At 38.0% G+C, this 144,179-nt stretch overlaps 2 pseudogenes; both read left to right on the top strand.

The window, feature by feature from the left end:
• The first annotated feature begins 50,250 nt into the window (after window positions 1–50,250).
• On the top strand, window positions 50,251–109,956 carry LOC132481177 (NADH-ubiquinone oxidoreductase chain 5-like; annotated as a pseudogene).
• A 580-nt stretch (window positions 109,957–110,536) lies between these two features.
• LOC132481303 (cytochrome b-like) lies at window positions 110,537–112,024 on the top strand (annotated as a pseudogene).
• Window positions 112,025–144,179: the final 32,155 nt, after the last annotated feature.

Genomic DNA, 144,179 nt, shown 5'->3' with positions numbered 1-144,179 from the left:
AAATTATTGTCTACTCTAAAGTTGTAAAAATTTACTTCTGTTTTCTTCTAGAATTTTTTATAATTTTAGTTTTTACAATAATCCTATCTATGCCTTATTTTGAGTTAATTTTTAGATATGCTATGAAACTTACGGTCAAGGCTCATAATTTTTCCATATGGATATCTAATTGTTTCAGCATCATTTATTGAAAGGTTTATCATTTCCTTATTGAATTTGATAATTCTTAAAAATCAATTAATAGTATACGTGTGGGTTATTTCTACATTCTGTTCTACTGATCCATATTTTATTCTTGCACAAATAGTACACCTCTTGCTTTTTTTTGATTTCTATTCAGCCTTAAAATAATTTTTTCTTTTTTCTAAGTTATTTGTATTTTTAAGTAAATTTTATAATCCATTTATTAATTTATACATTACAGCTTACTGGGATTTTAACTGAGATTGCATTGAATCAATAGATATATTTGAGGAAATTAACATCTTAACAGTTTTGAGCCTTCCAGTCCATGAAACTGGTATATCTCCACTTATTTATCTTTAATTATCTCAGTGTTATTTTACAGTTATCTGGGTAGAGGGCTCGTCTGTATTTTGTTAAATTTATCTTCAAATATTTCATGTTTCATATTACTGTAGATATTCTGCCAATATAGCCTATAATTGGAACTGTTAACGCCTGATAACACAGGGTAAGCAGAGTCTCCTAAGGGCATTAGAAACAACCCAAAGTCTTTCCTCCTGATCTTTTCATGCACAAAGGAAATGGAGGCTAGAAACCTGCTTTGAGCTGAACAAAGACTGGATGGAAATGCTTATCTTGTCAGAGTGAGGCCTTAACACTAAGACATACATTAAACAAAATAAAACAGTTTTTAGGGTTGAAAAATATGCTAAAAGTGTCAGGATTTACACACCCAAGGAGTTAAAGACTTAAGTAGAAGTCATTTTGATTTCTGCTTGTGGGAAGATTTTCTGCCAAATAACATGGCTATTTTTGGCAAAAATCAATATAAGAAGATAAATAGATGAGTTAGTCCTCAAAAGTGCTACACTTATTTGGAAAATAAGGGCTAACCTTTACTACACCTACTGATAGAACATCAGTAGCAGTTCAAGGAAGGCACATATTGCCAGGAAATATCGTTCACAAAAGGAGCTGGATTCAGGAGAAAGAAGAGGGAGACAGAGAATACAAATGCCCAGGGCCAAGAGAATAAAAAGGAATTGTACACCTCCACTCTCTAATTTTATACTCCTGAGTATTATTACCACATACACCTCATATTCAGTTTCTATACAACCAGACCCTTCCGTTTAGCACCTTGTTCATGTGTCACAACTTCTCAGGACAATGTTCACTGTCTTCTCCACAAGTAGAATTAAATTTGTGGTGTAATCCACAGTCTCTCTTAAAAAAAAAAAATCCTGTCATCTTCAGACTATCTCTGTATGACTCCGTCCCCTTTGTAATCTCATTCAAGCCATGCACTCAATAGTGTTAGAAGAAATGGTAAATATCTTCAGCTATAGACATTTCCCCAGAGGGAGACCATACATGTTTTCATTCAAACTCCACATCAACACAGAAAGGGAAATATTACGGTGAAACTGAGCACATGAAGGCCTAGAGAGGTTAAATATTTTGCCAGAATTACATAGCTCGTTGGTGGTAGAATTAGGATTTGAATCCACCTCTGACTACAAAACTGTGTTCTTGCTTTGTCTTCTGTTTTCCTATATAAATTTTCTTTTTTGGTGGAGGGACAGAGATTTCATGGAAAATGGAGGCTGCAACACATATATTTCTGACCTCATTTTCTTTCTATTTCTGTGTAGCAACCAAAATAGGCATATTGATGGAGCCTTAAGGATATTTCTGGGACTGTTCCCTCCAGGAAAGAACAGTTGTTAGTCATTTTCTGGTGAGAAGCAAAGACAAAGAACAGAACAGAGTTTACCCTTTCTAAAGCCTTTGGCCAAGACCAGATCTCATGATATGTAAGAGGGTTAACAGAGCTGTTCATGTATATCTAATCTAAAAAAGTTAAAAGAAACTTTTGCCCTTAAGGAAGGTATGGCATGGATTTACTTCAAGTTCCTTTGCTTATAACTTAGAAGACACATAAAGAGAGAAGCAAATGTTTCCCAGTTTTGTCAACATGTATGTGTGTGTGTATATATATACATATATATATATATATATATTTTTGCAGTACGCAGGCCTCTCACTGCTGTGGCCTCTCCCGTTGCGGAGCACAGGCTCCGGACGCGCAAGCTCAGCAGCCATGACTCACGGGCCCAGCCGCTCCGCGGCATGTGGGATCTTCCCGGACCGGGGCACGAACCCGTGTCCCCTGCATCAGCAGGCAGACTCTCAACTACTGTGCCACCTGGGAAGCCCAACATGTATATTTTAAAAGGGAACTATATCATGATTTTTTTTTTCAGTTTTAGAGAAGTTATTTGGTCCCATAAGCAGCAAATGTAAAGTCTCATATAAAATGCATACAAGCCTAAGGCTGAGATGCATTCATCAAAACCGTTCCAACAAAAATTTCTCCCGCATTCAGCTTCTGTACAGAGTGGTTCCTGCAATTTTTATATTTTGAAAATTTCCTCATATTTCACACATACATCTGCAATCCCAACTTTCAAGGAAACATTGTTGGAACTTTTCTGAAAATACTCTCAAAGGAAGCTTTGGAAGATGAAAATAAAAACGTTGTTTTGATGTTACAGCTGGGAGTCAGCAGGGTAGCAATTTACGACCTTAGGTCATTCAAGAGCCCCTTAAGAGATACAGGGACAAACTAGTGACACCATAACACACTCTGGGAGGGACTGTGTGACCAGGCTGTCCTACCGGGATCGAGTTCCTTTATCGTCTGGCTTTTACACGCACCAAAAAGGCAGGACCCCATCCAGCAGGCCAGGGACTCCCGTCTGGGGATGCTTCCCTCGGTGAACTGGAGAGACTCGCCAAAGAAGCCCGCGCTGTCTGCTCGTAATTTCACGATGTTCGGCCACTCGAGAACCGTCAAGATTCCTCCACCGGGGCGCAGATTTACCCTCCTGCGTTCACCACCTGAGCGGGCAGTCACGGTTAGGAAGCCGGTACCATCCAGTCACCTCCCACTTCCTTGCCCAAAGGAGAGTGAGGTGAAGGTCCAAGAAGAGCCCCGAAGAGGCCTGGCAAAGATGGAGGATCACACAGAGACTGAAGGAGAGGACGCTCGGAAGAGGGGCCACCGTAGCAGTGGGGATACACCCTTGACATCTAGGCCCCAGGAGGCCAGTGGAGTCCTCACTTCCCTCAGGTGCAGCCCTGAGCCTCGGGACCTCCTTCCCGAGCACCCAGAAGACAACTGGAGTGAGAACATCCCAATGTCTCCCGTGAGCTCCTCCTCAGAAAGCCAGGTCATCCGCTCAGATGCGGATGCTGGAGAGGTCCTGCGTCCTTGGGAGCCTGAGTCCCGTGCCACGGTGTTCTCTGCCCCAACCGCACGCTGCTCCCTGCTGCCAGAGAGGCCAACAGAAGAAGTGCTGGGTGAAGACCACCAGCCCAGCTCACCAGGCTCACTGATGGCTGGGAAGGAGCTGCAGCGTGAAAAGTCTTCACACATCCCACCAAGAAGCTCCGCTTCCCGGTATCTACCAGCAGGAGGCCCTGCAAGCGGAAGATTCCCCTGCCGCTTTCTCTGCCACTGCCGGGGCTGAGGTCACCCCCGTCGGGGAAGGAGGCACCGACATGGGACGGAGGTGAGCTGCCCCCTCCTCCTAAGCTTCCGTGCTTAGCTGCTGCCAAAAGCCCAGGCACCCTGGAGAAGAACACTGAGTGTCAGTGGAACAAGATCCTGAATAATACAAGGAAGGTCAGGGGAGACGGCAGTGCCCCTCGGCCGGCCCCTTCTCTCGCCCCACCTGCCTCACAGACTGCAGACTCCTTGCCCCCGGCCACTCACACTTTGCAGGTCCCTGCCACTACCACCGACTCGGCCGACCTGTATTCCAGGTCCTCCAACCTGTCTGTCCCTCCACCTTCCCCGACACCTAATACTGATCAGGAAACAAGATACACAATGCTTACTTTGTCTTACTTCTGATCACCTCCTAGCGATCCAGCTTTCTCCTTCCAGCCACCGTCCCACGAAAATGAACCCCCAACACCATTTGTGTAGGTTCTACCCCTCCTTTCTACTTACCTACCCCTCTTGCAGTCCCTACCATCAATCCCCCTATTTTAACTGGGCAGCCCATGACTTCGACGGCAATCCCTTCCACCAGCATGGTCATGGCATCTGGACGTTTGACCTTCCAGCCTACTGTAGATCCTGATGTCACTGACATGGACACGACTCCCCCTTCCCAAGCTGTCATTTTCCATTCCTTTTTTTCTTTTTTTAAAACACCTTTATTAGAGTATAATTGCTTTGCAATGGTGCATTAGTTTCTGCTTTATAACAATGTCATTTTCCATTCTGCTCCTGTTTTCCCCAGCCTCCCATTTACAGCTTCGGCCATCATCAGTGCTTCAGCAGGCAGCACCTCTGACACTGAAGCTATGGACACCACACCTCCTTCCCAGGCCGTCATTTTCCAGTCTGCCCCTGTCTCCAGGCAGAACCACTACCCATTTCACATGGCTGTTGCTAGTTCTGGGAACACACCACCCAGGGACAGCAATGCCTCAGCCCATGCCTCGACTCATTTACCTGCAACATCGGCCAACAGATAGACCAACACTTCAAGCTTCTCTTGCACCCAGGTCTCCTGTCTCAGGCCACATTTGGGGCCAACGATGGGCAGAGGCCTAACGATTATTTTCTATTGGGAAACCCAGTAGCCCCAGCACAAGATAAAGTCCTAAGCTCTCCTGCAGCCCAGCCACCAAGAATCAGCACAGCACAGTCAGGATTGGGAAACCCAGTAGCCCCAGCACAAGATAAAGTCCTAAGCTCTCCTGCGGCCCAGCCACCAAGAGTCAGCACAGTGCAGTCAGAATTGCCGGGTTCCCTATTTGTCACCACCATCAACACGCAGCTGGCCTTTGGCGACAGCCCAGGCATTCTCCCCAGGGCTGTATCCATTGCTACTGGCTTTGGAGTTGCCACCAGGTTGCCCAGTACTGGGGACAGTAGCTCGCTCTTTGCCGACACCACACCGGGCCCACTGATCATGGGACCTGCAGCCCTGATGGCTGGTGGGAGCCTTGGAGTCGGTGTGTCAGCCCCAGGCCTCACTCACTCAGAGGCATCCAGGCCACTTAAGTTTGGGGCAGGACTAAGTGGGGCACCCAGAACCATTTCTGTTCCTGCTTTGGGCCAGACAACCTGCGATCTACCTGACCACAGCAAGGCTGCTGCAGTAGGAGGGGCAGGCACCATCCCAGCATTTGGGAACACACCTGATTCCCCCTTAAATCCAAATACCTGGGGCCTACCTGGGCTGAATACAGGTGGTCCGGTGATGGCAGGGGACACCACCATCCCCACGATGGGAGGTCCTCGTGTTTCTACTTTCTGTCACTGCACCCAGGGCCCATCTGGACGTAGAAAATCTACGTTTAAAAGTTCCATCACCGGTGACTGGGAGAAGATGGCGGAAGAGTAAGATGCGGATATCACCTTCCTCCCCAAAGATACACCAGAAATTCATCTACACGTGGAACAACTCCTACAGAACACCTACTGAACGCTGGCAGAAGACCTCAGACCCCCCCGAAAGGTAAGAAACTCCCCACGTACCTGGGTAGGGCAAAAGAAAAAAGAATAAACAGAGACAAAAGGATAGGGACGGGACCTGCACCAGTGGGAGGGAGCTGTGAAGGAGGAAAGGTTTCCACACACTAGAAGCCCCTTCGTGGGCGGAGACTGCGGGTGGCGGAGGGGGGAAGCTTCGGAGCCACGGAGGAGAGCACAGCAACAGGGGTGCGGAAGGCAAAGTGGAGAGACTTCAGCACAGAGGATCGGTGCCCTCAGGCACACGCCAGCCCGAGAGGCTTGTCTGTTCGGCTGCCGGGGCGGGCGGGGCTGGGAGCTGAGGCTTGGGTTTTGGTCGGAGCACAGGGAGAGGACTGGTGCTGGCGGCGTGAACACAGCCTGAAGGGGTTAGTGCGCCACGGCTGGCCGGGAGGGAGTCCGGGAAAATGTCTGGACCTGCCGAAGAGGCAAGAGACTTTTTCTTCCCTCTTTGTTTCCTGGTGCATGAGGAGAGGGGATTAAGAGCGCTGCTTAAAGGAGCTCCAGAGATGGGTGCAAGCCACGGCTATCAGCGCAGACCCCAGAGACAGGCCTGGGACGTTGGGGCTGCTGCTGCCACCACCAAGAGGCCTGTGTACGAGCTAAGATCACTGTCCACGTCCCCTTTCCGGGGAGCCTGTGCAGCCCGCCACTGCCGGGGTCCGGGGATCCAGGGATGGCTTCCCCGGGAGAGCGCACGGCGTGCCTCAGGCTGGTGCAACGTCACGCCGGCCTCTGCCGCCGCAGGCTCGCCCCGCATCCGTACCCCTCCCTCCCCGCGGCCTGAGTGAGCCAGAGTCCCCGAAGCAGCTGCTCCTTTAACCCCGTCCTGTCTGAGCAAAGAACAGACGCCCTCCAGCAACCTACAGGCAGAGGCGAGGCCAAATCCAAAGCTGAGACCCGGGAGCGGTGAGAATAAAGAGAAAGGGAAATCCCTCCCAGCAGTCTCAGAAGCAGTGGATTAAAGCTCCACAATCAACTTGCTGTACCCTGCATCTGTGGAATACATGAATAGACAACGAATCATCCCAAATTGAGGAGCCGTGTGGATGAAAGGCTCTTGGTGCTGCAGCCAGGAGTCAGTGCTGTGTCTCTGAGGTGGGAGAGCCAACTTCAAGACACTGGTCCACAAGAGACCTCCCAGCTCCACATAATATCAAACAGCGAAAATCTCCCAAAGATCTCCATCTCAACACCAGCACCCAGCTTCACTCAACGACCAGCAAGCTACAGTGCTGGACACCCTATGCGAAACAACTAGCAACACAGGAACACAACCCCACCCGTTAGCAGAGAGGCTGCCTAAAATCATAATAAGGCCACAGACACCCCAAAACACACCACCAGATGTGGACCTGTCCACAAGAAAGACAAGATCCAGCCTCATCCACCAGAACACAGGCACCAGTCCCCTCCACTAGGAAGCCTACACAGCCCACTGAAACAATCTTAGCCACTGGGGACAGACACCAAAAACAACGGGAACTATGAACCTGCAGCCGGCAAAAAGGAGACCCGAAACACAGTAAGATAAGCAAAATGAGAAGACAGAAAGACACACAGCAGGTGAAGGAGCAAGATAAAAACCCACCAGACCTAACAAATGAAATAGGCAGTCTACCTGAAAAAGAATTCAGAATAATGATAGTAAAGATGATCCAAAATCTTGGAAATAGAATAGAGAAAATACAAGAAACGTTTAACAAGGACCTAGAAGAACTAAAGATGAATCAAGCAATGATGAGCAACACAATAAATGAAATTAAAAATACTCTAGATGAGATCAATAGCAGAATAACTGAGGCAGAAGAACGGATAAGTGACCTGGAAGATAAAATAGTGGAAATAACTGCTGCAGAGCAGAATAAAGAAAAAAGAATGAAAAGAACTGAGGACAGTCTCAGAGACCTCAGGGACAACATTAAACACGCCAACATTCGAATTATAGGGGTTCCAGAAGAAGAAGAGAAAAAGAAAGGGACTGAGAAAATATTTGAAGAGATTATAGTTGAAAACTTCCCTAATATGGGAAAGGAAATAGTTAATCAAGTCCAGGAGGCACAGAGAGTCCCATACAGAATAAATCCAAGGAGAAATACGTCAAGACACATATTAATCAAACTGTCAAAAATTAAACACAAAGAAAACATATTAAAAGCAGCAAGGGAAAAACAACAAATAACACACAAGGGAATCCCCATCAGGATAACAGCTGATCTCTCAGCAGAAATGCTACAAGCCAGAAAGGAGTGGCAGGACATATTTAAAGTGATGAAGGAGAAAAACCTGCAACCAAGATTACTCTACCCAGCAAGGATCTCATTCAGATTTGATGGAGAAATAAAAACCTTTACAGACAAGCAAAAGCTGAGAGAGTTCAGCACCACCAAACCAGCTTACAACAAATGCTAAAGGAACTTCTCTAGGCAAGAAACACAACAGAAGGAAAAGACCTACAATAACGAACCCAAAACAATTAAGAAAATGGGAATAGGAACATACATATCGACAATTACCTTAAATGTAAATGGACTAAATGCCCCCACCAAAAGACACAGATTGGCTGAATGGATACAAAAACAAGACCCATATATATGCTGTCTATAAGAGACCCAGTTCAGACCTAGAGACACATACAGACTGAAAGTAAGGGGATGGAAAGAGATATTCCATGCAAATGGAAATCAAAAGAAAGCTGGAGTAGTAATTCTCATATCAGACAAAATAGACTTTAAAATAAAGACCATTAGAGGAGACAAAGAAGGACACTACATAATGATCAAGGGATCGATCCAAGAAGAAGATATAACAATTGTAAATATTTATGCACCCAACATAGGAGCACCTCAATACATAAGGCAAATACTAAGAGCCATAAAAGGGGAAATTGACAGTAACACACTCATAGTAGGGGACTTCAACACCCCACTTTCACCAATGAACAGATCATCCAAAATGAAAATATATAAAGAAACACAAGCTTTAAATGATACATTAAACAAGATGGACTTAATTGATATTTATAGGACATTCCATCAAAAACAACAGAATACACATTTTTCTCAAGTGCTCATGGAACATTCTCCAGGATAGATCATATATTGGGTCACAAATCAAGCCTTCGTAAATTTAAGAAAATTGAAATTGTATCAAGTATCTTTTCCAACCACAATGCTATGAGACTAGACATCAATTACAGGAAAAGATCTGTAAAAAATACAAACACATGGAGGCTAAACAATACACTACTCAATAACGAAGTGATCACTGAAGAAATCAAAGGGGAAATAAAAAAATACCTAGAAACAAATGACAATGGAGACACGACGACCCAAAACATATGGGATGCAGCAAAAGCAGTTCTAAGGGGGACATTTATAGCAATACAATGCCACCTTAAGAAACAGGAAACATCTCGAGTAAACAACCTGACCCTGCACCTAAAGCAATTAGAGAAAGAAGAACAAAAACCCCCAAAGTTAGCAGAAGGAAAGAAATCATAAAGATCAGATCAGAAATAAATGAAAAAGAAATGAAGGAAACGATAGCAAAGATCAATAAAACTAAAAGCTGGTTCTTTGAGAAGATAAACAAAATTGATAAACCATTAGCCAGACTCATCAAGAAAAAAAGGGAGAAGACTCAAATCAATAGAATTAGAAATGAAAAAAGAGAAATAACAACTGACATTGCAGAAATACAAAAATCATGAGAGATTACTACAAGCAACTCTATGCCAATAAAATGGACAACCTGGAAGAAATGGACAAATTCTTAGAAATGCACAACCTGCCAAGACTGAATCAGGAAGAAACAGAAAATATGAATAGACCAATCACAAGCACTGAAATTGAAACTGTGGTTAAAAATCTTCCAATAAACAAAAGCCCAGGACCAGATGGCTTCACAGGCGAATTCTATCAAACATTTAGAGAAGAGCTAACACCCATCCTTCTCAAACTCTTCCAAAATATAGCAGAGGGAGGAGCACTCCCAAACTCATTCTACGAGGCCACCATCACCTTGATACCAAAACCAGACAAGGATGTCACAAAGAAAACTACAGGCCAATATCACTGATGAACATAGATGCAAAAATCCTCAACAAAATACTGGCAAACAGAATCCAACAGCACATTAAAAGGATCATACACCATGATCAAGTGGGGTTTATTCCAGGAATGCAAGGATTCTTCAATATATGCAAGTCAATCAACGTGATACACCATATTAACAAACTGAAGGAGAAAAACCATATGATCATCTCAATAGATGCAGAGAAAGCTTTTGACAAAATTCAACACCCATTTATGATAAAAACCCTGCAGAAAGTAGGCATAGAGGGAACTTTCCTCAACATAATAAAGGCCATATATGACAAACCCACAGCAAACATCATCTTCAATGGTAAAAAACTGAAACCATTTCCACTAAGATCAGGAACAAGACAAGGCTGCCCACTCTCACCACTCTTATTCAACATAGTTCTGGAAGTTTTAGCCACAGCAGTCAGAGAAGAAAAGCAAATAAAAGGAATCCAAATCGGAAAAGAAGAAGGAAAGCTGTCACTGTTTGCAGATGACATGATACTATACATAGAGAATCCTAAAGATGCTACCAGAAAACTACTAGAGCTAATCAATGAATTTGGTAAAGTAGCAGGATACAAAATTAATGCACAGAAATCTCTGGCATTCCTATAAGCTAAGGATGAAAAATCTGAAAGTGAAATCAAGAAAACACTCCCATTTACCATTGCAACAAAAATAATAAAATATCTAGGAATAAACCTACCTAAGGAGACAAAACACCTGTATGCAGAAAATTATAAGACACTGATGAAAGAAATTAAAGATGATACAAATAGATGGAAAGATATACCATGTTCCTGGATTGGAAGAATCAATGTTGTGAAAATGACTCTACTACCCAAAGCAATCTACAGATTCAATGCTATCCCTATCAAACTACCACTGGCATTTTTCACAGAACTAGAACAAAAAATTTCAAAATTTGTTTGGAAAAACAAAAGACCCCGAATAGCCAAAGCAATCTTGAGAACAAAAAACGGAGCTTGAGGAATCAGGCTCCCTGACTTCAGACTATACTACAAAGCTACAGTAATCAAGACAGTATGGTACTGGCACAAAAACAGAAAGATAGATCAATGGAACAGGATAGAAAGTCCAGAGATAAACCCACGCACATATCTTCACCTTATCTTTCATAAAGGAGGCAGGAATGTACAGTGGAGAAAGGACAGCCTCTTCAATAAGTGGTGCTTGGAAAACTGGACAGAGACATGTAAAAGTATGAGATTAGATCACTCCCTAACACCATACACAAAAATAAGCTCAAAATGGATTAAAGACCTAAATGTAAGGCCAGACACTATCAAACTCTTAGAGGAAAACATAGGCAGAACACTCTATGACACAAATCACAGCAAGATCCTTTTGGACCCACCTCCTAGAGAAATGGAAATAAAGACAAAAATAAACACATGAGACCTAATGAAACTTAAAAGCTTTTGCACAGCAAAGGAAACCATAAACAAGACCAGAAGACAACCCTCAGAATGGGAGAAAATATTTGCAAATGAAGCAACTGACAAAGGATTAATCTGCAAAATTTATAAGCAGCTCATGCAGCTCAATAGCAAAAAACAAACAACCCAATCCAAAAATGGGCAGAAGACCTAAATAGACATTTCTCCAAAGAAGATATACATACTGCCAACAAACACATGAAAGAATGCTCATCATTAATCATTCGAGAAATGCAAATCAAAACTACAATGAGATATCATCTCACACCAGTCAGAATGGCCATCATCAAAAAATCTTGAAACAATAAATGCTGGAGAGGGTGTGGAGAAAAGGGAACACTCTTGCACTGCTGGTGGGAATGTGAATTGGTACAGCTACTATGGAGAACAGTATGGAGGTTGCTTTAAAAACTAAAAATAGAACTACCATATGACCCAGCAATCCCACTACTGGGCATATACCCTGAGAAAACCATAATTCAGAAAGAGTCATGTACCAAAATGTTCATTGCAGCTCTATTTACAATAGCCCGGAGATGGAAACAACCTAAATGTTCATCATCTGATGAATGGATAAAGCAGATGTGGCACATATATACAATGGAATATTATTCAGCCATAAAAAGAAACAAAATTGAGCTATTTGTAATGAGGTGGATAGACCTAGAGTCTGTCATACAGAGTGAAGTAAGTCAGAAAGAGAAAGACAAATACCGTATGCTAACACATATATATGGAATTTAAGAAAAAAAAATGTCATGAAGAACCTAGGGGTAAAACAGGAATAAAGACACAGACCTACTTGAGAATGGACTTGAGGATATGGGGAGGGGGAAGGGTAAGCTGTGACAAAGTGAGAGAGAGGCATGGACATATATACACTACCAAACGTAAGGTAGATAGCTAGTGGGAAGCAGCGCACAGCACTGGGAGCTCAGCTCGGTGCTTTGTGACCACCTGGAGGGGTGGGATAGCTAGGGAGACGCAAGAGGGAAGGGATATGGGAACAGATGTATATGTATAACTGATTCACTTTGTTATAAAGCAGAAACTAATACACCATTGTGAAGCAATTATACTCCAATAAAGTTGAAAAAAAATTTTTTTAAAAAGTTCCATCACCAAGGAGAAGAAATCTGTGTCAAGGGACATGTCAGTTTCCACCTTCCATCAAAGCACACCACATCTGTTGGAGTTGCAAGTGTGTGTATCACCCGTGGGTTTCAACACACTTCCAGTTCTACCTTATTTCCAAACACAAGGGGCCCACCTGCCCACAATCCAGGTGGTGGTCGTCTAGGAGGGAAGAACATCATTCCCATGATTGGAGGACCTGGTATTCCAGCTTACAACTGGGACCCACCTGGCCAATACACAGGTGGTGCGGATGGAGGGAACAGCAGTGCCAGAGGCCCTGGGTCAATAATTGCCATCAGACTTGGAACCATCTGTGCAGAGAACAGGGGGGGCGATAGAGGACAGCACCACACCTGCTGTGACTGGATACACTTTTGGTGCCGCATTCATACCAAGCACCTGGGGCACCCCCTGGCCAAAACCCAGGGGGTGCCATGGGGGATGGCACCATCCATATTTAGAGAGGAACCTCTACTCTCAGTAAGAACACTGGACCCCCAAGTCAGGACACCCCTCTGACTTAGACGAGCCAGCATTGTGTTTGGAGGTTCCTGGTCAGGGCAGCTGTGCCTGTGCTCCTAGGAGTCTGGCAGCCTCATAACCTGCCCAGGGCTTCATAGGAGCCATCAGCTAATTCCCTTCTTCTATGAAGAAACTCAAAAAATGAAGAGCAGATCTTATTCTGCAAACTGTGTAACCATGAATGGACTTTGCCTCACTGGAAAGCGGCTCAGCCCCTTTAAGTGAAAATTAACCTCCTCTCTTCCTACAGCAAGCCGGAGGACCACACCTCAGGGGTGTGCAAGAGTGTGTGTGTGTGTGTGTGTGTGTGTGTGTGTGCATGTGTATGTGGCGTATAAGCCCACTTCAGAACTACACCAGACTTGAGAAGTTCCAGTTAGGATAATGGAAGAGAGCTGCATGTATCATCCACTGTGCCATCCCTGGCTTGACTGTTAACTTGGCAGACCCAAGCTCCGGGGCAGTTTTCCCTAGACTTGGAACTGGCAGGATGCCCACTGCTGCTTTCAGATGCTTCCTCTCCCCCTATGCATTTGCCTCAATGGGCCCTTCTCTTTCCCAGCTTTATGTACATATATATATATGTCAATAAAACCTTGTTCATATTTTTTTAAAAAAAGAAAATATTTTAATGACAATGCTATTATAAAATGATAGAAAATGTAAAATAAATGTCATGGGGATGTAATGTACAACTTGGCAAATATAGTCAAAAATACTGTATTAACTTTATAAGGTGAAAGATGGTCACTAGACTTATTGTGCTATGTTGCAATGTATACAAATGTTGAATTACTATGTTGTACACCTGAACTAATACAATATGTCAATTATACCTCAATAAAAAAAATCAGTGGGGGTGGAGTTGAGGAGAAAAATATTCTCTCTTTGCTAATTTTAATTTTAGGAACAAAAAATTAAGAAGTTTGCATACAAATAATAGAGAATAGAGGGCCTCCCTGGTGGCGCAGTGGTTAAGAGTCCGCCTGCCGATGCAGGGGATACGGGTTCGTGCCCCGGTCTGGGAGGATCCCATATGCCGCGGAGCGGCTGGGCCCGTGAGCCATGGCCGCTGGGCCTGCGCGTCCGGAGCCTGTGCTCCGCAACGGGAGAGGCCACAACAGTGAGAGGCCCACATACCGCAAAAAGAAAAAAAAAAAAAAAAAAAAAAAAAAGAAGTCCACATGCCGCAACTCTGAGCCCGCACACGGCAACTAAGACCCGGCACAGCCAAAATAAATAAATAAATATTAAAAATAAAATAAAATCTCTAATTGGATAGGTCCTATTTGCTGCCATTCTTTCTAAAAACCCTCTTCTAATTATATACAGTCATTAAGAATGCCATGCTGAGTTATTATTTTCCTCTTTAACATTTTTTCTGATAAACTTCACACCCTGAAAGCTAGAATGCTGTAACTATGGTTTGTTATTTTCAAGTGCTAAATTTCTTAGGTTTAACGCCATTAGCCTTCCATTATTTAGGTATTTATTTTCAATATGTTCTTCTAGCTACTCAGGAGACTATTGTAGTTCTAAGTACAAGTGGTAAAATCAAAAAAATTTTTATCAGGAAAATAGATAGGTAGATGATAGATCGATAGATCAAACTATGTTGTGTTTAAATACATTAATCTGCAGGAAAGGAAACAGGCATATGAATCTCTGTACATTTACAAACTATTTTTCACTACAATAATTTCACTACAATATTGTTACCATACAAGTAAATAGAGTCTGAAATGAGAATGTAGAGAGAAGATGGAACAAACTTTGAGACCAAATAGATATAATTACTTTGTCTCTTCCTGTGGATTCCTACCCATTATAAATGTTAACATATCAATTTTAATTATTACTTTGCATTTAGTAAGCACGTGCTGTGTTAAGAATCTCCTTTGACTTACAGTAGTTAAGACCTCTACCAGGAGTACATAGTTCCCCCCAAAACAATCTTTCAGCTGCAGGAGTCTCCTCAGTGGACCCCATTTATATCCCTGAAGACACCTCACAAGGTAACTTCAGCAAAAGCTAAGAGAACCACTTGGAAGGTGAATGGTTGGGGTTTGCTGTGTTTTTTGTTAGGCACTTTCTCAAACATTAGCACACAGTGGAACTGTTAAAATGTAGGTTGTTGGACTTCCACCCCCAGAGTTTCTAATTCCAGAGGTCTGGAGCCCAAGAATTTCCATTTCTTGCCAGGTCCCAGAGAATGCCGATGCTGCTGGCCCAGGGACCACACTGTGACAACCGCAGTGCAGGAGAAGGGCAGGACCCAGGCTTGCTCGCTTTCTGATACGTTTTACCCCATCTTCAAAGTTTTCCTCATCTCTACCCAAGCCCCACTCCCCATCCATCTCCACATCTACTCCCATATAATCTACCTCTCAAGGTAACTAAGCATCTTTCTTCAGGACCTTATAGGTTTTACCAACATAGAAAAAAAATTTTTTAATGTTTTATTATTTTTTTTTCAACATAAGAGAATTTGATACTCAGTTTCCAATTTTGTATATTCATATTACTTATGCACTTTCTCTCCCTAAGGAGAAAAATGATTTCCTGAAGAAATGGATTTTATTGCTTAACAGTAAGCAAGCTGGTTAAAACTAAAGTAATTGATTTCCAGAATGTCGAAAGACAAAGCAGCAGTTGAGCCTGAAACAGCAGTTGCAGAAGGCAGCACCCACTCAGTGGAAATCCACAGCAGCTGAAGCAGCTTTTTTCAAACACTTAAGTGCTTTCCTCTTTCATATAACTCATTCATTCAGCTGTATTATGATACTCTCAAAAATGTCAACATGGTCATTCTGTATGTATCTATAAACTAGCTCTTCTGGAGAGACGAAATTAAATTTCAACCTCTAATAGCATAAAACCAGCACCACCTGATAGTTCGCTGTATATGAAATACACACTCCCATTCTCTTCCGGAATCCTGGAGGGTGTGGCAACAGATACTGCGGAGGGTGGAGCGAAGGCCTTTCTCTACACCCTGCACTCAGTCTGACTCTTGAATTGACGTGGGTTTATAATTCGGGTTCCTACTATGCAGGCTTTGTATTCACTGCTCTGGCACAGCTTCCTGACCAGAGTGACCATGTAATTAACATCTGTATTAGTTTTCTACTGCTGCCTATTGGGGGCTGAATGTTTGTGCCCCCAAAATTCCCATGCTGAAGCTCTAACCCCCAATGTGATGGTATTTGGAGGTGGGTGCTTTGGGACATAACTAGGTTTAGGGGAGGTCATGAGGGTGGGGTCTTCATGATGGGATACTGTCCTTATAAGAAGAGAAAGAGACCCCAGACCCACTCTCTCCTTCATGAGAGGACACAGTGAGAAGGTGGCTGTCTGCAAACCAGAAGAGAATTCTCACCAAGAAATAAGTCTGCCAGACTTGATCTTGGACATGTGAGAAATAAATGTCTGTTAAGACACCTAGTCTATGATATTTTTTATACCATCCCAAGGTAATATACTGCCCTAAAAATTTACTACACACTTAGTAGCTTAGACAAACTTATTTTACCTTACAGTTCTGTAGATCAGAAATACGGCAAAGGTCTCATCAGGCTAAAATCAAATGTGTCATCAGGCTGCATTCTTATTTGGAGTTTCTAGGGGGAGATAGATTTCCCTGTTCATTTGGGTTATTGGCAGAATTCAGTTCCTCAAGGTTGTCAGGCTGAGGGCCCTCTTTCCTTGCTGGCTGTGAGCAGAGGACTGTTCCCAGCATCTCGAGGCCACCCACATTCCTTGCCTCTTGTTCCTGTCCCCCACCTTCAAAGCCAGCAAAGATGGTCTGAGTCCCTCTCATGCTTGGAATCTTCCTTTGTTTTCTGCCACATCTCTCTGACTCACTCAAGAAAGATTCTCTGCTTTCAAGGATGCACTAGTTGGGTCCACCCACCTAAACCAGGTTAATCTCTGCCTCTCAAGGTCTGTACTCTTAGTCGCATCTGCAAAATCCCTTTGTCATGTAAGATAACATACAAGTTACAGGAATGAGAACATGGACATCTTTGGGGGGACGTTATTCGGCCTAGCACAATGTTCAAACAAGATCACCTTTGAGAATGAAAGGGAGCACTATTAATAATTATGTCACAATAATGGGGGTAAACCAGGACACACAGCCAACAAGTTTATGGCACTAAGAGTTAAGAGAAGGGGTCTAAAGTAAAGCGTGTTCGTATGTTTAGGGGGTAGTGGAAGTGAATGAGGTTGAGCTGTGTTACCAGGATATTATCTAATCAATTGAGATAAATATTTTCATCATGCCTTCTGTGGGACAGAGGATGGGGGCCAGGGTGCTAAAGAGATGAGTAAGAACACAATTGTGCCATCAAGAAGCTTCCAGCTAATTTCCCATAGATGTATTTAAGAATGTCCACCCTGACTCCCAGACATGCTCTAGGTCCATTTCATTTTGTGGGGATGGATGAGCATTTGATTGCAGAGAAAGGGCATTGTTTGTGGATGAAGAGCAAGTTCTCCTTGACCATGAAGGCACATGGAGTGAAGGATGATGAGAATCTATTCTCCAGCCCTTAGGCTGGCAAACCACGACCAATGGGTATAACTAAAAAAAGATAAAATGAATGTCTTATTTAGAACATTCCTCTAATTAAGAAGTAGACTACCGGGGACTCTGCTTTAATTAACCACAGCGTACCACAGTAACCTTTTCACATGTTTCTATAAAGTTGAAGCTCTACTTCCCTAGGTAGAATTTCTTCAAATGCATTCTGCTATCCTTAGGCATATGCAGATTGAAAAAGAAATTAAATATCAAGACACTATTTCGATTAAAAGGTAATTATAAAACTCAAATTATGCATGTATTCATACATGATTGTATAATGATTTACAATGAAGCAATTACTTTGAGACATTCATTGCCCTAGTTAGAAATGCTTGCATATTTTATAAGAATTAATGTTTTATATTTACTTACATTTGAATCATTATACTGTAAGATGAGATTTTTTGGCTTGGTAATCTTAACGTTTTAAATTTATCATAAGTTTATATGAAAATGGCTATGATTCTCGAGTTGCATATGTACTATCTTAATATTCTTGTAATCATCTGGTATTTTATGCATTATTTGAAATAATACTCCTCCATAAACTGATAAAGTTTATATTAAATTTTGGTGTTGTTTCTAGACAAATATATTTAGATATGTTCATACTTAAGAGGTATATACAAAATAATAAATGACAACGTACTTTCACACTCATCACTAAACAGAAAATTGAACATTGTGAAGTGCTTTAAGATGTTTATAATTTAAGAGATTAAAGTAATACTGATTTCTATTTTGAATTACTATTTTGAATGTACATTATTTTTGGTAGAGGTATGAAATTTAATTTCCTTAATTGTGACATAATCACGTGAAAGTGGTTAATGCTAAACTTTAGAGAACTATGAAAAAAATGATCTTTCTTACAGGAAAAGTATGATGAAGCAAAGACAGAAAAATTTGTTTATAAAAACAAAGACATTAAGCTAAGTGTGTAGATCAACCCTGAAAATGATGTGACTGACATTCACCAACAAACATTTTCAGAAGCCAAAAATCAAGAGAGGAACACTCTGTCGAAACAACTTTCACTTTATAAAGATTAGAAATACAAATGCTGAGTTCTATTATCATTTTCTATTGCATGCACATCATTCAATATTCCTATGATTATTTTTCAGGTTGTTAAAATTTCAAGAAATATATTTACCACAAAATACATATCTGTGAGAGAATACGTTTATGTAATGAATGTAATCGTGAAGAAATTAATTTTTTAATCTGGTGTTAAGTACCACAAACAGCAAACTGTATTTGGAATGAACTTGCAGGTGGTGTGTCATAGGGGATGGGAGCTGAATAGGTTGTGGGAAAGCAGTTGAGGGGCATGGATGTCCCAGGTGACAGCCTGGGAAGAGAAGATAAATGCCATCGGCTGATGATACAACACTGGAAAAGTCTGGGTCCCCAGAATTTTTCAGAGCAAAGGTCTGATAAAAAAAAGTATTCAACTTTATAAAAATTGGGGGAAAAATAGTCTTTTAGTGTAGTTGAGCAGATGCAAATATGGGTAAGACATGATCTTTGTCTTTCTAATAAGTGAGTAAGGAATTCATAAACATATTATAACATGACAAGTACTCTATGATATAGAAGTACAAAATGGTGTGGCATTATGGGATGGAACGTGTGGATAACAACTAAGCCTGTATAGAACCGTGGCTTCACAGAGCTAGTAACTTAAGGTTTAAACTATAATTTAAGGAGTTCATCAAGTGTAGAATAAGAACAAAAATACTACAGGCAGAGAGAAAACCCGGAGTAGAAGCACAGAGGCTCATAGGTGCATGCAGGGGCCTGACACAGGATGGCAAAAGACAATCAGATACACACCTGGACACAGTTATAAAGGTGCTGTCAGTCACAGCTTCTGCTTTGGACTTTATTCTGTAGTGACGTAAAAACATCAAGGGTGCTTTTGCAGCGTATGTGTATATATTTGAAGGTTCAGGATGGACTGGAAAGGGAAGAGATTTGCAGAGAATGTAGCCTGTTAGAAGGGTTCTGCGATGCTCTACATGAGAGGTAGGGAGGGATCGACAGAAAACAGACATAGCTGGTGTGGTAAGAAGAGAAAGGCGGAGAAAAATGGTGGACATATAATTCAGAGGTTTAATGCTGCTAACTGAAATAGACCATATGTGAATAATAGCAAGTTTGGAGATAAATTGGAAAAGAGATCAGAAGTCCTGAGTTTTCTTTTAGACGCGATGAATTTGAATTACTGATGGGACTTTCCATTAGATGTATTCAGCCGGCAGTTGAATGTCTGAATCTTGCCCTCAGAAGAGAGGTCAGTGAAAGATACAGATTTGGGCATGTAGAAACTGAACCTACAAGAATGGGATGAGGTTACCCAGGGTATACATAAACATCGAGAGCTGTTTATGGATGAAGAGCTGTGAAAGGAGTTAGAAATAAGTTATCAGAAAAGTAAGAGGAGAGCCAGGAGAGGTCAATGCTTCTTGTCTGTGATCATTCTTGCAATCGATGCAAGAATCCCATGCTATGGTACGGTCACAAATAATACCATATATTAATGCATCCCCTCCTTAAGGACACAAGATTTCCTTGGTTATTGGTTGGGGATTAGCAGGATTGGCAGTCATTTTCCTTTAAGAATGGAGTTGTTGTTTAAAAATAAAAGCATTAAGATGTGTGGGTCTCTCCTCTGTTGTGACATCTCTACTCCAATGTTTCAGGCTGCACTTCAGCAATTTTATGAAGTGGACCCATATACTATTGCTCAAAATTGCAGTCACAATCCCACATACCTACTGGGTTATTTTGATGTAACACAGGTAATGAGATGGGTCAGATACTTCACAATTGCTTTGTTTCTAAGCACACACTTTCTTTGGTTCTCTCTCAGCACTAGCAGAAATGGTTTAAAAGAGATATTTATAAAAGCAATGGTGTTAGTACTGTGCTGTTTATCTTCTCTGAACTTACATTATTTCCATAAGTAAACAGTACGTGTGCTGTACTTAAATGCCCTCTTTCATTTTCCTGTTTTATTCATAACTGAGGCACCCCACATTTATGCTAATTTTGTTTCCTGGGAATACTGTCACCTAAAAACACTCTTTCAAAAGGTGAAATTTTTATCCAGTGATTTATTTTTGCTAACCTTTTTATCATGCCTTTCTTTCTCATTTTTCTTACATCATTGCCAAATATTTATTTTTGCACTCAATATTGCTCTTTTAAGAAATCTTCAAGTTTTTATTATTTAGTAGGTACTTTATGTTTACTAGTACATAAAAACAAAAGGAACAGAAACAAAGGGAACAAAAAGTCAGCCATGCCATCAAATACTCTGCCAGCATTGTCTTGAAAAAACTGGGTAGAGTTGGCAACTATTTGCAGAACTCAGCATAAGAAGACTTAGACAAATCTATAAATTTGATCAATATTCTTTCTTGAATATTGAAAAACCCAATGCTTTCTTGCTTTAAGTAGAAATCTCTACTGAAGAATATTAGAGATACATGGAAAAGACATGATGAGCTCATACATTTACTTGGGGGTTTCTGTTCTCAAGGTTTGTCAAAGACCATCCTTGAAGAAGTCAGGGAACTATTTGACTCCCTGAGGCAATGTTTGAAAGAATTGAAGGTGTTTCTGTAACTCTCTTTGGTCTCCTAATACTAAGGGTAATCAAAGCTTAGCTAATGTCACAAAGATAGAAACAAGCTAGATTATTGAGCATACAAGCCCCAGGAGACTGCCAGGGTTTGGGGAGAAGGGTGGGAGTAATGGTGAAGTGAATAAATGGGAATGTGACCTATGTTTAGAATTTTTGTCAACCTGTACTTCTGGGTTTCTGTCCAAAGGTTCATGATTAGCCTTTCTGGAGAAGACTCACGGGCAAACTATGGTTCTGGGAGAGTCATATATTAGTGATAAAAGGCAGAGTCACACATTCTGATCTCTGAGAAGCAGACTCTGAAAGAGAGGTGAGCGTGCAGGAATTTTATTAGAAGCTGCCCTTGGAAGTTTTGATCAATACTCACCTACTAATCCAATGTTCCTCCCCTTGAAGTAGAAAATCTCCACTGAAGAATAGCAGAAATATATGAAAAAGGTGTAGTACTTCTGCATAACTGACCTTTGAACAACATGGGTTTAAACTGCACAAGTCCACTCAGGCACAGATTTATTTCAATAAATCTAAAGTTGGCCATCTGTAACCCTGAATTTTGCATCCACGGATTCAGAGGGCTGAGTATGAAACTTGAGCATCCGCAAATTTTGGTATCTGTGGTGGGTCCTGAAACCAATCCCCTGTCGATAGGATGGATGACAGATTACTATACTCTCTTCCTCCACCCCCATCATTAATCTCAAATGCCTGCTGCATCTTACCTTCTAGTGCATCTTCTTTCACTGTGATCCCATCCCAGTTCACCTTCTGTGAAAGTTTTAATCATTTCTGGGTACTCATGTGTATGGTCAGGCTACCCAAGATGGCTGTCCTCTTGCTCTCTGTACATCCCCCTGCTGGGTCAGGGCCTGCTTCACCTACACCTTACTCACATAACTAACCTTCCTACATACTTGCCCCTGGGCCCAGCTAATGATTGTTCTAACTTTAGATCAGAACATCTCTTCCATGATAGCTTATCAAGGGGTTGTGAGGGGCGTGCACCTCTGCTGGTTTACCTGGTAACCAATGAGCCAATCCGATGTCAAATCCCCCTAAACTGGTAACCTCCTCCTCTCCCTGGAAGCAAAGACTGCCACTGTGTCCTGCCTGGTCTGCTGCACACGGTGGGGTGTTGCTCCAGGACCCTGCTTCAGATGCGTTTGATCTCCCTATTCATTAAACCATTGATGTCTCTGTTGCTGACTCTGGGCTCTTTCCTTGGTCTTGAGGATGGGCAAGTACAGGGCTTGCAGGCCTGGGCGGTGCAGCCCAACACCATGGCAGGGACTATCTCTATTCACCACCAGAGATGGGGTTCTCTCCAGCATCACCAGCTGGGTGGGGTGATCCAGCTCTCAAATTCTATGTGAGGGTCGTCTTTCTCAGACCAGTTCTGCCACCAGCTCTCCTAGGTTGGGGTCATTAGGGAGAAAATTAAGGCTTAGGGATCAGTTTCTCAGAAGTTTATTAGGGAGAGTGCTCTCATTTAATACTAGTGGAAGGGAAGGAGGGGAAGCTGAGTCGAGAGGAGGGAGATGTTGGCCTACAATGCAGTCTTGATAGAGACCTCAGCAAACCCCGTAGGGAGCTCTGAACCTGGGATGGTCTCCACATCGACCAGTTATTAGATGGAGGCTCCAATGCGAAGAGATTGCACTTTTGGGCAGTGTATTAATTTGCTAGGGCTGCCATACAAAATACAATAGATGGAGTGGATTAAACAACAAAAATTTGTTTTATCACAGTTCTGGAGGCTAGAAGTCCAAGATCAAAACACTGGCCAGTTTGGTTTCTTCTGAGGCCTCCCCCTCTCCTTGGCTTGCAGAGGTCTATCTTCATGTGCCCCTTCCTTCATGCATGTGCATCCCTGGGGTCTCTATGTGTGTCCAAATTTCCTCTTCTTATAAGGACACCAGTCATATTGGATTAGGGCTCACCCATAAAACCTCATTTAAGCTTAATTATCTTTTTAAAGGCCTTATCTCCAAATAAAGTCACATTCTGAGGTACAGGGGGTTAGGGCTTCAACAAAGGAATTGGGAGGGGACAATTTTTCTTATTGCTGTTGCAGGTTTTTTTTTTTAAATAAGCATTATCTTTTTGTATAATTGAATACCCTTACTGTTTCCTACAAAAAATTTGCTTTAGTTTTTTCCATAAGGTATTCTTTTTTGTCTCTTCCTTTTTATGTTTTCTTACAGAGTTAAAACCATACATAAGAGCATTTAGACCACTAACGTGACACATGCCAATTTCATATGCACCATAACAGGCAGTCTTTAGCTGAAGACTATCTGTTAGTAGTACTCCCAGCACCTAGGCACTAAGTTCATTTTTCCTGAAGGGTGATCTGGACAGCACATTACAGCATCCACTAAAGTCAAGTACTGACTGTTACAAACTGAATGTTTCTGTCCTCTGCAAATTCTTAAGTTGAATTATAACCCCCAGTTGGATGGTATTAAAAGGTGAGGCCTTTGGGAGGTAATTAGGTCATGAGGGTGAAGCCCTTATAAATGGGATTAGTGCCTTTATAAGAAGAAACAAAAGAGAGCTTGATTGCTTCCTTCTCTCTACCATGTGAGGATACAGCGAACAAGAAGATGGTAATCTGAAAACTACGAAGAAAGGCTTTACCAGAACCTGACCTTTCTGGAACCCTGATCTTGGACTTCCAGTCTTCAGAACTGCGAGAGATAAATGTATGCTGGTAATGTAATGTTTGTTAAAGCAGCCCAAGAAGACTAAGACACTGCCTTCTTCAAACTGTTCATATGGACTTTTTCTTGTAACATATCTACATAATCCAAATAATGAAAATATTACTCTGCCTAGAGTTCTCTTCCTACACTTCAAATACCACTTCTCATCAAGTGGCATAAATGTCACTCTCTCTCCTTTATACTCCCTTACATGATATGCTGCACTTGCATATTTTTGCTCCTTGACTTCGCTCTAGACTGTGAATTCCATGAGAACAGAAGCCCTTTTTAGGGTGTTGGCTTTTTTACATCCTTACTTTAAAAATTCTAGCACTGTTTCTGGTACACAATGGTACTCAATAAAATACTTGTGAGTTAATTTAATGTAGTACAAGGCCATCTTTCTGCATGTGTGTATAATATTTCAGCATTCCCAAAGCCAAGCAATGTGATAACCAACTGTAGGTCCAACTGATAAGAAAATAATTAGAGATAATAATTTAGGACTTGCTCAGGCATATTTAGGTGGGCTTGAGAGTAGTATAACTTAAGACAGCAAATTAAAAAAAAAAGTTTTTTGGCCCAGATTTAGCAGCTCTTAGTTCTGGATAAGATTACATCATCAGTGATTAATTTATTTGGATTCAGACTTACTTTTTCCAAGAGAAATTTGTAAAAGGCAAATACCATTGGAAGACTAAGGTATTATTAGTCATTCATATTTTTAGATGATTTTGGATGATGATTTCTTCAGATTGCTCTCCAAAAGACAGACAGCTGAGAAGTAATTAATGGCATATTGAAAAGGGTCGTTTGATGTTAGTGAAGAAATGAAAATAGGGTACTTTTGAGGTATGTATATTAGACTGAGTCTCACTCAGCTACAGGAAGAAAGTATGGGGTGATTGAATCTGGGGCAGAAGACACCAAGAAGTAGGAAGAGGTATTAAAAAGAGGAGGGGTAGCTTCTAAAAATGAAATACAGCTGCTTCAGAATTTTGCCCTGGGCACTCATCATTATTTCTGAATTTTTCAACGCTCATGCAATGCATTCATAAAATATTATCTTTTCCCCACAGAAGGCTATGAAGGCTATGAAGGTCAATTCAAGTCAGAAATTAAATACTAATGCAAGAAAACTGGCATGAAATCAGAGAACACAAGATGCTAAAGGTGTTGTTAATAGCTCATTTCACTGGCCTCTGAAAAATGTACTGGAGAATATCGTCCAAGGCATAGGACCCCAATTCATGGCAATGAAGTCGGTGGCAGTCTCAGAAACAAACAAGTAAACAAAACCAAGCCGAATATCCCCCAGTTTACAGCAAGGAATTTATGTTCTGATTCTTTCTAGATAGCCTCCGAAATGATCAATGTTTTGGTCCACGATTGAGTATATTTTACTGCTTACATGACCTTTGAGAAAAGGGCATTAATTTCTGAAGTTAGTAATCCAGCAATTTCATGACCATTTAGTATAATAATAGGAATACATTGCGTGCTACTAATTTTCAGAGTTAAATTTTATATCTGATAATAATACCTCTGTGTTGTGATAGGGTCATAAAGTAACATCCCTTTTTTACCCTATTACTGATTTTTCATGGTTTTTTAAAACATGCCCCCCCAAATTATATCTTCACTCCTAGCTAATACCTTTTTCATTGCTTTCTGTCAACAGTAAAATCAGTAATAATAGATTGGAATTTGGATGTAAAATAAATAAACAATAAATGCAAAATGTGAATGCTAAATTGAACTGTGAATCACAGTTGATTGACCTCATTCTTAAAAAATAAAATAAATTCTTTTCATAACAAGATAATTCACAGCTACTTTTTCTCCAAAAACTAAAGGTAGGGAGAGCCTTTGAAACACAGGGGTGATCCAACTGCATAAATTCAGCAGGAAAAAAACATCTATTTTATTCTGCCAGCCTTCCCTAGAGAAAGTAATAGAAAAAGCTGGTAAGAACAAGCCTAAGGCATCGTTACATACATTCATTTCCCTTCTGTCCTCAAATTAAAATGCAGCCTGAATTACCTAGGAGTCAACACTTGTAGGTTAAAAAAAAAAAATTCCTGCAATAATTTCAAGTAAATAAAAGGTAAAATTAGTGCTCTCATTAGATGCTTTGTTTCATATAAGTGAAAGAAGACTATTTTGAAATTTTTCAACCAAAGTGATAATTATTACTTACAACATCTCTGGTTGGGGCACGGTTAGAACATTGAGGGACAGAGAATAAACATGAAAAATGCAACATAATTTCATTATGTGTAAAGTAACACTTCCCACGGTTGGGAATTTAAAAAATCATTTAGGTTTATAAAGACAGTGAGGATATAATGAATCAGATCATCAGAATGTTTGAGGAATAAGAAGATTTACAAGTGTTTAAATGCAACCGTTCAAATTTTTTTCATCCAAGTATAAATTTTTTTTTTGGTTTTTTTTTTTGGTGGGGGGTATGCGGGCCTCTCACTGTTGTGGCCTCTCCCATTGCGGAGCACAGGCTCCGGACGCACAGGCTCAGCGGCCATGGCTCACGGGCCCAGCCGCTCCGCGGCATGTGGGATCTTCCCAGACCGGGGCACGAACCCACGTCCCCTGCATCGGTAGGCGGACTCTCAACCACTGCGCCACCGGGGAAGCCCAGTATAAATTTTTTAGATAAGGAACTTAAAATCCAAATATTAACCTGCCAAATCATTTGAATCTTGGCTTTGTACTTTATTAAAGGATGCAAGCCAGCAAAGAAGACTCATGTCTCCCACATTTTCTTTACTGAATTAAAAATCTGTTGAAATACCAGGTACTATTTTCTATTGTCATTAGTACTAATTGTATCTTCTCAAAAAATGAAATCAAAGCTCATCTATTTTTTAAATTTGCTTATCACCGACTCTGCTTTCCCAAACCTCACACAAGTTCCCAGAGAAAATAAAGTCACACACACTTGTTGATTCAGCTTCATATGGAACTAGTCAACGTTATGACATAAGTCAGATGTTATTGCCTCTGTCAGGTTATTCCGAAAAATATATCTTTTGGTAGTAAATTTAAAGACTCATGAAAAAAATATGAGGATACCTATGGGTATAACTTTTCATGCAGTTTGTATAATAAAATACCTGTTCCTTAGTTCTGGAACAATTTATACAAGGAGGGCATTTCATTTTAGGACCTTGACAGGAATAACTTAAATAGCACTTGATTCCATGGGAGTGATGTCCACACAATATTAGATGGTGACTAGAAAGTGGCGTGTGTGTGTGTTTGTGTCGTTTTTTTGCAAAAGTAAGGTGGTAATATTGGCAACAATGTGCCAGGGCCCAAGTTTGCTGAATTAGACTTAGTCATGTCTTCACAAAAGCTTTAGCTTTTGCCAAATAGCCATGCAGACCCTGGATTGTTAAGAAGAGGTTGATGGTTGAAAAATAACAAACTTATTATTTGTGGCTACAAGTTCACAAATGAACTGACCTCAGCTTCTTTGTAGAGTAGTCTTTGAGAATAAAAATACATTAAATAAATGAAAGAAGACACTTCCATGAACACCAGTGAACATTAGCAATACCATGTACTGTCAATGTGACCTTCCAGGCTGATCTTTGGAAAAGCTGTCAATTTCTTATTTTTGGACAGAGATTCCCATGTTATTCAACACCACTTTCTTCTGTTTCTCTCCATGTCTTTTCTCATGTTAGCTCTTTTCAAACCATTAAGATATTTTAATGTACTGTTGAATAGCATCAATTTCCAAAGCCCACAAAGTCAAAGAAAACAAAAAGATGCCTGACTGTGCCTCCCTTGGAAAGAGCATCAGTATAAATATTTGGGTTCATAAACTCAGTGAGCTGATCTCATTTCACCTTTTTGGTAGTTTGAGCAGTTTTTATGTGGATGAATTTTCTGACAAAGTGTCTCATGAACTTCCTTTTTGACAGTTTCAGTAGACTGCACAGGCACTGTTCACCTGAAATTTACTCCTTTCTACATTCTCTTTGCCCATTACAACTTTAAATAGCCCTTTTCCATTCTCCTCAGAATTGTTTTTACATTTGCTCTGCAGTATCCTTATTGAAGCACCTTGGGATCTTTTGAATTTAATAAGAATTCCCGGGCTTCCCTGGTGGCGCAGTGGTTGAGAGTCCGCCTGCTGATGCAGGGGACACGGGTTCCTGCCCCCGTTTGGGAAGATCCCACATGCCGCGGAGCGGCTGGGCCACTGAGCCTGCGCGTGGAGCCTGTGCTCCACAACGGGAGAGGCCACAGCAGTGAGAGGCCCGTGTACAGCAAAAAAAAAAAAAAGAATTCCCAATATGGAGATTTACCTTTGGAAATAAAATGTTGTGTTTTATTTCCCAGGATTATTTTTTGTAACTTTCTACTTTGATACAATTTCAAATTTACAAAAAGGTACGAGAATAGTATAAGAAAATCTCATACATCCTCTACTCAGATTCAACAATTATTTCCATTTTGCACAATTTACTTTGTCATTCTCTCACTCTATTGACCTATATCTATCTGTGATTTTTTTCTGAGTCAATGGAGAGTAAACTAGAAATGTTTTACCTACTTACCCTGAAATAATTATGTGTTTCTTAAGAATAAAGACTTTCACATAACCACACTACAATTCTCAAAATCAGAAATTTGAGCATCGGTACAACAATGTTATTGAATTCACAGTCCATATCCAAATAATCATCAATGGTACCATAAATGACTTTTGTAGCTATTTTTTTCCATTGAAGAATCCAAACCCGCATCATATATTGTATATATTTGTCAGATTATTTTAATTTTCTTTAACCTGTAACAGCTTCCTCAACCTTTATTTTTCTTGACTTTGACATTTGTGAGGAGTGTATGTTAGTTATACTGTAGAATGTCCCTCAATTTGGGTTTGTCTGGTGTTTCCTCATAATGAGATTCAAGGGATACATTTTGAGCAGGAACACCACAGAATGGAATATCCCTTTCAGCACATCACATCATAAAAAATGATACTGTTTTTTTCCAAGAATAATTTTTTTTTAAATGGCACTTTTCTGCCTTTGCCCCTTGAACAGTAAGTGAATAGCCCAGATAGCCAAAAATTAAACACAATCAACCGCAATCTAGTCCCAAGCCTCCAAGAAAGAGAAAAAAATTATAGATAGATAGATAAATAGATTAGTCACACAAAACTAAAGGGGATATACTTTTTTCCAACTTCAGAATACTCCTTCCTTTTAAAATTTTCTATTGGGTTTTAATGCCTATATACTATTTTATTTTCTTCAACAAATACCCACCGCTTATCTGCTGTATGCAGACATTTTTTTTTTTCCTGGCTGGCACCAAATTTCTTGAAATTAAACATTTGCTATCCCATGGCTCCATTTTTTATCCCAAACAATCTTAATTCCACTCACCATGACACTATCAAAATGTCCTCAATGAGGTCAAAATTTCTTTTAAATTTTCAGTTCAAATGAACATATTTCAATCCTAATTCTGTTTGCCAGATGACAACATTTTCTCCCATTTGCCAGTCCTATCATATCACCTTCCTAGACGTCGACAGTCTCATTCCCTCCTGAGTCTCCTTGTCCATTTCTGATGAGTCCTAGTCATTCTCTTCATTTGGCTACTATTAGCCCTCCAACCGTCCCTTGACTCTATTTTTCTTCAAACTCTCCCTGAAAAATCCCTTCACATTTTCTCAAATTAGTATCTTCAATTCTGACTTTACCCTGAAACTCCCAACCTATATTTACAGGTGTTTTCTGTAAATTTCCACTTTGACATCTTACTACTACCCCAGTGTCAGCCCTACCCCTCAGCTCTAACCCTGCTTCACTGCCTGTATTCCCCATTCTGGTCAGTGGTTATCTCCTTGCTTCAGTTCACAACGCTGCAGATAGCCCCATAAGGGATTGGCTGTGGCCTCCAGTGCAACTGCACCATGATCCACTTTTCTTTCTGCTGAATCCTGCTGCCCTCAACACTCACAGGTGTTTCTAAGAGCACTCAACAATAAAGCCCTATGTGGAAAATTTTCAGAATCTATTTCTAAGGGAATCTGATGTATGAGGCAACTTCTAATCTGCTTTACTAGGAAGAAATAGAATTTAATGATTTAGCAGAAAACTCTAGAACAGTGCTTTAGGGAAAGGGTATTAGTGGGTATTAGCCTCTTAGGGATTGACTAGTGATATTCTGCTGAGCTGCATCCCCATCCAAAGGCACTGAACGAAGTAAAGCTCTACATATACTGTCCTGCCCCGTCCCATCACAGCAAGCAGAATTCTATTCAGGGCCCAGAAGTTTTGCCAGGTGACAATAACACTAGGACCTGAGTTCTGGGGTTCTGAGGCTGTCTTGTTATTTCTACATTTGCTTACTTATCTGTGAGGGTTCTGCTCCACCAGGCACTTAGATAATAGGACATTTTATTTTGAAACTTCTAGAAGTAAAAGCATCTCCCCATGTATTTTTGAAATACAGCAATGGTTGATAATACTTACATTTAAGTGCTGTAAGACTTAGAGAATGAACTTATGGTTACCGGGGGGAAGGGTAGTGGGGAGGGATAGACTGGGAGTTTGAGATCAACATGTACACACTGCTATATTTAAAATAGGTAACCAACAAGGACCTACTACTGTATAGCACAGGGAACTCTGCTCAGTATTCTGTAATAATCTAAATGGGAAAAGAATTTGAAAAAGAATAGGTACATGTATATGTATAAACGAATCACTTTGCTGTACACCTGAAACTAACACAATATTGTTAATCAACTATGTTCCAATAAAAAATTTTTTTCATTGCTGTAATATGTTTCATTATAAGCAGATTTATAAAGCTAAGAATAAACACAGCAAGTGACTTCAAAAAAAGAAGAAAGTGGATTAATAACTTTTTTTGAAGCAGTTATAAAGTGGAACAAAATTATTATTATATATATCTGCAGTGCTAAATGATGTTGTACAAGAATACATATATTACACTTAGGCACGATGAATTGTTAGAAAGTTAGCCACTTAATTTGAGTGTTTAAAAAATATCAGAGGACTTCCCTGGTGGCACAGTGGTTAAGAATCTGTCTGCCAATTCAGGGGACACGGGTTTGAGCCCTGATCTGGGAAGATCTCATGTGCCACGGAGCAGCTAAGCCCCTGGGTCACAACTACTGAGAGTGTGCACCACAACTACTGAAGCCTTCGCACCTAGAGCCCGTGCTCAACAAGAGAAGCCACCGCAATGAGAAGCCCGCGCACAGCAACGAAGAGTAGCCCCCGCTCGCCGCAACTAGAGAAAGCCTGTGCGCAGGAACGAACCAATACAGCCAAAAATAAATAAAAAGTTAAAAATGAAATAAATAAACGGGAGCAAGTTTAAAAAAAAAAAGAACCTTCCTTTGTGAAGGTTTAAAAAAAAAACACCTTTCTGAAAATATATAATATTGTGCCCTGAATATTTTATTCCCCCAAATTCATATTTTGAAGCTTTAACTCCCACTGTGATGGTATTTGGAGAACAGAGCCTTTGGGAGGTAATTACAGTTAGATGAGGTCACCAGGGTGGAGCCCTCATGAAGGGATTAGTGCTCTAAAAGAAGAGATGCCAGAGAGCTTGCTTCCTCTCTCTCTACTCCCTAGGGTTCCCACTGAGGAAAAGCCACGTGAGGACACAGGGAGAAGGCGACAGTCTGCAAGCCAGTAAGAGAGCTCTTATCAGGATGCAAATTGGCCTGCACCTTGATCTTAAACTTCCCAGCCTTCGGTGCTGTGAGAAATACATTTCTGTTGGTTAAGCCACTCAGTCTATGGGATTTTGTATGGCAGCCTGAGCTAAGACATATGGATTTTATTAGACTCCAAGTGTGGCCATATTCAACAAAGATTGAGTAGGTTACTGGCTATTAGGACATTTTTGTGGAGGTATTCTAATCAACAAATAAGCAATGAGCTTTCACTTTTGAACAAGCTGTGAATTCTTGACATGGCTTGGAATCAGATTTCTGTTTTATTTTTCCTTTGCCTGAGAAATACATCACTTATGGTTTTATAATTTTTGAATGGGAAAATAGATTATGCTAATTTTTCTTAGATACTACATGCCATATTTTCTTCATCTCACTTAGTACAAGTTTCTGACTTCTATTAAACGTATGTTTACTTAAAAGTTTTTCTCTTTAGACCAAATATGGAACTGTAAGGAACTGTACGGCTATCATAAAGTTAGAATTTTCAAGACATCTTTGCATTTGCTATTAAAAGTTGTATTCAATGTCAATTTTCCAAGCATAGAACAGTATCTCAGCACCACAGATAGAAAATGAAACATATGAAACATCCAGAAACATCTGCCAGTCTCCGGTGAATACTCTGCAATCAATCTGTGCTATCATAAAATAAGAATAGAGGTCTTTGCTTCAAATTACTAGCTCACAGTACCTCATTAACTAACCCAGCCAATCAATTAGAGTCCCTGAAAGGGGTATAATAGGACTTCGGGGGAATATAACCATTTTCCTCATTAAGTACTAACAAGCTAGTCCTCATACTTTTCTGATATCATTATGTTCCCTGCATTTCCTCCCTGCCCATTAAATATAATCCTAATAATCACATATCTGCTTATAGCAACCTGTCTCTTTAATTTACCTGCTGTATCATTTTTGAACATATTTCCCTGATAGCTACAGATTTTCTTCCTTTGGCAAAACTGTCAGTCCAAAATCATCTTACCTTTCATTTATGAACCTGCTTGAGTCATTTAAGCAGTCCGCTACTAAAATGCATAGTTAAAAATTTGAGGGACTGTAAAATGAACTGCATGAAAATTGGCACTGCACTGAGATGCATTCATAATGTCAGGTTGTGTCCCACATATAACACGTATGCTCTCCTTGGTGTGAGGTGGCTAACTAACTAATTGGACAGGAAATCCCCTGTGAATACCCTCTGTTTACATGAGTAACTATAATGATGTCTGTGCCAATGCTGGAGAAATTTCTCTCAGTTTTAACAATAGGATGTAAAAATGCCCTTACAGCGATTACTTACACAGCTGAGATAGGAATACACATCAATTCAATGACAGCACTGAGAATGGTTTTTCTTAAATTTGTGGTATTTTTGCAATCATTTCTTCGATAGAGGTAAGTTATTTGTCTGAGTCTGTGACAAGCATATAGTATTGTATGTGAGTGCTTATCTTTTTTTTTTAAGATAGATTCACTTTGCCCCTAAATTTCTGCTCCTCTAACAAACCTGCTTCTCTCAATTTCAGGATTTTGTGGTCAGATTTTGTAGGTAGTTAGGAACATTGAGGGTTGTCTTCAGAATGCCTGAACTCTTATATAGGGGACAAGGCTCCTATGTGTGAATTTATTAGAATCATAAAAATTTGTCAGCGTGCTTACAAAGAGAAAGTTGGACCTAGAACTGAGTCATTTTTGCTTGTTTACCTTTTATCATTTTTCTAATGTAAACAAAATTTGCTCTCTGTATACTATTACTATCACATGGAAAATTACCAAAAAATCGTTAGTAAAATTAAATATTAGTTGATCTTTGATGGCATGTTACTTTTAGTACACTTTGTTGTCTGGTCATTCGGAAGAGATGGAAAAGATGAGTGACTTTTTTTTTCTTATTGTTTTTGGGAGACACATTCAAGTATCCATACAGCTCAGAGAAGGGTTGTCTGGTGTCTAGCAAGCAGGAAAGGGATCATTTGCTCTTAATTATTTAAACAGTTCCCATCACTTCCTGGATTTACTTTGGCTACAAACATCTTCTCCATACAAACCAAATACATTATGGCCATTAATACTGAATAATACATGGTAAGTGCCTAATAAATAGAACAATTCCCATGAATGATTTGCATGAACTTAAGTAGCTGGTATGCTATCAATCGGCAAAATTTATTATTCATATGTTTACAAAGTATACTTATCGCACTTAAGACAAAGAAAATATAGATCTCACTAAAAACATAAAACCTTTGATCACAGAAATTCAAAATATTTATCAGGAACAATCAGTTTCTAAATAATAGAATTCTTTAAATAGTGGTTGAATAGTGTAGTGAATATAATATGTATAAGTCAAAGTTCTATAATTATAAATATGTCATGTCAAGTGACAAAGTTAATATTTAATATGACAAAGCTTCACATACAAATGGAGAGTTACATAAATATGACTAGAGAGGATCATGAAATACAAATAAAAGTAGTATATTATAGATTGAAAAAATATAAAACATAGGAAAACCCTTAATCATTATTTGAATTGTATTTTATTTTGATATTAAATTACACTGTAAGTAAAAAATTGGAAGAGAAAGGAAAAAAATTACACTTAATTCTACCACTCCAAAATAGACGTTAGTATTATTTTGATGTATATCTTCCCAATTCTTTTTCCATGCATATATAGTCCTATTGAATTGCTACAACAACAGTATAGAGTCATTTTATATACTTCTTCATTTCATACATTCCTTAGGTCTACATAAACTTCATAAGTGTATATATCACCACTGCATGTTATTTCATTACATGGATTTGTCAATAATTATGTAACTACTTGTCTACTGTTGGTCATTTAACTTTCCTACTTTTCATATTTTAACACTGGGATAGACTTCTTTGTGCATTTGGCATTTTATATACTTTACTTTTGTTCAGAAATTCCCAGGAGTGAAATTGCTGGGTAAAAATTTCCAAATACACTGTCAACTTAGCCAATACACTTTAGCTGATTATGAAGAAGCCATGAACTATAAAGTTCGCCGCTTTATGATAAGTTTTTCAGCCAGTGTGGAAGAGACCAGTATCTGTTTTCCCCTTCATTCTCGTAGAAGCCCTGATTTCTAGCTGGCACAGGGCCACCCAGAAGCAAAGCTACCTTTCTTAGGCTCTCTTTCAGCTGCTGTAGCCATGTGACTCAGCTCTATCTAAGATGAAATAAGATGCATGCAAATGTGCTGTGTGGCAGCTTCTGGAAGATAATTTACAGATGCCCTTTGCCTCTTTCTCGTATTCCTTTTCCTTTGAGCTCGCTGGAACTTGTGCTAGCTGGTGATCACTGCCATCTGAGGTCATAAGGACATGGGCCCTAGACTGATGCTCTGGCAGGACCTGGGTCCCTGTACAGTGCCACCTTTCCAGGCCTTGGTTTGCTACCTCTAGATTTCACATGAGAGAGAAATCAACTTCTCTTTTATTCATGCCTCTGTAATTTTGACTTTCTGCTACATGTAGCTCAACCTAACTCCATCTGATACAGACAACTGTTGTTTTATTGTAATTTTTAGAAAGTTGTTTTCAGCTAGATGCCTGGCAGAAAAAGAATAGATACATGTATATGTCTAACTGAATCACTTTGCTGTACACCTGAAACTAACAACATTGTTAATCAACTATACTCCAATATAAGATAAAATTTAAAAAAAAAGAACCCCTTCAACTCATACAATAAAGAGAGTTTTAAAACCCAGAACCAATTTCAGTAAAAGGAAGATTGTACTAGGTGATTCTGAAATTAAAAGTCATTAAACAGAGATGTGATTGTGGGAGTTAATTCCATCCTCATGAAAACTTGCTCTAGTTATATCAGTGTTTGCAGATGATCAAATGCATAAATACATGACTAGGTGATTAATTTTTCTTTTTTGTTGAATTTTTGAATTTTATTTTTTTATACAGCAGCTTATTAGTTATCCATTTTATACATATTAGTGTATATATGTCAATCCCAATCTCCCAATTCATCACACCACCACCTAATTTTTCTATTTTTTAGTCAATAATTTTAATTTCATAAAACCAAAAAACTTGAAGCAATGTTAACAAGCCAATTGCCAGGGACCTCTCCTTGAGAGTAAGTTTTATTATCCCCAGATGGAAAGACCTGTTTTGTTCATTCTAAATCATTAACTCAGTAGTCAGCAGACATACCATGGAGTCCTGATTGATACTGTTTGAAGTTCGGGATTTAATTATGTTGGGATTGGACCTTCCCAAGAAAGGCCGAGTCTTTTATACCACACTACCTTTATTTTCTTAAAACTCAGACTGAGGGTCTAATTTAGCTGTATATCTTTGGCCATTACTTTTTTTTTTTTTTTTTTTTTTCTTTTTGCAGTATGTGGGCCTCTCACTGTTGTGGCCTCCCCCGTTGCGGAGCACAGGCTCCGGATGCGCAGGCCCAGCGGCCATGGCTCATGGGCCCAGCCGCTCCGCGGCATATGGGATCCTCCCAGATCGGGGCACGAACCCGTATCCCCTGCATCGGCAGGCGGACTCTTAACCACTGCGCCACCAGGGAGGCCCGGCCATTACTTTTTGAGTACTGGACAAGACCTCTCCTTCCCTTGAATTTTCATGGCGTTGTGTATGTGTTATCTCATCATGTAGTTATTTGATTTCTCATAGTAGCTCTCTGCCTTCTTTCCCTTTCTCTACCCTGTAGCCTATTTCCTTCCCCACTTAATAGATTGTAGCCTTGTGAATGCAGGGAGGTCTGCTCTCATTCTCCACAGTAGGGACTTAATAAATATTGGGTTGATTGAGTTAAATTTCTGAAAGTTATTTCTCTAGGGATGAAGCATGAGCTGCATGTATTTTTAATTCCTTTCTTCCCTTCAGCATTCATGCCAACTGTTGACTTAAATCATATGGAGCGGAGATCATTGTGGTGGTTTTGTTTACTTTTACGTGTTTCTTTTTGACTCTGATTGATGAGGTGGAAAGTAATTTACATTTGATGCGTAGCCCCCTTATCTTACCCAGAATGACAGCTGCCTGAGAGATAACTTGTTAAATGTAAACTGTGTAGTTACCCCTGGCTTGCACAATATGCTTTGTCTTAACACAAGCAGATGTAAATACAGGCCTGTAATTACTTTGCGTTATGCTTCTCTGCATTTATGGTTCTGAATGTATACAGATGTTTCAACAAACAAATTACTGCATAGTTATTTTACCTCCAGTTTGGGAACAGAGAAAAATCTCTTAGAGACTCAGGGTTTAAGAGGATGCTTCTACCAGTAAAAAAGATATCTTCAGAATTGTTTTTAGCTAAATGTATGCCCAGCAGTAGTTCATTTAAGGTCAAATGTCAAATGAACTTTTCATCATTAAATGTCTAACCAACCTTGAGAACTCAGCTCAATAATGATTCTGTGTCTAATGGAGATACTAATTTACTTTTAAAAATTGTTTGAGACGTGGGCCAGAAACTCATTTTACAAGTTCAGAAACCTGCAATGCTATTTTGAAAGCAAAGTGAAATGTGATGCATATTTAAACCATGAAACGTTTTTTTTTTGTTTTTTTTTTTGTTTTTTTTTTTTGCGGTATGCGGGCCTCTCACTGTTGTGGCCTCCCCCGTTGCGGAGCACAGGCTCCGGACGCGCAGGCTCAGCGGCCATGGCTCACGGGCCCAGCCGCTCCGCGGCATATGGGATCCTCCCAGACCGGGGCACGAACCCGTATCCTCTGCATCGGCAGGCGGACTCTCAACCACTTGCGCCACCAGGGAGGCCCCATGAAACGTTTTATTTGTGCTCCTCGATATGTTATTCTCCCTGAGGCCTTGAAAATGAACATGGTGTGTCTCTGGTATAGGATTAAATATATTGTACTTAAGCAAAACCAGATCGAGTGACTTTTGTTTAGCAATTTAGTAGGTAAGGAGGTATTTCCTATTATGCAGAGAAGTTAGGATCCCTGTTATACCCTAATGAAGTATTTATGAAGCACATAGCAAAGGGTATCTCAAGTGGAGTATTACTGCTTAAAATATGCAACCATTTATACATCCTCTCCATCTGGTTTATCTCTGACTATATGCTAGTGTCAGCACCCTCATGTCTTCTGACCACACAAATTATTCTAGAAGTTACTTATAGTGACAAAGTATATGTAATTAATAGAAAATCACACTTCAGGGACCTTATTTAAGTCTTTCAGGTACTTCTAATGCATTATCTTACTTGGAATGGAAGACATTTCATAGCCTCACAACATGGTATGTCCTTTCATTCATTGGTTTACAAACAGGTTAATCTCTTGTAGGAAATTTTAGAGAAATTCATTTGAAAAATTTTTAATTAGTATGTGTTTGTATTTCCTACATTTTAGTAATTAAAAGATTTGGGAGGAGGAAAGGTTTTCAGCTGTTTAATATAAAGACATTGCACATAACATAAGACTGGATAACAGACATAACACTGGTTTTAAGAAGGGAAATTGAGGGAAGAGGTTTCCCTTTCTCTTACATAAAGCAGACACAGCAGTTCATCTTTTTCAAGTAATGACCTTAGGCTTAAAATAGGTAACAAATCTGAGTTTGAGGGGCAACCAACTATACTAAAGATATGAGTACAGAAAGAAAAGCTTTTTCCTGTGTTCAACTACATTTTAGCCTGAGTTGGGTAACCTTTGAGAATCTAACTTGCACTGAAAAAATGTAGTTGCCTTCTAGTTCTGATTTATCAGTTCAGTGTAACTTTGCCTCTAATAGTCATAAATGTCTTTTTTCTATATAAATGCAATTTAGCTAATGACAAATAAGACATTCTTTTGCATGTCCACTTCACTACTATTACATAAAAATTGTATGCAATAACTTTGTGCCAGAAAGTTTCATGATTTATCTCTTTAGCACAGAGCTTGGGGTAATGTTTCATGTTGCACAGAGAAGCCTAACCTTTTAAAGTTTGTATATTAGTAAAGCAGTTTATTTTTAGTTTTCTGCTTATATATTCACAATTTCTGCTTTATAGGTAATAAAAATCCATTATGTTGCTATGTTTACTTAAATATATTGTCACTTATAAGTACGTAAGCTTTTAGATTTTATAGAAAGTTATTTACTTGTATTTATATTGAGTAATATTTGCAGGTCTGTCACTGTACAACTTTTAAGGGTACCCTTTGTAACGTCCTCATGAGAGTAAGATCTCTGTTATTTTACTATAATGTCCACTCACAGTGTTTAGCACTGTGCTAGCTTCTAAACCCATACCTGTAGAAGGAATAATGATTTTACACTCTTTAATTTAAATATTACAAGTACAAACTACCACAAAAAGAATCAGCTTCTTAAGATTTTGGTGATGTGAATAAGTTGCTAATTTTTGGACCGTGTTGACAATGAATACTGTGGCATATAAATAATAATAATATTGCTAGGATACACATCTTACATAGACTATTCTTTAAACCACTGCAATACTCTTCACATGTATTAACACACTTAATTAAGGGTTTTTTCAACCCTTACAAAATGTAAAAACCATTCTTAGCTTACAAGTCTTGTTACAAAGAGGCTGCATGGGCCAAAGTTTGCCCACCTCTGTCATAGGGCGTACATTTAGAGATTAAGGCAAGGAACATTCAATCCACAAAAGCATTTCTAACGATGAGCATGTTGATTACACAGAGTGGTAACGAATTTCCATTTAAAAACATTTGTGTTCTACTTTTGCTTCTTTTGGAAAAATTCTGAGGTTACTTTTCCAAATAAGTTGAAAAAAATTACCATGATCAAAATCACAGCAAGATTTGTGTACACACAGAAAAGCTTCTTCTAAAATTTATACGGAAAGATATAAGCCACAGAGTAACTAAAACTATCTTGAAAAGAAAAAAAGTGGGAGGAATCACTCTATCCAGTATTAAGGCCTACGGCATAACCACAGATATCAAGACAGCGTAGTGTTTGCAGAGGGTTAGACAGACATGGATAAATGAAACAGAACTGAGAATCTTGAACTAGATCCACACAGATATGCTCAACTGACTTTTGACAAAAGGGCAACAGCAATTTGGTGGAGAAAGAATAGCCTGTGTAACAAATGCTGCTAGAGCAATTGGACATCCATAGGCAAAAATAAATAAATAAAAGAACCCAACCTAAACCTCACACCATATACAAAAATTAACTCAGGATAGATTATGGACTTAAATGAAAAGTGTAAAGCTATAAAACATTTAGGAAAAAAACAGGGAAAAGTCATTGGGTTCGGTCAAAAAATTCTTAGATTTGACACAAAAAGCATGAGGGAAAATTGACGAATTGGACTTTATCAAGATTAAGAATTTTGCTCTGTGAAAGACTCTGTTAAAAGAATGAAGACAAATTACAGACTGGGAGAAAATATTTGCAAATGACACATGTAGCAAAGGACGAATTCCTAGAATATATAAAGGACTCTCAAAACCCAACACTTAAAACTAAATTCAGTTAGAGACTCAGTAAAAGACATGAGATTCATTTCACCCAAGAAGATATACAGATGGCAAATAAGCACATGGAAATATGGTTAACATCATTAGTCATTAGAGAAATACAAATTGGAATGACAATGCAATACTCTTCATTGACTGTGTATCTATCAGAATGACTAAAATTAAAGCAAAAAGATAACAAATGCTGATAGAGATGCAGAAAAACTGGATCACTCATACACTGCTAGTGGGAAAATAAAATGCTACTGTCACTTTGGAAAATAGTTTGGCAGTTTCTTATAAAAGTAAATAGGCAGGTACCATATGATCCAGCTTTTGTACACTTGGGCATTTATCCCAGGGAAATGAAAAACATGTGTTCACATAAAAAACTGCACAAATGTTGATAGAAGCTTTATCTGTAATATATACAAACTGGAAACCACCCAAATGTCCTTCATTGGTTAAATTGCTAAACAAAGTGTGGAATATCCATACCATGGAACACTACTCAACAGTAAAAGGGAACAAATACTAATATATGCAGAAACTTGGAGGAGTCTCAAGAAAATTATGCTGAGTGAAAAAAGTCAATCCCCGAAGTTACAGAGCATGTGATTCCACTTATACAACATTCTTGAAATAACAAAGATACAGAAATGATGAAGAGTCTAGTAATTGCCAGGTGTTGCTGGGGGAGAGGAAGTGGCTTTGAAAGGGCTGGTGGTGATGAATGTGCTGTGTTTCGACTGTGTCAACAATTGCGATATTGTAGTATAGAGTGCTGCAAGAGTTTCACTGGGTATCTGGATAAAGTGCCCATGTGACCTTTCTGTATCATTTCTGGCAAACGCATATGACTCTATAATAATCTCAAAATAAACACTTTAATCATAAGGTATGTAACAAGAATACGGTGGAAAGTCCAGTAACGCCTCGCTTGAGTCTCAATTTTTAGTGAAATGTGCACTCAATTTGGGCTGTAACATACTTTTGTGATCTGGCTTTTACAGGTGAAGAGGCTATTATGAAAGCTACACGAGCTCTGAAAAACCATAATATTTGAATGGGATGGGCAAGAACTCTCAACAGAAGCACTTGTTATATTTCCTTTGGTGTTTACAGTACTTAGTTTGGTTTTATTTACAAATAAAATATTCCAGAGCCTTATTTTGGGCCAATTTGGTTCAGATACTGCAGATGATGAATTCAGAGAGGGATATGTGACAATATTTGGGCCAGTATGAATCCTTCCCGTGAATTTGAATATTAAAACTAAGGGGGGGAGATTAAACCTGGCAGTGGGACATGTGGGGGAGGCTTGGGGACGACTGGATTTCGTGCTGTCCACAATTTGAGGAAGCCATTCTGCAGTCAGAAAGAAACCCAGGCAGAAAGAAGCAGAGACAAGAGTCTTGGCAATGACTGGGATTCTTTCCAGTTACCTCTGGAAAAGGAAAAGGCCTGCTCTTTTCTTCCCATTGTGTCCTTGTGGATAGATAGCTATTAGTGGAGCTACACATAGTTACATGAATTGTTGGATTCTGCTAGCTTGTCACTTCTCAGGACATGAGATTGGCGGGGGGCAACACACATATAATATATACATATATTATACATGTATGTATAAACATTTTATATATTTATATTTTAATACATTTTATATATGTTTATGTATATAGAGCTATATAAATTTATGTTTTATATATGCTTATACATATTTTATATACATATTTTATATACATTATATATATATTATAATATAGATATATATCAGGTCTCATATTAAAAATTATCTACACTAATTGATTTGTTGTTTCTGAGAATAGTTTATGTAGTCAAATTGGTTTCCCACTTACGACATATGATCTTATAAATATTATCTACATTAACTTTGGAAGCTATTTTCCCCACATTTAATCCACTTAGAAAAAGATATTGTTTCTCAGTCACTGCAGTATCTTTACTGTCCTGCATGAGAGACAGTGTGGATCAAGATGCAAAACCGACTACCTTTTTTTTTTTTTTTTTTTTTTTTTGCGGTACGCGGGCCTCTCACTGCTGTGGCCTCTCCTGCCGCAGAGCACAGGCTCCGGACGCACAGGCTCAGCGGCCATGGCCCACGGGCCCAGCCGCTCCGCGGCATATGGGATCCTCCCGGACCAGGGCACGAACCCGTATCCCCTGCATCGGCAGGCGGACTCCCAACCACTGCGCCACCAGGGAGGCCCCGACTACCTTTTTTTTAAGGAATAACTTCTGTCAACTGGGTATATTCAGACTAAAATGGGTTAGGTAGCAATGCAATTCCTTTCTATTCATAACTGTTTCTCCTCTACTTGGAATACTTTCTACTCAGTTGAGAGTCATACCTTAAGTTCCCTTTTCAGAGCCATGCTTCCATGGTGGACATTCTTTATATTATTAAGCATCCCCTATACGCTATACACATTCATGGCAATGTCTCATCCCTCCCTCTTAAGATAATTTATAATTTAAAATTACACCGTGTTTTTTTTCTTCATGATATTCTTAGAGGTTCTTCTGGAAAATTCCTTCTCTAGCTATCAGTTTTCTGAAGGATATATTCAAGCAGCATATTATTAGAGAAGCTACACAATGTTTTGTAAGTGATCTCTCAAGGATGACTTTCCTGGATGACACATCACAGTGATGATATATTACTCAAATATCAGACGCCCATAGCAAGCATTCTAAAGGTCGTACATACTTTGGTACATTTTTAAAAATCACCAACATGTTTTCTTCAAATTTCAGGTTGATTTAGGAAGTGCAAAGATGCTCTTGATATAGAAGTTTCAAAGACTTACAGAGTCTTATTATCAGATCAACTGGTATATAGGAGGAATAACTCAGCCAAAAAAAAAATCTTTTTGATTCATTGCTAAGACTTTAGTTTCAGTATTAGAAAGTTTACTTTTTTCTGAGATCTAATCTTTAAATGACAAAAGTTTTAAAAATTCCCCTAAAGTGTCAATTCGTCTGAGATTAAATTATGCCTATATTATTTTTTATAAGTTGTTTTCTGATTATGAAGGGAATATATGTTATAGTAAGAAGCACATGAGAATTCAAAGAACAGGTAGAAAAACTTCTCTTTACATAAGAAATTAACATTTTGATGTATTTTGATGTGTTTCTTTCAACCTTCTGTCTCTGAATATTTTTCACAGTTGAAAAATGGTATATATAAACATTTCTATTGTGACTTTTCACTTAACACTGTAATATCAGCATATTCTGTGCTATAAAATTTTGTAAAAGTTTATTGGCGGTATAATTTCCCATATTACAAATAAGCCTGATTTTATATTACTATTTATCTATTGCTGGCCATTTATGTTGTTTCCAACATAAATGCTCTGGGATAAATATACTGGCATAAAGATTCTTTGTTTCTATATTTTAGATTATTTCCTTTGTAAAGCTGTTTAGAAGTATAATTATTGTGTTAATGATAATGAGTACCTTTAAGCCTCATGATCATGCTGCTGAATTGCTTTCAATAATTCAAAGAGCTAAAAGAAAGGATTGTTAGTTTCAGTATAATGAGGGTTCAATGTTATTAAGTGGGCATAACTAATCAGGATAATTTTATAAATGGGATGGGCCTCAAATTTCATATTATTTTAGAGTTACTGCAAAGGACTTCTCTCTTTTTCCATGTCATTCAATTTCTAAAATTCAAGTAAAACCATAAAAATTAAATGTTAGTATTGGTGATAAAGCCACCAATACAAATACTATATAATTTTCACTAATGCAGCATTTCTCAAAAAACATGTTTGTATAGCACAATTTCTATACCATGCCTATTGGTCTCAGTCTAAGCCAGTGAGACATCTCTTAACAATCACCAAAGAAGTTTATACAATGACTTGTTCAACAAGTTCTACCGGGGGGAGAAAAAGAGCACAGTTGGCCCTTTGAGCAGAGCAAAATTATTGCTCAGGTTCTGAGGTGAAGCTAGCAAGGGATTATATAGCATTTGATTACAGGATCATCAGAGTAAAGCTGAAGGTATTGAAACCAACATTTCTTACCTCATATATATCTATCACGCCCTATAGTTAGCTTACTGACTCATATCATACATTATCTGATGGTAACCCAAAACTTCCTAAAGAAAATCCACCAAGATGTCATAACCACTGCATAACCACCTTTGAATAGAGGTAATACGTGGTGCTTTGAAGAGCTAAAGGGACACAATTGTCCTCTAAATTTTCGGGCCCATCTTACGACTCCCCTTCTCCTAGTTTTCATGTAGTCAAATTTAAAATCATTACTTGATTAGATACAAAGATTTAACTCATTATTATTAGTATATGCTGCCTACACAAGACTTTGATTAGATTGCACATTATATTTTTAATATTTAGAAACCCCTCTATTGGATGACTACACTTTCTACAGCTATTTGATTTTTTAACAACTGTATATTATTTTATTTTCATTTTCCATCTAGGAAAAGAGATGCTCATGGAGGTGGGATACTTTGTCCAAGATCATTTGTTTAGGATGAGTAGATCAGGTCTAACAAACACATGTCTTAGTACTGATTTCAGTTTGTGAGGTCTTTTCAATACACCACACTGACAACAGTTTCCTAACTCTCCACTATTGGGCTCAAAAATTTTAATAAGTTGACATCTTTAGATGTACCAGATAGATATGGGTAGGAAAGGAGAGTTGAAAAAAGGTTATGAGAGAGATGGGAGCCTATGAACAAAATAATCATAGGTTGGTGTGAGGACTTTCTGGAATACCATATTGGTTGTATACAGTCAGCATCATTTCAGATTGATTATGGTGTCCATAGATTCTGATCGCCTCATGCTTATTACTTTTTTTTACCTAACATTTTGTGTATTTAAAAAAGATATGTCTATGGTAGTTAGAAATCTGGAGAAAAGATATGCAGAAGTAGGGTTTCCCTGGTGGCTCAGGGGTTAAGAATCTGCCTGCCAATGCAGGGTACACTGGTTCAAGCCCTGGTCCAGGAAGATTCCACACGCTGCGGAGCAACTAAGCCCGCGAGCCACAACTACTGAGCCTGCACTCCTGGAGCCCGTGCACTGCAACGAGAGAAGCCACCGCAATGAGAAGCCTGTGCACCGCAACGAAGAGTAACCCCTGCTCGCCGCAACTAGAGAAAGCCCGCGCGCAGCAACAAAGACCCAACACAGCCTAAAATAAGTAAATTTCTTAGAAAAAAGATACGCAGGGGTGATATGAGTAAGATGTCAATTCCAGTACCTGGCCCATAATAAACACTTAATAAATTCAAATTACTGTTATTTAAAAAAAAAAAAGATACACAGAAGTCCAATTGTTGATTGAACCTGAAGAATAAAATATTTATTCTATTTTTCCCTTGAACATGCTTTTTATCTACCAGTACTAAAATGACTTTTAAAGATCAAAAAAGACAATGTGACACATAGTGTCTGCCATTTACAATATGACCTGAACAAAAGAATTATCTCCCTTTTGTTTCTCAATTTTGATTTATATTCCTAAGGTTATATTTGTATGCATTAAACACAATGTTACTTTCTTAGATTTTGTCGTATTGACCTCTCTCTGACGCTAACTGCCATCCTTCTCAACAACTTCACTGGCAAAACCACAGCTATTTGAGCACAGATTGAACCCATCCATCCCCTGGGCAGAGTGCCTACTGCCCAATACTAATCAGCACCTGTGGATATTTGAGGAGCTACTATCTCCAGAGCTGTCAGTCCACAAACTTTCATGAACACTCAAATATATTTAATTAAAAAGAAAGGAGGAGTAGGAGCAGAAGAAAAACATCTGAAAAGGTCAGTTATCCAACTTTCCAGTTTATCCACAGATACTGAGGACATATACTCAATTTGCCATTTCTTTTTTTGTAATCATGCGTCAAGTAAATTCAGAAAAAAATTCTACAGGTGAAGAATGTATGCTAGGTTCCTTAAGTCATGGCTCTGAATGAAAGTGGTATTGCTTTTACAAACAAAAATGTCCCTCTTATGGATGCCAATGCTTCTTAGCATTCTGTTACCTTTTAATACATCACTTTGTGAATTTATTAAAGCCAATGGGCGGCAACACATCATTTTGTTTCAGACTAGTAACACCATCATGCTATTTATTTAAGAATAAGGTGTGGTTGAAACGAAAAGACAAGCCACAGAATGGGAGAAAATATTTGCAAATGATGCAACTAACAAGGGATTAATCTCCAAAATATACAAATAGCTCATGCAGCTCTATGTCAAAAAAAACCAAACAACCCAATCAAAAAACGGGCAGAAGATCTAAGTAGACAGTTCTCCAAAGAAGCTTACAAATGGCCAAAAAGCACATGAAAAGATGCTCAACATTTCTAATTATCAGAAAAATGCAAATCATAACTACAATGAGGTATCACCTCACACCAGTCAGAATGGCCATCACCAAAAAGTCTACAAACAATAAATGCTGGAGAGGGTGTGGAGAAAAGGGAACCATCCTACACTGTCGGTGGGAATGTAAATTGGTACAACCACTATGGAGAACAGTATGGAGGTTCCTTAAGAAACTTAATATAGAATTACCCTATGATCCAGTAATCCCACTACTGGGCATATATCCGGAGAAAATATAATACGAAAGGATACATACACCCCAGTGTTCATTGCAGCACTATGTACAATAGCCAAGATATAAGCAACCTAAATGTCCATCAACAGAGGAGTGGATAAAGAAGATGTGGTACATATATACAAGGGAATATTACTCAGCCATAAAAAAGAATGAAATAATGCCATTTGCAGCAACATTGATGGACCTAGAGTTTGTTATACTAAGAGAAGTCAGACAGATAAAGACAAATATCATATGATGTCACTCATATGTGGAATCTAATTTAAAAAAAGATACAAATGAACTTATTTACAAAACAGAAGCAGACTTGTAGATATCAAAAACAAACTTATGGTTACCAAAGGGGAAATGTGGGGTGGGGGGGTAGGAATTAATCAGGAGCTTGTGATGAACACACACACACTACTATATATAAGATAGAAGGCTTCCCTGGTGGCACAGTGGTTGAGAGTCCGCCTGCTGATGCAGGGGACACGGGTTCGGGCCCTGGTCTGGGAAGATCCCACATGCCGTGGAGTGGCTGGGCCCGTGAGCCATGGCTGCTGAACCTGTGTGTCCGGAGCCTGTGCTCCACAACGGGAGAGGCCACAACAGTGAGAGGACTGTGTACCGCAAAAGAAAACAAAAAAAAAAAAAGATAGATAACCAACAAGGACCTACTGTATAGCACAGGGAACTCTATCCAATATTCTGTGATAAGTTATATGAGAAAAGAATCTAAAAAAGAATGAATATATGTATATCTATAACTGAATCACTTTGCTGTACACCTGAAACTAACATTGTAAATCAACTATACTCCAACAAAATTAAAATATTAAAAAAAGAATAAGGTGGTGATGGCTTTATGAGCTAATAATCATGTAATAAAGGCTCTGTAATATCATTTCATGGCTCTGCGGAGGGGGAATTTTTCCTCTTCATCCAGTAATGTGATATGCTGGGTTGTAAAGTTGTACTAACACCACAGTGCATTAATAGATCTTTAAAAAGAAAACACTTTATGAGATTTTCTTGATTTCTTTTCATAACAACCTCCTGTTTATTGCCTAAAACTTCCAAAGAGGATTGAACTTTGGACTAATTTAAAACTTTGCATCATGTCCTCCCGCTTGCTGTTTCCTAGCAATCTGTAGATTAGTGCAGAAATTGTTTTACTGTTCTTTAAGCATTAATCAAAAAAGAGAGATGTCTTCAAAGGAAAAGAAAACATAGCTATTTAAATTGAGGTAGTTTATTAAATCAATCCATAAAATTTATTGTTGTAGTGGAAATATCTAAAGAATATATCTACCTACAAATAAAGAATATTATATTTTTTCCTTACAAAAGTCCTAGTTGTAAATTTGTCATACAGGAATAATTTTTCTACCTTTCCCGTTTTCTAAATAGCATTTAAAAATTTTTATTCTAAATACCATATCACTTCATCTTTCAAGTATGCTTTGGTAGTAAATGCTGGGATATAAATGATGCAAATTAATTTTTTCATTTGAGAAACTTTTCATGGATTTCTGAATCCTTAGCCAAAATCATAAGATTTTCTTAGATCTTTTAACTTTTGCTGGTAGAACTCAAAGCTGGCTGCCATTTTAGCATTTCCAACAGTACATCAAGTTGGCAATGGTCCACCCTTTCTATATTCAAACACTTTATGTTTGGCACTTTATTTGGGGAATCCTTATAGAGTTGGGGTCCCTTCATTTGCAAATTAATGTATTCATCAGAAAATCACTTTTAGAGCATGCTCACCTTTTTAATATTTAGAACCCATATTTAGAGCTAAAATATACGTCTTGATGAGAGGACTATGCACACATAGGCACAAAGAATCAGCTTTTTCATAACAGAAACTGTGTCTGCTCTTATTCTAGGGGATGGAGATATAATGTTTTCAGGCAATAAACAAAAGAACTAATAAATGAGGTCATTTTGAAAGTTCTAATATGAAGACCATGCAAAGTCATGTGTCAGAACATGCTGCTGCTGCTGCTGGTGACCGTGGTGACAGTGGGTAACCATTCTAGGTAGGAGGGCCTGGGAAGACTTGAGACATCATGGCTGAGATTTAAATAACCTCATTGAACTAAAAAGTCAGTTGCTACCTTGAACTATTTTTAAATTCGAATGGAGCATGTATATATACATATGTTTACATATATGTATATATATTTCTGTTTGGGGCAAATCGAAAGGGTGGTGGTCAGAACCAAGAATTTTCCATTGGCTTTTTTTTCTTCTCATTTTTAAAAACAAATTTATTTATTTATTTATGGCTGTGTTGGGTCTTTGTTGCTGTGCGTGGGCTTTCTCTAGTTGTGGCGAGAGGGGGCTACTCTTTGTTGCGGTGCGTGGGCTTCTCAGTGCGGTGGCTTCTCTTCTTGTGGTGCACGGGCTCTAGGCACACAGGCTTCAGTAGTTGCGGCAGGTGGGCTCAGTAGTTGTGGCTCGCAGGCTCTAGAGCAGAGGTTCAGTAGTTGTGGCGCACAGGCTTAGTTGCTCCGCGGCATGTGGGATCTTCCCAGACCAGGGCTCGAACCCGTGTCCCCTGCATTGGCAGGCGGATTCTTAACCACTGTGCCACCAGGGAAGTCCCTCCCATTGACCTCTGAGACTAAAGTGAGTCTTGCTTTCATACATATGTGAACAAATGCCTTTTTATCAGGCTGATAGACAAAGATCTGGTGGAAGGAAGTTCCAGACAGAGAGAATACCAACTGTAGAGGACCCAATGTAAAAAATAGCTTGACTCATTAGAGGAAAAATAAAAAGAAATTCAGTGTATCTGAATCAGTGCTGTGATAAACTGGTGTGTAGACTAGAGAGAAAAGGGATGAGGTTGGAAAGTTAGGCAGGGCCAAATGGTATCTGGATTTATACAGTGTGAATAGGGCTTGGTTTTTATTCTTAGAGAAGTAAGAAGCCATCTAAGCCATCTAAACTTAGAAGCCATCTAAGTTTAAGCAAGGGTTTCCTGTAATCTGATTTCAATGAAATTTTTCTGGCTTCTGTGTGGTGAATGAACAGAAGTTGGACAAGAATTAAGCAGGGGGACAATGAAGAGACCATTTTGCAGAAGTCCAGATGAGTTGCGATGGCTTCAAACAGGGGACCCGTTGTGCACATGGAGGTAAGTGGATGGATATGGGATATATTTTGGAAGCAGAGGCAAATGATGATTAAGAGAACAAGCACAGTAAAGGATGAATCCCAGACTGACACTTTGATTTTCTTAGAGGCCTAAGCTCTGTCTTCTACAAACATTATAGACCGTCCCTCACCTGTGGTTCACAAGCATTGTAACACTGGAACCAATCCTTTTCTTTTTCAAGTGGAATGTCAAAAACCTCAGGCCTGCCTTGCTGCTGGTGCTAATGCTTTCTGCCCCTGCAGCATCATCACCGGGCATCTCTCTCGCCAATCTGACTTTCTTGGTCAGATTCCCAAACATGGTCCAATTTCCCAACCTAAAACCTAGATCCGAATTCCTGCTGTCAGACCTCCCTGAATGCACAGACCTCTTACCTGGATTGACAGCCTTGCATCATACAGACGGCTCTGTTCCATGTCTCCTGCAGGAATACTCACCTGTCACCAGGGTTTTCTGAGTTCAGCCACCTGCCTACCTTCCTTTGCAACATACCTTTCTTTTCATACGTGCTGCCTGTCTGCCAAAATTTGCATCTCTTTCTACTACACCTACTTCCAAAATTCATAATGCTCCCTAGGGTATGCCTAGCCGTGGTGTGGTAGCGTTCTCCATCTGACACATGCCAGGCATTATGTGTTATACATTCAGTCCAATTTGCATTTTCATTCTGGTAGGGAGTTAACGTACTGCCAGATCAACTTGATCTTGTCAAGGCACAGTTCTAGGCTTTATCAGGTTGAGTCTGGAGCTAGAATATTGACATCATCACTTCTAAGGTGTGGACTCTTAACTGAACTCCCAGGGTGTTCAGCAAGGTCACGTGACTTGCATTGGTTGGGCTGCCAGTTTCTTCCAGCACAGGGTGAACTTTATTCAGCTTCCAGCCCCCGCTTAACTGTTCTCTGCCTGACTTCACTCTGTGTAAGCAGAAGTAGTAACCATTCAAAGACTCAAGGCCACCCCTATGCAGATTTATGTAATTCTTTCCTCTCCAGTAGGCTGCCTGCAAATTCTAGCTATGTCCGCAGCCCCAAACTCCTGCCGCTGTTTCCTGTACCCAGTGAGGACACTGCTCTCTGTTTAGGCCCCCCGACTGTGTCAGGGATTTGAAAATACCTCCAGGAAGAAAGCCAGAGTGAATGTGGAGCTCCCCCTCCATGCTTCCTTCTCTCATGGATTCAAGGGCTACAGTCTCTGTTGTCCGATGCCTGAACATGTATTTTGTCCAGTTTCAGTTTCAGAGTTTTTGATGGGAGGGTAAGTCTGCTACTTATTCATTACTCCATCACAGCCTGAATCAGAAGTCCCTCAGATTTACATTTTTAAAGAACAACTTATTCATTTAAATTATGATAAAACGTGCATGGAAAATTTCTTCACATTTCACAATTGCATTAATTGCTTATTGCCAAATACTCCTGAACAGGAGCCTCATTTCTTTGAAGGTTTTGACTTTGGTAAAGATTTTTCACTTGAAAATATTTGAAATTCCTCCACATCCTTCAAGTCCTTTCTGGTGTGTAAGTTCCTAAGAGACTCTTGTGACAGCTGCCTTCTTTATAACAGGAGCCATGAACATGAATTGTGTGGGGATTTGGGAGGCGTAGAAGTGAAATGTCCTAGATTGAAAATGGAATCTTCCATTTGTAGAGAAATGTTTTCTTTTCAACATGCTCTAACATCTCTGGTGACCATAACCCAAGACTTCATAGTCAATAATGAGTGGTCAAGATTTTGACTTAGTCTTTTCTGGAGTGCCCAGCTATATCCTGTGACCTAGAATAAGTCCATAAGAACTTGAGCTGGAAAGAAACCCTAAAGAATATCTAGTTTAATTCCCTCATATGACAGAGGAGGGACTCAAGGTTCTGAATACTAAAGTGACTTGTTAAAAATTAGAGAGCCAAAACCAGGACTAGAATTTGGGTACTTTTACCAAGCCAGAACACTTTGCATTTTGGGCCAACGTTAGCAGTTAAGCCTGCGCTTAGGAACCTGGATAGAGTAACATACCTTTAAAATAATATTAGGTTTGCAACACACAGGATGCCGGTGGAAATCTATATGGTCAAGGGAAATATCCCTTTCTTCCTTTCCCATAAAGGAACAGGAGAGAGGATCTTTTATGTAGATCAAATACTAGATAATTTAATCCTGAATATTATCCTCCATTGTGGTCTACTTACTCTAAATGTTCGCCTGGATTGGGGAGTGATTAGACACTGAAAATCTCAAAGAATTTCTGACCTTGGGAAAACAAATGATCCTTTGATTCTACTTTTCCAGATTTTCTTTAATAAAACACATTATTTTATAATAAAATGTTGCTTTCAAAGATGATGAGTGGAGTTGAGTGTAACAGATCTTATTGAAAACTCATAGCTGGTGAGGCTTTATTTGGTTGAATTTTATATTAGAGACTTCCTCATGGGAGTTTTGTGGACTAGTAATATTTATGGGTATACAATCCTCTCTCTTTTGAGTGTTTTGTGTGCAAATGGTACTGGGCCTGAGTAGAGTATTGTTAAAGTCCGTTCAGTAGGTATTTCCTATGATGATGGTAGTTTATCTTTCAGAGAGAGAAAAGCCTTCCATATTAAATAAGAGACACAGCCAAAATGTTCGAATCTACCCATGAAATGATACAGCATTTTAAAAATAGGCATTCTGGCATTTGTTTTTATAATTCCTACAAAGCAGATTTTCTTTGAACATAAATTATTTATATTGATTCTGAAAAACTGTCTTGAAACCTTGTTCCTACATTCGTAAAATATTTTGATGGGTTTCAAAATATTTCAAAGGAAATAGCTCCTTTCTTGGCAATTAAATATTATCTACTCCATTTTTTGATGAAGTGAGTCCAAAAATGCTTAGCAATATTATGACTATTTCAAGAAACAAAGTTTTTAAAAAGTGATGTTTATGGTAAAATAGTTTAAATAGCATGAACTTTAAATTCCAGGACATTAAACATTTAGAGCATTTCTAAGATACTTCATTTATTTTTAGAACCATCAAAGTGCATATAAAATCAGAATTATAAATTATTCTTATTATTGAACAAAATCTAAGTATGTACTCTATTAGAAAGCATTCAAATATATTGTTTTCTAATTAAAAATTAAGAATTAAATTAAAAATAGTCATCTTCATTATTTGACTATGCTCATGTATTATGTCACTCAATCCTCACAACAACCATGGGAATAGGGACTATCATTTTATTCATGAGGAAATGTGGATTTTATCATAAAAACTAACAATATGTATAATACAAAGCCAAGGTCAAAGAAAAATAACAAGACTGTTAAAATTCTGTTTAAAGGCATTACAGTGAGCACAGCTCAACTAGAGAGACTTGAGTCTTCTAAAACCTTATGAAGTATTCAACACATGATTCATCATATAAAAAAAACAGATGGATGAGAAGATGGATGTTAGCTAAACCTACTGTGGTAATCATTTCACAATATGTGTAAATCAAACTGTCATGCTGTATGCCTTAAACTTACACAGTGATGTATGTCAATTATTTCTCAATAAAACTGGAAAACATAATAAAATAAAATAAATTTTAAAAGTAAAAAAATGAATGCTGAGATGCTTTCTTATAAAAATATTGTTTTTGTTTGTTTGTTTGTTTGTTTGTTTTTGCGGTACACGGGCCTCTCACTGTTGTGGCCTCTCCCCTTGCGGAGCACAGACTCCGGACGTGCAGGCTCAGCGGCCATGGCTCACGGGCCCAGCCGCTCTGCGGCATGTGGGATCTTCCGGGACCAGGGCACGAACCCGCGTCCCCTGCATCGGCAGGGGGACTCTCAACCACTGTGCCACCAGGGAAGCCCCAAAATATTGGTATTTTAATTCACTTTATTATCAAAACATGTTGACTTTAAAAACTAAAAAATTCATTTGTGTTATTTCCACTTGGAGGCAACCACTGTTATATGTAGAATATATTTAATAGAAATGTTTGTACACATGCACAAATATTTCTACAACTATCCTCTTTTGAAGAAGGATTACATTCAATTTGCTTTTAACCTATTCTCTTCCACTAAATATAGCATAAATAAACTTCTGGGTCACAAATATTATGCTATTATATTATATTTAGGAACTGTATGATCTTATACTGTGTAGATTTATCATGAACTATTAAACAAGTTACTTTATCAATACAATAGTGTATGTAATATTTCTGTGATACACCACTGGTGTGAGTCTCCTTTTTAGAAAATATTAATGTCATCTATGCCTCTTTTCTTTGGGTACATTTCTAGAAGTGGTATTTTATGATAGAAAAAAAACTAATCATTTTTAAGAATTTTGATACTTATTGACAAATATCTTCCAGATAATGCTCAACAGTAACATATGACAATGCCTTTCTTGTCAAAATGGATCTGTGTATATTTGAGTATTGTTATTGGCTTAGCAGAAAGGAAAAAAGAAAGCTCTAAATGAAAGCAAAACACAGTTGTGAACCATGAAATAAGCAAGCTTACTTTTATTCCACCAAGAATTTTCTAACTACTTTCTAAAGGGAAAGAATGGACTGCAGATTTGCTGCATTACATGTTTGATTTCTAAAAGCCAGCTTATAATTCTCAATCATTTCATGTCAAGACAGTGGAAGCAAGTGAAGAGCTGGGCCAGCCTTCTTTTCTTCCCACCCTGTTTCATCCTACTGTGAGAAGGTTTTATGCACATCTATGAAATACTCTGTGTACACTCTGGTCTACATATTCCACACTCCATTCAAATCCCTCCCTCAGCAGTTTCCCCTTGGCCACTTCGCCCCCAGGGATGCACACACTAGTGTCATAGGATATCCTGGGGACGTGTGCAGGGAATAGGATCTCAAAGGATAATTGGTGAGAAATTTCTGGATTCCTGCTATTTGGATCTTAGTCTAGAAGGGGAAGGTTTGTGCTTTCATGTGGGCATATCTTTTCGGCTCGTGGAATCCTCCTCAGCCCATGAGGAGGGGTCAGCTGGAGAAGGGTCAGAGTGGTGTCTTCTAAACCTAAAGCTAGGGCAGGGCAATGTACAATGGAACAGAGTGAGTGACAGAGAGAAGAATAAAAGATGAGCTCAGAGAAAATAATGGGGATGAGGATGTCATATGTACATCATGCATATATACAAGGAACTCATATGCCATTGGAGGACTCTCCTTTTACTAAATGAAATAGGTAACATTTTGTAGGTCATAAGAGTAAGATGGTCCACCCTGAATTTTCAGAGTTCACTCTGATGCTTGTCTTGATGATAGACTCTTCAGAAGCAATGGAGGAATCTGGGAGACTAATTAGTGGGCTATTACAGTGCAGGAAACATATCATGGTAGGATGTGGACTAGATGAGAAAAGTTGGTAGGATAGAGTCAGCTAGGTTTATTCTGTAAAATTAGAGATGAAGGGTGAGAAAAAAGGTAATAAAGGAGAATAAAAAGTGGGTAGAGCAGATTTTGGGGGGCAATACCAAAGTCCAGTTTTAGATTTGTTGTTTTGAGAAGTCTACTATTTAATATTGAAGTAGCTGGCATAGATTTAAACAGTGGAGTATATGATTGTGAAGTACAGAACAGAGGTCTAGGCTACAGATGTCCATTTGACTGTTATGAGCTTGTACATGGTATTTCAGTAAGACTGCATCACATCACCAAGAATGTTGATGTAAGTGGATTGGGAAAAAGACTAAGAACTGAGCTGTGGGGCACTCAGGGAGAAGAGGTGAGATCAGCAAAGGTGAGTGAGAATGGGAAGATAGTTTGGAAGAAAACTAAGAGGATGTAGCATCCTGTAAGCCTAGTGAAGAAAGTATATCAAGGACAAGGGAATGATCAACTGGGTTGAAAGCTGCAGTAGTTCAAGTTAAGATAAAAACTAAATGTTAACTATTAGATTTAGTAAAGTAGACATCACAGTTGAACTTATTAAAAATGGATTCATGGAGTTTCATACGGGCAAAAACTTGATTGGAGTGTAGTAGAAGGGACGGAGTGGCATTGGAGAGTCTAAATTTAGTCAATTACTTGAAGACTTAGAATATATACAAAATCAACAAAAAGCATTAAAAAATTTAACCTCTACTTAATAAGAATGGTTATTTTAGTATATTTTGCTTATGTGTGTGTATATTGTTAAAGAAATTTGTACCATAAACATTCCCTGAGTTATTATTTTACATAAGTAAGATTTTAGTTACTATAAAATGATAGTCCATTCCAACTGCTATATTTATATTTACTTAACTTATCCTTTAGTATTGGATTGTTTCCCTATTTGTTATAAATAAGACCACAACAAATTTCATTGTACATAAATCCTGGAAACATCCCTTACTGTATTTCATTAGAATAAATCCACAAATAGAATTACAAGGTCAAGAGGTGTGAGCATTACTGTTTTTGATATATTTTCCTAATTTGCTTTCTTGAAAGGCAGAATCAACTTATACCCTTCTCATTAAAATATAGGCAGGTACTTTCTATCACCTGTTTGACAAGTGGAGAGTTTATAATTTTTTTTCTTTTCTTTTCTTTTTTTTGCAGTACACGGGCCTCTCACTGTTGTGGCCTCTCCCGTTGTGGAGCACAGGCTCTGGACACGCAGGCTCAGCAGCCATGGCTCACAGGCCCAGCTGCTCCGTGGCATGTGGGATCTTCCCGGATCGGGGCACGAACCCATGTCCCCTGCATCAGCAGGCAGACTCTCAACCACTGCGCCACCAGGGAAGCCCGAGAGTTTATAATTTTAAAAATACTATTTAGGTATTAGGAAACTTTTAGCTCACTACTCTATTAATTTGATTTTGATATCTAATGAATGTGAATATGGTAATAAATCTGATTCTCTTAATATCAAGTTTATTGGATTTTTGTTTTTTTCTTATTATTATTTTGTTTACATAAGCCTTTCTCCAAGTTAACTGGGACAATCGTTTTATTCTTATTTTTTTTCTATTACCTGTATTTTTAGCTAACATATTGCTAATATTAGACATTTTAAGTAACATATTGCTAATATTATACATTTATCTTACAAATATGCTACATCCTGAAAGCAGATACATATGTTTACTTTCTTATAAATCAGTTATGGTTTCATTTTATAGAAATTAAATCCAATTTATCTGCATTTTATATTGTAAGCTCACATAAAGTCATACTCTATTTTTCCCCTGATAAACAAATGACATATCATTTGTTGAATAATTTACCTTTTCATTACTGCTTTGAAATTTTACCTTTACTTTAAACTATAGTATTTTATATAATGAAATATGTTCCCGAACTTTCTGTTTTCTTTTCTGGAACACTTTATTCTTATATTAGTTTCACACCCTTTAATTATCCCTTTACAACATGAATTGATATCTAGTGCAAGTCCAAAAATTCCTTGGCTTTTCTCACACTTATTTTTCCAAATAACTTTGGAACTGCTTTGTCTTATATCTGTCTAAAATATGCTTGGGGTTTACAATGGAATTGCAGTATATCTCTAAGTCTGTTTAAGCACTCCTCTTAAAATTTTATCATGACATATGCAAATTAATAAATGTGATAAATCATATTAAAAGAATGAAAGATAAAAATCACATGATCATCTCAACAGATGTGGAAAAAGCATTTGACAAAATTCAACATCCAGTCATATAAAAACTCTCAACAAATTGGATATAGAAGGAACATATCTCAACATAATAAAGGCCTTATATGACAAGCCCACAGCTAACATTATACTCAAGAGTGGAAGGTTGAAAGCTTTTGCTCTAACATTAGAAATAAGACAAGGGTGCCATTCTCACCACTCCTATTTAACATATACTGGAAGTCCTAGCCAAAGCAATCAGGCAAGTAAAAGAAATATAAAGCATCTGATTCAGAAAGGAAGAAGAAAATTGTCTTTGTTTGCAGATGACATGATCTTATATACAGAAAATCCTAAAGATTCCACCAAAAATTTTTAGAAATAATCATGAATTCAGTAAAGTTGCAGGATACAAAGTCAATATACAAAAATCAGTTGCCTTCCTATACACTAATAACAAATTATCCAAAGAGAAATAAAGTAAACAATGTCATTTACAATAGCATTGAAGAGAAAATATTTATGAATTAATTTAACCAAAAAGGTAAAATACCTCTACAGTGAAAACTTTGGGACTTTCATGAAAAAAGTTAAAGGAAACACAAATACATGGAAAGATATCCCATGTTCATGGATCAGAATAATAATTATTATTAAAATGTCCATACAGCCCAAAGCCATCTGTAGATTCAATGCAATTCCTATCAAGACTCCAATGGCATTTTTTACAAAAATAGAAAAAAACAATTCTAAAATCTGTATAGAACCACAAAAGACCCCTTGCTAGCCAAAGCAATCCTAAGGGAAAAGAACAATACTAGAGATATTGTACTTCCTGATTTTAAACTACGTTACTAAGTTACAGTAATCAAACAGTATGGTAATGGCATAAAAACAGACACATAGACCAAGTGAACAGAACCAAGAGCCAAGGAATAAACCCATGCACATACAGTCAAATAATATTTGACAGAGGAGCTAATAATACTCAATGGAGAAAAGATAATCTCTTCAATAACTGGTGCTGGGAAAACTGGATATTCACATGCAAGACAAGGAAACTGTACCTCTATCTTTCATCACTCACAAAAAATTAACTTGAAATGGATTAAAGACTTAAATGTAAGACCTAAAACTATATAACTCCTTGAGGGAAACATAGGACAAAAACTCCTTGACTTTAGTCTTGGCAATCATTTTATGGATATGGCACCCAAAACACAGGCAACAAAAGAAAAAAGTAAACAAATGAGATGAGACTTCGTCAGACTAAAAAGCTCTGCACAGCAAAAGTTACAATCAACAAAATGAAAAAGCAACTTACTAAATGGGAGAAAATATTTGCAAACCACATATCCAATAAGGGGTTAACATTCAAAATATGTTTTGGTACTCATACAAAAAAAATTTTGCCAGAGATGGTATTCAAATGGTCAACAAGTACATGAAAAGGTGCAAACCTCAACAATCATCAGGGAAATGAAAATCACAGAGATATCACCTCAAACATGTTAGAATGGCTGTTATCAAAAAGAAGAGATAGCAAGTGCCAGTGAGGCTGTGGAGAAAAGGGAACCCTTGTGCACTGTTGGTGGGAATGTAAATTGGTGCAGCCACTATGGAAAACAGAACAGTAGTTCCTCAAAAAATTAAAAATAGAACTACCATATGATTCAGCAATTCTACTTTTGGCTATATATCTGAAGGAAATGAAATCATTACCTTGAAGAGATAGCTGCACCCCTATGTTCTTGCAGCATTATTTCCATGACATGGAAACAACCTACGTGTCCACTGACAGATGAATGAGCAAAAAAGATATGTATATAGATATGCACACACACGCATGCACATGCACACACACACACTGAACTCTTATTCAGCTATAAAAAATGAATGAAATTCTGCCATTTGTGACAACATGGATGAATCTTAAAGATATGCTAAGTAAAAGAAGTCAGACAGAGAAAGATGACTACAGTATGATCTCACTTATATGTGGAACATGAAATACCAAACTCATAGAAACAGAGAACAGAGTGGTTGTTGCCAGGGGTGAGTATGAACTTCCCTTGTGTCTGGGGCCTCCAGTTATTCCAGACTAACACACTAATATACACTTATCCTTTAATGATTTGTTAAAATTCTGCTGATTTCTCCTTTACTATGTTTATGGGGGTTAGATCTTTTCCTTGGGATCTACCATAGGTGATAGATACAGTTCATATGTTGGGAAAGGTTTGTCTCTTTTTGAAATTTAGGTTGTGAGTTTGCCATGTGACCTTATCTCTGTGATGGGCTTGTAAAAACTTATTTTATGAGTATTTTATGTGGCTATGTATTTTATGTGGCTTTTTTTTTCATAGTTGACGGGGAGTAACTTTCCTTTTGGGTTTTTACATATTAAATGGAAGCAAAATTTTCAGTTCTTTGTGTACGAAGTTAAGAATTTATCTCCATCTGTTAGACTATGTTTCTGTTACTTCAATAAAATTTAGTCTGCTTAAAAACAATGATCCATAGTGCAGATAGCTTCCATGAATTCTGCTGTTTATGCCCTTAGCACTTTAAGGATGAGATTTTTATCTCCAAAGATGTTATGCATCTCTGCTTATCCATTCTAATTCTGGCTCTATTGAATAATGGAAATGAAGGATCTGAATGGACAGAGAGAAAATGGAGGGAGAAACAAAGTATAGACAGTAGGGGAGAGATGGTGACTTTGTCCCCATGGAAACCAGTCATTGTGCTGCATCAAATGTCTGCCGGGGTCCTTCATACCCTGGGGGTCTTACATGCATCTCTAGCCCCATTTTCTGTCTGTTCCTGTCTATGACTGCCATATTGTAGCCAAACTAAACTGCTTATCATTTCTCAAACATTCTCCAACTAATTTGCAAATGCTGATTTCCCTTTCTGTAATGCCTTTCCCATCTGTGCACTCCAATCCCCACCCAGAAAATCTCTACTCAGAATTCAAATGCCACCTCTTCAGTGCAGTGTTTCTTGAATCTCGTTTTCCTAAGAGGCTGTTTACGCTCTGTTGTGCCAGTTGCCTTATACTACATTCAGTGGATTATCTGCTCAAAGTTTTGCAAAGATGAAAGCATATAAAACCTTCAAGGGCAAGGCTAAGGATCAGCACAGATCCAGACATACTGCACTAACTACTTATTTGTTAGTGACCAAATAATATTTCTTTTTTGAACAGATGAAAATATGATAAAAAAGTTTGTAAGATGGTTATTCTCCACTTATAAGGATCAAGACCTTGAAGCCTAAGTCCTCCCCTGGGAAGAAAATTCTGGAAGACATCAGTTATTGTGTATAAAGATACAAAATCTCCCTTGGGGTTTCCCCAAGAGTTCTCAGCTAATCTAAACTTCAAAGAATGGAGTCTGGAGCTAAAAGGCAGCAGGAAAGGACAAACTAGTGGATACTTAGCGAATCCTTTTCCTTAACCCACAAATTTTAGTTTTAGGACCTGTGTGTGTGACTCCACACTTTGAGTGATACAGAATCCCTGCCTATGCCTGTGTTCTATAATAAGCTAGCCTTTGGTTTACCAGGATTTATTTGGGGTTCAGTGTCACTATGTCTGCAGTAATGAACTATGTGCCCACTTCATAATACTTTGAAAGAAGCTCATTTGATTGATGGAACGTGTAGTAGCCTCTACTCATTCACCAAGTCCAAGCTCAAGATCCACCAATAAGATTTCTATTTTCCAAATCGGACACCCAACTTTCCTCTGTTATGAGGAAATGGAAATAGGATTTGTGTTGCCTTTTGCTTTGAACAGTGGATCTGCAAGTGGTTAAGACTGAAGAATTACCAGACCAAGAGGGAGCTCACGACATTATAAAGCATGGCTGTGTTATCCATTTCCCCAGATCATGTTTGAGGCTTTATGATTTCCTGGGAGTAAATTTTCCTCCTGCTAATAGTAAGAGCAATTATTCTGTCCTGAAGAAAACCGCTTAAATGTTTAGTTTTCTTATTCTGGAAATAAAGAAGTATTTATTCCTACAGGGTAAAAATATCCAGCTTTAAGGTTCAGTTGTTCCTGGTTGCGTTATGTATTAGCCTTCCACACACAGTATTTGCTGGGTCCAATACCCTGGAGGAAAAAGGCACTCAGAAAATGTGCCTACTGATTACATTCTTTTCTATTTCCTTTCATTTTGAGTCATTCACTTTTGTGAAATTGTTGAGCCCAGACTGAGACATGATTTGAATACACACAGTCATAGAAACAATTACTCTTAAATATTTCCCATAACAATTTCACTTATTTCTTTATGGGTTTCCTGTAAAAAAAAAAAAAGAAAGCTAGAGAGACAGGGGAAATATATGAACTCCTCAAAGATATGATGAGGAATGAGATCATTTCAAATTGCTCGGAAGAGGAAATATCAAAGTAACCAATTTGGTGTATTCAGGATACAGTGGTTTCCTGGAGAACTAGAATTTAAAAGACATAATGGGCCTTCCCTGGTGGCACAGTGGTTGAGAGTCTGCCTACCGATGCAGGGGACACGGGTTCGTGCCCCAGTCCGGGAAGATCCCACATGCTGCGGAGCGGCTGGGCCCGTGAGCCATGGTCGCTGGGCCTGCGCATCCGGAGCCTGTGCTCCGCAACGAGAGAGGCCACAACAGCGAGAGGCCCACATACGGCAAAAAAAAAATTAAAAATTAAAAAAAATTTTTTTAAAAAGGCATAATGATACCAGGATATTCCAAAGAAAGTGACCTGACCATGTGGGGCCCGTATTCTCTGTATTCCTACCTCCTTACACACAGCCCAATTAGGCAGCAAGGGCGAAATGGAGACGAGTGATGCTTTTTCTCCAACAGAGATTGGGTCACTTTTTCATTCATTCTTTTTTCCCCCTATAGGAGGTTGGGAGTTAGAAAGCAAAATCCTTTTAGATGGGAGAGAGTGGTGTGTGTGTGTGCGTGTATCCACTAATGACTAACGAAGCCGTATTTCTTACATTTGGTTCCCTTACTTCAGGTTGGCTAGAATTCAAAACCATTTAAATACTTAAACTGGGTGGGGAGATGCAGGCAGTGATTCACAAACTGCTTTCTCTTCCACAGCCCACGTACCTCCAGGTTCGTATATCCTGACAGGGTGCTCAGACTCCTTCTAAAGTATATACATTTAGGGGCTTCCCTGGTGGTGCAGTGGTTGAGAATCTCCCTGCTAATGCAGGGGACACAGGTTCAAGCCCTGGTCTAGGAAGATCCCACATGCCACGGAGCAACTAGGCCCGTGAGCCACAACTACTGAGTCTGCGCGTCTGGAGCCTGTGCTCTGCAACAAGAGAGGCCGCAATAGTGAGAGACCCACACACCGCGATGAAGAGTGGCCCCCGCTTGCCACAACTAGAGAAAGCCCTCACACAGAAAGGAAGACCCAACACAGCCAAAAATAAAAAATAAATAAATAAATTTAAAGTATATACGTTTAACCCAAAGACCCAAGATTTCAGTGAGGCCCAGAGAAGCTCTGCTTGACGCTTGGGCCTAGTCCACAGTGGCTTCCTGGCAAGTTCACCTTGTGACAAAAGTGCTTATTCATTGCTTTTCTCCACAGGTGCTCAGTTATTTTGACTGCTCATGCTGCTAGTGGTACACTTTCAGCTTTCTGCCGCTGTCCAAGTTCCTGAAGTCCTTGCCTCACCACCAACAACCCAAAAGCATATCTACCAAGAGTTTTTCTCTTGTTCTGTTCTAGTCAACTACTCACTTATTCCTCAGCATGGAAACAATGTTATTTAAAATATACACTCCAAGAAGCCCCCAGAACCCACAGAGCCCTGCCCAGAAGCTGCAGTGGTGTCATTTTTCACCATGCCAGCTCCAAATCTACCAAGTTCTGGGTTTTTATTTCACTTTCCAAAAGGAAGTAAATTTGGTTCCTATACCCTTGCTGAGGACAGCATTTCCTCTTTCTTCCTGCAGTCTGTACCTTGTTTTTAAGAGCTCTTGCTCAAAATAAATGGATGTATAACTCCTGAGAAAGTAACAGTTTAAACCAATGCCAGGTGTAATAGGGCACAAAGGGAAAAGTCTTTGGAACCAGGCTGATTTGGGCAACACAGATGCTTCCCTAACAATTAAGCCCTTTGAGAAAGTTCCTATTCTGTCTATATTTTATTTTTCTCATCTACAAAATGGGATTAATAAACATGCTCATAAATTAATTATAGCAGATAAATAGGAAGATACATGTGAACACTTAATATGGTACCTGACACATAGTGGTAAGCTTGGTAAATGTTTCATTCCCTTATTTTCTTGTCCCTTTTCCCTACCACCCTCAGACCATTTAAGTTGAGCTCAAAATAAAAATATATACAAGTAATTTATTTATTTATTTATTTTTATTTTTTTATTTAACAAATTTAATCAGTTATACATATACATATGTTCCCATATCCCCTCCCTTTTGCGTCTCTCTCCCGCCCTCCTATACAAGTAATTTAAACACAACTGACAGAGGGAAGCCCAGTGGCTGATCATAGACTATGGAACCACACTTGTGTTGACGTTAATCAATCAGCTTCTTCCAAATATACTCTGGTTATAATTACTATGATTCCTTCCCTGAATTAGATCAATTGCTCTGATTCTATCAAAGAAAAAATGTACTAATATTTTATAAATATATGTGTATATATATGTGTGTGTGTGTGTGTGTGTATATATATATATATATATATATATATATATATATGAGCACTTAATCCAAAGAGACACATTTAAAGCACTTCTGAACAACACATGTATTCTCTCCAAGAAAACTAGAGACTGGTTAAATTTTGCTTCCTTTCTTAGATGCTTATGAGAACTGACAGAAAACTTGCAGTAACCAAAGTTTAATTCTCCCCTGACATTTTCATTTTCTCTACTATTTATTGAGAGAAATATGGCTTAAGTTAGAAAAGTGGTTGGCAATCAGCAAGCAAGTGGGTTCAGGATGTATTCGACTGCAGTGTGTGTGGCATCACATCACCTGATCACCCAGCCTCTCCACATTTTCAGAAAGCACAGCTGGCAGCACGTCTATGACCAGGGCTCTGCACTATGGGACTCACATTCAACCAGCAGTGAGTAAGAACAACTCCCATAATCCACAGACCTTCTGAATTTTAGAGCCGTGAAAAAGGCAATTAAGAATAACAGAAAAGATAATGGCATTTGCAGTGACATGGATGGACCTAGAGATTGTCATACTGAATGCAGTAAGCCACACAGAGAAAGACAAATACCATACGATATCACTTATATGTGAAATCTAAAAAAAGGGTAAAAATGAACTTATTTACAAAACAGAAATAGAGTCACAAATGTAGAAAACAAACTTATGGTTTCCAAGGGGGAAAGTGGGGGGGGGGATTGGGAGATTGGGATCGACACATACACACTACTATATATAAAATAGATACCTAATAAGAACCTACTGTATAGCACAGGGAACTCTATTCAATACTCTGTAATGACCTATATGGGAAAAGAATCTAAAAAAGAGTAGATATATGTATATGTATAATGGATGCACTTTGCTGTACAGCAGAAACTAACAACATTTTAAATCAACTATACTCCAATAAAAAATTAATTAAAAAAAAAGAATAACAGAAAAGGGTACAATAGTTTTCAACTTCTGACTCATGCCCACCCGGCAATTACATTTCATAATGCTAGGGCAGCAGGGTGATTCATCAGAGGAAGTTGCATCTCCACTGCTCTGCCCTTTCCCAAGACACTTTGTCCTGGAAGTCTCGAATTTCCAGGGGAAGGGAGAAATTTCAGGGTATATATTTTGCCCAGAAGAAAATCTCTAAAGAGAAGAGCCTTTTGTTTTTGAAGGCCTTAGACTTATTTTAATGACTAAGTGGATATGTCCAGAGGCAGAGGAGTTTTGGGGATGGGGAGACTCTGAGAAGGTGGCATTGGAGCCCCCATATTGGGAAGGAGGGTAAAGGATTTTCTGGGTTTCACAGAGAGTTGTATCTGCCCAAACATAGTTCCTTTGAGGGGCATGAATTCTGGAAGGGGTGTCTGCTTGCTAGCCAGTGAATTTTGAACACAGAACTCTATAACCATGGCTAGGAGCCTCCTGTGTTCTATCTTGGCTCAGAGGCAAGAAACTTTGGGTGTTGCTGCTGGCATTGGCTAGACCACATGGACCCAAACACAGATCACAACACTGGCTATCAGGGCTCATCCTGTTTCTTAGGACGTTTGAAAAGATGGTATAGGTCCCAGGGCTCAAATACAATAAAAGGGGTGGAGATGGAGCCTTGAAAACTGGCTAGTACTGAAAATTCCACCAACGTTGGTATTTGGAGATTTCAGCCAATATTTAGAAAACTGACATTATCTGTAATCCAAGCACCATGAAGCAGTTCATTTCTGTTATATAATACAGGCAGACCTCATTTTATTGTATTTCACAGGCGCTGTTGCCTCTTTTTTTTTTTTTTTTTTTTTTTTTTTTTACAAATTGAAGGTTTGTAGAAACCTTGCATCAAGCAAGTCTGTTGGCACCATTTTTCCAACAACATTTGCTCACTTCATGTCTCTGTGTCACATTTTGGAGTTTCTCATAGTATTTCAAAATTTTAAATTATTATTATATTTGTTATGGTCAGCTGTGGACAGTGATCTTTGATGTTACTACTATGACCCACTGAATGCTTAGACGGTTAGCATTTTTTAGCAATAAAGTATTTTTAAATTAATGTATATACTTTTTTTAGTCATAATGCTATTACACACAATAGATTACAGTATACTGTAAATAAAACTTTTGTATGCACTGGGAAACCAAAAACATCTATGTGACTCGCTTTATTGGGGTGCTCTGGAACCGAACCCACAAAGTCTCCCAGGTACATCTGTAGTTTTAAAGGGGATTAATTCAACCAGAAAGTTCTTAGTGCTCTAGAGGTATCTGGCTCAATGTACTTGTTTTCATTCTATTTTAATAAAAGAAAGTAGGTCAAGTAAATTGCTCTCTTATCAATGTTAAGTGCCTTTCTCTTCGATATGTTGGAAAACCAATATTGCCTTGCAGAAGGCAATGCAGTGACTTATGATATATTAGTGTGCTCTCCTGTTAAGAAATATTTGTAATGTGAATTCTAGCATTTGAAGTGAATAGACTAATGCTTTACTTATACTATAATTGCATAAAATCGAAAAAGACAAATCTTTTTTGCAGTTGGCTGGTGGGAAACAGACCACAGGAGAAAATAGCATCCCACTATTTATTTTATCTTAAACACAACAATGATCACAAAAACTTTCCCTTGCCTCCTCTGGCTTCCACTCTCTTGTCTCCTTCCTTTTGTACAAAAACTACTCAAGAGAATTGTCTATAACCCTTGTCTGTCCCTTCCAACTCTCTTCCCCACAGCACTGAATCTCACCTGCTCATGTGAAGGTCACATATGTCCTCCATTGCTAAATCAAATGACCAGTTCTCTGTCCCTATATTTCTTGACCTAACAGCAGCATTGAACTCAGCCATCATCCCCCCGACCTTTTTTTTTTTTTCTTGTGGTACGCAGGCCTCTCACTGTTGTGGCCTCTCCCGTTGCGGAGCACAGGCTCTGGACACGCAGGCTCCGCGGCATGTGGGATCTTCTCGGACCAGGGCACGAACCCGTGTCCCCTGCATCGGCAGGCAGACTCTCAACCACTGCGCCACCGGGGAAGCCCCCCCACCCGACCTTTGATACACTATTTTCACTCGGCCTCCACACAACATTCTTACCTGGTTTTTCTCTTGCCTCTGACATTTCTGCTCAGTCTCTGCTAGTTCTTTCTCACCTCCCAGCCTCTAAATGTTGGAGTATTTAGATCTCAATTCTGAAGTCTTCTCCTTTCCCTACCTACTCTTGTCATTTTGGTGATCTCATGCAGTAGCTTGGTTTTTAATAACATCAAAATGCTGATGACTCCTAAACATCTGTCTTCAACCTGGCCCTCTTCTCCTGAATTTGAGGCTTTAAATCCTACTGCCTTCTCAGCACCTCTGCTTGGATGCCCGATAGGCATCACAAACAAATATGGGTTGATTAAAGAAGGAATACTAGGGGCTTCCCTGGTGGCGCAGTGGTTGAGAGTCCGCCTGCCGACGCAGGGGACGTGGGTTCGTGCCCCGGTCTGGGAAAGATCCCACATGCCGCGGAGCGGCTGGGCCCGTGAGCCATGGCCGCTGAGCCTGCGTGTCCGGAGCCTGTGCTCCGCAACGGGAGAGGCCACAGCAGTGAGAGGCCCGCGTACCAAAAAAAAAAAAAAAAAGGAATACTAAATACTAAATACTCCAAGTAAGGAACTTTGATTTACTGGGACTTAGAGGAGAATGAAGAATGTATTCATTTATTCAACAAATACGGGCCAGGCTCTGTCCTAGGCACTGGAGAAACAGCAAAGAATAAAATAGACAAGATGCTACTCCCATGAAATTTGCTTTATAGTGGGGGCAAGGAGGGATGGGACAGGAACCAAGAATAAATTAAGCAAATGAAGAGACGATATGGTAAATGGAGATAGCGCTCTAATAATGCAAGGGATGGAGAGTAAGTGAAGTGTCATCTATTTTACATAAGATGATCAGAGGCAACCTGTATGAGGGGATGGGGTTTTAGTAAAGGTTTGAAGAAAGGCAGGGGAAGAGTCTTGTAACTTCCTAGAGAAAGAGGTTTCCAGGCAGAGCACAGGCATGACAGTGGTTGGAAAGAAATAGACTGCTTAGTGTGTTTGTAAAACACAGTGCCTACTATACAATTCTCAACTGCTGTTTGGATTTGTTCCCTTCCCTATTCCCACATGCTTACTAAAATAGGGAGCTCTTTGCAAACGTATCCAGCACATCTATGAATTATATAATTTTAAAGATGATTATTTCATTTACATACTATATTCTCTTTGGTTTTACTTTTTAGAAAATCAATTGTTTACGTAAAAATGGGAACACAAAATGACAGCCCAAGCCATCTTAATGGAAGCATCAATGAAAACCCAGCATGATACTGTCTGTGGATACACCATGCTGTAGATGAGTCTGAACACAAATATACAGGCTCATTTCTATTTCTGTGAAAAGTTCAGCACAAGATGTTTTCTTGAAGGAAGAATATTTGTCATGCTGTGTTTATGACCATAAACATGGATTTGGGCAGTTTCTTACTTTCTTTTCTCCTCTCAAGTACAATTTAACTTAACTGAAATCAGAATATTCCAATCTATCTTTTCCTCTTTTTATACAAAGTATCCTATTTTGTTATTATTTAATTTAGGGTTGCATTCTCTTGTGACTATTCTTTCTATGTTCAAATCTCATTGCCTTGTGAAGTGCTTTTTGTTGGTAACTTTGAAGTGTTTGGAGATTATTACTGAAGAAACCAGTTGGCTCTATATTTCAGTGCTGAAAAAAAGCTGTGCTCACCTTTATGGGAAAGTCATTTACTTAGATAAAGCATAAAGCCAAAGGAAGAATGTGCAAACTTCCTTGCCAGGCAGTGAGTTTGGCCAGATCACACCAAACAATCAATGGATTGAAATATTGTCCAGCCAAATGGTCCAGTTTCCTATATTAATAAAGATGATTAGAAGAGATTTTCTATCCTAATGAAGATAGACTAATTCAAATAAAAGCGTTGAACTAGTTGTTTGTATTTAGAGCCTCTGTTTCTTAAATTCGTGGCTCTGGCTAGTTCTTTGATTCCTCATGTCTTGCTTTATGGTACCTTAATAAAAATAGTCTGTATATTACTTCTTCTTGGTACTTTATGCTGCAGAGTTTTTTTAAAAAAAGACTAATGAAGAGCATTGCTACTAAATTTCTCTTTACGTATCTTTTGAGTTATTAAGTTAAAATGGCCCTCAGTGCTCTGTAGTGATAATTATTAAAATCTCCATTTTCAAGGTTAAGAAAGTAATAATTAAGACTAACCAGTAGACTCCTAGATACTAAATAATAAATGGTACTTTACAACAAATAGGAGGTAAATGCATATTTTAGAAAGTTAACATTGAGCATGTCAACTTTATCTATATAGGCCCTCCAGCCCTTATTTTATAATAAACTCCCACTCACAAACAGCAGCAAGACAATTTTTGCCTTATATATGTCTTTGTGGCCAAATCACTGATTTGATATGCAACCCCTTCTGCTCAATTAATACAGCGGATTTCATTCTACCTTCTGAGTTCTGAAAGCACATGGTGGGGCTGGCACTGTGTATAGTACCAGTTCATACACTAGGAAATATTAAAGTCTTATACCCAGTGATTAGTTATATTTAACAATAATACCTAGCTTACTAGGGTCTACTGCAGTATTTTAATTCCATTCCCACACTGGGAAAAAGTATTCAAAATCGCAGAATGAGAAGAAAAAAACAAATCAGAGCAATTATTAAGATCTGTAAGGGGGAGGGATAAATTGGGAGGCTGGGATTGACATATACACACTACTATATATAAAATAGATAACCAACAAGGACCTGTTTCCTGTATAGCACAGGAAACTCTATTCAATGCTCTGTAATGACCTACATGGGAATAGAACCTTAAAAAGTGTGGATATTTGTATATGTATAACTGATTCACTATTCTGTACAGCAGAAACTAACACAACATTGTAAAGCAACTATACTCCAATAACAATTAATTTTTAAAAAGTTATGTAGATTGTTCCAGGCTTTCTCTTCATTCTCCCTACTCAAAAGGATTCTGGCTTTGCCTGGCACTGTCTCTTATTGCTTCCTACCTTTCATAGTAACTTTTTTTTTTAATTGGAGTATAATTGCTTTACAATGGTGTGTTAGTTTCTGCTTTCATGGTAACTTTTGACAGCTTTTTTAAACTCCTGTGAGATAGAATTTGGAGAAGCTGGGGGAAGGGAGCAGCAATACAAGGACAAAAGTTCCTGAGAGCAGGATTGGGGAAGGCCCTCACTTCTCATGTACCCCAGGGCAGGTGTCCAAATCTCTCTCCACTGTGCTGCTCTGGCCAAAGCCAGCTCTGACTAGTCCAGTCTGGTCCAGAACCCCAATAGGTGCCTGTGGCTGAAGAAAAAATGAAGTCATATTTACTTTCTCATTCTAAGTGTTTCTTGCAAATCTCCAGCTGGGCTCAACCCTGCCTTTTGGTCATTTATTTCCCCTAGTCAGTGAACTCCTCCTTTCCAAACCATCAACATGCCCTTCACAACCTCACTCTCAGCAGATGAATATGTTTCTTATTTTGTTTAAAAGCTGAGACAATTAGAAAAGAATATTCTTATCCTTCCTCTATCAACACTACACACCTGCCTCTGGACCCGTGACCCAGGGACAACTTCCCCGGGAGAATGCACGGTGCACCTCAGGCTGCTGCAATGTCACGCCGGCCTCTGCCCCCGCAGGCTCACCCAGCATCCGTATCCCACCCACCCCCGGCCTGCGTGAGCCAGAGCCCCCTAATCAGTTGCTCCTTTAACCCCTTCCTGTCTGAGCGAAAAACAGACGCCCTCAGGCTACCTACAGTCAGAGGCAGGTCCAAATCCAAATGTGAACCCCGGTGCAAACAAAGAAGAGAAAGGGAAATCTCTCCTAGCAGCCTCAGGAGGACCGTATTAAATCTCCACAATCAACTTGATGTACCCTGCATCTGTGGAATACCTGAATAGACAACAAATCATCCCAAATTGAGGAGGTGGACTTTGGGAGCAATGATATATATATATATTTTCCCCCCTTTTTCTCTTTTTGTGAGTGTGCATGTGTATACTTCTATGTGTGATTTTGTCTGTACAGCTTTGTTTTTACCATTTGTCCTAGGGTTCTGTCTATAGATTCTGTTTTCTTTTTTTTTTTATTACTTTAAAAAACTTTTTTCTACAAAAAAATTTTTTTCTTAATAAGTATATTTTATTTTATATTTTAATAACTTTATCTTATTATATTTTCCTTCATTTTATGTTATCTTCTTCTTTCTATCTTTCTTTTTTTTTCACCCTTTTATTCTGAGCTGTGTGGATGACAGGCTCTTGGTGCTCCAGCCAGACATCAGGGCTGTGCCACTTAGGTGGAAGAGCCAGGACACTGGTCCACAAGAGGCCTCCCAGCTCCACGTAATATCAAATAGCGAAAATCTCCCAGAGATCTCCATCTGAATGCCAAGACCCAGCTCCACTCAAAGACCAGCAAGCTACAGTGCTGGATACCCTATGCCAAACACCTAGCAAGACAGGAACACAACCCCACACATTAGCAGAGAGGCTTCCTAAAATCATAATAAGGTCACAGACACCCCAAAACACACCACCAGAGGTGAACATGCCCACTATAAAGACATGATCCAGCCTCATCCACCAGAACACAGGCACTAGTCGCCTCCACCAGGAAGCCTACACAACCCACTGAACCAACTTTAGCCACTGGGGACAGACACCAAAAACAACAGGAACTACGAACCTGCAGCCTGCGAAAAGGAGACACCAAACACAGTAAGTTAAGCAAAATGAGAAAAGAGAGAAACACACAGCTGATGAAGGAGCAAGGCAAAAACCCACCAGACCTAACAAATGAAGAAGAAATAGGCAGTCTACCTGAAAAAGAATTTAGAATAATGATAGTAAAGATGATCCCAAAACTTGGAAATAGAATGGAGAAAATACAAGAAACGTTTAACAAGGACCTAGAAGAAGTAAAGAGCAAACAAACAGTGATGAACAACACAATAAATAAAATTAAACATTCTCTAGAAGGGATCAGTAGCAGAATAACTGAGGCAGAAGAACGGATAAGTGACCTGGAAGATAAAATAGTGGAAATAATTACTGCAGAGCAGAATAAAGAAAAAAGAATGAAAAGAATTGAGGACAGTCTCAGAGGCCTCTGGGACAACATTAAATGCACCAACATTAGAATTATAGGGGTCCTAGAAGAAGAAGAAGAGAAAAAGAAAGGGACTGGCAAAATATTTGAAGAGATTATAGTTGAAAACTTCCCTAATATGGGAAAGGAAATAGTCAATCAAGTCCAGGAAGCACAGAGAGTCCCATACAGGATAAATCCAGGGAAAAACATGCCAAGACACATATTAATCATACTATTAAAAATTAAATACAAAGAACAAATATTAAAAGCAGCAAGGGGAAAACAACAAATAACATACAAGGGAATCCCCATCAGGTTAACAGCTGATCTTTCAGCAGAAACTCTGCAAGCCAGAGGAAGTGGCAGGACATATTTAAAGTGATGAAAGAGAAAACCTACAACCAAGATTACTCTACCCGGCAAGGATCTCATTCAGATTTGATAGAGAAATAAAAACCTTTACATACAAGCAAAAGCTAAGAGAATTCAGCACCACCAAACCAGCTTTACAACAAATGCTAAAGGAACTTTTCTAGGCAGGAAACACAAGAGAAGGAAAAGACCTACAATAACAAACCCAAAACAATTAAGAAAATGGTAATAGGAATATACATGTCGATAATTACCTTAAATGTAAATGGATTAAATGCTCCAACCAAAAGACATAGATTGGCTGAAAGGATACAAAAACAAGACCCGTATATACACTATCTACAAGAGACTCACCTTCAGACTTAGGGACACATACAGACTGAAAGTGAGGGGATGGAAAAAGATACTCCATGCAAATGGAAATCAAAAGAAAACTGGAGTAGCAATTCACACATCAGAGAAAATAGACTTTAAAACAAAGACTATTAGAAGAGACAAAGAAGGACACTACATAATGATCAAGGGATCAATCCAAGAAGAAGATAAAAGAATTGTAAATATTTATGCACCCAACATAAGAGCACCTCAATATATAAGGCAAATGCTAACAGCCATAAAAGGGGAAATTGACAGTAACATGATCATAGTAGGGGACTTTAACACCCCACTTTCACCAATGGACAGATCATCGAAAAGGAAAATAAATAAGGAAACACAAGCTTTAAATATTACATTGAACAAGATGGACTTGATAGATATTTATAGGACATTCCAACAAAAAACAACAGAATACACATTCGTCTCAAGTGCTCATGGAACATTCTCCAGGATAGATCATATCTTGGGTCACAATTCAACCCTGGTAAATTTAAGAAAATTGAAATCGTATCAAGTATCTTTTCCGACCACAATGCTATCAAACTAGTTATCAATTACAGGAAAAAATCTGTAAAAATACAAACACATGGAGACTAAACAACACACTATTTAAAAAGCAAGAGATCAAAAAAAAAAAAAAACTCCAAGGGATCACTGAAGAAATCAAAGAGGAAATCAAAAAATACCTAGAAACAAATGACAATGAAAACACGATGACCCAAAACGTATGGGATGCAGAAAAAGCAGTTCTAAGAGGGAAGTTTATAGCTATAAAATCCTACCTTAAGAAACAAGAAACATCTCAAATAACCTAACCTAACAGCTAAAGCAGTTAGAGAAAGAAGAACAAAAAACCCCCAAAGTTAGCAGAAGGAAAGAAATCATAAAGATCAGATCAGAAATAAATAAAAAAGAAATGAAGGAAACGATAGCAAAGATCAATAAAACTAAAAGCTGGTTCTTTGAGAAGATAAACAAAATTGATAAACCATTAGCCAGACTTATCAAGTAAAAAAGGGAGAAGACTCAAATCAATAGAATTAGAAATGAAAAAGGAGAAGTAACAACTGACACTGCAGAAATACAAAGGATCATGAGAGATTACTACAAGCAACTCTATGCCAGTAAAATGGACAACCTGGAAGAAACGGACAAATTCTTAGAAATGCACAACCTGCCGAGACTGAACCAGGAAGAAATAGAAAATAGGAACAGACCAACCACAAACACTGAAATTGAAACTGTGATTCAAAATCTTCCAAAACACAAAAGCCCAGGACCAGATGGCTTAACGGGCAAATTCTATCAAACATTTAGAGAGGAGCTGACACCTACCCTTCTCAAATTCTTCCAAAACGTAGCAGAGGGAGGAACACTCCCAAACTCATTCTACGAGGCCACCATCACCCTGATACCAAAACCAGACAAGATGTGACAAAGAAAGAAAACTACAGTCCAATATCACTGATGAACATAGATGCAAAAATCCTCAACAAAATACTAGCAAACAGAATCCAACAGCATATTAAAAGGATCATACACCATGATCAAGTGGGGTTTATCCCAGGAATATAAGGATTCTTCAATATACACAAATTGATCAATGTGATACACCATATTAACAAACTGAAGGATAAAAACCATATGATCATCTCAATAGACACAGAAAAAGCTTTTGACAAAATTCAACCCATTTATGATAAAAACCCTGCAGAAAGTAGGCATAGAGGGAACTTTCCTCAACATAATAAAGGCCATATATGACAAACCCACAGCCAACATCATCCTCAATGATGAAAAACTGAAACCATTTCCACTAAGATCAGGAGCAAGACAATGTTGCCCACTCTCACAACTATTATTCAACATAGTTTTGGAACTTTTAGCCACAGCCATCAGAGAACAAAAAGAAATAAAAGGAATCCAAATCGGAAAAGAAGAAGTAAAGCTGTCACTGTTTGCAGATGACATGCTACTATATGTAGAGAACCGTAATGATTCTACCAGAAAAGCATTAGAGCTAATCATAGAACTTGGTAAAATGGCAGGATACAAAATTAGTGCACAGAAATCTCTTTCATTTGTATACACTAATGATGAAAAATCTGAAAGTGAAATTAAGAAAACACTCCCAGTTACCACTGCAACAAAAAGAATAAAATATCTAGGGATAAACCTACCTAAGGAGACAAGAGACCTGTATGCGGAAAATTATGACACTGATGAAAGAAATTAAAGATGATACAAATAGATGGAGAGATATACCATGTTTTTGGATTGGAAGAATCAGCATTGTGAAAATGACTCTACTACCCAAGCAATCTACAGATTAAATGCAATCCCTATCAAACTACCACTGGCATTTTTCACAGAACTAGAACAAAAAATTTCACAATTTGTATGGAAACACAAAAGACCCCGAATAGCCAAAGCAATATTGAGAATGAAAAATGGAGCTGGAGGAATCAGGCTCCCTGACTTCAGCATATACTACAAATCTACATTAATCAACACAGTATGGTACTGGCACAAAAACAGATATATAGATCAATGGAACAGGATAGAAAGCCCAGAGATAAACCTATGCACATATGGTCACCTTATCTTTGATAAAGGAGGCAAGAATATACAGTGGAAAAAAGATAGCCTCTTCAATAAGTGGTGCTGGGAAAAATGGACAGTTACATGTCAAAGAATGAAATTAGAACACTCCATAACACCATATAAAAAATAAACTCAAAATGGATTAAAGACCTAAATGCAAGGCCAGAAACTATCAAACTCTTAGAGGAAAACATAGGCAGAACACTTTATGACATAAATCACAGCAAGATCCTTTTTGATCCACCTCCTAGAGAAATGGAAATAAAAAGAAAAATAAGCAAATGGGACTTAATGAAACTTAAAAGCCTTTGCACAGCAAAGGAAACCATAAACAAGATGAAAAGACACCCCTCAGAATGGGAGAAAATATTTGTAAATGAAGCAACTGACAAAGGATTAATCTCCAAAATTCACAAGCAGCTCATACAGTTCAATATCAAAAAAACAAACAACCAATCCAAAAATGGGCAGAAGACCTAAATAGACATTTCTCCAAAGAAGATATAAAGATTGCCAACAAACACATGAAAGAATGCTCAACATCATTAGTTATTAGAGAAAGGCAAACCCAAACTACAATGAGATATCATCTCACCTGGTCAGAATTGCCATCATCAAAAAATCTACAAACAATAAATCCTGAAGAGGGTATGGAGAAAAGGTAATCCTCTTGCACTGTTGGTGGGAATGTAAATTGATACAGCCACTATGGAGAATAGTATGGAGGTTCCTTAAAAAGCTAAAAATAGAACTACCATATGACCCAGCAATCCCACTACTGGGCATATACCCTGAGAAAACCATAATTCAAAAAGAGTCATGTACCAAAATGTTCATTGCATCTCTATTTACAATAGCCAGGACATGGAAGCAACCAAAGTGTCCATTGACAGATGAATGGATAAAGATGTGGCCCATATATACAACGGAATATTATTCAGCTATAAAAAGGAACAGAACTGAGTTATCTGTAGTGAGGTGGATGGACCTAGAGTCTGTCATACAGAGTGAAGTAAGTCAGAAAGAGAAAAACAAATACCATATGCTAACACATATATATGGAATCTAAAAAAAAAAAAAAAAAAAACGGTCATGAAGAACCTAGGGGCAAGATGGGAATAAAGACACAGACCTACTAGAGAATGGACTTGAGGATAGGGGGAGTGGGAAGGGCAAGCTGAGACAAAGTGAGAGAGTGGCATGGACATATATACACTACGTATACGTAAAATATATATACACTACGTATTTTACGTAAACGTAAAATAGCTAGCTAGTGGGAAGCAGCTGCATAGCACAGGGAAATCAGCTCAGTGCTTTGTGACCACCTAAAGGGGTGGGATAGGGAGGGTGGGAGGGAGGAAGACGCAAGAGGAAAGAGATATGGGGACATATGTATATGTATAACTGTTTCACTTTGTTATAAAGCAGAAACTAACCTGCCATTGTAAAGCAATTATACTCCAATAAAGATGTTAAAAAATTTTAAAAAAAGAAACTAGATCAAGACAGCATTAAACAGAAGAAAAAAATGTATTACACACTTGACCTTGACATTTGTTTGTGTGTTTCTATATCTATATGTAAAGATGTATTGATTAATTTCCAGTGGCTCTTCTCTTCCTTTTCTGCCACCTTTAGGTTTCTATTCTGATTTGTTTTGCTAGGATACATTGCTACATTTTTTCATATGGAGTACTTGGATGAGAGTTTCCCTTGCAGTTTCTCAAACATTTTTTCTTTAACCCTGAAATGAAATAAAGAATCTTGGCTGGTCTTTGTTGATCTAGTATTCTTGAGTTGCATCATTTTTCTCACAGTGGTTGGTAGCTGCTCTTTCACTAGCTTCTGGCTTCCACTGTTGTAGATGAGAATTCTGTTTTTTTTTTTTTTAAACACTTAATCTTTTAACATTTTCTGTCTTCCCCCCCGCCTTAGAGTTCAGAAATTTTACAGAATGTCTCTAGGTGTCATCTCTTATCTCAGTAATCTGACCTGGCATTCATAAAGCCCAGTTAATCTGTGGCATCAAGTTTTTAGTTCAGGGAAAAAATGTCCCATTATTTGTCTTTTTATTGACTCCACACCACCTGTCTTTTTTTCTCTTCCTGGTAGTTCTTTTAATCTTATATTAAGTTGCCTGTTGTATCCTCCAAGATTATTTTTTCTTTTCCCTCATGGTTTTGCTTTGATTTCTCTGTTATTTTTTCATCCATGCTTTGAAATATATTTTGTATTTGATCTTCCAGGACACACATTTCAGTAGTAAATATTCTCTCTTTCAACTCACTCCTGAATTGTTTAGTTGATAAATCACATTGTTCACCTACAAATATCTCTTTTTTAGGCATTTGCTATACGTGGATCTCCTTACAAACTCTTATTCGTTTGAACCAAATGGTCATCTGTATCCCTCAGTAGCTTTCCCTCTCTGGATATACATCCTGATTGTGCCGGCCATTTTTCTTTGAATGTTGGTCTCTTTTAGACAGGGTGCTATTTTTTTGTTGTTGGATTGCTATGTTTCAGGCTACAAATGAGAGCATCCCCACAGGCAGAGGAAGTCAACACCATCTCCTCCCTACAGACAGACAGCACAGAAACAGATGGGCTGTCATGCCCTCCAAAGGCCCATGCGGGAAGTCACCAGAAAGGGAGATTTCCTTGTATCTCCCAGCCTTGGGAATAACCTGCTCAGCAATCCACTTCTCTAGCTCCCTAGAAGCCTTTTTAGGGCCAGAGAGATCAGTTTTCTGCCAAGGATACAAAGTTTCTCCCTAGTCCTCATTACTAGGACCCCAGAGGTACCCAGACCTTTCTTGGCCATCAGAGTGTTTGGTCCCAGAAGTCATTTGCTCACTAGTTACACTCTCATCCTTTATCTTGCTCTATTTTTATTAGGTCACTTACTTAGATTTCTATTGTCTGACTCTCTCATCAGAATAAGAGCTCCATGAGGGCCAAGGCTCTGCGTGGTTCCTGGTTCTCTGTCCAGTGCTTGGCGCAGATACTGTGTGTTCCACAATTATTTTTGAAATGTTAGTAAATTAAGGAATGAGGCTAATTTGGGAAGAAAAGACCAGAGCAGCTATAAGAGAGCAAGAGAGATGGATAGAAGTGGAACAAGTGATGAAAAGACATTGCCATGGAGAACATGTTGAAGAAATGCATAGAAGTACATGAAAAATGTTGAGATTTCCTGATGTTGTTGTCTTTTTCTTTCTACAACATTCCTCTCTGGACTTTGGCTTCAATAAGACTACCAATATGATTAAACTGATCCGACTGTCTTTATATGATTTGTATATGATTTCAAGTGTAAAAGGGAAGCATTACTGTATTTATGTGTAATCAATCTATGCTAATGAAAAACTTTCATATGGTGACACTGTCAAATCACAGATTTGACCTGAGACTTCAAATTGTTTGGTAGTAGAAACAGGCTTAGTAAATAATCAAATTCACAAGATACATAGATGCACTTACATCAACTATAGTGTTTGGGGGAGAGGAACATGCTTCTAAAGATTGGGTATTATAGGGCTTTCCCTGGTGGTGCAGTGGTTAAGAATCAGCCTGCCTATGCAGGGGACATGGGTTCAATCCCTGGTCCAGGAAGATCCCACACACCATGGAGCAACTAAGCCCATGCACCACAATTACTGAGCCTGTGCTCTAGAGCCCGCAAGCCACAACTACTGAAGCCCACGTGCCACAGCTACTGAAGCCCATGAGCCACAACTACTGAGGCTGTATGCCACAGCTACTGAAGCCCACATGCCTAGAGCCCATGCTCTGCAACAAGAGAAGCCACCGCAATGAGAAGCCTGTGTACCGCAACAGTTAGTAGCCCTTGTTCACTGCAACTAGAGAAAGCCTGCATGTAGCAACGAAGACCCAACGCAGCCAAAATTAAATTAATTAATTAATTTAAAAAATTTGGGTATTATATGTGTACAAACAAAAGAAAGAAAGGAATGGAAACTCCAGAAGAAAAAATTTTGAAGAGTTACAGGAAAGGATATTGTTTCTCTTTCTCTGGAGCACAATGCGTAATTTACCCTACTAAGTGGGGGCAGATCAGGAAAAAATCAGGAAAGATTTATCTTGCCTTGCTTTTTAAAGCACACTAGAAAAAATTCAAATTTTTAAAGTCTTAGGTGAGATTCATTTGAAAGGCTTAAAACAGATAAAAGAATATTAGAAAAAAGTTTTCTAAATAATTTGCATAAAACCTACAATTGTGTGAATTCACTTAATTTTTACTTAATATCTGCCTGGAGAAAAATAATAGAAAGAAAGAAAGGTGACACAAAGATCAAACTAATTCAGTAGGTAAATACATCATGTTAGAAACACCTAGAAAAACTCCGAATTAATGCACTGATCAGCTAAGCCAGGTATTCTAAACACAAAGTTCGCAGACTTTTTATATATCTTCAAATTATATATTTGTACATGTGTACATATATGTATATGTATATATACACGTACACACACATAACAGAGACTATGTAGGTATCCTTTCTTTTTTTTTTTTTTTTTTTTTTTGCGGTACGCGGGCCTCTCACCGTCGCGGCCTCTCCCATTGCAGAGCACAGGCTCCAGACGCGCAGGCTCAGAGGCCATGGCTCACGGGCCCAGCCGCTCCGCGGCATGTGGGATCTTCCCAGACCGGGGCACGAACCCGCGTCTCCTGCATCGGCAGGCAGACTCTCAACCACTGCACCAACAGGGAAGCCCAGGTATCCTTTCTTAAACGAAAGATTTTGAGCCATATGTCTTCCTATAAAAAATGTAAAATTTGAACATACTTATAAAGTTCATGCATATTATTTATAGAGTGATATTAAAGCAAAGGAATAAAAAGAGATCTAAGCGTGAGGAGACCTGTTCTAGCCCTGATTTGTGTACAGTTTTATTTCATAACATTTGGGCGTCTTAGATTTCCTTTTATAGAATGAGGATGATAACTATATGATCCTATTGTTCTCCAATTATAGAATTTTAATGACTAGAATGAATTTTGTCTTAAAAAATCGCTGACACATTTAATCATAATTGCAGAATTCATGTGTGTATGCGTGAGCATATACATATATGTATATTCATTAGTGTTTACCAAAGTGAAGTCTTCAAAGTGTTAAATTGGACTCAAGTCAGTTACATGTTTATGAAGTCATCTATTGTTTTAAGCACCTGAGGGATCTTGTGAGAACCTATTGTTTTGACAGCAAGGAAATGGGGAACACTCAGGTGTTTGACATCTTTGTTACAGTGCTACAAGTTCTGTAGGATCGTCTAGCTTATTATCTGAAGCAATGAACTACATTGGTGAACCTCAGCACATAAAACGGGTTGCATTTATTGTATCAATGTATTATGCACATCAGTGATGCTCAAAAAAACACGGTTCTCTTTCCCAAGAGTTTATATGCTTACGTATATTACCCAGGCAAATAGCTATATTGCTTTGAAAGTAAGTCTGAGTCATTCTCAGTTTTATCAATTTAAACTTTTTCATAGACTTGGATAGTTGTTAGAGCACTGTCATTTGTAGATTTACAAGCCATCAGTAATTTGTTCTTAAAGTTGCAGGTTTTCTCCCTAAATATCTCCTTTATTCTTCTAGAGTAAATTAACAATGAATGCATTGTGTGGTTCCATTCTTGTATAAAATAGAACTTGATGATTATATTGTAATGAGGGCTGTGGTTTCTATGTGTGAGCAAAGTAATTGCTCAGGAACCCTTTTGCAGTTGTATTCAAATCAGATTAAATATCTGAATACTACACCAGAAAAATAAGAGGACAATTTTCAACCATTCTTAGTCACTGAATAAATAGAAAGGAAAATGAAATTGTGCTTATCAACCTTATAATTATGTCTCTACTGCTGAGGTATCCCAAAAGGTGCAATTAAAAGATAACTATACAGAAAATAATGGCTTAATTTAATATTGAAATAGAAATACAATGATTCTGAGTATTCAGAAAGTGGATTTTTTTCTCCGTTCTTCCTCACAGCCATCTGCCCAGTGGATAAAGTCTTCTCTGAACTAAATGAGCATTAATGAGAGATGCCCTTCAGATGGAATTACAGAGTTTCTGACAGAGCCCCTGACAGAGCCCAGGATTCCGAGAACATCAAACTTTATGTCAGAAATATAAGAGGACTCTTACTTTTCTTTACTCTTTTTTCTTTTGAATATATGTTCTCTACCTTCAGAAGTGTAAGGATGAGACCATAATAGTAAAATATACTTAGTTATTCTAGGTCTGTTAGTTCTCTGTTTCTGCTCTAACAAATGGCCACAATTTAGTGACTGAAAATGACACACATTATGTTATAGTTCTTTACATTAGACGTTTGAAATGGATCTTACTGGGTTAAAGTCCAAGGGTTGACAGGGCTGCATTCCTCCTAGAATTTCTAGGAGAGAATCGTTTTCCTCCTCCTTTCCAGCTTCCAGGGACCCACTGCATTCCTTGGCCTACATTCCCTTCCTGTACCTTCAAAGTCAGCAACAATAGGCTGAGTGCTTTCCACGTGGTTGTGTTTCTCAACTTGCTGTTTGCTTTTCAATCTTTTATGATGTTTTCAAGGCACAGATATTTTTATATCTGCCTAGTCACATATATTGGCCTTAAAAATGTATTCATTGTTCATATGTCTACAAATTAGTTTATAATTATGTGCTAACTAAACATTTTCCACTATTTTTTTCAAATTTTTATGGCTTTTTTTTTAGTTTTAACTAAAATACACATTTTTGTACATTTGTATTTATAATTGCAATTACTTAAATAATTTTTTTCAATTTACTTTCTTGATTTATTTATTGAACAATGCAGCCCACCCACAGTAATTTGTAAGTCTTGACTTATCATCTATGTGGCAAGGTATAAACACTAAGTAATCTTTTGTAATCATGAAGTTTGTAGTTACTTGGGAAAATTGATTATAAACAGTTAAATGTTTTAAGAAAGTAGAAATGTATCACATATTTTCAATTTTGGTTAATAGTCAAAAAGAAACAGGAAAGAATAAAATTAGTTCCCATATTTTAATGTTATTTTAACTTATTCTAATTATTTTGAAAAGTAAGCATTTTTCAAATTCATTTCGGCAGAACAGTGTACTATGAAAAAACTGACGTTTTTACTCAAGTAACTTTGAAAATGTTGATTTAGTTCATCAGGATTATTTACTGTAACTGCTATCAGAGTCTTTAATATGCTCATATTTTGTGAATCTTTAAGGAAATGAAACATGAGGTGATATTTTCTGAACTTGGCTATGGAATCCTTTCTCAAAAGGAGCCTTGTTCGTGAATGAATCACACTTTGTGAATAATGCTAGATAACAGTCATTATTCTTTTGATCAGTGATAAAGGTTAAACAGTTTTCAAATTACTTGTATTTTATTTCATATAATATGAAGCACATATTTCCTAGATATACCATATACTGAAAAACTGAAAGAAATTTAGGGCCGAAGCTGCTTATATAAGAAGAGTGTTAGACATCTAATTTGCTTTATTTCTGACTTCCTTTTAGGTCTGTCACCTTGTTAAGTAAACTATTGTTTTCACATGTTCAGCTGTAATTATTTATTGTGTCTTTCACAGCACCTAATACAGTTCCTCATGTGTGATTTGTACACAATAAATATATAATGCATCTTTTTTTTTTTTTTGCCAGACACATAGTAGGGATCTAAAAATCACTCATCCCATTAACTAATGGGATTACACTACTACTCCATCTTCATCTGTTCATTTCTCGAATTTTTGTTCACATTATTTCAGACAGGATGCTAGGCTAACATTGTGACGATTCATTCTATGTGTAGTCTCCTCTTTACAATCCTAGTAGGAGAGAGAAGAGTTGAATACAACCTACTAACACTGGGTGGAACATGTCATGTTTGGCTGCCATTTTCCTTCATTTTCCAGGTTTAGTACCTCAGCCGACTGTGGAGTCATTCACAACCAAATATTTTTAGGCTCCAACAGGATTTGTCGCTTATCCAATAGATGCTGGCCACTGGTGCCCCCTGCAGGTCATGTGGTTATCTGGGGCATCCCTGCCTTTTCACGGGACTCTGTGGCACTCTCTTGGTACACATTTGTTACGAAGCTCCTTAGCTTCTTCCACGGGGTATCCATGCCTGCCATGTACCACCATCCATGCCTGAGGAGTGTTGCTGCTGATTCCTAGTCTTCTGCCAGGTGATACCACGGATGCACTGTGGCGCTCAATATATCAAAGTTCTAAAGCACGAAGCGGAAAAGGCCCCTTTCCTCTTTGCATTTTAATGCACTGTAATTAGGATACCAAAGTGTATTGTTTATTTTCCAACCTCTCATAGAGTTTTAGTAAAACATCTTCCTGTTTTAACTTACAACCTCCTCGCTGCCCCTTTTCCTGAAACATGCAAGACACAGACATATCCAACAACAAATTCAAGTGAAAGACATCAAGCAATTCTCACCACTTCCCTGAAAAATAACGCTTCATTATGTCTATGTCTTTCCTCTTTGGAGAGATGTTCTCCGTGCAAGCTACATACTCTGAGATGTAAGGAATTGTTGGGCTGAATGGACTCAGCAATTCCCCAGACATATCACACACAGTAAATGGCACACTGAGACAAAACTTAGCCTGCAACTGACAATTCCTTCTCTTCACACAAAAATAATAATAATATGGACAGTATCAGAAGAGGCATGCAGATCAAGTCTCAAGTTTGTTTAGAGGAGGGAGAGATTACATTTATTTGGGGGACTCAGTCAAGACTTCCTGGAAATGTTTGCATTTTGGCTAACCTAGAGGTATGATTAGGATAATTTAGGGACAGAATAAATGCTTTTTAGAGTCAACTCAAATACCGTGGTATCTATCACAGAGACAAGAAATAATGGCGCATGTATGGGAAAAAGCAATGAATGCTATTTGCCTGGAGAATTGAGATATGTCAGAAACAATGATAGTAATTTGGAAAAGGTAAGTAGTGGCCACAATACAAAGGAAATTTAGTAAAAGGGACTTTTCTCCAAATGAAATGTCTCATCTTGTCAGTCTTCCTTAAAAACAGAGAAAGTCACCTCAGTGTGTTACTCTTTGCTATACTTTTAGTGCTGTCTTGATGAGAAAAACAGATAAACTAAATGTTTAGAGACTAAAGTTTGTTAACTCTTGATCACTTCCAAACTGGGCCAAACCTTTTATTTTGTTTGTAGTAACTCTAAAATACAGACACATATTTATACCTTGCATTTCAGTAAGAAGCAAAGTGTTAATAATTTAGATGTGATCTTTCACACTGATTACTTTTTCTCATTGAAATGTTAAGGGCTTCTTACAGGGTGACTGCAAAAGCTGAAGGCAAGGATACAAAATCACATCTCTTAGCATGTGTTTTACAGAGAGTAAGTTACCTAATCCTGTCAGCAACCATTATTATTTCCATTTTTCAGGTAAGAAAACTGAGGAGCAACAAGGTTATATAATATGCCCAAGGTTACTTAGCCAGTAGGTGGTGGAAGGTTATGAGTCCAGGAAATATGATTTCAGAGCCCAGTCTATTCGTCATGATAGCATGCTGCTTCTCAAGGAACACCAGAGCCCCTGATACATAATAGAAATTCACTGAAGACTCTCAATTTCCTTTTCTTTAATTTCCCTCTCTCTCTATTTTTTTGCTTTGCTTTCTTTTCTTTCCCCTATTTTAAATATTAATTTTAATGTCATTTTGGCATAGTGTGGAGGAGTAGAGAAAAATCGACTTTGAAATGTACTGGGAAAAAACTCTTTTCCATTTTCCTTCTTTTTAATGAAAAACTATCCTCTTTTTATGTCTCGTAAAGAGCTTTAATATAAAAGTACAACCCTCTATACCAATATATGCTTTTTAAAGAAAGAATCAATAGTGACAACTATTAGGTATACAAGTGAAGTTAACCAATCATTCCTTTCCTACTCAGGCTTCCCAAGGGGACTAAGAACACAAAGAAGGACACCAACACCGCTGGGGCAAAAAGCAGCCCCCATGTTACTAGCTGGGCTAGTGAAGCAGAGTCTTGGTAAAACACTTGGAACATGCAATTTACTGGAAGAGAACAGAATATCCTTCCATAAGCCTACTTCCTTCTACCTGGCTGCACAATCCAAAGGGATAGCCAGTCTGTGTTAGCTGTGGGTACAAGGAAAAGAGTGCAGGAAGGGAGAATTCGTTGGCTTACTGATTTCACCTGGAGATGACAGGAAGCTAGAGTGAGAGGTACACACACAAGTATGCATTTCAGGTTGCAGTGATTCTACCCATTAATACGGATAATACAGACTAATCAATGCCTTAGTATATGATCAAGGAATGGAAAAAGTGATAGAAGGAAGGAACAGAGAGCATCTCACCCTACTAAAGGACCAACATTTTAAGACCACTTAAAAAAATTAAAGCTCAATTGGCAGGAAGGAAATATACTAGCATGGATCATGTTTAACTCTATGGGAAGAATTTGCAAATAAATTAACTATTTAGGTATCTGAAAGAAAAATTTCCCAATTATGAGACAATATTCATTATATAAATCATTATATAAACCATTACAGCAGATGGTATTAATGGATGAACTTATTTTGAATTGCTTAAAAAGTAAAGATAACATTGGGCTTGATGATAAAGACTTTTTATTTGTATCCATTGATCTTATATACCTTAAAATTTTTACACGCAATATATTAAAGGTATAAGTATTCACGTATACATACACACGAAGGATTAACCCAGAAAGACTACATAAGAAAAAAAATTGTTTCTCAAGAATAAATACTATACTTAGCTCCAATATAAATGTAAAAGTAAGTAACTAAAAAGATTCAGTCTTCATTAGTAGGTTCAGAGAAACAGCCCCAGGACAATACAATTCATGTATCTTCACCATACTGACATTTTTCACATCCCTAATTTACTTGGTAGTTCTCTGAGCTGAGACTTGGAAATGAGCAAGGGATTTTGGTGGGCATTGTCTATGAAACCCCCCAGAGATTGTCTCATCTTATATGACGGTGTACATTTAATTGATTTTCTATTTGTAGGCTGGTTTATAATTAGTGGGCTAGAAATTAACTTGTACAATACAAGTAATTTCTGCTATGCAGTCAAGATAACAACAAACATATCATTTTACTGCCCTAAGAAATACTAGCCAGTTTAGTATTATATAACATATGTTTCATGCACACACATGTGTGCACACACATGTATATGTTCCTCAAATTCTACTTGAGTCAGTCTACATCTTACTAGTTTGCTCATTAATTCATGAGTTGAATAAAATTACAGACATAAAAAATTGCTAGCTTATATTCTGCATTTACATGAATTCATTGTTTTAACTTTTTGAAAATTATAAATTACCATATGTACATATACCAATAAATATGTTGATTTGAATGGATGCATATTAATAATTAGTGTTACTGGGAAGTTGTTCAGAGTAGTCATTAATAGTTATTGAGTTTCCTTATGACCAATTCAATGAGAACATTTTTCTCATCTCTACAAGAAAATGTGATAACTTTTTGCCAGTTACCTTAGCATGCAAGACCATTTTCTACAGCCATGCAGGCTGTGTACTACATAAAACCAAGGGCTTGCTCTTTACATGGACACCCTCAGGAGCTGTATAATATGGAAATTCTGGTAAAGTAGAAAACAACGTTATTAAATACAACTTATTTTCAATTAAAGATTTGATTTATTCTAGTAACTGAAAACATTCTACAATGGTAATTGTTATTAGATGCTGTTTGTACTGTGATATGGACCATGCACATACAACCATACTGTTTTCTGAAGACTTGAAGTTTCATTAATAGTTTAAAAACTATATACCTAATGGGGGGGGAGACAGTTTAATGTTTCATCCAGACCCAGAGGTGCATCAAATTAAATGACAGCTCTAACTGGCAAACTGTTGTTTCCTGGGGGTGTCCAGGAAGAAAGAGTTGGTGATGGGTAATTCAGAAATGCTGCCCCAGATGGTGTATGCTTCTTTAAAAAGTTTCAGGTCACAACCCTTGCAGAAAACACCGACTCCCAACACACTGATTCTCAGTCCAGGAAACACAGGACTTCCAGTTGCCTTGTGGTTAGGGAGCCCCTACTATCATGTTTCTGTGCAATAACTAAGATGGTCCCTTGGACCGGACAGGGAGCAAGTGAGGGCTGTACCTCAGTCATAGTGCATGGCAATGTAAAAGATGATCCAAATGACCACGAAGGGGGCAAGAAATGCCATAAACAATTCCTTTGGGAGCTTTGACATGCCACTCTCTCTTTTATCTACAGACATTGTTTTAAATGTTCTACATTTATTAATTCATTTAATTTTTGTTTGATTTAGAAGAAAGCAATGATAAAGACAGCTTAGTAGCATGGGGGGAAAGTAGGCTGATATGAATTACATGATGAACCTAAAGAGTACAAGAAATCTGGAGTGATGGTGGATGTGCTTTCTGAAGACAAGCATTTGGACAAATACAAGTATTTGTTCTTTTTTTCAAAGACCCTATAGGCAAGAATTTTTTTTTAAAGAATTACAGAACAATGAATGGGAACTGTAGCCAAAGAAGGAAGATTTGCTTCTTTAACACATGTTTTAAACTTGATTAAAGCTTCACAAGAACACTGAGGCACAGAATGGGAGAAAATATTTGCAAATGAAGCAACTGACAAAGGATTAATATCCAAAATATACAAGCAGCTCATGCAGCTCAATAACAAAAAAACAAACAACCCAATCCAAAAATGGGCAGAAGACCTAAATAGACATTTCTCCAAAGAAGATATACAGATTGCCAACAAACACATGAAAGGATGCTCAACATCATTAATCATTAGAGAAATGCAAATCAAAACTACAATGAGATATCATCTCACACTGGTCAGAATGGCCATCATCAAAAAATCTACAAACAATAAATGCTGGAGAGGGTGTGGAGAAAAGGGAACACTCTTGCACTGTTGGTGGGAATGTAAATTGATACAGCCACTATGGAGAACAGTATGGAGGTTCCTTAAAAAACTAAAAATAGAACTACTATATGACCCAGCAATCCCACTACTGGGCATATACCCTGAGAAAACCATAATTCAAAAAGAGTCATGTACCAAAATGTTCATTGCAGCTCTATTTACAATAGCCAGGACATGGAAGTAACCTAAGTGTCCATCGACAGATGAATGGATAAAGATGTGGCCCATATATACAACGGAATATTACTCAGCTATAAAAAGGAATGGAACTGAGTTATCTGTAGTGAGGTGGATGGACCTAGAGTCTGTCATACAGAGTGAAGTAAGTCAGAAAGAGAAAAACAAATACCATATGCTAACACATATACATGGAATCTAAAACAAAAGGTCATGAAGAACCTAGGGGCAGGACAGGAATAAAGATGCAGACCTACTAGAGAATGGACTTGAGGACACGGGGAGAGGGAAGGGTAAACTGGGACAAAGTGAGAGAGTGGCGTTGACATATATACACTACCAAATGTAAAATAGATAGCTAGTGGGAAGCAGCGCATAACACAGGGAAATCAGCTCGGTGCTTTGTGACCACCTAGAGGGGTGGGATAGGGAGGATGGGAGGGAGACACAAGAGGGAGGAGATATGCGGATATATGTATATGTATAGCTGATTCACTTTGTTATACAGCAGCAACTAACACACCATTGTAAATCAATTATTTTCCAATAAAGATATTAAAAAAAAAAAACACTGAGACAATCTAAAATAATTTTGACCGGTAACTGTACTATTCATGTCAACATTAATCCATGCTGAATAAACATCAAGGTCAACTGTGTAGAACATTTTAAATTAATATCAGCATTCTTGAAAGAGTGGCAAGGTAGGCCCTTTTTGCACGTATTATCATGGATGTAGGTTAAAGTACAATATTTAACAACCCTTGAGTCTTTAGAAATAAAATTATTTGAACATTATTAAACCAATAATAGAATTTTAAGATTTGAAGAAACTTAAAAATCGTCTTATAAATTCACCCTTATCATGTTGGGATATCGGCAAGAAGATATTCTTTAAACATGCCCAGACTCTGCTCAGATATTTCTAGCACCAAAAAAACACTCTCACTACATCCTTAAGCTTTGTAGGATATCTCTAGAAATATCTAAATTTTAATCAGTTCTTCCTTTGATTTAGCAAAGTCTATCCCCAGGTACCTTTCAGCAATTGGAGGGAGAAGGTTGAATATAAGTCTAATTTGAGTTCCAGAAAGAGATAATAGAGGTGGAAGAAAAAAATTTAAAACCTCCAGAACTGGTAATAGAAGTGAATGCCCAGATTCAGGAATGCAAGCAAATCTCTTAGCATAAGTAAATCAAAATTATACCTAGGCATACTGTAGTGAAATTATAAGAATATCAAAGACAAGGATCTTAAAGTAACCAGAAAGAAAATAATTTACTTTAAAATGGAGAATTAGACTGAAAGCTGATTTACTAATACAAAATGAAAGATAGAAACCCCTGCAGCACTATTTTCAAAGGGCTGAAGTAGTATCTGTCAATATAGTATTGTGGCACAGTGAACATACTTAAAGCATGAAGGCGAAACAAAGATGTTGGCAGATGAAAAAAACAATTTTTTACCAATATATAACTATACTTACTGGACTTTAGTCAGAAAGGAAAAGGATCATTATTACCATACCAGTTATGGCAGCTGTAATTGCAACATCCTGGTCTCCTGCAGCTGGGGTCATAGACAGTCAGCATGCAGGGCTGCCCTCTGGATGACACTATGTCTTGAGGTTTTGCTATGCCAGGTTGATCTCAGCAAATGACTGAAACCAGTGGGTGTATCACTACAGTCCATTCCTTTGCCTGGTCCTGTGCAGGAAGCACTCTGGATCAGCCTTGCGGAAGTTTCTTAGAGCTGCACAGCAGTTTGAAACTCTTGCTACCAAATCCTTCTTCCTTCCCCTTCTTTATAACCCTTCCTATTGTATTAATTGTGCTTTAACAGTATCTTTGTGAAAAACTCATGGTCCATACTTGGTGTGTACTAGCTGAACTACTGATAGTCTCCATGGGGATTTCTAAAGGGATGAATATCTAGGGATAGGTCTCTTTTTAGTCATATTTCTTAATGGGTTCAGAACTGAATGCAGAAGGATAGTATTAGTGCAGCCACCTTAAATCTGTAACATCCAGTGCAATGCTGTGCATAGTAAACAATCAAAATTGAGTTAATATATAAGTTCAAATCTGCCATTCCCTTGAAGGTTGATATTTGTATAAAATTCATTGAACAGTTTTACAACTTCCAATACTAGAGGTTTAATCTACATTAACAGGTGTTTATGTGTTTCAGGCAGAAGACTATTCCATTATTCCTCTTTTCACCAATCATTCAAGAAAAGGAGAAGATTTTGCCAGTTGCTGTTTTTTGAAATTCTCATTTAGCTAAGCATGTTGGGAAAGTGCTACATCCATTTCCTGAAAGTGCTTTGACTTTTACAGAAAATAAAATCTGCAGTAAAATCTCTTTTCCTAATTAGGTGATATCTGCTATAAAAAAGGAAACCATAAAACATAATACTGTGCACTCTGGAAGACCTTGCCACTGATAGGTCTACTGCTACAACAACTGCTGATCCAGGGATATGTCCCCTAAAAGAGTCTTGTAAGTGTCAAATAAATGCATGAAATCTTCCCTTTACCCATTCCAGCAGACACATTCTCTTCAGTCCTATTTTTTAATCACATTCTCACTAACATGGAGAGTGCTCTTAAAATTCCTGTGAATTTCTAATCTAGGTCAGGCTTTATAATACACAGCTTTGTTTGTGAGGCTCTGGCTTACAGGTGCAGTCACACAGTGACCAGGTCAGCTTGGACGGTGCACACTGCCCTTTGCCCTCTCCATGATGCTGGCATCTGATGGAGTCCTCACTCTCCTTTCTGTATCCTCTTTACATTTTATTCCCTCTTCACATCTTTGTTTTTCCCACTAGGAGAGAAAGCCTGACTTCAAGTGGAGCTGGAGTGTTTACTACTCAGGTTGGTGAATCTCTTGTGAAAATGGGTTTTGCCTTCCTTTCAGGCTTCTGTTTTTAGTTTCAAGGCAATCCTGTGTTTACAACCAGATAAAACAGCCTGTCATCAAATTCCAGGGCAGAATGGTTAAGGTGGTTGAGATTTCCAAGGCACTGACATGATCATGGAGAGGGATTTTCTAATATTATTGGAATCATTATGTGAACTTACTGTTTGTAACATACGGTACATTAATAGCTTTAAATAAAGAAGACAATGGAGTTGGGAGATTTGGAGGAGGGACCAGGGATCCCTCACATGGATTCGACCATTATGTTGATGGTGACTCAGCATAACCTGAGCTGACTCAGCATGATCCAAGCTGACTCAACACACTCTGTGCAGACTCACCATAGCCTGAGCAAATTTAGCATAGTCTGAGGTGATTTATTATAATCCGACCTGACTTAACATAGCCTGTGACTCATGTCCAATAATCAAACGAAAGTTGAACTATAACTAGGCAGTGCTGTTTTCAATTTTTACCTAGCTATCTGTTGCTTTAAGCATTCCACTCCAGCTATAAATCTGAGGTTTGAGAATATTTTTAATTAGAGACAAACATTCCTAGTGATTAAACGTAAAACTTTTATTAAGATGAAATGTGAAAAAAATGATCATTATGCATGTGGTTGCAGAACTCTCACTTTTGGGGGCAATAAAGTGAGACAGAACCTCAATAAGTCTTCCAGACCAGCTCCATTTCCCAGATCAGACAAATGAGTCTGAAACAGGGTGATTATCCAGGCAGCACACATTTAGAATCAGGTCTCTTGCTTCTCAGGGCAGGGAATTTTATCATATACTTTTCTGATTTTCACTTTATTACTCAAAATAGGAAATGAAATAAATTCGTGTTAATGAAGCTAGGTCTATCTCATTTAATTCTTATAATAATCTTGAAAAAGAGAAAATATTATTACCATATTATGAATTAGGAATCTAAGTCTCCAGATTAAATCAAGAGGCCAAAGTCACATATTTATGAAATGTTTTCAGACACTCCATATTCGTATAATCTAGCCCTTTCTAGAAAGGAATAGATGTCACTTTGGGGATAGAAATCTATGGAATCTTAATTTCACCAAAATAGTTTTCTCAGGTTGTTTACATCACCTCATAGCAGAAACTGGGCTTGTGTGAAGTTTGGCAGATGAGCCAATTTCAAAGAAATCCTTGAGAAGTAAAAGCAAATATGTCACTAAGAAAAACAAATTTTTCTTTCTCTAACTTTAAAAAAGGTGAGTTTTTAGAAAGGTTATTTGACAACTTTAACATTTTAATTAAATTATTCTATTATATAGATGATTACATTTGTAGCATTAAGTTCAAATGTTTAATTGCATTTTTCTATCATTAAACAGAATTAAAAAATTTTAAAACAGCCATATTCCCACTTCTACTACATATCTTTGTTTTATATATATATATAAAACACTGTTTATATGTACATATTTTGTATTCAGATTTTGTACACATTTTGTATTCAGATTTTTATTTAATACTATAGAAGCATTTTTCTTGCAGTATATGGTATTCACAATTGCTATTTTAATTGTCTGCATGTGCCATCATTACTAGTAGCTAGGTTTTATAGTTTTATTATTTTTAAAATGCTATGAAAATTTTTAGATAGGTACCTTTCTCCATTTAGATTATTTCTCCAGCATGATTGCCCTGAAGAGGGATGACTTATCCCAAGTGTTAACATTTTTTTCTCCTCTTGGCAAATATGACCAACTATCTTATTGTTTCTTAAAAAGGTTTCATGCCACCTATGTTTAGTCCCAACCAGCTTCATTGCATCTTTACCAACATTGGGGAGTGCTCCTAAAATGGATTAATGAATTTGACCAAAATGTTGCTACATGGAAGTCTTTGTTTACAAGTGTTGAAATGTGCCCTTATATTTGCTACCAAGTTCTATTTGTCTTTTGTACATTTTCTGTTCATTTATTTATTTTCTTCATTTACATATTGGTTGCTTACTATGTTCTCTTTATAGAGGGCACTTCATAGAATATGATACATGCATTTACTCTTGTATTATCTGCAAAAGTATTTCCCAATCTGTTTTCTTCTATATGTAAAAGTTTTAGGTGATTCTTTTCAGTGATGCTTCCCACCCCAACACTGAAGTTCATTTTCTGATTTTCTTCTGACAGCTTGGTACAATTATCTCCTAATTCTATAAAATTTCACTTAAATTTTTGTTTTAGTCTCAAAAATCTTATTTTTCTTTACTTCGTAAGTTCTACAAGCTAATTTGCAAAGAAACCAATCTGAGCACACAGACCATAAAGCATATTAAACCAGCAACATGGTAGGTACCTATTAAGATCTATTTTGCTATCTCCACAAAATTTGGGTTAATTCTTTCTGCAATGTGTCTCATTTTTTTCCAGTAAATAAATGAACAGAAATAAAAAATTCTTCTCTTCGAGACCCAGATGGAAAATGGCTAAAGTTCAATTAAATGTCCACCAGCAGTATGCCCAACCAGTGAGATAAGTTCTAAAGCAGAGCATGAAAGAGATGGTAGACAGAAAAAATAAAAATTACAAAGCTTACAAAAATCAATGGCATGTTATAGTCTGTGGGAGAAGCAGTAGAAAGTACATTTAGGCAAACTATTGGAAACCTGTGTCTGAGGAAAAATTAGCCTTACTTTTCAGAGCTAAATGACTTGGAGGTATTCATCTAATATTTCTTTATTTAGGAGAGGCCTAAGTTAGCAAAGTTGAGTGGGGAATTAAGGCTTGCCCTACCATGTATCCATTATCCACTAAGCTTTGTCTGAGACGTCCTCTCCTTTGTTTCCAGGCCAGTCCATTTTTTTTCCCTTGAAAAACACAGCTCAATAGACAAGTCGTTCAAGAAGCTCTCACTTTTTAAACTCATTCAACTATAGTGATTTCCTGATGTGATGATAGTTGTCACATACATCAATACGCATGTACCTTATATTTGTTAGTGGGCTGTTATTCTAATTATCTCTTTTTAGGGAAAAACATAATGACAAACCACTGAAATTATATTGCAAACAACCAAAATAATATTTCTTTAGACTATGTTACCATTCAGAGTTGACCAACGGTGAGCGTGTTAACTTTGGTCCCGATTTCTTTTAGAATATTTAATATCATTTTCAACTCAGGAGTAATATGTGATTTTTTAAAAAAGGAACAAACAGGGCTTCCCTGGTGGCGCAGTGGTTGAGAATCTGCCTGCTAATGCAGGGGACACGGGTTCGAGCCCTGGTCTGGGAGGATCCCATATGCCGCGGAGCAACTAGGCCCGTGAGCCACGACTACTGAGCCTGCGCGTCTGGAGCCTGTGCTCCGCAACAAGAGGCCGCGATAGTGAGAGGCCCGCGCACCGCGATGAAGAGTGGCCCCCGCTTGCCACAACTAGAGAAAGCCCTCACACAGAAATGAAGACGCAACACAGCAAAAATAAATTAATTAATTAATAAAAACTCCTACCCCCAACATCTTCTTTAAAAAAAAAAAAAAAAAAGGAACAAACAACTGTTCCACAATTAATGCTGTTAAATATGGAATCAGTTGTTTCTCCAGATCTTATGTTGAATTTAAGATTCCCATTCATTCAGTTGCAAAAATATTGCTTGTCTATTAACTCTACAGCAGGGGTACGCAGGGGTAACTATGGCCTGCCACTAGTGTTTGTACATCAAATTTTATTGGAAATCAGTCACAACCATTCATTTACTTAATGTCTATGGCTATTTTCACACTAGGACATCAGAACGGAGTTGTTGTAAGAGGTCTTATGGTCAGCAAAGCTAAAATATTTATTATCTGGCCCTATACAAAAAAAAATGTCTACTGACCCCTGCTCTAGAGGAATGTGGAAATTGATGAAAAGATAAATACGGTTCCTGCCCTCATTAGAATAGAAGCAGATATTAAACAAATAACCACAGGATAAGTATGATTATAGTAAGAGCTATGTAGGAAACTTCAAGTATATATTCTTGTTTATGTAGGTTCTCAGATGATAAATTTATGGACAAATGAGAAATATATTCACAAGGTACAATATATGAAAAAGTGTTTTGTAAAAATCATGTACGATTTTCAGAAACATTAACAAATTGAAGAAAAAAATAATACATTTTGCTAGTTTAAATGCTTATATCCTGGAGTATATGATAAACAGAAGGAATGGATGGCTATCATAGATTTTCTTTTATTAATAATTTTTGTATTCATAAGGTAATTTCCAAAATAGGTGCTTAAGGAATCTATGGATTATTGAAATTTCATTTTTAACATCTATATAGATATATATTCACATAATTAGAGATTTTTTTCAGTTATTCAAAGTTATTTATGTATCCCAATTATTTTCTTATAAAGTTTTCTTAAATGGCTTATAATAAAAGATAAACACAAGTAATAATGCAATAGAAATAGAACATCAGAACAAAGGAAAATGAGCATACAAATGCCAGCCATAGTATTCGACATAATTTTAAATTTGACACTGAGTTTCTTCAAAATTATTACAAAAAGGGAAACCTAACTTGTTATAGAGTTCTCAATTTCGAAGAGAAAAAACAAATCAAACCTTAGGGAAATATAAAACTTCCCTAATGTAAAAGCATTTTTAAACATTATTTCCTCCCTGGTGAAAATTAAATAGTCTAAAACTTTTATAATTGATCTTCATTATCTTCCTTTAATATAGAAAAATAGAATATTTGGGGGGCATATTTGTGTGCATGATGTTTACAAAAATATTCTTCTACATATTTCATATTATAATAGACTTCTCATTTGTCCAAAAATTTATAGTCTGAAAATCTAAGTAAATAAGAATTTATACTTGAAGTTTGCTACATAGCTCTTATTTCAATCATACTTGTTCCTGTGATTGTTTACTGTCTGCCTCTAGTCTAATGAGAGCAGTACACACACATACACACACACACCTTACACTGTCTGTCCACACTGAAGAAAGCAGTTCTTATTTTTGTCAATAACAGCAAGGTACAGGAAGATCTCTGAAGTAACTGGTAAAATATTCTTCGGTGTCTTTGTACAAATGTTTACTATTTTAACATTTTTGTGGATCCAAAACTCAGATCATGGGCAGCCTATTCTTTCAGTGTTTAGATTCTCCAAGATTTCAATGCTTAGAGTCTGTGAAAAGGGGAATTCTCTGGTGACTATAGCTTTGGAAAGATCACTTTCCCTTGAATCTTTTTTTTTAGTCCAGAAAAGAATTGCTTTCGGCAATCTGATTTCCTTTTTCATTAAAACAAGTATCACGAAATTCTGCTACTGGTTTGCAGTGAGTATCTGTAGAGGGCTTAGTTGCCATGCTTTAGAGGAAATCTGTCAGAGAAGCCATCATGTTTTCTGATTCTTTGTCCATTCTACTTAAAAAGAAAAAAGCTCTGGGACAATTTTTTCAGAGAAAACGTTTCTTAAAAATACATAGGTGTTCCTTCCCGTCCATATTGAAGATACTCAATTTGTAAACTTTTTTCTTACTTTTTAACTGTGTTCCTTCTTATAGTGCACTGAAATTTCTGCTTAAACCTAAAAGGGACCCTAAACAATCTCAAGGCTCTCTTGTTTGAATCAAATACACCTGTACAATTACTGGCCACCCTCGTGGCCTACCCGGCTGCTGGGCTTGAATGCAGAGGAGGAACTTGGGGTAATTAACACCCCCAAAAGGAAGTTAGTCAACACCAGGGGAAATTCTGCAAGCAATACCCTTCTTCGGCCTCAAAGAAGAGCTCTAGATTAGAAAGAAAGGAGAGAGGCTGGGCCAAGGGAGTGGACCTGTTTGTCATTGTGCTCCTTTTCTTTTCTCCACCTAAGGTTCAAGGAGAGAATTTAGGAAATAAATTCACAAGGAGCTCTAACTGTGCTGCTCACTGGAGAATGTAGTGAGGGAGAAAATTGAGTTCTCATAGCTGGTAGGAAAAAGAGACTTAGGGATCAAGCTGCCTTTGTTTGGAAAATGCCTTGATTGGGTAAACGAGTCTCTGGGGTATGGGCCCGACCTGGTATCAGGAAGTCAGAGGCGGGAGGATGGAGAGGAGGGGCAGCACAAGGAAAAGGATGACCTGCTGTGTCCTGCGACGCCCTCTGACCTCTACCCCCCAAATCTATGGTAAAGTTATTAAGTTTACAAAATGCTTGGTATGGGGGGGGGGCAGTGTACTGATAAATGGGAATAAGCTTTACATAAGGGGCAGGATGAGATACAACAGAAAGCACGCATATTGCAAATGGGATGGAAATTGAGGGGAACCTTTGAAATATAGTTTATATAAATTAGCACAATTTTTTAGAAGAAAGAAGATTTTAGAGCTTTGCCAAACTGTGAAATTGGGGGATCTGAGGCAGTCCTACTGACATTTAATGAACTGAGAAGACCCCGTATTATATCTGGATTAAGTCTAACTAGCAAGTATGTAATACTAGAAAAATTTCTAGGAAAAATATTTTTTTTAACTCTGATGGCACTTACACATCAGTTTTCTGAAAAGAAGGCTATTGGTTCATTCATTCATCGAGTCCACGAGTATTTATTGAGCATCTACTTTGTGTCAGTATTGTTCTAGGTGCTAGGGATACAGCTGAGGATGCAGACAATGGAACTGAAAGCAGTTTAAAAGTTATAAAGGCAGACCTCATTTTATTGCACTTAACTGTGCTTCACAGACGTTACATTTTTCTTTTTCCAACAGCAATTGCTCCCTTTGTGTCTGTGTCATACTTTGGTACTCTCCCAATATTTCAAACATTTTCATTATTATTATATTTGTTGTTGTCATCTGTGATCAGTAACCTTTGATATTACAAGGCAGATCTCAGAGATAGTGCAGGTTCAATTCCACACCATGACAATAAAGCAAATATCTCAATAAAGCAAATCACACAAATGTTTTTGGTTTCTCAATGCAAGAGTAACCAAAAGATTATGACTTGCTGAAGGCTTAGATAATGGTTAGCATTTTTTAAGCAGTAAAGTATTTTAAATTAAGATATTTACATTATTTTTTAGACATAATGTTGCACACTTAATAGACTACAGTATAGTGTAAACATGACTTTTCTATGCACTGAGAAACCAAAAGTTCATGTGACACATTTTGAGATGTTCACTTTACTAAGGTGGTTTGGAACTGAAAGCACAATATCTCTCAGGTCTGCCTTAGATATTTATGTTTTCAGCAGATGAGAAGTTCAGAGAACAAATGTCATTGGTTGTCTTGTTTTGTACTTCAGAAATGTTAGAGAAAAGATCTGGTACCTTTGACACCGTATTCTAACACCAGTTCTCTGACATCAGCTGAATGTCCTACAATTCATTTAAATTCTGACACTACCCAGAAAAAATGAAGACCCCACAAATTGAGGGCATAGTCCTTCACAAGATTGTTCCTACTTCAGACACCAGATGCAAGTGCAGTCCCCAGGTCTCCTAGTCTCCTAGGGCTGCTCTAACAAAAACCATAGACTGAATGGCTGAAAGAAAAAAAAAAATCTTCTCACAGTTCTAGAGGCTGGAAAGTCAGAGATAAATGTGCCACCTGATTTGGCTACTATTAAGAGCTCTCTTTCTGGCTACCTTCTCACTATGTGTACACATGGTGGGGGGAGAGAGAGAAACAAAGAGCACACAGGGGATTGCAATGATTTTTGTAGCTCTGTGCCAGAAACCAGGGACAAAGATCAAATATACTTTATTATATCACAGATACAATGTTAAAATTAATCACCCCCTGGCCACAGAGCCCAGCCAGCCAGAGGTGAGCTGATCTAAACTGAGCCCATTGGCAGCTTTGCCCCTGGGGAGGCAGGTAGGTAAGAAGGATCCAGTGAGGCCTTCAAGCCTTTCCTATAGAGGCTGCTTCACCTCTCTAGACGCACACCCGAAGGGAGACCCCTTGACTCTCACTCTGCCCCCAATCTTTGTTATTAGTATCTTATTGGTACCATGCAGAAGAGCCTATAAATTCAGCTGATTTCTCTGTTTCTGAGGCTGGTCTTCACTCGGCCTCCTTGAAGGTGTCTGTCTTTCCTTAGATTACAGGCAATTTGACTGTTCTGCAATCTCAGCTCTCTAATGGCTTCAAGAGAAGTTAGATTTTTATTGTTTATTCATCTGTGGTTGACCTTCCCATTTGTAGTTTACAAAGCTTTTTCACATTTTCTTTCATTTGATTCTAACAATGACCCTGTAAGACTGGCAGAGTAGGGCTTACTAGTGCTGAGCTTTTCTCATTAATCTAAAGGTCGTGCTCTTTCTGGCACATTATATACCTCTCAGAGACCCTACACGGGTTGTACATGTTGCTGTCCCTCATATTAGGCCCCTTATGATCCAGTGTTCATTAGCAAAAGATAAAAGGAATCACTCAAAGGATGAACAGAAAGCCCAGAAAGCTTGTATGAGATATTTCTTCACCCTCCAAATGGTACCTTATTTTGCTCCATGCCCAATATTAATAACCAGACACTTTTATGTGGATATGCTTTTCCCGATCCAAGTACTAAACCAGAGACCCTCAAACTTCAGAATACAGAAGAAGTACCTGAGGAACTCTTAAAAGTGCAAATTCTAGAAACCATCACCGGATCTTCTGATTCACTGGGAGAGGGAACTGCATGAGTGTTAAGACTACATGAGTGTTAAGAATATATATTTGAGAAAGTGATGCTTGAGATGAACCCTGAAAGATAACTATGAGTGTTGACTACATAAAGGGAGTGGCATAAGAAAAAACATGCTGGTAGGAAAAAAAGCATGTTCCAGGACAACATGAAAAGATGAAGAATGTAATGTTTAAAAAACTGACAAATGCTCATTTTGACTAGAAATACATGAGCAGAGGCAAGAGAGTAGCACCAGAAAAGACCAACAAAGGAATTAGGGCGGTATTAAGAATAGCCTTTCGGACAAGATAACAGTGTGATCTTTAACTAAGAGCCAGAAATATCACTGAAATATTTAAGCAGAGAAATAACATAATCATAGTTTTATTTTTAAAAACTCCCTCATCTATATCCCACAATTATAAGTATTGCAAATACTTCACGTTGATTATTTAATAGTTTAAACAAAATTGTTAAATTTCAAGTTACTGTAGCTGACAAAAAGAAGTAGGAAATCTGAATAGTTCTATTAAAGACTTGAATATATTGTTTAAAAATACTTCCCATAAAGAACACTCCAGGCCCAAGTGGCTTTCCTGATGAATTCTTCTACATATATTAGAGAGTAATATCACAGAATATCACACAATAACAATGTCACAAACTCTTCCATTGAACAGAAAAAAATGAACAATTTTTAATTATCTTATGAGACCAGCATAACTGTAATTCAAGAATTTAGAAAAGATATCTTAATAAAGGCAAATTACTGACCACTTTATCTCATAAAAGCCTTTAATTATTACCAACAGAATCTAGCAGGTTTTTTTTGTTTTGTTGTTTGTTTGTTTTTTGGCCACACTGCACAGCATGCAAAACTTCCCCAAGCAGAGATCAGACCCATGCCCCCTTCAGTGGAAGCACAGTCTTAACCACTGGACCACCAGGGAAGTCCTAGCAGTATTAAAAGGATAAGATATCATGATCAAGTGGGGTTTACTTAAAGTATGTAAAGGTCACTAAAGATTATAAAAACCAAGCAATGTATGTTAATCAAATGTACACAATAAGGAAAAAAACTGAGTATCTTGATTGATTCAGAAAACACATTTGACAAAATTTACCACCCATTCATGATAAAACTTTTAATGAACTTGCAATAGAAAAATATCCTTAATTTAATAAAACTATCCATAAAAATCTTCAGTGAGCAACATAATCAGTGGTGAACATAAAAAATTTTTTCCTGAGGTCAGGAATGAGACAAGAATACCCACTACCACCACTTCTACTTAACATTATACTGAAGATCATAGTGCAATAAGGCAAAAAAATAAAACAACAGGTATTATTTCAGAAAGGAAGAAATGCATATGTAACTATTCACAGATGACTTGACAGAGTACTTGAGAAATTCAAAAGAATATACAGACACAATATTAGAACAAATGAATTTATCAAGGTTACAGGATATAAGTCAATATAAAAACTCAATTGTATTTCTATATGCCAGCCACAAAGAAAACTATAAAAAGAAACCAGGAATGAAAACACTAAAAAATCAAATATTTCTTGATTTCTCTGAGTTAACTATTAGTGTACAGAAATGCAACAAATTTCTGTATATTAATATTGTACCCTGCAAATTTATTGAATTTATGTATTAGTTCTTCATAATGTATTAGCCTTCAGATGGAGTCTTTAAGGTTTTCTCTATAACGAATCATGTTATTTTCAAATAGTGACAGTTTTACAACTTCCCTTCCAATTTGGATGCCTTGTATTTATTTTTCTTGCCTGACTGTTGTGACTAGGACTCCCAATACTAGTTAAACAATCTCATTTACAATCAAATCCAAAAATATAAAATAAAATACCTGGGAATAAATTTAACCAAGGAGGTGAAAACCTGTATTCTGAAAACTATAAGACACTGATGAAGAAAACTGAAGCTGATACCATTAAATGCAAAGATATCTGTGTTTATGGATTGGAGGAATTAATGTTGTTAAAATGTCCATACAACCCAAAGCAATCAATAGATTTAATGCAATCCTTATCAAAATACCCATGACATTTTTCACAGAACTAGAATAAATAATCCTATACTACATGTGGAACCACAAAAGATCCCAAACAGCCAAAACATCTTCTTGAGAAAGAAGAACAAAGCCGAAGCTATCACGCTCCCTGATTTCAAACTATACTACAATGCTACAGTATGGTACTGGCACAAAAACAGACACATGGATCAATGAAACAGAATGGAAAGCCCAGAAGTAAACCCATGCATATACAGTCAATTAATCTATGGCAAAGGAGGCAAGAATATATAATGGGGAAAGGACAGTCTCTTCAATAAGCAGTGCTGGGAAAACTGGACAGCTGCATGTAAAAGACTGAAACTAGAAAAATTTCTCACACTATATACAAAAATAAACTCAAAATGGATTAAAGACATAAATGAAAGAACTGAAACCATAAAACCATAAAACTCCTAGAAGAAAACTTAGTCAATACGCTCTTTGATGATGGTCTTAGCAATATTGTTTTTGGATCCGTCTCTTCAGGCAAGGGAAACAAAAGCAATAATAAACAAATGAGACCTAATCAAACTCAACACCTTTTGTACAGCAAAGGAAACTATCAACAAAATGAAAAGGCAACCTACTGATTGGGAGAAGTTATTTGCAAATGATATGTCTGGTAAGGGGTTAATATCCAAAATATATAAAGAACTCATACAACTCTAAAAAAAATGATTTAAAAATGGGCAGAGGAACTGAATAGGCATTTTTCCAAAGAAGACATGTGGATGGCCAACAGGCACAGGAAAAGAAACTCAACATCACTGACCACCAGGGAAATGCAAGTCAGGACCACAATGAGATATCATCTCACACCTGTCAGAAATCATCAGAAAAACCAAGAAATAGCAACAGCTGTGGAGAAAAGGGAACCCTCATACTCTGTTGGTGGAAATGTAAATTGGTGCAGCCACTATGGAAAACAGTATGGAGGTTTCTCAAAAAATTAAAAATAGAACTACTATATGATTTAAATTCCACTCCTGGGTATTTATCTGAAGAAAATGAAAACACTAATTTGAAAAGATATATATACATCCCAATATTCATAGCAGTAATATTTATAATAGCCAAGATATGGAAGCAACCTAACTGTCCATCAACAGAGGAATGGATAAAAAAGATGTGGCATATATAAGTATAGTGGAACATTACTCATCCATAAAAAAGAATAAAATTTTGCCATATGCAACAACATGGATGGGCCTGGAGGGTATTATGCTTAGTGAAATAAGTCAGGCAGAGAAAGACAAATACTGTATGTTTTCACTTATATGTGGAACCTAAAAAATAAAACAAAGGAACAAATGTAACAAAACAGAAACAGACTCACAGATACAGAGAAAAAACTTATGGTTACTTGTGGTTACCAGAGGGGAGAGGGGCAAAATAGGTGAAGGGAATTAGGAGATACAAACCACTAGGTATAAAATAAATAAGTTACAAGGATGTAATGTACAGTGTAGGAAATATAGTCAATATTTAAAAATAACTTTCTATAAAGTATAATCTATAAAAATACCAAATTACTATGTTGTTTACCTGAAACTAATATAATATTGTAAGTCAACTATACTTCAGTTTACAAAATCAAATATTTAGGAATAAATCCAGCAAAGGATGTGCAAGACATCTTTAGTTAACATGGCAAAATATTGCTGAGAAAAATTAAAGTATAAGTAAACAAATGAAAGATTATACCATATTCTTGTAGTGAAAGATTTAATACTACTTTTCCAAAAACTACTTAATAGATTCAGTGCAATCCCCATAAAAATTCCAGTGTTGGGCTTCCCTGGTGGCGCAGTGGTTGAGAGTCCGCCTGCCGATGCAGGGGACACGGGTTCGTGCCCCTATCCCGGAAGATCCCACATGCCGCGGAGCGGCTGGGCCCGCGAGCCATGGCCGCGGAGCCTGTGTGTCCGGAGCCTGTGCTCCGCAACGGGAGAGGCCACAGCAGTGAGAGGCCCGCGTACAGCAAAAAAAAAAAAAAAAAAAAAAAAAAAAAAAAAAAAATTCCAGTGTTTTTTCTAAAGAGATTGATTGATTCTAAAATTTATATAGAATGCAAAGGTACAAAAATAGTCCTGCAATACTGAAGAAGGATTAACAGATGGAATATGAATAGTACCAAATATCAAGAATCAGATTTATTATAAAGTATGGTGATTAAGACAATGTAGTATTGGATCCCAGACAGATAAGCTGACTATAGAAATGACCTCCACATATAGGCTGATCTGATTAACAAAAAAGGTAACATTTCAATGCAGTGGCAGAAAGTCTGTCTTTTCAATAAATAGTGTTGAATAATTTGATATCCATACGTAAAACAAATTTATCTTGATCCCTTCCTCACACCAAACATAAAAATCAATTCTTAGATAGATCTAAGTGTAATAGGTAAAACAACAAAGCATTTAGAGGAAAAAGAAAAATGTGACTTTGGAGTAGGCCCATATTTCTTTTAAAAAACATAAAATATTTACTATAAATTTTTAAAAAATGGTACATTGGACTATATTAAAATTTAGCAATTTTGTTCCTAGAAAGTCACCATTAAGAGATTGAAAAGGCAATGCACAGAGTGGGAGCAGATATTTGTAGTACATATGTCTGACAAAGAATGCATACTCATACAGAACTCCTCCAAATCAATAAGGAAAGCCAGTCAACCCAATAGAAAAATGAGAAGTGCACAAAATAAGATATTCAGGCATCCAATAACCATATGAAAATGTGCTCAACTTCATTAGTTTTCAGGGAAATGCAAATTTAAATCACAATGCAATTCAACTCCGCATCCTCAAGAATTTTAAAAAAGGTTTAAAAAAAGACTGACCATATACAGTGCTGACAAATACTTGAAGCAAATGTAGCTCTCATTTATATACTGTTTGTTAGTGTAAATTGGTACAAAAGTTTGGTAAATTATTTGGAAGTATATAGTAAAACTGAACAAATCTGTTACCTAGTTCACTTTTAGGTACTTATGCAATAGCAAGGCATACACATGTTCATGAAAAGTTATCAACAGAAATGTTGATGGCAGCACAATTGTGTGATAGACCTAAATTGGAAACTAACTAAATGCCCACCACATAAATGGGTATTTATAGGTTAATATGTGTATATTAGTATATTCACACAATAATGGACTATACAACAACTACACACAACAACATGGATTAATTTTACAACCATAATGTTCAGTGAAAAAAGGAAAAATTCCCAGTGAACAAAGAATGCTTCTCCAAGAATCCATTTATATAAAGCACAAACAGACAAAACTATATATGCTGGTGGATGTCAGAAAAGTATTTGCTCTTGGCGGCGGCTGGCTGCTGACTGGAAGAGAGAACAGGGCAAGCTTCTGTGGGCCAGGAATGTTCTCTTTCTTGATTTGGTAATGACTAAGTGGGTGTTTTTGGTTTATGAAAATTTATGAAATGACACACATAATATGTGAACTTTTGTGCATGTATGGTATACTTTAATAAAAAGTTTAAAAAATAAAGCTTACCGTAGCTGTACACGAAGAGTTCACTTGAGAGAAGCAACCGTAGAATTGGGAAGACCAGTTAGGAGGGCATCGTCCTGGCAAGAGATGATGGTAGCCCTGTTGGAAGAAGAAATTATAGGTACTGACTACGTACAAAATCTTAACTTACTCCAATGCTAAAATTTATTATCCCTATGATTATACTAATACCCCTGACTTGATTATCAAAAAATAATATAATTTGAATTAACGCTACAACCCATAGCCTGCTAATTAGCCTCACAAGCCTTCTTCTTAACCAGTTTGATGATAATAGCCTTAATTTCTCATTAATATTCTTTTCCGACTCCCTATCTGCACCACTACTGATCTTGACTATATGACTCCTACCTCTGATATTAATAGCCAATCTCACCTGCTCAAAGAATCGCTGACCCGAAAAAAACTATACATCACCATACTAATCATATTACAAATATTTTTAATCATAACATTTACCACCACAGAACTAATTCTATTTTACATTATATTCGAGGTCACACTAGTTCCTACGCCCATCATCATTACTCGATGAGGTAACCAAACAGAACGCCTCAATGCAGGGCTCTATTTTCTGTTCTATACACTAATCGGATCACTCCCGCTGCTAGTGGCATTAGTATATACGCAAAACACCACAAGTTCTCCGAATTTCCTAGTAGTCCAATTTTGAACCCAAGCATTACCCAACTCCTGATCCAACGTCTTTAGATGACTAGCCTGCATAATAGCCTTTATGGTAAAAATACCCCTCTATGGCCTCCACCTTTGACTACCCAAAGCACACATAGAAGCCCCCATCGCAGGCTCTATAGTCCTTGCAGCCGTATTACTAAAACTCGGGGGCTACGGCATGCTACAAATTACAGCAATACTCAAACCCCTGACAGAATTCATAGCATACCCTTTTCTTAGGCTCTCCTTATGAGGGATAAGCATAACCAGTTCAATCTCTCTACGCCTAACAGCCCTAAAATCACTTATCGCATATTCTTCCGTCAGCCACATAGCACTTCTTATTGCAGCTATTCTCATCCAGACCCCTTGAAGTTACATAGGAGCCACTGCTTTAATAATCGGCCCACAGCCTCACATCATCTATATTATTCTGCCTAGTAAATTGAAACTGTGAGCGAGTCCACAGCTGAACTAGAGTCTTAGCCCGAGGCCTACAAACCCTCCTCCCACTAGTAGCCACTTGAGGACTACCGGCAAGCCTAGCAAACTTAGCCCTACCCCCAACTATTAATCTAATCGGAGAACTGTTTGTAGTTATATCAACCTTCTCATGATCAAATTTTACCATTATCTTAATAGGAACTAACATTGTAATGGCAGCCCTATATTCTATATGTATACTAATTATGACACAACGTGGTAAATACACACACCATATTAAAAACATTACACCCTTTTTTTACATGAGAAAATGCCCTTATAGCCCTCCCCATTCAACCCCTCCTACTCCTGTCACTAAATCCCAAAATTATCCTAGGCCCCCTGTATTGTAAATACAGTTTAAAAAACACAATAGATTGTGAATCTAGTAACAAAAGACTGAGACTTCTTATTTACTGAGAAAGTATTGCAAGAACTGCTAATTCATGTCCCCATGCCTAACAGTATGGCTTTTTCAGGCTTTTAAAGGATAGTAGTTATCCATTGGTCTTAGGAGCCAAAAAATTGGTGCAACTCCAAGTAAAAGTAATAAACCTATTTTCCTCTTTTGCTCTGGTCACACTACTTATACTAATCATCCCAATTATAATAACTGACACAGATTTCTACAAAAGTGACAAATAGCCATCATTTGTAAAAAAAAATACCGTCTCATATGCTTTTATTACCAGCCTAGTTCCAACAATAATATTCCTCCACACAGGCCAAGAAATAGTTATTTCAAACTGACATTGAATCACTGTCCAAACCTTTAAATTAACACTTAGCTTCAAAATAGATTACGTCTCAATAATATTTGTACCAGTAGCATTATCTGTTACGTGGTCCATTATGGAGTTCTCAATATGGTACCTACACTTAGACCCTTACCTTAACCGGTTCTTCAAGTACCTACTCCTCTTCCTCATCACCATGCTAATCCTTGTTACTGCCAATAACCTCTTCCAACTATTTATTGGATGGGAGGGGGTTGGAATTATATCCTTCCTGCTTATTGGGTGGTGATTGGGTGAGCAGACACAAACACAGCTGCTCTCCAAGCAATCCTATATAACCTCATTGGGGATATAGGGTTCATTATATCAACAGCATGATTCTTGTTTAACTCAAACACAGGAGGCCTGCAACAAATTTTTATACTCGACCTAAATCCCTCAAACCTCCCCCTTATAGGATTTGTACTAGCTGCAGCCGGAAAATCAGCCCAATTTGGACTCCACCCTTGACTCCCCTCAGCAATAGAGGGCCTCACCCCTGTATCAGCCCTGCTCCACTCAAGCACAATAGTTGTGGCAGGAGTCTTCCTACCTATTCGATTTACCCTTTAAGAGAAAACAACAAACTTATTCCAGCAATAGCTCTGTGCTTAGGAGCCCTCACCACCCTATTCACAGCTATATGCACTCTCACCCAAAATGACATTTAAAAAATGATCGTTTTCTTCACTTCAAGCCAATTAGGCCGAATAATGGTAACAATTGGAATCAACCAACTCTATGTAGCATTCTTACACATCTGCACACATGCTTTTTTTAAGGCCATGCTCCGGATCCATTAGTCACAGCCTGAACGACGAACCAGATATTCGAAACACAGGAGGCCTTTTCAAGGCTTTACCCTTCACCACAACACCCCTTATTATCGGGTGTTTAGCATTGACAGGAATGCCTTTCCTCACTACTATTTCCTCACTACTATTCTAAAGACTTGATTATTGGAGCTGCTAACACGTCTTATACCAACGCCTGAGCCCTGTTAATAAATCTAATTGCCGCCTCCCTCACAGCTGCCTATAGTGCCCACATTATCTTCTTTGCTCTATTAGGACAACCTGGCTTCTCCCCCTAACCTCTATCAGTGAAAACAACCCCCTCTTAATTAACTCCATCAAACACCTACTGATTGGAAGTGTCTGCTGGATTCATTATCTCCAACAACATCCCCAAGCCACAGTCCCCCTAATAACCATACCCTTACATCTAGAACTAACTGCCCTTGCAGTAACCATGCTAGGCTTCACATTGGCACTCAAAATTAACCTTAACACACAAAACTTAAAATTTATCCACCCCTCAAATACCCTTAAATTCTCTAGTCTCTTAGGATATTTCCCCACCATCATGCATCATCTACCTCCTTACCTAAACCTATCAATAAGCCAAAATTCAGCATCCTCTCTTTTGGGCTTAATCTGACTAGAAAACATTTTTTTTTTTTTTTTTTTTTTTTTTTGCAGTACGCAGGCCTCTCACTGCTGTGGCCTCTCCTGTTGCGGAGCAAGGCTCCGGACGCACAGGCTCAGCGGCCATGGCTCACGGGCCCAGCCGCTCCGCAGCATGTGGGATCCTCCCGGACTGGGGCACGAACCCATGTCCCCTGCATCGGCAGGCAGACTCAACCACTGTGCCACCAGGGAAGCCCTAGAAAACATTTTACCAAAAACCACATCCCTTATTCAACTAAAGTTCTCCATACCAATCTCAAGCCAAACAGGCCTTATCAAACTATACTTCCTATCATTCCTTATCACTCTCACCCTTAGCATGCTTTTATTTAATTATCATGAGTAATCTCCATAATAACCACAACACCAATAAGCAGCGACCAGCCAGTAACACTCTCCAACCAGGTACCATAACTATATAATTCCATAATCCCCATAGCTTCCTCACTAAAAAAGCCAGTCACTAGTATTATAAATAACTCAGTCTCCCAACTGATTGAACTTAAACACAACTTCCACCTCCTCATCCTTTAAAATATATAATACCATCAAAAACTGTATTATCAACCCTGAAAGAAACGCCCCCAAGACAGTCTTATTAGAAACCCAAACCTCAGGATACTGCTCAGTGGCCATAGCCATCATATAGCCAAACACAACTAATATCCCCCCCTAAATGAATCATAAACACTATCAGACCTAAAAATGAACCACCAAAGTTCAACACGATCCCATACCCAACACCACCACTCACAATCAACCCAGAGCCCCCATAAATAGGTGGTTTTGAAGAAACCCCCGCAAAAGTAATCACAAAAATAACACTTAAAATAAATACAAAATATGTCATCATCTTTCTCACATGGATCTCAGCCATGACCAATGACATGAAAAATCATCGTTGTCATTCAACTATAAGAACACCAATGACCAACATCCCAAAAACACACCCACTAATAATAATGCATTTATTGAACTCCCAGCCCCATCAAACATTTCATCATGGGCCTTCCCTGTTGGTACAAGTGGTTAAGAATCCACCTGCCAATGCAGGGGACACAGGTTCAATCCCTGATCCAGGAAGATCCCACATGCCATGGAGCAACTAAGCCTGTGTGCCACAACTACTGAGCCTGTGCTCTAGAGTCCGTGGGCCACAACTACTGAGCCTGTGTGCCAAAACTACTGAAGCCCGTGCACCTAGAGCCTGTGCTCCGTAACAAGAGAAGCCACCGCAATGAGAAGCCCATGCACAGCAATGAAGAGTAGCCCCCACTCGCCACAACTAGAGAAAGCCTGCACACAGCAACGAAGACCCAGCACAGTCAAAACTAAATTAATTAATTAATTTAAAAAATTTCATCATGATGAAATTTTGGCTCTCTACTAGGAATTTGCCTGATCCTGCAAATCCTAACAGGCTTACTCCTAGCAACACATTACACACCAGACACAGCAACTGCCTTCTCATCAGTAGCACACATCTATCGAGATGTTAACTACGGGTGAATCATTCAATATATACATGCAAACGGAGCTTCCATATTCTTTATCTGCCTTTACATTCACGTAGGATGTGGCCTGTATTATGGGTCCTGTGCCTTTCTAGAAACATGAAACATCGGAATTATTCTACTACTTGTAGTTATAACTACTACATTTATAGGCTGTGTACTACCATGAGGACAAATGTCATTCTGAGGGGCAACAGTCATTACAAACCTGCTGTCAGCAATCCCATATATTGGCACCACTCTTGTCGAATGGATCTGAGGTGGCTTTTCCATAGACAAAGCAACACTCACGCCATTCTTTGCTTTTCATTTTATCCTCCCCTTCATCATCACAGTGCTAGCAGCTATCCACCTACTATTTCTCCATGAAACAGGATCCAACAACCCCACAGGAATCCCATCTGACACAGACAAAATTCCATTCCACCCCTATCACACAACCAAAGACATCCTAGGCACTCTACTACTAATCCTAGCCTCACTAATACTGGTCCTATTTTTACCCGACTTGCTAGGAGACCCTGACAACTACACCTCAGCAAAGCCACTCAATACACCACTGCATATTAAACCAGAGTGATATTTTCTATTCGCATATGCAGTTCTACGATCAATCCCCAACAAACTAGGAGGAATCTTAGCCCTATTACTCTCAATCCTAATTCTAGCATTTATCCCGATACTCCACACATCCATACAATGAAGCATAACATTCCAACCCCTTAGCCAATTCATATTTTGAGTGCTAGTGGCAGACCTACTAACACTAACATGGATTGGAGGACAACCTATAGAACAACGCTTCATCATTGTCGGCCAACTCACATCTATTTTATACTTCTTTTAATTCTAGTACTAATACCAGTAACTAGCATCATTGAAAACAACCTCCTGAAATGAAGAGTCTTTGTAGTATATCGTATTACCCTGGTCTTGTAAACTGGAAGAGGAGAACACACCTCCCTAAGACTCAAGGAAGAAGCCCCAAGCTTCGCTGCCAGCACCCAAAGCTGAAATTCTACTTAAACTATTCCCTGAAATTATAAGACATTTACAGAATTGTTAAGTACTATATCAGTATCAAAACAGCCCATTTTATCACAAACTACTATGTACATCGTGCATACTTCTATTACCACATTAATAAGTACATACATCTTATATGTACATATTACATGTATAATTGTACATTACACTATCTACCCCATGCTTATAAGCATGTACATCTTATTATTAGTATTACATAGTACATATAGATTATCAATCATACATGGTACATTAAGTCAAATCAATTCTAGTCAACATGCATATCTTGTCCATTAGACCACAAGCTTAATCACCAGGTCACGTAAAACCATCAACCTGTTTGGCAGTTACCCCTCTTCTCGCTCCGGGCCCATAACTTGTGGAGGTTTCTATCAATGAACTTTATCGGACACTTGGTTCTTACTTCAGGGCCATCTCACCTAAAATTGCCCACTCTTTCCCCTTAAATAAGATATCTCGATGGACTAATGACTAATCAGCCCAGGCTCACACATAACTGTGATTTCATGCATTTGGTATTTTTTAATTTTTAGGGGGGATACTTGGACACAGCTATGACCTTAGAAGTTCTTAACACAGTCAACCAAATTGTAGCTGGACTTCAATTGAAAATTATTTACCAGAATCAAAAATTCATGGTGTGTAATTCAGTCAGTGGTTACAGGATATAACAATATTATATGTGTATACACATACAATAGACATAACATTCCAGTCTTCCCTCTCCCATCTAAAACAAACACCCCCATCAAAACAGATTAACCTCAAAAACACCCCCATCATACCAATAAACTACTTAGATATTCACTACCCATATAGACTGACATCTCCCCTAGGTACATTAACCATTTTATCAAAAATTTAATACTAAATCCGACACAAACTGCACAACACATCCATATAAATACCACCTGTACACAGTAAGTTGATGTAGCTTAAACAACCTCTAAAGCAAGGCACTGAAAATGCCTAGATGGGATTACTAGCCCCATAAACACACAGGTTTGGCCCCAGCCTTTCTATTAATTTTTAATAGAATTACACATGCAAGTTTCTGCACTCTGCTGAGAACACCTTCTAAATCACTAAGATTAAAAGGAGCAGGTATCAAGTGCACTATGCCAGTAGCTCACAACACCTTGACCAACCACACCCCCATGGGAGAGAGCAGTGATAAAAATTAAGCCATAAACGAAAGTTCGACTAAGCCATATTAATTAGGGTTGGTAAATTTTGTGCCAGCCAACGTGGTCATACGATTGACCCAAGTTAACAGAAATACGGCGTAAAGTGTGTTAAAGAGAAATAAAAAAATAAAGTTAAATCTTAATTAAGCTGTAAAAAGCCATAATTAAAGTAAAAATAGACTATGAAAGTGACTTTAGCATATCCTGATTACACGACAGCTAAGACCCAAACTGGGGCTAGATACCCCACTATGCTTAGCCCTAATTGTCACAGCAGGAAGCGTAAAACTGATTTAACTAAAGAAATATAATAAGCAGTTTTCAGAGTCAATAATTGTGCATTCATGATGAAAGCCACTTATCTTGTATAATTGTCTCTAGTTGTATTTAGCTACCTAGATCCTAGCAACAAAAATACATACAGTGGATTTGATACAGTATAGTATAAAATCTGGAAGTTTTCCACCAGGCATGTGGGTGATCATTAATTTTAATTTAATTTTAAAAATGGCCCAAATCTTTGAATTATCCTAGACTCTACTTTTTCTCTCACATCCCGTTTTTAGTCCATTATCTTGGGTTGACATCTTGAAATTCCCCTACTGGTTTTTCTTAAGGCAAAAATGTGATTACAGAATAACTGTGTCTTAAAACCCTAAACCCTAGATAATATTACCTCTTCTCCAAAAAACTGAGTTTATGACTGCATTTTCTGGGCTCAGTATGTGGTGAGGTTGCTTTAGATAGTAAAGGAATCGGAGAGTATAGCTCTCCAACATTGCAGTGAAGGAAGTTTACACTAGATTTCCACACTGGGCTTTTAAAACTAATAAAATGGAGATAATTCAAGCTATAATAGTCATGGAAACATTTCATTCAGAAACTGCATGATAGAGAATGTCTTTCTCATAGGCAAAAAAACCTAGGTGGCATATCTGAGATGGCATGAATTTCCATACATTTTGTCCTTGTGTGAAAGCTGTCTTTCTGAATTTCAGTTATGATGAAGATGTCCCTTAAATCAGATAACTTTTATGGTGTACTTATTATGCTCAAAGAACTTTGGCAGATATTTGGAAAAATACAATAATCAATCATATATCTCAATTTTCAAGAAGCCTATGTGTCTGCATTCTTTATAAAATAGAGATGCAATAAAGGCTTAGAGAATTTTTAAAAAAAATATATGTTCTACAATGATCCCAGGATTGATACTCTGAAATTAATTGTAAATTGTGCAATATGCATTTACTGGGGGCCAGGGGTGATGAAAGGTCTAATTCATGATAAGATAGTGAATGAATAGCTACTGATTCCCACCCCTCAAAACCACCCTGCAGATGTCACAGAAGAAAGAGAACATTTGGTTTATCCCAGAACCTAATATTTAAATATTCTGACCAGTTAGGTGGTGATTGGGTCCTAATATAAGTTCAGAAAATAATAGTCTGGGTAGAAAGGAATGGATAGACCCCCTTGGCAGCTCTTCTGATTATGCCCTGGTTGGATCATTTCTTGTTCCAGCTCTATCTGGTGGCAGAAAAGCATCAGGAGCAGTTCAGTGCTGACTGGAGTTACCAGAATAGCATGAAGGACATGCTGGCTAATGAGGGGACTATAAAATTCTACATTGTGTGAATAGGGTGGCCACGAATGGATTCTTCCTTATCTACCGCATGTGGGTGAATCCACCCAGGGTCGTTTTTCGAAAAGAGCAGGACCTACACTTGAGATATTAAGAGGTTCCCCGAAAGATAAGATTGGCTGGTAGGAGGGAAAGTGTGATGGGGAAGTGTTCAAACTATATTGAATGTCATAAACTCTACCCTAAAGCAAATTCCACCGCAATCTCCACATAGACAGAAAGGGCAAACGCTAGGACCCGGATTTTCACTTCGCCTCAGTTACCCTTTCCCCAACAACACATTAGCCAATTCTTCCAAGGGAATATGAGTTTAAGGGACTAAATATCTAAATATCTGAGAAGCATAATACCACAAGAGAAAGACTTCCAACCAAACGATACATACATTATTTAAAAGCAGATGTGAAAAAGGAAAATAACATAACTGGCCACTACTCTGGCCACCCTGTTCTCTCGTTGGGGAGCTCCTCAAATTCCTGACACAGAGATGATACTCAGGACCCTGTTCTAGCACCAGGGCTGATGTCTGTCCTGATTCCTTGGGGTCCATATAAATGTAAGTGGACATTTATATGAAAGGCAAACATGGAAACAAGCAGCAGCTATGGTAGGTAATTAAATAGCCAATCAAATAGAATTAAGGGGAAAAAATCATAAGGAATGAAGAGGAAGTTATATACAGATAAATGTGATACTCCATCAAAAAAACAATTGATCAGAAACATTTGGGCCAGAAAAATATAGTCGTGATATAAAAGGCAACACCTGACAGAATCCCAGGGGAAAATAAATGGATCAAAAGGGATTCTGAGATTTTAACTTATGCTTTCCAGGACCTGCAGATCAAGCAGTTGAAAAATATTTTGGAGGATATCTATATACTGTTATACACTAATAGGTATGTATTATTGAGTAAAAACTCTTGGGGAAGATAAGTGTGTAGTATGTGACTTTCATGTAAGAATGTGGGAGAAATAATATGCGTGTGTAGTTTTTTATTTGCTTCTATTTGAAGAGAAACACTGGACAGGTAAAGATATAAATAAAAATATTAGAGGACGGGGAAGTAAAGTATACACAAAAAATATACCAAAAAATCTAATTATATATTTTAAAGTTTTGATTTTGTAGATATGTATTTTAAAAAAGAAACAGAAGTCCAGGGCTTTCCAAGTCAGCCACCTCAGATCCAAGGGGGAATGGATTCTGTGATTTGATATTCTCTACTGTAATAGGATTAGCAGACACTGAGACCCAGGGTCAGGAGTGCCTATTTGTGGGCACTAATGCAGTATGTAGGGGCTGGTCGAAGATTATATGATGAAAAGAAGTCTGACACTTGAATCAGAGTTGAGGGCAAGGATTGAGGGAAGATCCACAGATAGACCAGCTCCAGGGCAGGAACCAAAGATTTGCCAAAAGTTTAGAGCCCATTTAATGTGGAGGCTTTAAAGAACAGAGCAGAGGGAGATGAGACAGGTGCATCAACATTCTGAGAAATTGGTGCATCAAGCAAAGTCTAACAGACCTATATGCAAATCAGGAGCAGGTGAGGATGTTCCAAATCTGGCTTTACTAGAGCTTTAATATGGGTCCATTAAGGACCAAACCAATCCAGCTTGGCTGGTGGGCTCAAGATAAATGAAAGGATCATGAAGGGAGGAAGTCGTATGTATAAATCATGTAAGCAGGTCTTGAGGAAAATGGTACATCATTTTTCAAGTTCTAATATTAATAGGTTAAGTTAAAAAGTGCTTTCACATTCATTCTGTCATGTGAAGCTCAGAGTAACTCAAAGAGCCAGAACTCCTATTTCTGTTACCACTTCTTAGATGAGAAAACTGATTTTCGAAAAAGTGAAATGGCATGCTCATGTTCATAGCTAGTAAGAGGCTGTGCAAAGAATGAATACAATTCTTATTCCTGCTCGTTGCCTCTGTCATTAATTTATTCATCACTCATTTCAAGTCCCTAATAAGTCAGACACTTCTTAACAAGAAGCAACGTTTTCCTCTGAGCAGCCCACCATACCATGAGGTCCTCTTTCTGCTAATGCTGTATCCAAAAGGAATTTTCTTCTTCGTGTCTTTAACTGTACTACTGGCAAGAAGAAATGTGCAATCAACCCATTAAATTCAACTCCAGGGGGTTTTAAGATCTCCATGGGAGGCCAGAAAGCCCATTTATTCAGGGTCTAATTATCTAGTCTTGTGGTTTGATAACACTCCCTCACCTACACTACCTCTGTGCTCTGAGGACCATTTCACAGGATATTAGTATCGTGAAGGAGAGCATATGGAAATGAAAAAGATGGAATTCAAATCCATCCATTTTTCTATTTGTTAGTTGCCCATAAATAAGAATGGTGAGGAGGCAATTGGGACTAATGACAAGATGAGAAGCTTGGATTATCTGATGATATAAACTATTCAGCCTAACTTCCCCTCTCCCCTCACTGCCATGAATAATAAAGTTGGAGCTTTCTCACAGCCACGTGCTGATTGGCCTAGGATCTTATGTTTTTCTATTCTTTTATATTAAAGATTGCAAAAGCCTTCTCCAATATACAGAACTGTTTTCATGTTAAAATCATTATTTGTTTGTTTGCTTTGCTTTAAGTTCATGGGACAGTGAGTGGGTACAGGCAAATCAGAAATTCTGGAAATGCAGTCAATCGGAGGACTAAGGTCTACTAAGCCATATTTTTGTTTAAGATGGGAAAAGAACAGAGAAACTATCATCGGGATTGAATGAGTAGATTTTTTTAAACTGTAAATGCAGGAAGGAATGAAATTAAAACAATTTCAAGTACACACTGCTTGTAACTGGATTCTAATGGAAGAGTCTGCAAGTTCACTTCAGATCATAACTTTCAAAATGAGTTTGTTGTTAAAATAATGAATTCCCAAGGAGACCTTGTCAGTGTTGAACAAGTTTTTTTCACAGTATAATTTGATAGAAATATTTGGAACCTGTGTCACAAATAATAGACAACTGAATTTAGAGACATCCACAAAAGCTTTATAAAAAATAGTGAAGCTAATGCTTTCTTTGGTCTCTGGAAACTGTCTGGAACCTTCCACCAGTGTTCCACTAACAGTGATTCCAATGACAGCCATAAGCGATTACAGTTTCCAGAACGAGTTGTTAACTACTGGTGTCTTTAAAGAAGAAGGCAACTGTTTGAAAATGTTGGGAAGAAACTGTGGTTTCCCCAACTGTGCTTCTAAACAGAAGTTCATGTTTGCCAGGCAGAAAATTGCAGCAAGTAATTCCCTCCCCTCATATAATTCAGACTGCCTGTCAAGCTTCTCTTCTATCTTTTATCCTGCTGGCTCTGTCTTTCCTGTTCTCAACCCAATCTACTGAAAGACTGAAGAAAGAGATGAACCATGGAAAGAAAATAGGCACATCACTCCTCTCTCACTTTTTTCCTCTCTTAAGTCCAATCTCAGTTGAGCAAAATGTCATTACACTTCGGTGTAGTGGGCAAACACGACTAGACGCATTACAGGGGTGTGGACTAAGATATGCTATTCATCACAGACTGAAAGTTAAATAAAGAAGTGCACAGTCTGGAAAAATCAAGATTATGCAGTGTGTCTCCTTGACATATTAGGTAAATACTGAGAAGGGGGCTGCAGGTTAGAAAGAGATAAAAAGTACAGCCAATTTAACAAAATTAATCTATAAGTAACCATCTGTATTGATAGACGGAAATAGATTTCCTCCATTAATGTGACACAATAAACTCCTCACCAAGACAATTAAAATAAAAGCTACTGAAATACAAGAGAACTTTGGGATCTACCACACCACCCCAAATTGTTTGCATCTCTTCAAATCGGTGTTCCACTTGACATATTTTTCATTATTGATGAGCCAATACATGTTTGTCATATAAAGTATTTTAAATAGACTTAAGGTATAGAAGTGTATCTGTTAGGGTAAAGTATCTTTGTCTTTTTTTTCTCTTCTCCCTCTCTTTTCCATACCCTATCATTTCCATCATCATCACTCTACTCTTGCCAGTAAGTTCTAAAAAGTAGCTAGCTTAGAATAAATGTCATTAGTCCTTACATGATGGTCAGAGATACAAGTTGTTAGGATGTTTCTCAAAAAATATTTATTTCAGGGTCAGATAAATTGACCTTTTCTCTTTACCTCTACATAATGACAGCTGACTTTCTTTTTCTTTTTATTCTAATAAAAGTAGACCAATGTTGACAAAAGCTTAACTAATTAGTCTCTTCAAGTACAGGACAATTTGGAATAAAATTTTATAAAATCAATCTTATATCTATTGGCTAGGTGTCACCTACCCTGATATTTCTTATAGGGATTTGCTAACTACTTTCTTAGTTCTGTATATCATAAGTTAACACATTTTGAATTTAGATTTTTCATTTTTGATGAGTAGTGACATCTTTATTTTACTCAGCTGGTTGGAGACTTATTTTCTAATTATTTAATGCTTCCATCCTCTACTTTTAATTCTTTTTCTTCACCTCTCTGCCCCCCTCCCTCTCTTTCTTCCCTCCTTTCTTCAGTTCTCTACCTCTTCTGTCTTTCCCACTCTTCCATTATCCATTTTTTTTTGGTTTTTTCTTTCTATAATTATGTGATGACTTTCTACTATGTGGCCGCCAGTATGCTTGATTCAAGCACAGTTCCATCCTTGAGGAGCTCAAGCTAAAACAGTGTTGCAACATGGGATTATGGAAGGGACTATGTCCCGGGTACTGTGGGAAACCCCAGAGAAAGGAAGGGGCAGTTCCTTGAAGGGGCAAAGGATAGAGTGGAATGATTGAAGACATTTTCAATTTCTAATTTTTAAGAGTCTATCAAAGAAATGAGGACATTTTAAGCAGAAGGAAAAATAAACAAGTGTACAAAGATATAAAAATGCAAGGGATGTTTATGGAATTGTGAGTAGCCATGGCAAACTCATGCCAGAGAAGAAGTGGTAGTGTTTGCAGTAAGGGGAGCATTAGTTGTAAGGCAAGATTTTGTTTTTTTAAAATTTTTTATTGAAATAGTTAATTTATAATGTGTTAGTTTCAGGTGTACAGCAAAGTGATTCAGCTATATATATATTTTTTCAGATTCTTTTCTGCTATAGGTTATTATAAGATACTGAGTATAGTTCCCTGTGCTATACAGTAGGTCCCTGTTGGTTATCTATCTTATATATAGTAGTGTGTATATTTTAATCCCAAACTCCTAATTTATCCCCCCCTCCCCTTCCTCTTTGGTAATCGTGTTTCTTTTCTATGTCTGTGAGTCTATTTATGTTTGTAAATAAGTTCATTTGTATTATTTTTTTAGACTCCACCTATAATCAATATCATATATTTGTCTTTGTCTGACTTGCTTCACTTAGTTTGATAATCTCTGGTCCATCCACGTTACTGAAAATGGCATTATTTCATTCTTTTTTAAATTCCATTTTTTATATATACCACATCTTCTTTAAATTTGTGGTAGGCACTGTGAATTTGATCTTGTAGGCAATTCACTCCTTTAAGGGTTTTCAAGATAGTAAATAGAGTGACTTATTCTACTTTAAAAAATCATTTTTTCATATAGTGGATTACAGACTCTGCAAATAAATTTATAAACAAACAAAAAATCTCTTATCTGTGATCCCTTCCCAAGTAATTTTATAAACAAATAGCCTGGAACTGTGAACCCAGGAGCATCTCCTGCCGGGGGAGTGCCGATGGTTTCACTGGACCCTCCCAAGTCAGGCTGCAGCACCCAGCGCTGCTCAAGGAGGAGATGCACGGTCTGTGCAGATTCACTCACAGCTGTTCTGGAACCTCTAGCTAGGAGTTTCTCAAAGCTCAAGTCCACTCCCTTCAGCATATAATTTGAGAGCATCCTATTGATCAAAATCTAAAATGGCAGGAGGAGACGGGATCCACCATAGTATCAGAATAAAGGTATTCATTCAATGCATTATTCCATTCACCCAAAATGCCGTTGGTTCTTGAGAAAGATTTTGGTTATTTTGTTTTGATTGTGATCCATTTTCAAGTGCACAAGGGGGCAGCTCAAAACATTGCTATTGAGTGCTGATCAATGCCATAAGAAAATTGTGGAACATCTCTTACAAAACTGCGGTCATCTTCTTTGACAGCTTTAGCAGAAAGAGTGGGAAATTGCAGAAAATTGTAAAAAAATAAAAATAAAAATAAAATGCAGTTAAAATGGCTCACACTTACTGACAACCTCTATCTCAAACCCTGCTATTTATCATTTATTTAATTTAATCTATGATTTTAGCTACTAGTTTAAATTTCACTTTCGATTTTTCTCCCTTGTGTTAAGACTCCCTTGCCTCCTGCATCTGGCATCCCAGCAGTGAGCATATACTCATTCCTGATTACCAGGTACCTGGGCAGTTACATATTCAGGTATCCAGCTCTAAATGGGGATGAGGGCTTATTAAAGACTGCCATTTTATGCACGTATTTTATGATTATTCTCCTTTGATTAAACTGCAAACATTCCAAACTTTTTATTGATGACAATCTGACCTCCTTTTTAAACTAACTACAGAGGTTTGGTTTATACTAATCAATAAGAACTATTAGCTTCAATATTTGTATACAAAACAACCTTCTTAACCTATAGGAAAATTTGAACTATTATTTGAGAGTTTTTAAAAATAATAATGCAATAGAATCAAGGCTGTGATTTTTGTAACAAAACTCCTTTCTCCTCTCTGGACTTAGAATTGTAATGGTTTGTCCACTTATTTGCCTCAATCAAATATGACCTTGCATTACTTCTTATTTTCTTGTCTACCTGTCCAATTATTGTGTCATAAGTATTCTTACCACAAGTAAACTGTAAGCTCCCAGAAAGTATGAAATGTACACTATTTTTTTCTAGCTCCCCAAACCCCCAGAAAACCTCATATGTTACTTGGCATATTCTACGTTAAAAATGTTCCATCAGGATTAAATATTTTGAGGAGAAATTTGCCTCTACTCTTTTAGTACATTTAATACACAACTCAAGAAAGTAGATTTGCTTATTACCTTTCTTTCTCTTGTAGTTCATATTCTCATTTGCTTTGAGACTTTTCAACTTTGTGTGAGAGAGGAGGAGCCCAATTACTCCCGCAAATAATGGGAAAGTAGACTGAGGGGAAAAATTAAAATTTCCAATATATAAATGGGGGTCATCTGCCTTAAAGAGTTACCTATAACGAATTTTAAATAATTGATATAATGAAGTGTAGAAAAATAGACAGAATTTGCAGCAACATGGATGGACCTAGAGATTGTCATACTGAGTGAAGTAAGTCAGAGAAAGACAAATATCATATACTATTGCTTATATGTGGAATCTAAAAAAAAGGGTACAAATGAACTTATTTACAAAATAGAAATAGAGTTACAGATGTAGAAAACAAATATGGTTACCAGGGGTAAGGGGGGGAGGAATAAATTGGGAGATTAGGATTGACATATACACACTACTATATATAAAAAAAATAACTCATAAGAACCTGCTGTATAGCACAGGGAACTCTACTCAATACTCTGTAATGACCTATATGGGAAAAGAATCTAAAAAACAGTGGATAAGTGTATATGTATGACTGAGTCACATTGCTGTGCACCTGAAACTAACACAACATTGTAAATTAGCTATATGCCAATAAAAAATTTTAAAAAATAAATTAAAAATAAATAAAACATTAAAAAATAGGCAGAAACATAGGTAAGTGAGAAATGATGTGAAGGTTATTATTAAAAATGGAGTAAAAGAGCCTAGAAAGAGAAGAAAAGAGAGAACGGAAAATAATTCATTCTGGCAAGAAATAACTTCAAGGCTGACTTTTATAGGAAAGGAGTAAGTTTAGAAACAAACTGGAGGAAATTGAAAGTGATCTTTGATCATTTAGAGAGTAGATGCCGACAAAATGTTGGAAGTAGTCATAGTAAGGAAAAATTCATCACCTTAACCCTAGAGCTAAAAACTAGAACTAATAAATTATGAATAATGACTTATAAATCAGTCAGGGATATTAGAGAACTAAGAGAACTATACAGGTGAAACAAAATATATATTGAAAAGGAGCTGATGTTACTCCTGAGAGAAAAGTCAAAACAACAACAAAAAACAGGGACTTCACTGGTGGCGCGGTGGTTAAGAATCTGCCTGCCAGTGCAGGGGGCACGCATTTGAGCCCTGGTCCAGGAAGATCCCACATGCCGGGAAGCAACTAAGCCCGTGCGCCACAACTACTGAGCCTGCGTGCCACAACTACTGAAGACCCATGCACCTAGAGCCTGTGCTCTACAACAAGAGAAGCCACCGCAATGAGAAGCCTTCAATGAGAAGATGATTTGAGTTTGAATGAATAAGTCAGTAATTCTTTTCTGCATCTATATTAAATTTATATGGAAAATAGGTGGATAGGAAATTATGTATCTTTTTCTGATCTCTGGGAAGGTTTTATAGCTATTCTTTTCAGCTGTTTCCTCATAATTTTGAATGATTCTGTATTCTCAAGATGTACTTCCCATAACCATTTATGTCAATAACTCAGGATTTTCCTTGTCAAAGGTGAAATATCTGATTTTGTGAAGGCTGTTGTAACAAGGCTGTTGTAACAATTGGCTAAAGATATCAACAAATGCCAAAATGTCTTGAAGCCAATGGTTGCAAATAATATGTTGAATGTTATCCCAACAAGAGCAAGGGTGGAAGTGAACAAATTAATTGATGTAAGCTTAATGCAAAAGATATAATTTTGAAATTATATGTATGCTTAGGGATATCTTAACATGTGGGAAGAGTATTTTGAAGGTGCTTTTCTTTTTAAATAATTGGATATATTTATATTTAGTTCTGTACTGGTATGAAATAAGAAGCCCTATGATTGTACAGTACCTAAAGTTCACAAAACATTCAAAAGTATCAAATAAAGACTATTTTTATCTTACAAAAATGTTTATAGTAGAAAGGTCCTCTGAAAGAAGCAAAAAAAAAAGTACCTGTGAAAATATTTTAGCTAAAATATTTATACATTTTAATGCAAAAAATAGAATTGAAGATACTTTCTGTCCAGCAGAATTTGCCCCTATAGAGAGACAATTTCTCAATTAAAAATATGATATGTAGAGAAGAGTCAATTAAATCTATCAACAGCCAAGTTTGCAAGTGGAAATACAACAAACTAAAAAGTTTCTGCACACCAAAGGAAACCATCAACAAAATGAAAAGGCAACCTACTGAATGGGAGAAAATATTTGCAAATCATATATCTGATAAGGGGTTAATATCTAAAATATATAACAAACTCACACAACTCAAGACCAAAAAAAATTCAATTAAAAATTGGGCAGAGGATCTGAATGGCCATTTTTCCAAAGAAGACATTCAGATGGCCAACGGACACATAAAAAGATGCTCAACATCACTAATCATCAAGGAAATGCAAATCAAAACCACAATGAGATATCACCTCACGCCTGTCAGAGTAGCTATTATCAAAAAGACAAGAGTTAACAAGTGTTGGAGAAAAGGGAACTGTTGTGCACTGCTGGTGGGAAAGTAAATTGGTACAGCCACTATGGAAAACAGTGTGGAAGTTCCAAAAACAAAAATACTACCATACAATCCAGAAATTCCACTTCTGGGTACATATTCACAGAAAACAAAAACACTAAGTTGAAAAGATAGCTATCTGCAGCCCAATGTCCACTGCAGCATTATTTACAATAGCCAAGACATGTAAGCAACCCATGTGTCCATCAATGGATGAATAAAGGAGATGCGGTATAAATATATACAATGGAATATTATTCAGTCATAAAAAAGGAGGAACTCTTGCCATTTATGGTTGGACATTTAGGGTATTATGCTAAGTAAAATATGTCAGACAGAGAAAGATAAATACTATATGATCTCACTCATATGTGAAATCTAAAGAAAAAAAAAAGCAATTCACAGAATCAGAGAATGGATTGGTGGTTGCCAGGGGTGTGGGGTGTGGGTGGGCAAAATGGGTGAAGGGAGTCAAAAGGTACAAACTGCCAGTTATAGAATAAGTAAGTCATAGGAATGTAATGTATAGCATGGTGATTCTATTCTAGTTAATAATACTCTAGTGTATATTTGAAAGTTGCTAAGACAATAGATCTGAAAAGTTCCCATCAAAAGAAAAAAATTTTAACTATGTGTGGTGATGGAGGTAAATGACTTGTGGTGATGATTTAGATATACAGGCAAATATCAAATCATTTTGTTGTATATATGAAATCAATATAATGTTATAGGTTGATAAGATCTCAATAAAAATTTGTAATTAAATAAAAAAGTAGCAACCATTTCAAAGTTTTTAACCATAAATTGCCTCCTGGAAGAAAATAGCTAACAACGTTATGGAAAAAAAAATTATTCCCATCTCCTGAGGATGATGTTCTCCTGAGAAAACACTTGGCACATAGCAGCCCTAGGAAGTTACCATGTCTGGCTACTCTCCTGTTCTTTTGTACTTTCAGCTAAACAGGAATGGTTTTTTCTTTCCCTATGGGTCCTGCTTTGCCCCCTGGAACAGAGATGTTGTAGCCATTTGACTAGTATTCTCACTTCCATTCTACCAAGCAGAGTCAGCAGAGTTTACAGTCCACACATAATCACTCCTGCAGCAGCCACTCAATATAGCTTTCTTTTTTCCTCCCTGAGGTCTGTATGCTCCTTGCAGGCAGTTTAAGGGGGCACCACACGCCTAAGAAGGAGTCTGCAGAGAAGGGCGCTTTTTCACCATGCTTCGCACCTCCACATTTTTGATAGCATGTAGCCTAGGCTTTGACTTATTTTTTAAAAATCTAATTCTGAAACTCAAAAGAAAAGCATCATCCTTTTTTGGGTGACATTTATCCTGTTTAGTTTTTTCATCTTCTATTAAATTGTCTGTCAACAAAAGATAATTTTGTCCTGACATATTCCTAAGAATGATCCTAAACCCAAGGCAGAGGACTTCTACAAAAAATATCATTCTTTCCCCTATCTTCTCACCAAATTGTACCTGGAGAACAAGAAGGTAATGGAAAGGAAAGAGGCCACAAGGGCTTTTTGATTGCTCTTGGGTGACAAATGTGCCCCATATGGATTACAGTTGGGTCCAAGCACTTTCCTGACTTGTAGGCAGATGAAAGATAGTATGAGGTCTCCTCAGGAAATATTGAGGTGGCAGTGCTCTGAGAGACTGATTTATCCTGGGTGGCCTGATTAAAGTTCTCCCCATTCATCTGAAGGCAGCTGTGACAAAAGAAATGAATGCTAGAAGCCTGGCCCATCAGTCCCAGCTATCAGATCATCCTCGCTTCCAAATCTCTTGGAAGAATATTCCTACCCATCGTCTCAGGGTTCTGAGCCCTACGCTGTGACAAATGGCTCTACCATAGTATTAAATATAATTTTTTCTCATCACTATTTCAGCCCTTACCCTATCTGTAACTATTTAAACTCATTCCTTTCTTTACTATCAACTTAGACTTCTTACAGAGGTGAACTTACGGCTATATACATGTATATGTGTTTAACTTTTTACTTTATCATTTCCATTTGCAGAGATATATACTGAAAAGTTTAACAGAACTTCTAAAGTTCTGTAGAGCGTGAGGCTATTTTCTACTTTGGACACATGGAATAGGAAAGACGTCCTTGGAAGGGGACAGATGGAAAAACAGAATGCACCCAAACCCACTTATGACGACACGGAAGGACTGTGATTCTGCTCAGAGAGGAAGATGGGATGGGAACGGGGACTTCTAGAAAGAGTCGTCACATGTACAGATTGGACAGTAAGTAAATGGGTCCCTCTTTTCTACATATTATTCTCATTCTTATCAATAAAAGACTATACCTCACAGTTATTTTTAATGCATTTTTAATCAGATTGTTTCTATAGACACAGATCCCAGAGAAAACACCCCAGAGATGTCCCTGACTCATTAGGTCAACTGTCCTCCTGCTTCATATGATCTACAATCATATTACTTTATTCATACAAGTCTTCATTTTATTTTATTCATACAAACTTTGATGCTTATAAGGATTTTAATAAACCGTTCCTCTAAGTTTTAGGCTCCCATCCTAAATCTAATGGGTGGGGGGGAGAGATGCTATAGGGTACAGTAATTTATCATCTTTCACTCCTGATCCACCAACAACATCCTGGATCTTACCTCCTCCCCAGAGATAATATGTATCTGTTCATGGGCATAGTGTAAATGTCAATGAGTATATCAGCTAGATTGTGGTGTGGAGGAAAAAGTGTAATTCCCCCACCCCCCGCCAGGCTAGATATGCCTAATATGGAATTAAAGATCTAACTAGATGATATGACCAAAGGAGGTCATCTAAAAGTATCCTTTACCTCAAAATCCCATCGTTTTGTCCCAAATTTTATTGGTGTCTTTTCTGCATGGTTAATTTAAAGCTCATGTTAAATCATGTGCTGTATGGGTGTATTAGTTAAGGAAATGCTAAGTACTCTAACAGATAAACCCCCCAAATATTAGTGGCTCAACACTAACAACTTATAAACGATAACTGTTCATTCCTCGCTTGTATAAGAGTCCCTGATATGTTACTGGTTGGTAAGTTTCCCACAATCGAGTAGGACCCAGGTTGGCAGATGTTCTTATCTTTATAATATGGTTTTGAAGGTTATCTTTGGGGTGTGTCCCAGACTGCAAATGGAGGGAGGGAGGGAGGGAGGGAGAGAGAGAAGAGAGAGAAGAGAGGAGGAGATATTATGGCCAAGGCCTGTGAGCAGTAGATATAGTTTCTTCCTGTATTCCTTTAGTCAGAACTCAGTAGCATGGCCATAACTTCCGCAACTGCATTCCCAGGAGGAAGGCAAATAGGTTGGATACATGTTATTTTTCTCTGCCACAATGGAAAAGGTAAGAGAGATTCGTTCACACAAATGCTACCAGAGGTAGGGTTTGCAAGAAAGTAGGTCTGAAGATAGAAGTTTTGTGGGATACTTGGGAAAGTGATCTTCTACCAAGAAAAACATTTCCCCATCCTCCTATGACACATCTAGTGGGGAACAACATAAAGATAACGAACAGCTAAGACAGAGGAAGAAGATGGCAAAATCAAAGAGGAAGAATGGAGACAGGCACAGGAAGTTTTCCTGAGGACAACTGTTTCCACTTAGCTACGTGCTCTGTGCTCTCCCTTCTACAGAGAAGGTGTAAGAATCCCAAATGATGGTGAACGCCTGTGTGATAAAAGTAATGCTTCCTAAAATTGAGAAAAAGGATCAGATTTAAGACTTGCCACTGACAAGAGCTACCAGAAGCACTTAGAATGAGCCAGACACTGTTAAGTGCTTTGCTTGTATTAGTGCTTTTTAACTTTCACAACAACCTTATGAAATACTGTAGTTCTATTTAGATCACTTCTACAAAAATTAAAATTGAAATTCAGAACTAAAGTGGCTTGTATAACATCACACAGCAGAAAGTACTGAAGCTAGGACTAAGTCCCATGTTAGTTTTACTGCAAAACCTTGTACTTCTTCTGGTGATATTGGGAAAACTGAAGCTATCGTACTTTAATATAATCAATAATATGATACACACCCATTGGGAAAAGAAGAGACTGTTATTTATCAGAAGAAAGCTATTTGCCTTAAGAAAGAAACATTAAAAATTTTAATAGGTTGTATTCAGTAAAAATCAAAGTACTGATTACTAGTTTATTTTGAGGAAATAGAAATATTCAAGTACAATAACAAAACAAGGAAAGTTTTAGAAAAATCCAAGGTATTAAAATACATTCTACCCTTAGAAACTTGAAGTCCTTTCCCTTTGCCTTGTCACTTCTTTACAAATTTATTGTTCTTTCATTATGGTGCTATGAGTCCAGATTCTAACCACTCCTTGGAGGGACACATCACATTAGAGTATTCTTCACATTTGAGTATGATGTTCTGGTCTAACCTTCATTTGTGATCATTTGTTTCTGACTTCACTTGGTTTACAAATTTTCTGGACATTATTGCCACAGGATTAACATCTTTGTAAGCATTTCGTTAAATACTTGAGCTTGGCTGCTTCAAGAAGTGAGCACATAGTTTCACAATGTGTTAGGCGCAGATAATGCGTTTTTAATTGTGAATATACTTATTGGAGGCAAAGGAAGTATTAACTGTGTTCCCATGGGTCAGTAATTGCAAATTGAGGAAGGCTTTCCCTAATCCCCTCTTCTCATGCTATTTTATTTCTCCTGTTTTTCTCGTCTCTTCCCGATTCCTGGATCTGTCTGTCTCCAGCTCTCCCCTGACAGCTGCGCCAACAACTGGAAACTCAGGTAACTTTACTACAGTGCCCCCATCCTGTTGACCTTTTCTGGCTCTTTCTCATTTCAAAAGTGGCTTACACTCAAAGCAATTAAGTTCTCGAAAAATGCATGACTATAAACACTTGCTGTGCGTTTGCTGCTTCTCAGTAGAGGAACTAATGACAGTGTCTGTTGGTTTAAAGTGTGACAAGGGTATATGCAAAGAAAAGAACACATGGTAAATCTCTTCATGGTAGGTTTGCTTTTGAACTGTGCCCAGACCACCTTACAACAGTTCAACTGGAGTAAATATCTCTTTCATAAAAGTTGTCCATACTCCCTGTCTCCACCTCCACAAATTCCAACCTCTTCTCAACCTCCATTGCTACCACCCCTCTCCCCTGCCCCCAAGTCAACAAGAATTTGCTAGGTTCTTAAATCCAAAAGACACTTTCTGCTTTTCATTTTAAAATGCTCTACAGCATGATACTATCATCCCTTCTTTCTGAAAACAATCACCATCAAATATTGTGCCCTACAATACTTTTTCCTTTAAAATTGTGAAATAATGAAAATTGCAAAAAAAGTTTAAATGACACTATGATGAACACCTATGAGGCCACCACCTTAACTCAAGAAAGTTAAAACATAACAAATACAGTTCAAACTTCCCAGGCGTTTCCTGACTGCAAGCCTGCCTGCCTCTCTCTCTCCCCCTCTCCCTCTCCATTTCCCAAACCCTCAATATGTTCAATATCATCTATCTTCATTTTCTCAACTTGAATCACATTTGTATGTATCCTTAAATAATTTATACTGTTGATTTGCATTTATTTAAATTTTATATAAATGGAGCTAAACTATATCTATAGCAGTTTTTGTCTTATTGTTACTGTTTCTTAAATTAAATGTTGTCAGATTTATTCATATTGCTTTGTATAGCTATAGACCTCTTCTTTTTATAGTACACTCATTGTTTAAATCTACTACTGCTGAATGCCCAAAAGACCACCAGGAAAACTTGCTAATCAAGTAAAGTTTATTAGACTTACTGTAGTAAGGCAGAAACAACATTGACAATTTTAAAAGTATTTCAGAAGGGACAAACCAGGGAGAATATTTATGCAGTTTGAAGTACTGGGCTAGGTGATTTTAAGGTGGGCCTTACAAGGAAGGAAACAGTTTGAGACTGAACAGGATTTATGGCATTAGTCTTTGGAATAAGGGTTTTGAAGAGCATCTTGCTCAGTCTGATAGTCTTGAGATGATAGGAGAATTATTAGTTTGTAAAGTAGGCTATTTTAGATGGTGTATAGGCTTATTTCCAGGAGCAAGTATTTCTTGGAACAAGCTAACTTATTTTGCTTTTTCTCAGTATTGCTTAACATAGGACCATTGTTAACATGGCTCAGTTTTATTTAACTATGGGGCAGAAAAGGATTGTTTAACACAACATGATGGAATTGTGTTTAAATTCCCCCCACAATTTTTAAAAATCCATTTTCTCTATCAACTGTTTTCAATGCTACTATGAACGATGCTATAATACCCCTTTTTAATATTAAAAAACCTAAAGTGTAATAGATGGTTATAAGGAATGTGCATTTTAGAATTTACTAGACAATGAAACTTTGCTCCACAAATACACTCTTGTAAGTTAAATTCCCACCAGAACCTTATGAGAATTCTTTGTTCACACTCTTGCCAGTACTTACAACTGTTAGATTTTTAAAAATTTCCCCAAATTTAAATGATAGCGTGGTTCAGTTTGCTTTTTGAAGTCACTACTTGGTTTGCTTTCTGTCAGTTGTTTTCCTATCTTTTATCCACTTTTCTGTTGAGTCTGTATTTTTCTATATTGACTTTAAATGCTCTGGAGTTTCATGTAAACCATTTTTTTAAAATGATTATATGCATTGCAAAGCAGTTTTTGGCTTGTCTTTTCTTTCTCCATTTTATATATTTAGTTTCCTATAAAGATTTTTTTTAATGTAGTAAGATTCATCAATCTTTTCATTATAGTTTATAATTTTTGTCCCATTCAAAATATATTTCCCTGCTAGGAAGTCATCAAGATGTCTTCCTGTGTTTTTTTCTCCTCGTTTTACAGGTTGGCTTTAAACATGTACATCTTTAATTAACCAGTAATTAACTTTTGTACTTGGTGTTAGTCAGAAACGAATTTCATTTTTTATTATACATGGATGACTCGTTTTCACAGCATAATAGAGAACATCTTTTTCAACTTTCTATCACATATCAAACTTCCAAATATGGGTTGGTCTACTCCAGGCTCTAAATTCTATTCCACTGTGCTATTTGTCTATTCCAGAACCAATACCATCCTTTCTTGGTGTAGTGTGAAGATATTTGAGACTTGGAGAAGCAAATTTTCCTATCCAGTTCTCTTTTCTTCAAGGGTGTCTTTCCCCCCACTTTTCCTCTTCCACAGAATTGTGGAGTCACCTATCAAGCTCTACTGAAAAAACAAACCAACAAAAACAAACAAGAAACAAAATTTAAAATCCCTTTGCCATTTTAATTGGAACTGTGTTGACTCTAGGTCATTTGGGGAAGAATGGGGATTTTAAAAATGATATCCAAACTTTCTATTCATGAAGATAGAATCTCTTGCTCCTTGTTTGTAGCTTTCTTAATGTTGTAGTGACTATGTAAATGTACTTCTCTGATCTCTTAGTGTAGAAAGCATAGTGGATGGATGAAGGCCCTGGTTGACATCTCTCTGGATCTATCATCAAGTTCAGGCAGGTGACATTGCACTTGTTCAAAGTTGCTCCCAACCAGTGATGGAGCACACAGGGTACTAAATTCAGGCCCAGTCCTGCTTAATTCAAGTCTCCTCTGACAGGTAACTTTGACTCAGGGACTCCCCATTGGCTTGGCAGAAACTTTCTTATAACTGCTTTGTGGTCCTCTCCTACTCAAGCCTCCTTCCTTCCTTCATTTCTTCCCCAAGTATCAAACCTACATCACAGTCTAAGGCTTACTCTTTCCCCTTTATCCTCCAGATGTTCCCACTAATCAATCTATTTCATTGCTAATTACATCTAGGTGCCTACCTCTTGCAAATCACCCAAAACACAGTGATTTTCAAAGTTATTTCCAGACTTTTATGAGATTTTTAAATAAACATTTAAGATTTAAAAATCCTACTTCTTGATTGCTATTGGGGGTAGAGAGATTGAACATAGAGACTAGCATATATCTTTGAGGACTTGCCTAATTCATGCTATTCCCTAGCTAAAAGATGTAGAAAAGCAGCAGAAAGAGTACACCATGTTCACCAACCTGTAGATATGTGGAACCACATTGGCCATCTTGTACCTCATAGCTAAGACTGAGGTTGCAGGGATAATAAAGGGAAAAGAGCAGAATTCTTGACCCCTGCCTGCAAAAAGAGACTAAGGAACAAGGAATCGCAGAGCAGCAGAGCTCAGGGATGGCACATGAACCCGGTTCTGTAAACCTGAAACTGAAAAACAGAGTTCTAGACCCTGTCTTGGCTTCTCAACCTCTCAGCCTCTGTTTGGGGATGCTGTTATAGTGAGACAGGTCCTATGGCTTCCACCTCTGAGATTTGGGAGGTGGTACTTCAACAATACCCAGCTGCCTAGACAAGAAACCATTGCCGGGTAACATAGCCCAGGAGGCACCTCCAATCAATGGACCGCTAAGTAATGAAGACCACTTGCTAAGGGCTTGATAAATAGTGGAAGAGTTTATCCATAAATCCAGGAGAGAAGTCAAGAATGAGTCATCTCCTCTTCCGACAAAACAGCCTTTAGTTTGAAAACCAATCTAACCTTGAGGCAGGATGTTCTGAAACAGCCTACAGGCAGAAGAATAGAAACTTCTTTTAGAATTCAGCTGCTCCTCTGTTAGGTGAGGCTGGGACACGGCAGCAATGCCACATCCTTGGCTGCTTTGGGCACTTTGCCTACAGTGCTTCTTGCTGCAGAGTTCAGCAGCTCATCATGTCCCAAAGCTGAATGCTAGGACCCCAAATTGCGTGCCCTCCTTGGGGTGATTAAGCTCATCCCACTTGGATGCTGCCCCAGCTTTGCAGGCTCCTAGGTGGAGAGTCATCTGTTTTCATTCCATTATTAACATCAGTTTGAGTTTCAATAGACCCTATCCTTTTGTTTCCCTTTTGGTCCGGAAGCCTCAATCCTATTATTTACCAGCAAATACGGCACTCACTGGTCTGCTTTTCCAAGGACTGAGTCAGACCAGTGATAACATTAAGTGAAGCTTCCAGTGAGCTAGAAGATGACCATGGTTCTTTATAATTCTTACTACATGACTATAAGAGATAAGACAGCGAGTCTAAGGAAGGTTGAGTACTTTGCCTAAGGTTACACATAAACTTGTAAAATGCAGAGTTAGGATTTGAACCCAGGATTCCTGGACTTCGGATTCTGTGCACTTTCCATGGTGCATTTTCACCTACCGTGCTATGCACTTCAGTTCCCCATCTCTGTGTTCAATCTCCAGACTGGGTCATCTTATTGCACCTCTTTAGATGCCTCAGTGCAAAGTGTGTAATTCAACCTGACAACTCTCTCAGTTCGGTCACCCCTAGGTCTCACTGTGTCCAGGGAAAACGGGGGTGTTATCCCTCACCATCTCCTACTACTCTACTTTATTGATAAATCCTCAGAAATTATAAATGTTGAGAAATCATGTTTTTTCTATTACAAAATTTTGTTATTTCTAATCCCTTCTATCTGTTTCCATTGATAAAAACTACTGATTCTCAGATGCCAGATTTATTATCTGAGAGAGTACTCAGCTAAAGAAAATGTTTTAAACTAATTTATTATATTTTCTAAGTTGTAAATTGCTTTCCATTAGCTTTAATTTATGAAAATATGCCATGAGAAGTCAGAAACTGTTGAATATGCACTGGCACCAACACTCAGGGAAGGTTATGCCTCAGTTAAGGAGATGTTTAAGTCATTTAAAGGCTTATTTCAAAGTTCAAAAATAAAATTATTACTGCAGAGCCATCAACACAGTGCTTAGATAAAGGATATGATGGGAAAGCAATGAGTGACACTTTACATGAACAAATACCTTTTATGGTCTATTAACAGTTCTGTGCTTGAACTAGTAGTTACTCCCATTAGCTTCTAAATGGAACATTGTTAAGAAGCACTGGACTGTGATCTTATGATGTCGTCAGTTGAATAAAGTGATTAAAGTGTTGAACTATTTTCAAATGATAGCTGAAGAGATACTATGGGATCAATGAGTTTGGTGTATAGGAAACACAGGGAGTTGGGTGGGGAGCTCCATCCCTTTCGAATGCTGACTAGGATATGTAGAGGGTTGATATTTTGGTTGGGTCCAAATAATAAGTCACAGAACAAGAAATCAGGATGGATGGGATTGTGATTTTCATGGACTCTCTTAACATACACAGGGGTACATTAGGGTTTATAGGACAAGAAAACCCAGCTGACTGAAAGGGAGAGTGTGCTGACATGGACTAAATGGGACCATAAGACCCCAGCAAGCAGAGCAGAGACCCTGTAGTCCTCCAGGCCAGTGGGGGACCCCTGTGATAATCAGGCACTGAGAAAGACATCCAGTCATTTGGCCAGCTTATGTAGTAGAAGTAATAAAAAAGCCTCTTGTTGGAGGTACAAGGACACTCAGCATTCTCAGGAAACAGGATGGATACCAGGATTATGACTACGCGTGTCATCGGAGATCACACCTGCTGGTGGGAACTGGGTTTCCAATGTGTTCAGTCTTATTGCAAGAACCGGCCAGACTGAGTCATTAAGCATTGAATAACAGAGCCTGTTTATTTGCTACAGCCTTCTACAGATTATGAATAATAAACTCAGTACATTTATGTGGTAATTCTTCCTGTCCACCTCTTATTTACCAATTATATTTCATTCATTTTTTGGCCCCATAGTAACTTGATAAATGCTTGCCTAGTTTGAGTTCTTAGAAAATGCATGGTTGTGCTTTCTCTTTGAAACTAACCTGTAAGGAAGAGAATTGTTTCAGTAGCTTGTAACAGGTCCTCTTAGAGAGAAGGAAAACTATTAGGTCAACGTTTGTCGGTAGATTTAGGGGGGGAAGTAAGACTGCTTAGTCAAGGACATATATAATGAGAAAAAGTAAGATGAAGATCTGTGATGCACGAGCAATTAATAGGCATTGGATACTGGGTTAGAGTCTAAGAAGAATGAGAAAGAATTGAGGAAACAGGTAGGTATCTAAGAAGCAAAGGGGAAGTAAGATTGTTCGATGAGACATTCCCGATGGTAGGGGCTTCAACAACAGGGATGCTTAATATTTGGTCCTGTATTGTTAACATTATTGGGAATTTTATCTGATTCTTTGAATCCTCAGGCTTTTTGTATGTTTTATTTTGGACACAGAGGAATTCGAATGGTGTCCATATAAGGCAATGCAGAAAAAGAAACGTACTCTTGAAACACTAAGCTGAACCCGAAATTTAACTTAGAAGAAGCAGGCATGGGAATCCCAGGTTGACCAGATGAAGCATCAGTTCTAATTGGTTCCCTCCAGTAAATCTGAGAGGGACTTAAGTCTCCCTTTGCTGGTTGGGAGGGAAATCAATTTGTTTAATGTTTGGATTTAATTTTACAGGAGTTTTCAGTTCCAGACAACAAAAGCAAAAAGAAATTCTCTACTCATCTTTCCAGTTTGTAATTCAGTATGCATTTGGCATTTAAAAATACATACATTCAAAAAAAATACATATATTCAGATCTAAAAGAACTTCGATCACTATAAAAACACGTTTACAATCCTTCAAGAGAATGCATTTCTAAAATTAGCATCCTCCTGTGTACTTTCATATCCTAAAAGTCTATCTGAGACTCTAGGGGTGGGGAGCTACAACTGCAACACCCAGGAATTACAGTGGATCTATAGAACCCTGTCGCTTGCCCTCATTACTTTTAATTAAGTCCTCTTCAGCACTGTCTTTTGACGTTGAGAAATCCTTCTTTCTAAATGACTTCTTAAATAATACCAATCTTTAAAAATTACCCTCAGTTTCTCCTCACATTATTTTACTGATTTTAACAAGTCTGTAAGTACTTTTATTTTCACCATATACACATATGAGAAAACTGACAGTCATGGGTTGACGTTTGTGTCATTTAAACTTGTATATGAGAACCAGCACCAAACTCACATCTGACCACCAGAGAACAGGAGGAGCCGGTACGTGAGGTAGGAGCCCAACCACCATGGTCTGTCCCCAAAACTTTCCACATAGCAATGTGCCTTATATAGGCCCAAGGTGGGCCTTGCTTAAACCATTTAAGAAAAATATGGAAATGAAAGCAGAATCGCTGTTACTAACGATGCTGGCACCTGGCAATGTCATAACATGAATTATACAATAAAGCAAGGCAATTATGCCAAAATGATTAATCAGAACTACTAAGAAACTTATATTATCATATATTAAAAATTCATCCTACACACACGTATATTTCTATACTTGGAATTATCCCAAGCCAGACTCACTCCTTGGGAGTAAAACAGAAGCACATTTTCTCTGCCTCTCTCACCTCCTCCTCCTAGACAGCAATAATAATAAAGCTAATTTAAATATTAATTAAAACATTTACACAACATACCCATACTTTTGTATGAGTCTAATATTATTGCGGCAGTGGCACTGTAAAGTAGCAGTAGCAGGTGTACATATCTTATTTTAAAGATGAATAAATGTGAAGCATAACAAGTGCATCACCCTGTTTAATTTCACACTGCTTGTTAGGGGGTTTGTGCAGCTCAATCCAGATTTTGGGAGCTGCTCTCAGGGACTGTGGAATAGCAGAGAGCAGGATCACTTTCAGTTTGAACGAGCCCATTATTGAGCTAAACAGATGCTTGGTATTTTGCATCACCAGCCCATCAAGCCTGCAGATAACCAGCTTCTCTCTAGCCACAATCATCATTAGATATGACTTTGCTTTCCACAGCTTTACAATGGGTCCCAGATGCTTCTTAAATCCAATTAAAAACACCTGAGCTGGAGTTGTTTTCCTTCTAGGAATTTCCTTCAGCTGTTAGCTGTTAGCTGTTCTTCTCAGGTTGTTAAGGTTTTACCCCTTCGTGGCCCTGCTTGTAAGAACCTCTTGTGTACCAAACCACATTTTTCTTCTTTAGACCATAACCACTTCCCAAGAAGGGCCCAAGTTTCTTCCTTCTTTCTTTCTTGTTTTCCTAAGTCTCTGTAACTTTCCCCAACCTGATTCGGATGGTTGTGTGCTGTATCAGATGCTGGCTGACTCAATTTAGTAAGTGGTTTGGATGGAGACCTTGGCAGACCTCTTCTAGGACAGGCCAGTGTTTGTCTAGTGGCTTTTCAATAAAACCCCAGGCCTTTTCAAGGATGAGAGAGGAAAGGAAAGGAACAGCAGAGATAAGAGAGAAATGATATCGAGAGAAAACTACTCAGTAAAGGGATTGACCTTATGGAAGGCAGAGGGAAGGAGATTCACCTGGGGAGTGTTTTGGCTTCTTCATCTGAGATTTCTGCTGTGGCTCAGGATCAGTCTGCAAATTTCTTTGTCTCTCTTCCTGTCTTCTCTCTCTGGACTCTTGTGCAGGCCTGAAGCTGCTTCTATAGAGGACAAGGTGCGCACCCCCAGGCAGCCTTGGAAATGTCCCCCTTATTATGTTTTTCAGTTTACCAGGTAATTCCTTTACCAGGTTAAACTAAACTTATTCCCACAACATTTCTCCTCCCAAAAGATCTGAGTCAATTCAAAGGTCCAGATACACAGTAAACTTTCTATTCGAATTTACAGAACTCTGTCACATTTTGAACCCCAATGATACTGTGTGTGTGTGGGTCTCAGGGTCATGTCCCAATGAAAAGAGCACAGTCTAGAAAATAAACTTCAAAATCATTCCATTTCCTTACTAGTATTCACACCATCAAACGCGCGAGGGCTAGTAATTATTAGGGGTACTTGAATCACTTGTCAGTACTTCATGTTCACACCTACTCCTCACAAGCACGCCCTGAGTTTTAGGTAAATCGCATGCAATTACTCCCATTTATGCACTAAGGTTTGAGAATTTAGAGGTTAAGTGACTTCCCTAAGGAACGTACAGCCAGCAGGAGGCAAGAGCTAGGAGAGAAAGACCGGTTTTTCCCTTCTAGCCCAGTACACTGACCATATCACAGGGCTTCCTAATAAACGCTAGTCTTTTCGTGAAACGACGAAAATGAAATGCCTTGTTGGTGGAGAAAACACTTGGTAAATTACAACAAATTGCTTAAGTTTTTCACCCCTGAGAAGCGCGTAATCCACAGAGAACATTAGGCGTTTGTGCTTCATCTTAATGTCATATGTTTCCTCGGTGTTAAGGATTCAAAGACAATATATTGTAATTCTATTTAAAAACGAAACATACAACAAATGGTGTTCTAGCACAGGAAATGTTTGTTCTGTTGTCACACTGTGAACCTAAGTTTATGGGTGGAGATTTCTCCCAACTGTAATTGGAGTCCACGGCCACTGGTGGGAAGTTTTTTTTGTTTTTTTTTTTTTTTTGCGGTACTTGGGCCTCCCACTGCTGTGGCCTCCCCCGCCGCGGAGCACAGGCTCCAGACGCGCAGGCTCAGCAGCCATGGCTCACGGGCCCAGCTGCTCCGCGGCATGTGGGGTCCTCCCGGTCCGGGGCACGAACCCGCGTGCCCCGCATCGGCAGGCGGACTCTCAACCACTGCGCCACCAGGGAAGCCCTGGTGGGAAGTTTTTAATATGCTAAATTTGCTCCCTTGAATTTCTTGGTTCCCTTACTACCTGCAATGTGGAGTGAAGCTCTGTCTTTAGGTGGGAAGTCAACTTTAGAATCTGAATATTAAGATAAAAATCATTGTCTAATATTACCATAGTCCCAAGACCCTTTTTCCTCCAATTAAATTGTTACCTCATTTCTTCAGCATAAGAAGTTTAAAAAGATCACAAACCGACTTACCTTCTAATTCAGAAGCTTTGGTGTATAATGAAGGGGAGATTAGCAGACTTGCTATTCCTTGGATCTCTTTTCTTCTTTCCTCCCTTCTTTTTCTTCCTTCCTTCTTCCCTCCCTCCGCTCACTCCGCCCACCCTTCACTCTGCCTGCCCCTCCTCCCGCCTTTCCTTCCTTTTATACTGAACTCTCAGGTTATTCCTTTTACCTCATCATCACTCTGGCAGCTGACTTGAATATAAGATATTAGTTCTCTATGTCAGCAAACCTTGCCTTCTTGAAGAGGCCCTTATTCAGAATAACAGCTGTTTTCACTTTATTCTGCCATTGAATCTTTACAGTAGGACAATGTTATGCCATTTAATAAAAGAAAATAAATGAGCAATTTATGTCATTAATTTTATCAGTCTTTTTAGGGAAATGATGTAAGCATGAAACATCAAAGACATTTTTTGAAACAATTCAAACGTCTTCCAGTAGGTTTGATTGAACTGACTTAGCCCTAGGGAGGTTCTTAATGGATGATTAACAAATGTATTTCAATCTTTTTTTCTTCTTTTCTCCCTAACCTAAAATTACTCGAGGCACGTAATTCTAAAGTTTTTCATTCAGGGAACCCCAAAGAGCTTTACGGTTACAGTCAATTCTAGAGTTATTAAAAATAATATAGTAATTTCCCTTTTAAATATTCTTTGGGTGCTTGACATTTTTGTAGAAAAACCTACAGCACAATAGTTTCATACGTTATGTAACACTTAAAACCTGGGCCTATGTGTTTCAGTTTCAACATAGTGTTGCTTTCAGAAAGCTTTTTCAACAGCCAAAGTAGTTCAAAATAATTCCATGTTTTACTTGTATGCTTTATAAACCGGAAGAGAATCTAAATTTCTTTTTTGATGTGACCATTTTTTAAAAGTTGAATTTGTTACAATATTGCTTCTGTTTTATGTTTTGGTTTTTTGGCCATGAGGCATGTGGGGTCTTAGCTCCCTGACCAGGGATCGAACTCATACCCCATGCATTGGAAGGTGAAGTCTTAACCACTGGACCGCCGGTGAAGTCCCATTGCAATGATTAAATGTCCTTTATTATTTGGTCCCCTTTTCTGCCTAAGCCCAGTCTCAAAATCCAGAACAACTGTTCCTTTGTTCCTTCAAGAGATTCAATCTTATGCAATTGTGGATTGTGGCTGATGATTAAGTTTTCAAGGCAAGTGTGTTGTGTTTGTGCCTGGTCCTGGGTCTGAAGTCAGGTGGTGGCTGTTTAGAAGGGAGGATGGGTGTGAACTGGGAAAGAGAGTGAGGACAAAATGGAACCCCTATCAATGAGCTGGAACCTGCATTAGTTTCTCACTCCTCCAACTTTGATGACCCAGGTGGCATGCAGGAGAAGGTAGTAAATTCATCACAGAGCTCAACGTGCACCTGGCTCAGGTGGGAGAGAAACTGCAGGAGGCTCCATGGGGAAGTTCAGGAGCTACAGGCTCTGCTGTCCTGCAAACCCAGTCAGTTATCAGCACAGCACCATCTGTGTATGCTGTGTCCATGCCTTGCTGCCCCTCAGCGACTTTCTGAGCATAAAAAGGACCACGGCTGCTGCTAAACTCTCAGTTTCTCAATCCCATGCAAAAATGTCCTTGGTGGGCCATGATAAACCAGAACAACATGGGAGAGAAAGAATCCTGGAAAGTGCAGTTCTTCCATAGCTACATCGACGCAATATAAATCCAGCAGCATAGTGGAGAAGGCAGGGAGGATTTGGCCTAGTTAGTATAGGGTTTTTTTGTCTGTTTGTTTTTTAGTAGGTTGGAGGAGGAGAAAGTTGGGTAATACTACCACACCAATTATTGTTGTCATATATCTTTGATTTGACACTGTTTTGTATTTTGTTTTAAAGTCTTTTTTTCTTTTTACTATAGCATTCTTGTGAAAGAGATAGAGATTATTTTCTTCCCCTTTTATACAACCATTGTAATTTCTTATCTGTAGAATTGCACTTAAGAAACAAAATCTATGTAGAAGGTGATTTGCCCAGTATCTCCCCTACAAATCTATGGGAGAGTCAGAGCATTCCTGCTTAGTTGAAAAAACAATGACTTGAGAATAGGGAAACCTGGCGTGACTTCTCTGTAAAAGCTGGGTAATCTCTGGCAATTAATCTGTCTTACTGAGCTGCAATTGTTCTATCTGAAAAAAGGGAAAATAATACACAAGATAATTTCTAAAATTATTAGTTTTCAATTTTCAAAAGTCTGGATATATAAATAATACTTGTTTAGTATAAGAAATTCAAAGTTCCTAGCACAATTATCAGTGATTATTAGAGCATCTCCTGGTTAGGAAAAAAAAAAAAGAGCCACTTTCCTACTCCTGCTGCTTTATTTCTTATGCTTTGAGTTAATTTCTAGTGTTCTTTCATTTCAACCTGAAGGACACCTCTTTAGTTTTTCTTATAGGGCAGGTTCAGAAGTAAGAAACTACCTTAGTTTTTGTTTATGTGGGAATGTCTTAATTTCTCCTTCATTTCTGAAGACAGTTTTGCCAGATATAGAATTCTTGGTTAATGGGTTTTTCCTTTCAGCACTTTAAACCTTGTCTCCTGGCCTCATGGTTTCTAATGAGAAATTGGCTGTGAATCTTATTGAGGATCCCTTGTACATGACAAGTTGCTACTCTCTTGCTGCTTTCAAGGTTCTCTCTTTATCTTTCAACAGTCTATTATGATATATCTTGCTGTGGGTACTTTGAATCTATCCTACTTGGATATTGTTGAATTTCTTGGATATGTATATTTGGATCTTCCATCAAATTTGAGAAGTTTTGCACGTTATTTCTTCAGATATTCTCCTTCCTCCCTCTCTCCCACCTTTCTTTTCTTCCTCCCTCCCTCCCTCCCTTCCTTTTCTCCTCCTCCTTCTCCTTATTCTCCTTTCTCTCTCTCTCATTCTCTGCTATTTCTGGGACTCCTATAATGCATTTTTTGGGCAACCTACAGGTACCTTACTTTACTTTTCTTCATGTTTTCTTCATCCTCAGACTCAATAATTTCAATTGTCCAATCTTCAAATTAGCTAATTCTTCTTTTTGTTTAAATGTACTGTTAAATCCCTCACGTGAAGTTTTCATTTTTGTAATTGTAATTTTCAGATCCAGAACTTCCGTTTGGCTTTGTAAAAAAATTTCTCTTTAATGATATTCTGATTTTGTTAGTACACTGTTCTCAGTTTCCTTTGTCTTTTTTTTTTTTAGCATACTTTAGCAGTTGTTTTAAAGACTTTGTCAAGTAAGCCCAACACCTAAACTTCCTCAGTGACTTTTTCTGTCAAGTTATATTGTTCCTTTCAATGGGTCATACTTCCCTGTTTCTTTATATGCCTTGTCATTTTTTTTTAACTGCTGTTGTTGGACACTGGACATAAGAATATTATAATGCAGTAACTCTGAAAAGCAGATTCTCCCCCTTCCCAAAGATTTGCTGGGGATTTTTCTGTTTATTTGTTTGCTGAAGGCTGTAGAGTCTATTTGTAAAGTTACTTCCCTGAACAATTTTGCAAAGACTATGTTCCTTGTTGTGGGTAGTCACTGAAGTCTCTGTTCTTTAGCTGTGTTCAGCTAGTGTTTTTGAATGTTAGGAGCTAAAACAACAAACAAACAGAACCCTACAAAAAAGCCAAACATACCCAAACAAAAATAACAACAATAACAACAAAACCCACCTCTCCCAGCATTGGCAGATTGGTTCTGTGCTGAGGCACTCCTTCAACACTTAATCGCAAAAATACACCACTGGAGAAAATCACCTACGTTCAGCAAGTAGAAGAATGTACCACAATAAATGCATTTTCAGCAGACCATTTCCAATAGTCCCAATTCCAAGGTAACAATTTTGCCTTTGCAAGTGAGAGGGCAGGGAGTCTATTATCCGGTTACTATCTGTGAGCTGAGACTTCAGGTTATGAAAAAATGCTTAAGCCCATGCTTTTTCTTATCACCATTAAAGAAAGAACAGTAGAGCCATTCTGTACTAGTACTATTTTCTAATCACAAGTTTCTCTGAGTTGGGCTTAGGAAACTTGAAAATCATGTTTTTCAGGGCTGAGATTAGATTTAGTTGAATTTCAATAGTAATCACTGGTGTTTCTGCCTGTACACCTAGACAGCAGGGCACAATCACCAGGTTCCAGGGTGAACTTGGCACTATTTTGGCATGCTCAGGGTCATCAACCCTTTAGGGTTGAAGATGCCTCTCTCTCTCTGGTTGTAAATATTGACTCACTTCATGAAAGACTACAGAGGAGGGTTGTTGAAACTTCCTTCTGCACTCAAGACATTGCATGCTGTTAGTTAAAATGGAGTAAGTAGATATATTTACTTTTTAAACGCAGTGTCCGAAATTGTAACAAAGTAATTACTCATATTAATTTAAAATGCATAGCAAGCTGAGCTCCATGCTGAAAATGACATTTTTGATCCACTAATTAGCTGGACACATATAGCGATGGTGTGCCTGTGCCTTTTCTCATATGTCCTGCTTTCAACTAACTTTATAGTGCAGTTAAAAAAAAAAAGTCAATACATGACCATGTCATATAAACATGTTATTGTTAATGACCATGCTATTAGCCACGTTATTAATGACCATCTCAATATATGAGCATGTAAAACATGATGAGTTTTTCATCATGGCCAAAACATATCATGAACATTGCTATCTAACAGCTAAGTTATTGCACAGAGATCTTGAGAGCTGGATAAGATTCTTTCTTTAGAAATGTGTATGGATTGGAGATTTTGCCAACTTGGCACAAAAGAAAACTTTCCAACCCTCTCATTATTCAGAA

This window comes from Mesoplodon densirostris, chromosome 20 (assembly GCF_025265405.1).
Source record: "Mesoplodon densirostris isolate mMesDen1 chromosome 20, mMesDen1 primary haplotype, whole genome shotgun sequence".
NCBI lineage: Eukaryota > Metazoa > Chordata > Mammalia > Artiodactyla > Ziphiidae > Mesoplodon > Mesoplodon densirostris.
This window is presented reverse-complemented; position numbering and strand designations above follow the sequence as displayed.